General features: G+C 41.6%; 3 protein-coding genes and 1 non-coding gene across 9 annotated transcripts; 1 reads left to right on the top strand and 3 right to left on the bottom strand.

Annotated features, from left to right (window-relative positions):
- Nucleotides 1-16,996: 16,996 nt before the first annotated feature.
- Nucleotides 16,997-29,481, bottom strand: Tspan6 (tetraspanin 6). Of its 2 annotated transcripts, XM_042269706.2 has the most exons (9): nucleotides 29,366-29,481; nucleotides 23,179-23,449; nucleotides 21,912-22,100; nucleotides 21,530-21,604; nucleotides 20,595-20,693; nucleotides 20,042-20,176; nucleotides 19,610-19,693; nucleotides 17,898-18,004; nucleotides 16,997-17,186 (listed from the first exon to the last, which is right to left on the bottom strand). In XM_042269706.2, the coding sequence occupies exons 3-8, from the start codon at nucleotides 21,921-21,923 to the stop codon at nucleotides 17,936-17,938; spliced, it is 474 nt and encodes a 157-aa protein (XP_042125640.1). In that variant the 5' UTR covers nucleotides 21,924-22,100; nucleotides 23,179-23,449; nucleotides 29,366-29,481; the 3' UTR covers nucleotides 16,997-17,186; nucleotides 17,898-17,935. The 2 variants fall into 2 exon arrangements, with proteins under 2 accessions (XP_042125640.1, XP_006986476.1); XM_006986414.4 differs by lacking the exons at nucleotides 23,179-23,449; nucleotides 29,366-29,481 and adding an exon at nucleotides 22,995-23,144.
- A 5,429-nt stretch (nucleotides 29,482-34,910) lies between these two features.
- Srpx2 (sushi repeat containing protein X-linked 2) lies at nucleotides 34,911-60,044 on the top strand. Of its 2 annotated transcripts, XM_042269703.2 has the most exons (13): nucleotides 34,911-35,048; nucleotides 35,209-35,260; nucleotides 36,656-36,867; nucleotides 41,426-41,506; nucleotides 50,888-51,079; nucleotides 53,027-53,203; nucleotides 53,478-53,604; nucleotides 53,769-53,890; nucleotides 55,393-55,572; nucleotides 55,826-55,959; nucleotides 56,867-56,988; nucleotides 57,977-58,202; nucleotides 58,670-60,044. In XM_042269703.2, the coding sequence occupies exons 3-12, from the start codon at nucleotides 36,786-36,788 to the stop codon at nucleotides 58,155-58,157; spliced, it is 1,398 nt and encodes a 465-aa protein (XP_042125637.2). In that variant the 5' UTR covers nucleotides 34,911-35,048; nucleotides 35,209-35,260; nucleotides 36,656-36,785; the 3' UTR covers nucleotides 58,158-58,202; nucleotides 58,670-60,044. The 2 variants fall into 2 exon arrangements, with proteins under 2 accessions (XP_042125637.2, XP_006986477.2); XM_006986415.4 differs by lacking the exon at nucleotides 58,670-60,044 and having other exon boundaries at nucleotides 57,977-58,482.
- Trnaf-aaa (transfer RNA phenylalanine (anticodon AAA)) lies at nucleotides 50,001-50,073 on the bottom strand. Its single transcript has one exon. It is a non-coding gene; the product is annotated as a tRNA-Phe (tRNA).
- A 1,708-nt stretch (nucleotides 60,045-61,752) lies between the features above and the next one.
- Nucleotides 61,753-113,679, bottom strand: Sytl4 (synaptotagmin like 4). 4 transcript variants are annotated; one of them, XM_076562523.1, is made up of 18 exons: nucleotides 113,531-113,634; nucleotides 109,915-109,992; nucleotides 88,562-88,744; nucleotides 88,116-88,331; nucleotides 87,860-87,969; nucleotides 87,516-87,618; nucleotides 78,395-78,496; nucleotides 77,860-77,935; nucleotides 77,400-77,490; nucleotides 77,184-77,287; nucleotides 76,361-76,459; nucleotides 75,149-75,327; nucleotides 74,811-74,913; nucleotides 73,239-73,400; nucleotides 68,850-68,958; nucleotides 66,562-66,661; nucleotides 65,645-65,853; nucleotides 62,094-63,380 (listed from the first exon to the last, which is right to left on the bottom strand). In XM_076562523.1, exons 3-18 carry the CDS (start codon nucleotides 88,669-88,671, stop codon nucleotides 63,232-63,234), a joined length of 2,022 nt encoding a protein of 673 aa, XP_076418638.1. In that variant the 5' UTR covers nucleotides 88,672-88,744; nucleotides 109,915-109,992; nucleotides 113,531-113,634; the 3' UTR covers nucleotides 62,094-63,231. The 4 variants fall into 4 exon arrangements, with proteins under 4 accessions (XP_006986478.1, XP_015860477.1, XP_076418638.1 ...); XM_006986416.4 differs by lacking the exon at nucleotides 109,915-109,992 and having other exon boundaries at nucleotides 61,753-63,380; nucleotides 113,531-113,679; XM_076562524.1 differs by lacking the exon at nucleotides 109,915-109,992 and having other exon boundaries at nucleotides 63,082-63,380; nucleotides 76,361-76,452; nucleotides 77,180-77,287; nucleotides 113,531-113,667.
- Nucleotides 113,680-119,604: the final 5,925 nt, after the last annotated feature.

Genomic DNA, 119,604 nt, shown 5'->3' with positions numbered 1-119,604 from the left:
ATCCTGGGTTTTCCTCCTGTGAATGGGAACTCAACTTTGGACAAATTCAACATTTCAGAACCTTCACATCTAACTTTCCTTTAGATCTGGCTACATAGTGTTCCAAGACATTTTTCTGAAATATGAAGACCAATAAATAAAATTCACAGAAACAGCCATAAGAAATTACTGAGGTGAAGAATCAAATGTGCTTTTTCCTCCCAAACGACAGGGAAGTAGCAATTTGCTACTTAAAGGAGAGGTAAGACCTAGTTCCCAATTACCCCATATTTTCCTTAGGAATAGAAAAGAGTATCAAGGGGAAAGAAAACAATGGTTGGAGGCCAATGTTAACTTAGATGTCCATGCAAGGTCAAGTTTCAAAGTTCATGCTCTGCCAATCAGTCACCCTTTGCAGTTCTCTTTGAAGATACATCATTACCAAAGTATCTGTAGGCCAGGGAGTCACAGTCTCCCCTTTCCCCATTGAGAAAATACATAGAAAGAGCTATGGCCCAGATTGATTTACAATTAGCAAAGTACTAATTACTAGCATACATACTATACTTAGATTACTAATAGTTACAAAATGAAAGTACAATCAAATATATCTAACAATACATAGCATTGAAATGTTTCCTCTTTTATTAATAAATTAAAAGGCACCAGACCTCTTTGAATTACTTCAACTATAGCAGGAATTAATTTATGTTTGAAATAGAATAATGTGAATGATGAAACCAATTTGAGGCTGTATGAACTTACTGATGTTAGCTATCATTTTGAAATAAATTGCTGTCTTTAACACTGTTTCCAAAGATTAGCCAGGATTTTAAGTTCCTGAGACACTCCAAACTGGGTAGTCTCTAGGATACTATATGTACTGTGCTCTGTGGAGGATACACATTAAGTTAAAGGTATTTCCTAACAACAAGAATACATGATCATAATAAATACAGGAATGCACACAAAACTAACTACAGTTGTATTTCCTAGGTACATTGCTACATACACCTATACATACCCCCCACACACACACAGAAATATAGACTGTTCTACACAACAGTTTTGAATTGGGAATTCCTATTCCCATTTCCTCTCCTTTCTTTTCTTCCCTTCCCCTCCTCCTCTCTATCCCCGTTCTGGAATAGGAACACAGGGTCTTGAGCATGTGAGGCTCAGAAAGCATTTCTTGTTCGAATAACATCCTTCAACCCACTAGTCATTTCACGGTGGGGAAGTATGAGTCCTCCAATGAGGCGGACTATCAGATCATCAGGGAAAGAAATGAGCATGTTTATAGAAGCATTTAAACCATATCTTCTTGTTTTACAGGGAAGCCAAACACCACCACAAATAAGCAAACAAACCCAAATACATTAGCCTATTGTAGTTTAGGCACAAGCCGGAATGGAAAAAGAGACCGTGTGATTCCACCCCTGCCACAGCATTTTATCCTCCGTTGAGTCCTGGGTAGAGACTTTATGCCTTAGGCTATGCTCAGATCAACTCAATTAGAGCTGGAACAGCCTCACTTACTCCTGCCTCTCTTCTCCATGCTGACTTCCCCCACACCGGTAGCACCAAAGAAACACTGACCTCCCTTGTTTCACCCGTGTCTACGTATGTGCGCTGAGTGCATGCCTAGTTCCCTCAGAGGCCAGAAGAGGGCACAAGATCCTCTGAAAATGAAGCTACAGCCAGCAAACCCAACCCCAGTCCTCTGCAGCAGCAGCGAATGCTTTTACCTGCTCAGCCATCTCTTCAGCGCCCTGTATGCAGTATTTAAGTAATCTCTCCAGTGGCAGAAAGTTAAATGTATCTTTGTCCTCTACTCCAGGCTCTTACCAAATGCTTCCAACTCTCCCTCCTAAACCACCCCTCAATTGTGTTTATAGTCTAGTTCGTACTCTTAGCCTTAGCTCTGACAACCTGTCCTTGATGAAATTCCCAGGTTATAGATTAAAGTTAACACAAATGCTTTTACACAAAGTTTACTTTTCACATTTAGATTTTATTAATATCATTTTCTTACCTAAAAGCTACTTAATACATTAAAGATCAGGTGTAACTCACCTATAAGACATCCTTAACCAAACCACTTTCAACGGCCACCTCCAATCCCTTTCTTCCTCTCACTAGCATATCTTTCCCCGCTTGGCAAGTCTCAAAAACCTTAGTTTCATGTTCTGTTTGTCCAGTCATCCCACCGTCTCCTTTCCCTCTTGCCTACTCATGAAATCTAAATCTTCTGCATTTCAGTATGGTATCAAAAGTATACAGGGAACACCTGAATATATTTTTGTAGGCAACAAAACAGAAGAGGAGGACGAAGACAGAAGAGAGGAGGTTAGAAAAGACTACAGCTATAAAGCCCTTAAGAACATCACAAAAAGTGAGCTTTGAGCTTTTTCAGACTGAGGCTGGATGTTCTTAGCTTTACTTAGATCCATTTCCGTATTCCTCATCTTCTGACAATGACAACAGTGAGGAATGCTCTAACCCCAGAATGATCGACTGTCCCCAGGACTGCCCAGCCCAGTGGCCTGTTTCCATTATAAAACTGCAGGCTTCTGCATTTTAATCTCAAGTTTCAATGTTTCTAAGTGTACGGGGAGGGGGAAGGCAAAAGGCATAACTTCTGTGAGATCACAAGAAATATATTACTGTTCAGATTCTTTGGGGATCTAAATTCCAATTAAGCAAAGTCAGGTGAGGCGAAGCGATCCATCGCTCCCACTCAGCAGAAGGACACCATGCATTAGTGTTCTCAGCGCCTTCCTGCACACCTAAAATGGCTCTTTGGCAGGACTAGGGGCAAAGAAAATCTATTTTGAGTTTTTATATATAAGGCTCACTGTCTGGCTGAGTCCAAAACTGTCACTTTGGCTCCTAAAGTCTAACGCTGAAAGCTTACTGAGATAAATATGGACCTTCTCATTCAGGCTGTCAGGAAATGCGTGGATCTATTTTATTTATACCCTTAAAAATGATTTCATTTTGGCTTTCCTTTTTTAAAGAAGTTTCATCCAGGGCTTAATTTTGCTGACAGCATGCTGTTCCCTAACAAGAAAGAAAAGTGACTCCATATTCAAAACCAGGTATGAGTGTATATACAAAAATTATTGTCCCTGACATCACAGAAGTCCTGCTCCAATATCTCCCAGAGTATTGCAAATCAATTTCCATGAAAGCCACTTATCCAATAACTGCAACTGTGATTTCTTTAGATGAATATTCTGTTCCAGTGTTTATAGACTAAGAAGTAAATAGTCACTTGTCTACTTGCTGCTCAGGTATTTGGTTCTGTTTACCTATATTTTCCTTTACTTTTTTAACTTCCTATTCATACCTATTGTCCTTGGTAAAAGGGTTCTAAAAGACAGGCATGTTGAACCAAAGGAACCAGACCAAGCCACAAGAAATCCTTGAACCAAGATTGCAGCAGTTCCACAGTGCTGAGCTGATCTCTAGCTGACAGTGAGATTAGCACACTGTTTACATTTATCCTTCCCCAGTTGATGCTATCATCTGCCAGTCTGAATTTTCCACTGACAGCGGTATTTCTGTTGCTCTTCCAGAGATGTTGGCTACTAAAACACGACTCAGGCTTACACCCTTATCAGTCTTCATTGAGCCAAGAGCAAGACACTTGCCGAGGGCAAGGGACTTAAGGGTACAGGACCTAGGCACAGGTGAGCAAAGAAAAAGCAGCAGTGTAAGTGCCAAGAGATAGAAGACAGGATTTCAGCTTGTTTATTTTACAAAGGAGCCCACGTTTATTTTGCAAAGGCCTGCCACCTCACAAACTCACTGTGTCACCTGAAATCCACTCCTTGTTGTGATGGTTGCCTGTTATACAGCAACCTTGTTTTAGTCACATACATTTAGTAAGCCACTGTGCTGTAACCTACCCCCGCCAATTCTCCCAATAATAGCCTTTGATGTTTTGGTCATGCTAAATCATATTACTCTGAATCAGAATGGTTTGTGGTTGACCTTTTCTACTTCCTGTTCCTCTAAATTACTTCTCCTTTTAAGAGTGTGCTCCTCTAAGGTCATATCAACTGAGGAGAACTGACACACTAATACCACCACCACCATAGGAATAACCAGCACAGAGCTTAACAATGAAAAGAAGGTGTCCTTCTTCTTTTATAGCATTTATAAAATATTTTGCGTGATACACTCTATGCACTTTAAACAACTAAGAAAGTATAAGACAGTTTTTTTCTAACGGATCAAAAAAAACCAAAAATTCTCCAAACCCTCTTCAGCCCCCGTGAAGAAATGACCCTTGTGTTCACAGACAGTGTGGAGTCAAAGCACTGCACAGGGCATGGCTGAGTGCAGAAAGCCAGCCAACACCAACTTTACTGACTCTGGCTGGGCTGCAGCCTCACCCCGCATATCTGGGTTAATGCAATGATATAAAATTGCTGCAATGTAAAACTTACACCCACACGCAGAACACAAGATGAACAATTCCTCAACTTTCATCATATAAGGGGCTTTTATTTGTAGCAAAGGAGAGAGTATGAAAAGACTTCAAATCGTATGGGGAAGCCCTTTCAACAGTTCTACCCAGTGCCCTGGAGTCAGAATACGGCATTGCTTTGGAGAAAACCTGGGGGACAGGTTTGCCTTCTCACAACTCATTAGATTTTGGAGTAAGACCTTCGTAAGATGATAGTATTGATTAGAGAAGTTTTATTTTGACAAAGTTAAATTGACTAGAGGAAATGTTGTGTTTTCCGTGGTGGAGAATCAAAATGTGTCTAAAAGAGCAGAGTAAATCTCATGACATATTATACACAAAGCAGATGGGAAAGGTTGCGGCCAGGAAAAAAAAAGTTCTATTTTACTGTCATTCAGGGAAATCTCTCTTTTCTATCAAAAGCCAATAATCCACACATATTTTTCAAAATCTTCATCTTTTGTACCATCAGTGGATTCATCAGTCATCCCAATGAATATAAAAGGCTGTAACTAGTTTATATACCAATCCCAAGAGTAGAGACCTTTATATTCACAGAAATTACAGTGATTATTAAGGCCTTAATAAAAATAAATAAAAATTATTTGTTTGGAACTCACTCAGTTTGGGGGCCAACTGACAGAAATTGCTTCTTTGCCAGCACATTCGCTGCAGATACTCAACAAATATGGACCACCACCCTGCAGTATTGTGAACCAGTATTATACTTAGGTATCTTAAGAATGAAGCCTGTTCAAGCACTGAGAGGTATTTCTCAGAAATTCTATTTGTCTTACGTTCAGTATTTTTTATTCTAAAACGTGTTTTTCTGCTTGCCTGCTTCCTATTCTTGAGCCATTCCTTCTCTTTGGGTTTATGAAAACTTGTACGGAAAACTGAGACCGTTTTTTCATTTGAGTGGTGTACTGTTTTGGTCTCAGATAGTTTGATTTGTTGGAGTTGGGAAAAGGGGAGAGAAAGCTGATACTTGTTTTAGCTTATTCCCAAAGCCTCCAAACCCATTCTTATCCAGTATTCTGTGTAGATAAAAATTAAGCGGTTTTCAGTAGCTGAGAAAGTGACGAAAACAAAACAAAACTCCAGTCACAGAAAACTCTAAGGATCCACATATTTTCCTCTAGATGTCTAATTACACATAGTAAAGTGTATTGTTTTTGAAAATTTAGTAATTCAGCATCTCCTAAGTTTTCTTACACGTTTCTCAACTTTTCACGCCCCATTTTAAAGTACTCATTCAGAGCCTACCATTAGACACGAAAGGAGACCCCAATTTCATTTCATGCAGTGACATGCATAGGTGATATTTTTCTATGCTTTTACATAGGTATCAGACAGATTTCACTCTGTGTCATCTTTGACAATTGAATACCGCAACCTAGAAGGTCACATTCCTGCCCTCATATAGAAGTGGACCTTGTCTCTTTCTATCCAACCAGGAAGAAAAGACACCCAAGTTTAAAAGGAAGCAAATAAGCTTCTTTTCTCGGTCTTCTTTGTTTTACAAAGCTTAAGATCAACAGACTTACTGTGCTCTCTGCTGGTAAGATGGAGAGCTACAGGCAGCAACAAACACTTGGGGAAAGCTTTAGAGCTAGGCATGAATGATTGCTTCACAGAGCCCAGAGAGAGGCTGTCTTGCTGCTGAGTTCAAAAACTACAAGACAGCGTCAGCCGAAGAGGAAAAGCTGGTGAAGTCCGAGCCACTCCAGGGTCAAGGCGAATATGGGTTCAGATACTAACACCATTTGAGATCATGGGCCGTGTCACCAGCTGTTTCTGTATGCTAAACAAATCACATTTAAATACACCCTGGCTCGATAGTTCTCATACTGTAGTCAATATCAGAAGTTCCTGGGGTATCTGTTCAAAGTATGCAGCCACAGCTCCATGATCCAGGGACTCTGCAGCTTTAAGACAAGGCTCTGGGATTTGTATTCTCTCAATTCTTCCTTCCACTAATGATTCTGACACATATAGCCCAGGAATATTTTTTAATTATTAATTTTTATTTTATACATATGGATGTTTTGCTTGCATGGATGTATGTGCACTGCGTGCATGCCTAGTGTCCATGGAGGCCAGAAGAGGGCATCAGATCTCCTGAAACTGATGTTACAAATGGTTGTGAGCCTCCACGTGGGTGTTGGGAACGGAATCTTCATTTTCTCCAAGAGCGTCAGTGCTTTTCACTGCTGAGGCATCTCTCCTGCCCCAACCATGAATACTTTTGAATAATGCTGACACATTTTACAAAACATCCAGATAGTATCATTAGCTACATATGGCTAGCTATATAATCCAAAAGTTTGACAGTTTTTAGAAACCACAGTTGTGCCCCAAACACAGACATAATTGAAGACATCACTTCAGAGAAGTGAGGTGTTTTCTTTACAATCAGCATCCTAACTCTCTCTGAATCTCACCTGTCATCTTCAACTACAGACCTTCCATTTCTCCCCTTTGTAACCTCCCTTTAAACCACTATTTTCTTCTTTGTGTTCTCTGCCAAAACTACTGTTAAAGTAACAAAAACAATGGTTTTCTTCTTCTCTGAGCCTCTACACAAAAAATGTGAGCTCAAAACATATGCAATTCTTTCTAGGTGTGACCATGAAGGCAAAAGGTCCCTAGGAAATCACCAAAGTGTTCACAAGAACTTATATGTTCCATTCGGTGTTCATCAGAGTCTGAGAGCAATTTATATAGGGAGCTGCGTTTATTCATTTATTTTTTTACATTTATTTGTGGTGGTGAGTGTGTCCATGGGAAAGTCAGAGGACAACTTAAGGGCATCGATTCTCTCCTTCAACCACGCAGGTTCCAAGGATTAGACTCAGGCTGTCAGGTTTGGGAGCGACCATCTTTACCCACTGAGTCATCCCACGGGCCTGGGAGCTGCACGCTAGCCACAGCTAAAGAAATGATATTTTATCTCCACTCTGGAACAGTAAATAAGTCAGACAGGATTTGTTTCCTCATTTTTGTTTTTCTTTTGTCTGGTGACGTTTCTGAACTAATTCTCTAAGGTTTGTGTCACCTATACCATAAGGCAGTATGTTTCTGCTCAGTTAGTTTAGTAAGCCGCCAATGACGTATCGGATAGTTCCTGCAATGGTTTAAAACAGTTTCTCCACTCTTGGCCAGCATGACGCCCTCTGGCATCTGGGGGCACACTTTCACTGCTCTCAGTTTTTAACTCTGCCCTAACCTTCACTCTGGCTTGCCAGAGACTTCGTCTTTGCCAGAGGTGGACTGAGATGGCTGTTCTCTCAGGTTCTTCCTGGGGTTTAGACAGCTCTGAACAGGTAGGTAGGTTTCCAGATCCCCTGAAGCATATCAGCACTTTCTCAAGTCCATCTTTAACACTGAGATCTGTCTTTTGGGTGTTTGGCCATCTCACATAGAAGTTATATTAAAGAGCCGTAGCTGATTTTTTTTTTTTTTTTTTGACAACTGCACTACAGATAGGGCCTCTCTCAAGGAGAAGGCTGTGAGTTGGGTGAAGTAATGAAAATATTTTTGTAAAGAGGGTTTCCCCAGGGAGCCACGCGATAAGTGCAATGGTCACATGCTTCTTAAGAAGCTTCACACATCTCAGCGTCAGTGTACCCTGAACTCTGTGACGTTGGCTGCTTGTCACAGCTACTGCAATCGCAACTCTGCGGGTCTTCCAGGTGACTGTGGAGTTGGGGAGAGGGACATGGATATGGGCCAGGTTCAAACACTAGGAAGTATTCTCTTAGAAATGCAGCTCTTTTTTTTTTCTTCTTCAGAGTAAATCTTCCTCGGATTACTTTAGGCCTTTGATTAATTTCCCAATATTTGGAAAAGTTGATGTTTATCATTTTTACTTACGTTGTTGCCGTTCTTGTTGTGGAGGATTAGATTTACATAGGACTTTGCCATGAAGCTGTCCCACCTCATTAGCTATTATTTTATTTTAGAAGCTATTTCTGGGATTGCTTCTCTCTCCATCCCTATTTAACCATTTCTCTTGAAGGGTTTTATACTAGTTCACGCCTAGCTTACATAGTGTTCCAGAGTGAGCGTAGAACATAATTTAATTAGTTAAGGCTAAAATGCAGCTGCTGGGTCTGTGGAGGGGGAAGATAAGATACTGAGGTGGCAATTTATAATATTATCTAAAATATCCATTTTCAACAACTCTTTAAGAAAGTTCAGATGTGAAGACTAAAAACAGTTTCTATAAATGCATTCAAAGAATTAAGGAAATCATGGCTTTAAAATTTCTAAAAAAGAAACATATGACAATGATACACAGAATGCCAACAAAAAAAAAAGATTTTTAAAGATCCAGATAGAAGTTCTAAGGGAACTTTAGCCAGGCATAGTAACTGTGGCACTTGGGAAGCAGAACGAGGAAGCAAGGGGATTACAAGTTCCAAACCAGTCTGAGTTACACAGCCCAGCCGACAAGATAGAAAAGACGGTGAAGGAAGGGAGGGGAAATGGGGCGGGAGAGGAGATGCAGGCAAAGGAATTCTGAAGATTAAACATACAGGGATGAAGGCTTTCACTAGAAGGTTTCAACAACAGACTTGAGCTTCAGAACACACCAGAGCATTCAAAGATAGATCAAGATAGATAGCACAGTCTGTGTAACAGAAAGTAAAAATGAGAAAACAAATAAACAGACCTTCAGAGTCCTGTAGTGCACCACCAAACATACCAAAGGATTAAGGAGTAGAACGAACATTTGAAGAAATAATGGCCACTATGAAGAGCTTTGATTCACATATCTAGACTCAAAATGGGATAGACACGGTATTTATATCCAGATAGACCATAATCAAAATGCTGAAAGACGAACATTGACTCTTGAAGGCACCAAGAGAGGAGACAACTCATTACATACAAGAGATCCTCAGTAATATTAACAGTGATAGTCTCATCAGAAACCACAGCAGCCACAGTGCATAGAGAAGATATACTCAGAGCGAAAGGGAAAAAATGTATATTGAATTCTACATTTGAGCATAAAGATATGTCTCAAGGATTAAGAGGACTTGATGTTCTTACAAAGGACCCGGGTTCAGTTCCTAGGACCACATGCAAGCTCACAATGCTCTGTAACTCAAGTTGCAAGGGATCTGATGCACTCTTCTAATCACCATGTATACCAGGCATGCATGTGATACATATACATACATCCAAGCAAAACACTCATACACTTAATAAAAAAATAAATAAATCTAAAATTATTTTAAAGAATTTTAGATTTGACAAAACTATCTTTCAAAATGGAAAAATATCTGATGCATTCCTAGATCAACAACAATAACAAAAATCCACAAAGTATTTTTACTAATAAGATTGATATATAATAACTATGAAAAGGGGTTCTTCAGTTTGAAATGTGAATATTAAACAATAACTCAATCTACACAATGATATAAACACCAATAAAGGTTCTTCACAGATAAACATAGTACAGTGTAAATGTATTTTATAACTTTTATCTTCTCTGACCCTCCTAAAGCATATCAATGAATCAAATATTTAAGAATACATGTAATATGCTCACACAAAGACTTTTCTGGAAATGCCCACAACAGCATTCTTCACAATTGCCCCAAACTCAAGACAAAGTAAATGTCTATCCACTGGGAAGTATAACCATTCAACAGAACCATTCAACAGTAAAGAGGAACAGACTACCACACATGCTCCTCCATGGATGAATGTTAATGACATTCTACAGAGTAAACTATGTTCAACCCAAGAACCCTTTGCATGATTCTGCATATATGAAATATCTAGAATGAGAAAGTGGAGTAATGATAGCATACGGTTGAAGGTAGAAGCAATGAAAACAAAAACAAGGGATCTTATGGAGATCAGAAATGTAAATTTATGGAGACGACTTCACCATACACTAATGTTAGTAAAATCCTGAATTATACAGTTGAAATGACTGAGTTCTGTGGTAAGAAAAACCTATTTCTATAAATTCCTTGTAAACATTAGAAATGAGAGGCACTTAGTATGTATGTATCAGACACTGTTTTATGTACTTGGAATATAGCAAGTCCCTTAATCCTCACAACAGGCCTAAGAAGTAAAAAATACCGTTTGTTTCCCTTTCTAAATGATGAAACGGAGGTACAAAGATTAAATAACTTGCCACAAAAACACAGAGATTGAACATGAGCCCCATTGGCTTGGCTCTATAATGTGTGATGTTTTCTAAACCATGACTCTATGTGTACAGGGACAACAGGGATGTGTAGATATACTGCTATATGACAGTGTATGAAAGAAATTACGAGACTTGCTTGTTAACAACTCCGTAGGAAACAGGAAGGGACCCTTCCTTCTATATATTACTCTTTGAACTCGGAGATCTTATACAATTTATAATAATTCATGTATTCTTTTTGTAGATGACACATCTATTTTTACATCAAAGTTCTGGTTATCTTTATTTGTTAGGATACACATTTTAAGTTTTCCCTGAACATTTTTATATCTTTTCCCAGTTCTTTGAAGAATGTTTTTCAGGAGGTCAAATTCTCCATTAATTACCATGACACACTTTCTGCTACATTTCGCCCTTCTGATGGCAGAGCCCAAGGTGCTCTGGGGCCAAGGAGGAGGACTGGATAGGGTTGAGACGCACTTCAGGACAGAAGAGCCAGTGCTATTTGCACTGCTCCACAAAACCCTGATCGAAGTGGATTCAGGGCTACAGTGAGCTCTGGTGTCAAGTTCCCAATCCCCAGAATATCCTCGGTTCCAACAGAGGTGCTAGCTGCCCAGAACATTACGGCAGACCCACAGGGGAAGAGATTCTCGCATGCATTTGCTCATGAGAAAAGAAGTCCATTTAATGAAAACTGTCTGGATTTGTGCCTACAGGGGGAGAGTGATTCTGCCTCTGGCATGTGTATGTCTGTGCAGTAGAGGTTGATTTATTTATCTGTTTTTCTTTCCTGTTCAAGATACTCGCTTGGGAATAGACTATAAAAACAACCAAGAGATGGGAAGTATCTTTACTATCACAGGAAATAACAGCTTGTGAACTTTTAACTGTGCGACCAGATGCATAAAATTAGTGCTTAATGTTTAAACTATAATAAACTTTTTGTGATCATTACCTTGAGTCCTGGGGTCCACCAGGAATAACAGGGTGGGTTGGTTTGTAATAATGTATTTACTGTATACTAACACCTTTCATGGGCATGCCGTGAGAAAACAGGATTTACTTTTCATGAAGGCCTTTCTTTTTAAAGATTTCACATGTAGTAAAGACTGGTGAGAGATATCTGGAAAACAAGGGGGTTGCTTTTGTTTGTTGTTTTTCTGTTTGCTAGATATAGGCTGTGTCACATAGTATCTCCTTGGATATTAAGATGCAACAAAATCAAAAGAAAATATTATGTAGGGTTAGAAGTATGTGGCTCAGTGGCAAAACACTTCCCTAGCCTGCCCAAGACCTTGAGTTCAGTTCCCAATGGCACACATGCATGTACTTGTAAACCACACAACACATCACAAACAAGATAAAGTAAAAATCCAGTGAAAGAAGCATAGTGCTGTGGATATTATGTAAATAAAACACTGATGGCCAGTGACCAGGCAGGAAGTATAGGCGGGACAAAGAGAGAGGAGAATTGGGGAAACAAGAAGAAGGGGGAGAGACACTGCAGCCACCGCCAGGACAAGCAGCATGTAAAGACTCTGGTAAGCCACCAGCCACGTGGCAAGGTATAGATTTATAAAAATGGGTTAATTTAAGATAAAAGAACAGTTAGCAAGAAGCCTGCCACGGCCATACAGTTTATAAGTGATATAAGCGTCTGAGTGATTATTTTATACGTGGATTGTGGGACTGCGGGGCTTGGGGAACCTGGAGAGAAGCCCTCCAGCAACAGCATAGGTTCAAAATGTGATTGATGTTCAAATCCCAGATCTGTCACCACCAGCTATATGACATTGGACAAATGGGATAACCAAATCTTCTTCTTTAAGGTGAGGAATGGGATCGCACTGCCACCCTACCTGTGGGGTCAATTCACTGGAGCAACTAGTGAGATCTCAGAGAAAGAGCATTCCTCTGGCTCCCCTCTGGAGAAGGAATTAGGTTAGGAAAGAAAATTCTTGGGGTCAATGGCCTACTTTCTCTTAACCTAAAATTTCTCTTCTAAGAAAGCTAGAGCCTTTCCAGACAGTGAAAATGCAATGCAGCCACGCTGTATCCCTCAAAAATCTCCTATGCTGTACCTAGGTATAACCCCCCCCTCCCACCCCCGCTCAGTTCTACACAATGGAGCTACTCCACATGCTCCAGCTGATTGAGCTGAGTAGCTGTTTCATCCACTCTACACGGAGTGGGCATACTTGTGAATTGACGTGCCTAGCACACCAAGTCCATTTGACTTGCTTTGGGATATTGCTACCAGACATATTTTCCCAGAAGAGGTGGTGAAAAGCTTCTGTGTTCCACCACAGAAAAGCCCTTCCAAGTCACCATTTCAACTTTCTTAAACAAAACTTTGAAGATATGCTGATGATACCACCACCAGATCAGGGATGGCAATCCTACCTAAAGAATTTGTGATCACAGGATAAATGTATGTGGCAGAGCCAATGTGGATCCATTTTTACAACATCTGCCCCATTTCCCCCCAAATCTCATAAAGCGCACCACCCTGGTGAAAGAGGCAACTCAGTGAACAGCAAATGTGTAGTTGTTATTGGCCATGCATCAGATGCCATAAAAGGCTGTTGGGGGAAGTTTGTGTGTTCAGAGTGCTAAGCGTCTAGGTGTCAGAGGACAAGGGGGATGCAAATGAGTGTCTAGGACTGACACAAAACCGAAGCATGTAAGAAGTAGCCCTGTTCATCATCTACACTGAGTTCCTCAAGGTAAAATCAGCATAACAGAAGAACAGAAAAGCAAATGCAAGCCCTCTCAAGGACATCAGAAAAGAGGAAATTCCAGTCAACTAGAAAGATCAGTGAACGGAAAGATCAGCATCTTACGCAGTCAAAATAAAACAAGGGGGGGCGGGTGGAGTTTTCAGTGGCATCAGATACAGCAAAGGATTGGAGGAAGAGAAGCAGCAAGAAGTGATCAGACTAGGGAGGTTCACAGTGGTTTCTGAGGTTAAGTGGTTTCTGGGTAGGTCGGTGGTTTGTTATATAAACACTGGCGTCTATAGAACGAGGTATTTAGATGAGCATCTTGGTTATTCTAGAACATTAAAGAGTCATTATAATTAGACTCACTCCTTCACTCATTTATTCCATTAGCATTTACGGTGCTCTCCTAAGTGCCTAACTCTACTAAGCTCCATGGGGTAGGGCACCTAATAGAAAAGCCATAATTAAATCACAATACTCCTTTCTTAGAAGCAATCTGGGCAAAGTTTTAGAGACTTCTTTAAAAATGAAAGTCTCACTTCCCTGTAGCTATTTTCAATTTATATATTCTTTTCTAATATAGTAGCTTTTCCTTTTCCTTTTCCTTTTTTTTTAATTAGGAAGGTTAGGTTTGCTGACCTAGAGCTAGGGGCACCAATTTGGAAAAAAAAAAATAGTAAAATCAGAATACTGTGAGGAAATGCAGGAATGATATTTTTATCTTGTGTGAGATTTTACTCTACAAACTCAGAAACCCACACAACATAGTCCAAAGAAACCAACCCAGTTTCACACACACAAATGCTTATATTGTCTTGCATCTCATAACGTAGCAGATTTGTTTGGCCATGCCACTGGCAAATTACTAACTTGGATGTCGATTGGGAGGTTAAAAAGAGCAAATTTCAAAGAACCTCATGTGAGCTCAGAGGGAAAACAGAAATGGTATTTATACCTTGTAGTATGTCTGTCCGTACTTGGATGCCGACAACATAAACTGCCCGCCCACATGGAACAGGCCATGGAAAACTACCAAGCATTCCACAGCTCCAGAAAATATGCCTCCAGAGCTCTGCAGCTCCAAGTGGAGGTCAGAGGCCCCTTGCAGTGCAAACATCTGATGGCTGACAGCAAGGCAGCCCACTGGATGCATTTGACACGCCAAAGATGAAGAATCGTTTTCAATTTAAACAGGGGTATGCTATAGAGAAAAAGAGCAAGTTTGCCAGATTCTTATCAAAACAAAGTTTCCAAGGAATTTTTTTATGAAGACTCAACTGCCCACCTATGTCACAGAAAGAATTCATTCAGCGAACTATTATGGGTTATGTCAGCATGGGAAGGGGCCCCGGTGGAAAGAGCATCCGCTTGACTTAATCACTAGATCCCCCCCCCCCCAGTGTCAGCAGCTGTTCGCATCAGCAAAGGAGGGTGAAACTTTTCACTGCTCAGATAGAACCTGAGCAAGCCAGGGCACTCACTCATCGCCACCAGAATTAAGGATTACAATCCAGTATGCACAAACATATGGCAGCTTTATGAGCAGCCTTTTGTAGTGTGCCATCCAAAAGGAGCCTGACTTAAAACTAACCAAGCCACTCGGAAGCATACTGAGAGGTGTACTATTTTTTTTCTTTTTCTACTTCCCGTATTTTAATTTCCTACAGTTGTTTTCAGTGAGAAAAAAAAAAAACTTTTTACAAACACTAAAGAAAACTTTTAAAGGCTTTTTAAGATTAACAATGTCTTTGAAAAACTGTTGTGATGACCCTTGAAATGCTTATTTCCATAGTCATTAACCCCTATGCCTAGAAATCTGACTTCTTGAATTTGGAGTGTAACCACCATTGTATTCTTAGCATTCTTATGTCGGAAGTCACACCTATCAAGAATTCAAGACTATCCTTTTTGCACAACTTCAAGCATTTCAACACAAGTATCTGAATGTCATTAACTAGGTTTTTTGTTTTTTGGCATGTCCTAATTGCCCAAAGTGGATTTCACTATGACATTTTGTGTTTGTGTACATGTGGTCACAGGGGAAGTACATATATTAACACCTAAGTGTCAGGGGCCATCCATCTTCTTTCCTGTTTCTTGAGACACGAGTCTCTCATTGGCCTGGAAGTCACCAAGTAGACTAGGCTGGCTGGCCAGCAGGCCCCAAGGATCTTTCTGTCTCCACCTCCCCAGCACTGGGATTACAAGCATGCAACTCCTCACCTGGCTGGTTTAAGGTGGTCCCAGGGATAGAACTCGGGTCTTTGTGCTTTCAAGCCATGGCAAGCTGTTTAACTGCGCAAGCTCTCCAGTACCCTAGGTTGTTTGGGTCTCATTTTCCTTTTTCTCTTTTTTTTTTGCAGGACTAAGAATTGGGGTCCCATACCTGTTAGGGAAATGCTCTACCCCTGAACCCCAGCCCAGCCTTTTATTACATTTTTATGCATGTATATAATAAACTCAGATCATATTCCACACTAACCTTCCTTGTGCCCTCTTCCCCTCCAACTGGTCACCCTCCATATCACAAACTGGGTAGTTTTGGACCATTTTATTGAGAATAGTAATTGACTCATTACCATGAATTCGGGGACTATGTGATGAAACAGTGTTCACTATTGGATGCACAGACTCAAAGTCAATGAAATAACAACTTCATTGTTCTAATGAATATGATTATAAGGTTATATGATTTCTTACGCAACTTTTCAATGCAAACAATATGACCAAAAAATCTGACCTCTTAAGAAAATGCTAAGCACATTATTTAATGACTTGAAATGTGATCTTATCATAGAAAATACTATTTTTAGATAGAGATTTTTGTTTTAATAACAGAGTCAAGGTCTTGACCTTATGTTTCATCCCTAAAACTGGGACTCCGTGTGGAAATGTAGGGCTTCACTTTCTCAGTGGAAAACAACCATTCTAGTAGATTTTGTAAAAATTAAAATGATTCTTTTAGAGGGAATGCAATGTTTATTGTGTAAAGGATGTATATTTATTAATCAAGGATACAAGCCAAAACAAACACTATTAAAATTAACCAAAATGTTGACAGTTGATGTGAACTATTATTTCAGCTTGGTAAAGAAGATCTAGCTAAAGTTAATCAAGATAAGTTCCATTAAATGCATAAAGAAAATACAATAGTTCTGATACCATAAAAGTAATAATAATCTTTCAAATAACAAAGTATAATCGGTATAAATGCCTTAGTTTGGAGACAAAAATACATACACTGTGTGCTGAAAGCAGATGTGTCACAGACCATAGGTAGTGCTTCCTAGTTTTAATGCTTTGCACCCGAAGCCTGAGACAGTTCCCACCACCCAGGAATGCTAATGATGGGCACCATCTGACGACTAGCTGGAAAGAAACTATACAACATGACTCTGCCTATGAGCAGAGACTAATGATTTAAACACTTTCCTTCTCGGTGCAGATTAGACAATCAAGCCACATAGTCTTGACTAGTTAGAGGCCCACTCAGGGAGGCCAATTTTCTATCATACTACATCAACAGCAGATTCATACGGGTGAAATTTCCATCAACACTGAATCAAAATAGCAAATTCACAGCACTTTTCACAGTTCCCACACTGAGAAATAAAATTCAAGGAAAACATGGTATTATTTCATCTACAATTTACTAGCTCTTCCAGTGTTTCAGAGACTCAGGAATATATGAATAGGGCAAAAAATGGACATAGACCACGATACACAAATATCTTGATGAATCAGCCTACTGGTGCTGTTTATCAGGCTAATTAGATGCCAGTCTCCATCCAGGTGATGATAGCTCGTAAGGGTAACCTTCAACCTTAATATCCAAAAATGAAAGAAAAAGAAAGGTTAATTTAGTTGTTACCTAAATTTCATCATCTGCATTTGCCCACATTCTGATCTATTCCCACTAATGAAGACTTCCCCATAAGCTCCCAGGCTATGCCCCAATTAAAATATGACAGGTACACGAGAGATTAATTCAGCCAGTAACAATTGCCCCCAACATCAGGTTTCTGGTTTAAGCCAGATGAATTTCATCCACCTAAATCTAGTCTACCAAAAATATTTTTCAACCAAGCAACACTCTTAAGCACTGATTAGGTATAGTGAATGAAAATTAAGATCTAGGGGAACTGCCAACATTCATCAAGAGCAGAACATATTTCCCCTAACACTTCACAAATTAAAAGTCAAGGTTAGATTATTTCTCCCTACTCTAGGTCAACATACGTGAGAAAGGAGACTTCTTGTGATCTTTGGGTTGACATGTGTAGATGAGCACTTAAATTCAGACATGCTCTTTTATTGAACAAATGCTTGAAAAAGCACACATGGATAAGCTACATTAATACTTTCAGACCAGCCTTGCAACTAGAACCCTGACCCACCTGAACAGTGCTTGCATACCAACAAGAAGATTTAAATAAGCTACTGGAGAAGACCTTGGAAAACTTAGTTCATAATTCATATGCACAAGCTACCATAATCTCAATATGAACAGGGTTAAGAACCAAACTGAACGCACCTCAAAGTTAGAGAGGAATAAGCCCGTGTGTCTACTGGTTACACTATTTCATACTGATTATTTGTTATGGCACGTGAGAGGCAGTAGGCGAGAAAGATTCCAATTAGCTGTTGAGAAAATATGAACAAAATTAAACATACACGCACAAAGAATTAAAGAGCTCAGGATATGAATGTGTTCTCATTTTATTTGTAATTCACCAACAATTTTCTTCCTTAAATTTTTTTCCACCTGACTAATTAAGTTAGCTACTTCTTCAGTGCCTAGGTCACATTCAAAGACCCTAAAAAGCCTTTCTACTAACCATGACCCAGAACTTCACAACCGACACTAAGGGAAAATTCAGGAGTCATGGGTCAGCTACTGAAAAGAAAATGAACATATTGTTTATAATACACATCTTATCAAGCAAAATCCCAACCAATGTGGCCAAGTAATTTCTTGGATGTACTTGTGCTGTCCAGTACAATAGGCGTTAGCCTTATGTGGCTGCAGAGGACTTAAATGGAGTTAGAACAGCTGGAGTTTTAATGTTATCTGCTCCTTAGAACGAAGGTGGCTAGTAGCTGTTACATTGGTGCAGATTTAAATAGTAAGGAATGCTACTCTGTACATATATTGAGACTAGCCTTGCATTAGTCTTACTTTTATAACGCTAAATGTAAAAAAAAAAAAATCACTCCAAATCATACACAAACTTTTCATGCTACAGTGAGCAGCACAACTTGGGGGAAAAAATTCAATCTATAGTAGAGATTTGTGTGATCTATTTACAACCCATCAGCCAGTTGCAGCTGGGGGGGGGGGAGACTTTAATAAAGTTTTAGAACCCTGACTGATACTGATCACAGACTAAAAGCAAAATTCCTATCAATTTATCTTTCGACCAACTATGAGGGTAGTGTGTCCTCTCACAGTTAACTGCTTTCTGACAATATGTACTGGGCCTGAGATGTGGCTCAGTGGTACAGTGCGTGCACACTATTGCTAAGACTCTTGGTTCAAGTCCCATTCTCTCTCTCTCCCTCTCTCCCTCTCTCTCTCCTCTCTCTCTCTCTCTCTCTCTCTCTCTCTCTCTCACACACACACACACACACACACACACACACACACGTGTATGTATATATGTATGTTGTATACTTACTGGTAGGATTAAATTCTAAGCCTTACTTTTATAGGTTCAAGGCATGATTGGCTATGAGGCTATGACAATGGGAATTAAAATTTAGAGTTATTTGTAGTTGTGTAAAACACAGGAGTCAGGAAATCCTCCACTTAAAAAAATTAACTAAATAATGACTCAATTACAAATCAAAATCAATAATATACATCCCAATTAAGTCCCATTACTTCCCCCTAAGAAAAGCCAGAGGGCTGCTATCCTGTGATCAACAACTGACTGCTTTGTGAGAACTGAGACTTCTCTTACACCGTCTTCACGATCCAGTCTCCGAAGCAAAACTTCCATGTCTTAAAAGTGAAACCCAGCTGGGTGTGCTGGCGCATGCCTTTATTACATCACTTGAGAGGGAGAGGCAGGTGGATCTTCTTGAGTTCAAGGACAGCCTGGTCTAATTTTGAGTTCCAGGACAGCTAGGACTATATTGTAATTCTCTGTCTCAAAGAAACAAAGTCAAAAACAAAAACAAAAACAAAACCCTTCTCTTATACCTACAAGAATGAGACATTTCAAAAGAACAAAGAAAGCTTACCTGAAAGCAAGCAACTCCAAAAGAAATTCCAGCCACGACTCCCATTTCCGACTCTATAATTGTCATTACCTTTATAAAACAACCCTAAGGGCAGAGGAAAAGACGTTCAGTACAAACCAAGAAAGGTCTGCTCTTCTTCCTGGCAATTACTACTTCGATCAGCCAGCCGTCCACAGAACATGGTGGTGAACTACTATTAGCCCTGCATTATCATTTTCCTGACACCTAGCCTGTTTCATCTCCCCTCAGTCTCAACTACTTCCACCATTCGGATTGTGCATTGGAAAGCCGCTTGCTAGTTGTATGAAATGAAGTCCCAGCTACCCCGAAAACTTCAGATATGTATATCCATGCGAGTAACACTTGTGTCCATTTTGTGTTCCACTAAATCCTCAAACACCATCAAATACAAAGTGCTAAAAGGAGCCTTACCTCTTCATTAACTTTATCTGCATCCCTGTGTGGAAAACAACCTTCCTGTTTACAGCAACTCTTAGGAAATCCTATTTCCGAGTAATAATTAGTACCTTTCCAATCCCTGTAATTGGTGACACCACAACAATGCAACTGAAAAGAAAAAATTTAAAAAGGATTTGTAGTCGTTCATATTACTGGTTTGCAGGCAAACATTTACCCTTACGTCATCTTCGATTATAATATGTCACCCAAACAATAGGTAATATACTCGACAATCTCTCTTCTTGATGAATTCAAGAGACTGGCACTTGAACAATAAGCATCAAAGCTTTCGACTGGCTGTACTGCCCTGTCGTCGTTGGCACTAACAATGTTTGTCTATGATGTAGGTGGAGAGGAAGAGAACAAGGACACGCAGGGAGAAGAACACATAGCTGTGTAGGATCACCCCACACTAGTTTTCCACACAAGTGGGAAACAGCTGGCGGCCCAGAGCCAGCCAGCCTTTCCTCTGAAGCAATAAGGAATGTACTTCCCTCTTGAAAAGGCACCAGCTCTACCCACTTACCGTATGCTGGATCTTGTCTACAGCGTCACTTCTATAATCCCTTGTGGAATTGTATTCCTTCAAAGCGTTTTCATAGTTATTTTTAAAGCTGTTTTTAATCTGTATCAGAAAAGTAAAATGCCAGTCAACAAGCATTCAAAAAAATACTTTGATTCTTCTATAGCAAATAAGAAATTCTCCCATCTGCCCAATGGTTAATCTTTGATGTGTGGTAATTAACTTCCATGGTCCAATTCTGTCTACTAAGGGATATCGTTTGACTGAAAGGACTATCAAGTAAGATGTTATAATATCATACCTACAAGCTAAAGGGGCTATGAGAGCATGTACTTATCCAAATGGTAGCTGTATGCTGCTTTTTCTGCCTTCAGCCTAAATATTTCTCCATGCACAAGTCTGATGCCTATCCAATGGGGCTGTAACTTTTTCCTTCAGAAGACTGCACTGACAGTTCAAAGGGCACTTGAACACGCCCTCCCTACTTGATGAATGGCTTCACAACAGTGCCATGTTCAGTTGATTTTAATATACAACTATTAAGATTTTAATGATTTGCATTAATTATATCTTTTCAAAATGTGACTTCTGGGATAGTATTAATTTTATCATAAACTTTGCTCCTATTAGTAATGTTATAAAGGTCCACTTTAAGAGGTGTTTGTGCACCAAATTACAACTAGAAGCTAGTGTGACTGTGGTACCATTTTCTTCTAGTGATTATCATTCTACAAATTTTTGAATGCTCATTTACACTACAAGCATGTCAGAATTTTTACTGGAAATCCACTATTGTCAGATGCAGATTGAAAGCTCAGCGTGAAATACAGCTTGAAGTGGTTTTTAAAATTAATGAAAGCTGACGAACTGTGCTCCTTAATTTACCCAAGATAAGAGGGCAAATTTTAACGCAGTAGAATTGTCTAATTCAGGCTTACCTCATGTCTGAAAACAAATCCTACAATGGCGGCAACTAGTTCAACTAAGAAAATGAGTGTCAGAAACATCGCGTACTGTAAGATAAAAATTTTAAAAAAGTTCAAGTTAGTACAACAAGACTCAGCAGCTGCAAGGAGGGGGGTGGAATTCTGTGTCACCAATTCAACATATTTTCATTGGAAAGGGCAGGGAAAGCAGGATTAAAATGTCTACTTAAATATGGAAGCCAGTAATGGGACGGTTCGCTTTTTTTTTTTTTCATAAGGAAAGGGAAAAAGTGTAAACAGCTGTGGTCAGTTCTGAGAAACAAAGATGCTAGGCTAGCACATGTAAGACTATTCTAGGAAAACCAAGAATAGTCTAAAGAAATCAAGGACTCACCAGTTTTAACATCCATGCCGAGGCTCTACAGGTAGCAAAACAACCAAAGGTGCCCAACAGAATGATGACAGTGCCTGTGCCGATGAGCACAAAAGGGACATTGGTGGCCTTCTCATTTAAGAGGGAAAAATAATTTTCCAGGCTCACCTTGCCCCAAATGCCAACGGCAAGAAGGATAACACCAGTGATCTACGTGAGAAATCAGAGAAAGAAACAATTAGGCACCATACAAGCTTGTATCTTCTATCACAAACTCGGCAAGTGTCTAAGACACAATGTGTGCGAGAATTCATTTTAGCAGCCTGGTTGCCACAGTGCGATAGGTAAGGGGTGGGGGTGGGGGAGGGCAGGTGCCCATGATGTAGGAAAGGGTTCTGCAAATAAAAGAAGCTTATGGACAAGGCATCTTCTCAAAATTGCACACATCTGTTTTACTATGTAAAACACATACCCCATGGCATACGCGTCTAGGGATCAAAATTTCCTTAAGCAATTTACTCCCATCTGAGAAAGAAAGCCATCTTGTAAGGGGGAAGGTCAAAAGCATTTCTGGATTCCAGAAACTTCTTGCATCCCCATCCCCAATTTAGGGATGGACATAGGATACAAAGGGGTGGTACACAAAAGAAAAATCCAAGGATAGACTGGCAGGAATGGAATCACACCATACTTACCTGTGAAAAACTCCCCTCTTATGAAGCAGTGAAAAGAGAGATATTATTATGCAAAAGACCCCTCACAGGGAAGGAGACAAGTCTCTCATCTCCAAAGGTTCAGAGACACCGTGTGTGCTCTAGGAGACTTAACTCCGTTCTTCATCTCTCTCTCCGACCTGGATCTCCTGAGACATCTGGGTCCCACTTCAACCAGGCACCTCACATCAAGATCCCAGCGCCAATGCTACAACGCCCCGGCTCCAATCTCAGGGACCCCCCGCACTGTGGCCTAGACCACTCGTCACCAGGGCCGGGGTCTCCGGAACCATAGCCGCCCAAACCTCATCCCATTCCAGACCTGAGGTTCTCCGCTCCGGGTCACACCCACCACCTAAGCCAGGGTTCCCCAGCTGTTCCCGTGTCTCACCCAAAAGATGAAAGTGTAGATCAAGAGAACACTTTTGAAACAAGTAATGACTGGTTTAGTCTGCAGCCTCCGAGATGGGGACGCCATGACTAGCCCGAGACCCTGCGCCTCCGCACGGGGCGAACACTCGAGCCAGCCAGGCGCGGGAGTTCCCGAGTTTCCCCGGAAACTGCCGAAAACTTACGAGTATCTGCAACTGAGAAGAGCCGGAAACACGCTACGATTTTCTAGAGGGTCAAGTCTAGGAGGCTGTCCGGAAAGTTGCGACAATTTCGGAGCGCCCCCTGCTGGAGATTACTTATATAAAGGTTCTAGTGGAGCTTGCTTGTTCTTTTGTTCCTCCCATGGAATCTTTCCCGCCTATTGGACTTCATCAGTCTTTTTATACTTCATCGTTAAGTGGTCTATCACTGCCCGCAGTGCTGGAAGGGCCAGCCTTCCAGGTCCCTAGTGCCCTAAAAGAAAAGAATAAAAACAAAAATTAGACTGCCCTCCACTTGGATACGATTTTTGCTTCTCATGGGAACAGGGTAGGGATATTTTCTTCTAATCAAGTTTATATTACTTACATAAAATGTACATAAATACATATTAATTAATAAAGTGATAGAGACACCTTGATCTCCCTTTTTCCTGACGCATTAGTTCATTCCCTAGTGTTTTCTTTCTAGAAATGGAGAAGAATAATAATGGGGTGGCGGGGGGGAGACTATTCTAGTCTACACTTAGACTAGTACAAAGACTCAGCGTCAATATATTGATTGATATATATTCCTGTTTCTTTCATAAAAATATATCCTTTCATGAAAAATTATAATCTCTGGAAAACTGAGTTGAAACTAACACCAATCGTACAAATTTATATGTCCTTTGTCCATACAGTGAGACACAGCAGTGAAGTTTTATAATTGGATATTCAGACTTTTAAAATGTGAGAGTGAAAAATGCTATTTTCTCCTGCTAAATTATGTGTGTAAGTGCTTGCTTTGGTGTTATGTATTATGAACATATTGATCTATATTTTTTATATCAAAAAATACATATTGAGGATTTGTTTCTTTTCATTAAATGTGTGCTATCACTACAGGGCAATATCAGTCTCTATGCAATATACTTCGTATTCAATACAGACTTAACAGCCATGTTACATATTCATGGAAAACAAGATGCCCAAATTTTTCTACTTGAAATTTTGCTTGAAACACATGCTACCACAGAAACAGAGGACAGGAAAGTTCCATTGACTTGATCCTGCAAAGCTTTCCTGTGCTTTAAATATTGACCTAGGACCAGTTCCTATAACACCCAACCAGATGTCTGCAGTCCAAGGAAATAACACTTGGAAAATGAGGTACTTCATTGCCAGGGTTTATACTAAGTTTTATCCCCAAATTACAAAGATGTGATACACAAATGCATGGAAAATGGAGTGTGTGTGTGTGTGTGTGTGTGTGTGTGTGTGTGTGTCTGTGCCGGGTCCGTGTGTCTGTGTGTGAATGTCCTGTGTCTGTGTGTGTGTCTGTGGGTCTGTGTGTGTGTCTGTGTCTGTGTGTCTGTGTGTCTGTGTGTGTGTGTCTCTGTGTGTGTCTGTGTCTGTGTATCTGTGTGTCTGTGTGTGTGTGTGTCTGTGCCGGGTCCGTGTGTCTGTGTGTGAATGTCCTGTGTCTGTGTGTGTGTCTGTGGGTCTGTGTGTGTGTCTGTGTCTGTGTGTCTGTGTGTCTGTGTGTGTGTCTGTGTGTCTGTGTGTGTGTGTCTCTGTGTGTGTCTGTGTCTGTGTATCTGTGTGTCTGTGTGTGTGTGTGTCTGTGCCGGGTCCGTGTGTCTGTGCGTGAATGTCCTGTGTCTGTGTGTGTGTCTGTGGGTCTGTGTGTGTGTCTGTGTCTGTGTGTCTGTGTGTCTGTGTGTGTGTGTCTCTGTGTGTGTCTGTGTCTGTGTATCTGTGTGTCTGTGTGTGTGTGTCTGTGTGACTGTGTGTCTACATGTGTGTCTGTGTGTGTGTCTGTGTGTGTGTCTGTGTGTGTCTGTGTGCCTGTGTGTGTCTGTGTGTCTGTGTGTGTCTGTGTGTCTGTGTGTGTTTGTGTGTCTGTGTGTCTCTGTGTGTCTGTGTGTGTGTGTCTGTGTGCCTGTGTGTGTCTGTGTGTCTGTGTGTGTGTCTGTGTCTATGTGTGTGTCTGTGTGTCTACATGTGTGTCTGTGTGTGTGTCTGTGTGTCTGTGTGTGTGTCTCTGTGTGTGTGTCTGCGTCTGTGTGAGTGTCCGTGTGTGTCTGTGTCTGTGTGTTTGTCTGTATGTGTGTCTGTGTGTTTTTGTGTGTATCTGTTTCTGTGTGTGTGTCTGTGTGTGTGTCTGTCTGTGTGTCTGTGTCTGTGTGTCTGTGTGTGTCTCTGCGTGTGTCTCTGCGTGTGTGTTTGTGTGTCTGTGTCTGTGTGTCTGTCTGTGTGCGTGTGTCTCTGCGTGTGTGTCTGTGTGTCTGTGTGTGTCTCTGCGTGTGTCTGTGTGTGTTGTGTGTCTGTGTGTCTGTGTGTGTCTGTGTGTCTGTGTGTGTGTCTGTGTCTATGTGTGTGTCTGTGTGTCTACATGTGTGTCTGTGTGTGTGTCTGTGTGTCTGTGTGTGTGTCTCTGTGTGTGTGTCTGCGTCTGTGTGAGTGTCCGTGTGTGTCTGTGTCTGTGTGTTTGTCTGTATGTGTGTCTGTGTGTTTTTGTGTGTATCTGTTTCTGTGTGTCTGTGTGTGTGTCTGTCTGTGTGTCTGTGTCTGTGTGTCTGTGTGTGTCTCTGCGTGTGTCTCTGCGTGTGTGTTTGTGTGTCTGTGTCTGTGTGTCTGTCTGTGTGCGTGTGTCTCTGCGTGTGTGTCTGTGTGTCTGTGTGTGTCTCTGCGTGTGTCTGTGTGTGTTGTGTGTCTGTGTGTCTGTGTGTGTCTGTGTGTGTCTGTGTTTGTGTCTGTGTGTCTCTGTTTGTGTCTGTGTGTGTCAGTGTCTGTGTGTCTGTGTCTGTGTGTCTGTGTGTGTGTCTGTGTGTCTGTGTGTTTCTGTGTTTGTGTGTCTGTGTCTCTGTGTGTCTGTGTGTGTGTCTGTGTGTGTGTCTCTGTGTGTCTGTGTGTGTGTCTGTGTGTGTCTCTGTTTGTCTGTGTGTGTGTGTCTGTGTATGTGTGTGTCTCTGTGTGTCTGTGTATGTGTCTGTGTGTGTTTCTGTGTCTCTGTGTCTGTGTGTCTGTGTGTGTCTGTGTGTATGTGTCTGTGTGTGTTTCTGTGTCTCTGTGTCTGTGTGTCTGTGTGTGTGTCTGTGTGTGTGTCTCTGTGTGTCTGTGTGTGTGTGTCTGTGTGTGTGTCTCTGTGTGTCTGTGTGTGTCTCTGTGTATGTGTGTGTCTCTGTGTGTCTGTGTCTGTGTCTCTGTGTATGTGTGTGTCTCTGTGTGTCTGTGTATGTGTCTGTGTATGTGTGTCTGTGTGTGTCTGTGTCTCTGTGTGTGTGTCTCTGTGTCTCTGTGTGTGGGTCTCTGTGTGTGTCTCTGCGTGTGTGTCTCTGTGTGTGTGTTTGTGTGTCTGTGTGTGTGTGTCTGTGTCTGTGTGTGTCTGTGTGTGTGTCTGTGTGTGTGTCTGTCTGTGTGTGTGTCTGTGTGTCTGTGTCTGTGTGTCAGTGTGTGTCTGTGTCTGTGTGTCTGTGTGTGTCTGTGTGTGTGTCTGTGTGTTTTTGTGTGTGTGTCTGTGTGTCTGTGTGTGTTTGTGTGTGTGTGTCTGTGTGTCTGTGTGTGTGTCTGTGTCTGTGTGTCTGTGTATATCTGTGTGTGTGTCTGTGTGTGTCTCTGTGTCTGTGTGTGTGTGTCTGTGTCTTTGTGTGTGTCTGTGTGTTTCTGTGTGTGTCTGTGTGTGTGTGTGTCTGTGTCTGTGTATCTGTGTGTCTGTGTCTGTGTCTCTGCGTGTGTCTCTGTGTCTGTGTGTCTGTGTGTGTGTCTCTGTGTGTGTGTGTCTGTGTGTCTCTGTGTGTGTCTCTGTGTGTGTGTGTCTGTGTGTGTCTGTGTGTGTGTCTGTGTGTCTGTGTGTCTGTGTCTGTGTGTCTGTGTCTGTGTGTCTGTGTGTGTGTCTGTGTGTGTCTCTGTGTGTCTGTGTGTGTCTGTGTGTGTGTCTGTGTGTGTGTCTCTGTGTGTGTGTGTCTGTGTGTGTCTGTGTCTTTGTGTGTGTGTCTCTGGGTGTGTGTCTCTGTGTGTGTCTCTGTGTGTGTGTCTGTGTCTGTGTGTCTCTGTGTATGTCTCTGTGTGTGTGTCTGTGTGTGTCTCTGTGTGTTGTGTGTCTGTGTCTGTGTGTGTGTCTGTGTGTCTCTGTGTGTCTGTGTGTGTCTGTGTCTCTGTGTCTCTGTGTCTGTGTGTCTGTGTGTGTCTGTGTTTGTGTGTCTGTGTGTGTCTGTGTTTGTGTCTGTGTGTGTGTCTGTGTCTGTGTGTCTGTGTCTCTGTGTCTTTGTCTGTGTGTCTGTGTGTTTGCATGTGTCTGTGTGTCTGTGTCTGTGTGTGTGTCTGTGTGTGTCTGTGTGTCTGTGTGTGTCTGTGTGTGTGTGTCTGTGTCTTTGTTTGTGTCTGTGTGTGTGTATCAAACCAACCAGATACACGTCTTTTTTCACCAATCACGCGTGGTGTGTGTGTGTGTGTCTGTGTGTGTGTGTGTGTGTGTGTGTGTGTGTGTGTGTGTGTGTGTGTGTTTGTGAAGGGAAGAGAACATACTCCTATAAACACTTGGAGGTAAAGTCACCAGGAAATATTGCAGACATCCAGCTCTTAAAATATGTTTACCATAGCTGCAGAAGGGCCTCTGAGGGAACCCGGCTGTTAAGTACATGTAAAGCTTCATTCTTATCCGAGGAGTCCCGTATTAAAAACAACAAACATCAAAGGAAGTCTCGCTAACTCCTTGTCATCCTGAAAAGAAGGTTTCCTCTGAAGTTTAGATTTGTTCCATGGCCCGGGAGGGATTTTCATTGTAAGCCTGAGAGCGAAGTAATATGTCTGTGGCTGAAGCAAAAACAAAACAGCTCCAGCTCAAAGGCACGTCCTAGTTCCAAGAATGTGTTGACTTTCCTTCTCCCTTCCTCCGCCACTCACAACGCTGCTTTGTGGGAAGGACAGCCAGTGCCAAACTAAACCGAAAACTGACATGGAACTTAGTATTCCTATGGCCACACCACCTCGTACCAGGGCCTCCTTCCTTACTACACCCAGATTCTCCCTGCCATGCCACCAAATCCAGAAGCTCAGTTTAGTTCAAATCTAGCCTGGGGTCTGGATCCCAAACCAAAATGACAGTTGAGTTCCATCTAAAGCAGCTTAACATATGCTTCTCTAAGCCATAAGCTAAATGTATTCCTTCCAGTACTGTTGGCTGCAGTACTGAGTGCCATGGACCAACCAGTGCTGCTAAGCCCTTGCTCCCCGCTCCCTCCTGCCTACATCACAAAGCTCCTGTTATGAGCTCAAACCTAACTACTCTCCTCAGCTTGCAGGTGAAAACCCAGGTTCAGAGTGGCTGAGTAACTTGCCTAAGCCTAAGCCCCGCATACCTCTGCTTCCTTCATCAGACACAGGGCACGCTCTGAAACGAGACATGACTAACATAAAAACCAGCAGCTATCTTGAGTCAGGCGGAGCCAAGATTGTTCCTGCTCAGACTCTGAATCACAAATAGGTGCTCTGCAGAGTCCCTGAAGGGCCCGCTGCCCCCAGTGCCACCATGCCCTTGGGGAGGGAGAACTTCGCCTTTCCCTAACATTCAATCACTTATGTAGTAACACCATCTCTCAGTGGTAAGGCGGAGACTCCAATCTTTCTCTTTTCCTAGCGCAATCTGTTATTTTCTCTACATTTTGGGTAAGACGAATATACTCGATCCCAAAAATGTAAGAAAATATTTTCCTTAAATATTTTGCTACTTACGCTGTGTAACATTTAGTAGAGATTTGTGTCTCCTATCAAATTCCTGTAACCTTCAAGATTAGGGTTAAGTGGTTTTCTTTGGCAGACATCAGGCCCGGGAAACACCATAAACAAGAACTCACTTTTAAGTCAGATGTCCTCTGTGGCACCCCAATCCCTTAACCCTATTAAACCCTCAAACAAAATCTTAACTCATTCCCCACTGGCCCGCAAACATGGAATATCTGCTACACACCAAGCCCAATAGGATTATCTTCTGAACAAGGCTTGCTTCCTATTCCCTGCCCACCTTTGAACATTAAAGCCATTTCCTCTACTCAAAGACCCCCTTCACCCCAACTCGGTGACAACGTTCTCCCTCCCCCATCCCAGCCCTCTAACATTATTAGTTCTTGTAGTCTCACTACCTTCTGATATTAACTTAGACCATCAGTCAGTTACTGGAGTACCCACTTACCTACTCTACATCCTGATGTCTAGATGTTCAGAAACTACTGAAGAGCCTGTGGGACGGGGCCGCTGCACCTCCTTTTAAGCCCTCTGAGCACCTAGGTCACAATGCTTCATTGATGACCTCATCCAGTTTTCAGCCAATCCCTGTTGAGCACATGGCTCAGTAAGATCATGGCTGGTCTAGGAGTAACAGCTTATTTAGTTACTCAAGGACTAACTACTTAAATCAAATGAAAACTGTCTAAATCATTCTAGTATTACACTGTCACAAAGCAGATAAATTAATCTGAGCTACATAATGTCTTCAGGCATTCCTATTCTGTCTTTGAAACCAGTAAAAAAGTCAGTGTATTTTATCTCTTGTTCACATAAGAGCCTTAGTATTTTTACTTCCTTATCCTTTTCCTAACATGCCTGTACTTTCTCTTGGCTAAACACATGGGATAAAATTTAAAAACACCTCCCAGTTATTTTCTTAAAATTTAATATTGGGTGTTTTACCATCTTATACATTGTAATTTCATCAACTGCTCAACATATGCAATGTTAAAGCTTACTTTCCTGAATGGTCATATCTTTTTATGCCCTATTATGTCTGCATGTTCCCACTATTTCTTCTTTAATTGTCTTTTCTATGTCTGTCTTTTCTTGTAACTTATTGAGACAGGGTCTCAGTATGTTGTCCTAGCTGGCCTGAACTTGCTATGTAGACCAGGCTGGCTTCAAACTTAGGAAGATCTCCCTGCCTCTGTCTTTTGAGTGCTGGGATTAAAGGCATGTACCACCACACCTGGCCTTGTAGTGATATATTGTGTACCCTAATAAACTTGCCTGGATATCAGAGGACAGAGCCAGCCACTAGATTAGACATAGAGGCCAGACAGTGGTGGCACACACACCCTTAATCCTAGCACTTGGGAGGCAGAGATCCATCTGGATCTCTGTGAGTTCAAGGCCACTCTAGAAACAGAGCCAAGCACACACCTTTAATCCCAGTGCTGGGAAGCACACACGTCTTTAATCCCAGGAAGTGATGGCAGGGTGAAGAAAGGTATACAAGGCATGAGGAGACAGGAACTAAGGCTGAGGATTTTAGTCAGAGGATTTGTGGAGTTGGTGAGGTAATAATAGGTGGTGGCTGTGGCTTGCTCTGCTTCTCTGATCTTTCAGCTTTCATCCTGATATCTGGGTCTGTATTTTTTATTAAAAGACCATCTTAGATTCGAAGAACACAACCTTATTTATTTTTATGTGTGAATGTTTAGCCTGCATATATGCATCTTTGAGCTTCATTGAGATCACAAAAAGAAGACAAACAACTATCTAGTATTCTTAAGAGAACAAACCTTATCGAATGTTTAAAGGCTTCATGTTGACATTCTTTTTTTTTCTAGTTTTTTGAGATAGAGTTTCACTGTGTAACCACCCTGGCTGTCCTAGAACTTGCTCTGTAGACCAAGCTGGCCTTAAACTCACAGAGATCCACCTGCTTCTGCCTCCCAAGTTCTGGGATTACCCCCCAAGGGCTGCAATTAAAGGCCACCAACCCACACCCACACCCCGCCACCCCACCACCACCACCCCAGGCATATTATCATTCTTAAGTTGAAAATGATACTGAATTTTAATAAATTTAACATGTGTTTTGTCTGTATTATCTTTTCTTTCCAACCAAACACAGAGAGAGGTGGTTTTGTTTAACTGTATACTCCTCCGAGGTATAGTATTTTCTACACAAAGCAGGTGCTGCAGAAGTGTGTGTGTGTGTGTGTGTGTGTGTGTGTGTGTGTGTGTGTGTGTGTGTGTGTGTTTGACTCCAGCTGTTCTGGGCGAGACACATACATCCTTGTGCTTCCCAGGAGTGCTGTCCGCTCACATATGCCCTTACTTGAGGCCTTCTGGAACATCCTCATCCTAGCCTGAGCCAGGCTCTCTGTTGGGAGCTGGAAATATAAAGAAGAGTGGAGATAAGAACCTGGCACAATACAGGCCTTTACAGTCTATTAGGGGTCAGACATAAGTCAAGGACAATGGCAATAACCGTGATGTGTATGCAGTAATTAAGACGTATGTGAATTGTGCTGTGGGAGGCAAAAGAAGGGAAGTAAACTCCCTCTGACTCACTGAGCTGGGGCTTCTCGGGAGATAGGGTTTTCAACTGGCCGAGAAAAGAGGGAGGGATTTGTGAAAGTGTCAAAGGAATGGATGAAACTCAGTGTGTTGGGAATGAAGAGTAATGAGATGAATGCCCCAAACTAGGCTGAAGGCGGATGTGGGCTTGCTTGTGAAGGAACAGTATGACGTGTGGGGTCGTACCAAAGAACGGCTGTTCGCTAGGCCAAGTCCGAGCCAGAGCCAGTGCCACTGAAGGAGTTATTTTGGGAAGCCAACAACCTGGTAAAATATATATTATTATTTCGCCTTTACCTACCCCCCTACACACAAAGAGAGAGAAAGAAGCAGAGAGACAGAGACAGAGACACAGAGTTCATGTATTCACTTTGGATCTTCTGACCCTAGCTTATTTATTCAACTTTGTTTACTATGACTCTCTTGAACACCCACCAGCCCCCACAACCTAACAGTGAACCCCAGTTTATGTCATTTCTTTTGCCTGAAAATAGATCAAGGCTAATTCTTTCCACCTGACCCCCTTCCTCTGGCCTCCTAGAGTCCACAGAGACTAGGCTGTAGTTTGTGGTGTTTTGTTGCTATTTGGTGTATTGTTCTCCAGATGTCCGAGGCATCCCTCTCTCCTGTATGCACATAAATTGTCTGGGAAGTGGATGCAAGCTCTATAAGATCAAGTGAACCACATTCCTTGCTCAACACTGTATCACTGATGCTACCCTTATTCGTTCTGAACAACAAAGGTTCTCCAAACACATTCAAAGGTCATTAAGCACATTTTTTGTTTGATGTGATTTTTTTAAATTTTTTTTTACTGAAGCTTTTCAGTTGTCTAGAGCAATATAAAGCACATAGTAGATGCTCAATATGTATTTGTCAAATTAATTATAAAAATGACTATCAAGATATTAGGGATTTTATCTGTTTTATCCACCATTCTGCCCAGCACTCTTTCACATTAGGTACTTGAAAACTGTATTAAATAATGAGGCACAATTGTGTCCTTTACTTTCTTATATAGTGCTACACTTTTGAACCATGGTAGATATTCAGTACATATATGTAATTGGTGGTTTAAAAATGAAATAGATTTAAGGTTTACTATTGAACTTTGTAAAATTATGGACCCAATTCTTCCCTTGATAATCAAGATATTATAAATGCACTTATACACACAGAGCAATTTTTTTCATCTACAACTACTGACTTTTTTCTTTGTGAAAGAATACTGATTCTTAGTCAGTGTGGTGGCACATGCCTTTAATCCCAGCACTCAGGAGGCAGAGGCAGGCAGATCTTGGAGTTCGAGGCCAGCCTGGTCTATGGAGTGAGTTCCAGGATAGCCAGGGCTACACAGAGAAACCCTGTCTTGAAAACAACAACAACAAAATACCGATTCTTTCACAATTTTATATACATATAAAAATGTACTTTGTTACACACACACACAAGTTATTTACATATAGTCCACGGAACCCATTTAGTGTGCTCTTTTTTTTTTTTTTTTGGTTTTTCGAGACAGGGTTTCTCTGTGTAGCTTTGCGCCTTTCCTGGGACTCACTCTGTAGCCCAGGCTGGCCTCGAACTCACAGAGATCCGCTTGCCTCTGCCTCCTGAGTGCTGGGATTAAAGGCGTACACCATCACCGCCCGGCTTTAGTGTGCTCTTATAGGCACATATTTGGGGCTGAACACTTGGGATAAAATACGAGGTTGTGAGTTTGAGAGGGAGTTGTGAGGGCATGGAAGGAGTTCAGAAGCTGGAAGGGAGGAGTGGGAATTCAGGTAAATGCAGAGCTCATGCTGGCAATTCTCAAAACAGAAAAAAACTGAGGTTTTCTTTCTTTTTAAGGAGAGGGATGTACTTGGGTCATAGGACCTCTCCTGTCACCTCCCCAGACACCAAATGACTCCAAATTCCTCATTCTTCCCAGCAAGGCCCCACTCTACTTTTTGTGTGCATTGAATTAGGGTCGCCTACATGAGCATGAGTGGGAAGGTATTGATGAATGAGGGCAGCTAACCAGTGGCTGCACCACTGGAGAACGTGACTTCCTCTCCCCAGTAACCATTAAGCCGACAAGTCCCTCCCCTCTCATGATGGGGTGTCAATGAGCCCACTGGCATGCAGGACTTGTGCATGCAGCCACTATCGCTGTGAATTTATGAGGTCAAAAGCAATGTCACATCCAAAAGAAACCGAGAGCAATGTTACAGAAATCGCTGATTTGTTTTCTTCTGAGACATAATCTAATCTATCTATCCCTAGTTATCCTGGAACTTACTCTGCAGTTTAGGCTAATCTGGAACTTACAATTCCCCTGCTTCAGCCTCCCAAGTGCTGGAAATTTAGGTCTATACCACCAGATCCATCTAAACTGAATTTTCAAGAGATAGAAATGTTAACTGTGAGTAGATGATGGGTATAGGGTGGTCTATACTATATAAGAATAATGTAAGAATTATTCCATACTATGCAAGAATAATACCAGACAATTAGATGAAGAAGGCTTGCTTAGTGAATAAAAGAATAGCCCTTCATCTGAGACCACTGGAAAATAGTTTAGCAACGGGTATCATCTTGCCATGCATAGATTATTTAGATTTACTTAAAGAGCCTTCCAGAAAAGCCCCACTAGGCATACTTTCCTTCCATTCACAGTATGGGAAATTAATTTTGGTTCTTCAGGTAAGTGTTGATAAGGGAGGGGTACACTTCAGTGATAGGGTGCTCACATGGCTCACACACACACACACACACACACACACACACACACACACACACACGCAATGCATGATACTTTTTGTAAACACAACCTTATCATAAATTTATGACCAAAAAAGTTGTTTGTTTGTTTTTTTTAAAGAGAAAGAAAAAGAATATAAAGTTGGGTGGGGAAGATCTGGGAGCAATTGGAGGAGGGAAAAACATGACTATGATGTACGAAAAGAATTTCTAAAAGTACAACAACAACAAAGAAGTTAAGTCGTTGAAAGGAAGGTTTCAAAGTGTATCCGACCCTGTATCATGAAACTGGGAATTTGAGAGAACTAAAGAATTATAGGGAAAAATTCCTAGGGAACAGCTAACGTCAGTTACATGCGTCTCCTCTCCGGAGTTGGTGAAATTCCTTTTCATTCAATCCTGATGTCATGCTGAGTCATAAAGCGTAGTGTTCCTCCGAACACATCTCTGGAAGTCCTGTTAGTCATCACTACACTCAGAGCTTGAGGCCAGTGCCATTCCCACTCCCCCTATTCTGCAGCAGACAACCCCAGCTCTTCTAATCCTCCTGCCCTGCCCCCTTCTAACACTCTTTTCTCGAGGAGTAATAACTATAGCTTTGGGGATAATATAGCTTTAAGACAACTTTTGGCAGATGTGACTGTCCCAACATCTGGGCAGTGTTACCAGAATCCCGGAGGCCCTGACAGACCAGGAGCCACTGGTTCTAGGAATGTTAAAGTAGAAGGGTTTTTTTCCCCCCGACTGATGAGAGGAGCAGAGAGCGAGGAGAAAGGAGAGAAGGAGACCGCAAAAAATAAAATAAAAATCAGGTAAGGACTGCACTTAATTCCCCACACTGTACTGCCCCATTTCACAGCTGTGCAGAGGTCAAAAGACCCGAGACTTTAGCTGCTATGGCTGGAGGTGGAGGGGAGGGAAAGTTTTTAATGAAATTGGATCATATGCTGTTTTCATTTGTGCTGGCTGCAGATGCATGTTCCTGCTCTCGTCTCAGCTTCCAGCAGAAGGATGGCTCCCTCCGGTGAGTCAAATTTTTCAGTCTGAGACTGGGGAGAAGGTGGGCAGGAGAGAGGTCAGAGGCTCTAAGAGTCTGGGGGCTGACACAGGAAAACCTTTATTCCACTGCGAAGGGAATAACACGGGAGAAGGGTTAGTGATTAGCTCATTTCCCTGGCTCTTTTTAAACTCGTTTTCTGTTCCCACTTGGTGCTTTAATCATCTATTTCCTTTCAATTTTCTTTTCCTGATAGCATCCTCACCACAGCTTTCCATTTTCTTCACCTCCATTCCTGACTCTCACTTTTCCCTCTCTCCTACTTCATAGACACCCCAGATCTAAAACTCAAGGAGTAATGACTTGGAAAATGAGTTTTTGGCTTTATTGGGTGGCCCTTTAAGGACCCTGCCCAGACCCTGCCATTGTTTTTTGTTCCTCCGTCTCTGAGACCGACTCCTCCTCTGAGCCTGGCGTTGCATGGGAAGCATGTGGGGCAAGGGATGCTTGTGGAAAGGTCCAGTGACTAGTTTCTACTGATGAGCAGCAAGTTTTAGTGCTGCTGCTTGGGGAGTATTTGTCCAGTGGCACCACAGAATTCTCTCATCGCATCTCATTAGTGTGAAAGATTTCCCCAGAAAGGAAAATGAGTTAGCAATAGGAGCTTGCTCCTATTTTCCTTGTGGGCCTCATTAGGTCCTCTTCAACCGCTCTGCTTTCCTGCTAGTTCAGCAGGGCAAGACTGGAGGGGTAGGCTGGACTTGAAAGCCAGAAGTGACTGTCAAACCACTAAGCCTCAAACCCCAAAGCTAAGAGGAGAGCAGAACTATAGTGAGTGCCTGGAAACGCTCTGTCTTGTCCGATATGAGGCTAGTAATAATAATGTGAAAACACACTGATGGTTTCCCTCTGTAGCAGGCAACAATAGATCCCATGAGGTGGGTACTATTGTTCTTGTTCTATATGTGAAGAGACAGAAGAGGCTTAGAGAAGTTACCTCATTTGCATATTGGTAACAGAACTGGATCCATATCTAGATCTGCCTCTCTCTGGAGCTCAAGTCTTAGACCATATATGTCAATGCTTTCCCAGATTTGTGCTTAAGAAACACTGAGTGGACAAAATCCCTCACTAGCAGCCTTTGGATTTCCGGAATTCCCTCCTAGTTCTGTGTGACTTTATGTTAGCATTTCCCTGGTCTTGGAACTTCAATGTCCCTCCCTGTGACTTGGACCATGAAATATTCACACTGGATGGGACCAGAGTAAGTTGAGGATTAGTTGCTTGATGCCCTCCTTTTCCTGCTTGGAGGAAGGGGGACCATAACTCCAAATAAGTCTTTTTATCCTATGAAGTAGGAAAGGTTTATGAGGCAGATTATGCAAGTGGAATTGATTAATGTTAACATTTTCTTCCTCACAGATTCCATATATCTGCTGCTTCTCACTTTGGGGAGTTCATAGCTGGCACAATTCTGAAAGTCATTTTCCCTTACTCTGATACTTCTGGCCACATTGCCCTATTCTTGTCTCCCGAAGCTTCCCTGTTAAGGATGGCTGGTCAACTGACTCAAAGAGTTGCTCTCTCCCTGCTGCTCTTCCTAACACCAGCAGTGCTATCAACATGGTATGCAGGTAAGTTCTGGGGGCTTTGTCCATCCCTTCCACGGAGGTCACCAACTCCACCAAGACATAGAGGAGGGAAGAACGAGACGACAATGAGAGATCCCTAACTTAGACCCAGAATAAAACCATTAGGTGGCAATGAAGATGACTAAATATTAAAAAGGGCTACCAACCAAGGCCCATGAGGCACCCTAGCAAGAGCTATTTGATAATGCGCTGCGCTAACACAGAAATGAAAGAGTGAGAGGGCGTGGCCTTTGAGGCCAGGCTTCCTATTCCCTCTTCTCCACTTGCCCTTTTCACTTAACTTCCTGACGACAACGGGGTTTCTCCGTCTGCCTGTGTGTTTGCTTGTTTTGTTATATGTTTTGCTTTCTACGCAGAGAGTTGAATGTTGAGTCTCCCAAACTCTAGGCAAGTTCTCTACCACCAACCTCTATCCACAGCCCACTGACAACTTCTTAGATGTTTTTAATAAGCCAAAGATTCATTAATATTAATTCTTTCCTGAGTCAAATATCCTTGTCAAGACTACAAAATAGAACTCAGATCATGTATTTCTTTCAGAAAAATATAAGGGAGACAGACAATCTACAAAGGGGGAACAAGACTCCACCAGACTCCCCTCCTTTTCTTTCTTTCTTTCTTTCTTTCTTTCTTTCTTTCTTTCTTTCTTTCTTTCTTTCTTTCTTTCTTTCTTCCTCCCAGAGTGTCTATAGGATTTGTATAGCCTTTTTGCTAACACAGTCAATGACAGTACAGATCACATTCTCTTAATTAGGAATGCCATTCTCTTTGAGTTTGTTCCTTATTTCAGAAAGGATGCAGCTTTCTGGAATCCTGAATATTTCACTCTGCACCCCTGGGAGACATATCGAGCCAACAAGAATGGTCTAAGGAGGAGAGGGGGGTAGAGGGGTAGAACACAAGGCGGGACAAGGAAAGGATACTGAACCACCATACAGAGGTTTTTGATCGGGTTCCAGTGGCATTTCAAGTACTAAGAATACTCTGTGGCCTGCAGTGTCTGCCCTCATAGGGGCTGGAGAGAGTGGGGGAATGAGACAGTCCCAACCAATGGGGTTAGGAAAATATCCAGAGATGAGTAAATAACACACTGCAACCATCACAGCCACCGCCATTGCAGCTAAAATTTTCCACATCCCCCTAGCTCCTGGTAAAGGCCTTTGGCAGCAGCTCTGTTTGTCTGGAACAGCTGCATCCAGCTTTCAAACAAGTATGCAAGCTTCTTCCCCTCTTTGGCTTAACCTGGCCTAGTAGGGGGTAAAGCACAAGGGCTGACATTCAGCTGAAGACATTCCAATCAAGCTCTTGGCAGAGGCACACTGTTTGGGGTTGAGAGAGCCCCAAGTCTTCAGGAGATAAATATGCAGCTGTTCTCTCCGAACCCCTGCTGGCTTCAATCCAAGTACAGAAGAGCAAAATCTACCCCAAAGCCCACAGAACTAAGAGAGAGAGAGAGAGAGGAGATCCAATGGTTCAAAGCCCGATTCTGAACATCTGTATTTAACTCATTAAAGCCTGAAATATTAGAGTTTTTCAGACAAGGCATTACAAACACTCACCTTCATGTGAGGTTCTCAGAGGGCTGTTTGCAAATCAGACACTCCTCACTTTTCCACGAATCACCACCGTCAATACTTGTTGACTTGTGAGGAACCCAAGCTGCTAAGTCTTTGGCAGCCCTACAAGCCTTCTTAGAAGGCTGCATGATGGTAGATACTTGTAGATTTAATGATTCTTCCTTCACTGCTGGCGCAAACACTGGGGTGGTGTCCATTTGCCCATTCATTCACTCAACAAATATGTGTCCAACATTGTCTATACCCCCAAGGAGTGTTTCATTCTCTTATTTGGCTTTGTTCTCAAATGGGAAAGGCACAAGGTAAACAGCCAAGTGTGGACTCGGGGCAAGTGAGAAAATGCATCCAGGAATAGTTAACAGAGAGTAGAAAACATTAGAGACTATACATGAAGCTGAGTGGGTTAAAAAGAGGGTACTGTAGTATTTGTCTTCAGAGGGCAGACATTAATGTGGCTCTTAACATCATTTTCCACTATGAAGTATCTTTTCAACCATACATTCGTGAAAGGCTAGACTTAGAGGGTCCTACTTGGCTGTGGAATCTGAAGGAACCCAGCAACAGACCACACAGTAAGCAGCCAATGACTGATGCAAAGGAACTGAAAAATATGTTCAAGCAATTGGAATGATACAAAGGCTGTGTCCTTCTGCATAGTTTCATTCTTATAGCCCACTTCAGTATCCCAAAATGTGCATAAAATATTCAGAAGTAGGCAAATAGGAGGCTTGGGAAAGTTGAAGCAGTTAACTAGCCCAAGCCCATTCCTGGTACATAGAAAACCTAGCTCTGATTTAGCCACCTCCGCATGCTGGTGGAGACTGTAATTATGTGACTGAGTCTTCCCTCAGTTCTCCCACATCCCCTGCAATTCAGAATAGTATCAAATGCACGGTGGTCTATGGTCTCTCCCACCCCACCCCATTGCCACAGTAAAAATGCTAGACTGCAAGGCAGATTTGGGTTCTTTATCCCTTCTGGACATAGTCAAGAATGTCTCCCCTACCACCACTTGAATCTTAGTATCTGAGTCTAAGTCCATAGGGCTCAAACAGTCCGGCCTGGGAGGTCTACTCTGCAATGTACTATCTAGGAGGCCTTGGGCAACTCCCTTTATTCCTCTGAGTCAGCCTCTGTGTCTATATGTAGGAGAGCATTATTGGTGTGTACCCAATTGAGATGTTATGGCAACGGAATGAGCTAGCATATGCTCTCCATAGTAAGAGCTAAATTGTCACTGTCATTACCTTATCGAGACATAGGCCTAGGACACCCTGCTTTCTCTTCTGGTGAACAGCTGGTCCCTGATGAGCGTTTCTTCCCAAGCTAGCTCTGCAATAAGAATGGGGAGACCTAATACTTTAGGGAAGCAAGCACATCTGGCCTCCTGTTTACAGGAGCTGTGAGGGGTTGAGGCTAACCCTAAACTGAAACGGCTGACAGGGAGTCCATGCTGCACAAACAAACCTCCCCTGTGCGAAAGAGAAGAGGAGACCTAAGGAGAAGTAGAGGCAAGTCAGACAAGCCGAAATGGGAAAAGAGCCAAACTGGAGAGAAAAAGTGAACCCTTTCCTCTGGAATGAGGGTAAACCAATGTGGACATGATTTCATAAGACAAACTTGCAATCTGATTCATCTCCATGTTTACCAAGTTGGACTGACATCCACGCCCACTCCCCCGACACACACACACACACACACACACACACACACACACACACACACACACACACACACACTCTCCTAGCCTGGGCCATGGGGAGGCAGGGAGCTGCATCATCTTGCCCTCTGCTCCACCCTGTGGTGCAGGAGTCCCTGTGCCTCTGGCCAAGAAAAGCCTACAGGCTTACATTCTGTGTGTTTACCTAGGCCAAAGGGCTCCAGCTCAAAAGCCCAGCCCCGTCCTGGAAGAACAAAGGCTCTCCTGGAAAAGGAGAATTGTCTGCAGACTCCAACAGGCTGGCTGCCCTGTCCCTGAACATGCATTAGAGCACATGGGCATTAGAGGAGGCCTTCCGGAAACTTTGCTACGGAAAGAACTAAATTGTTTTCCAATTAGTTCACATTCATGTCCGATTTCCTGCGTCTGGTGGAACATACTGTTTAGTCTTCCCGACAGCCGCAGACCTGCCACCACCAGGAACTGGGCCACTTGACTGAATGGAAGCAGATAGACTGGGAATGTTTTCTAGTTGAGCAGCCGCTCACTGCTAATGCTGCTCCTGACCGGAAGAAGAGGAAATTATCCCGAGGACTCTGCCTTGGGAGACAGAGCTTGCTGTGAGCTGTGAGAGCGGTAGAGCTGCTGAACTACATGTAGGGGGCCCTAAGTTCAATCACTAGCACTGAGAGGAAAAAAAAACAAAACCAAAGAACTCTGACTTCTCTTTTGACTCCCAGGCAGAATAAAGTGCTTATGAAAGAATTCTTGTTCCCTTTTGCCCTTTCAGCCATCCATCTCCGCCTTGGCATGCCACAGCAGCAATAACAATCAGGTGTTTACTGTGCCCTGTAGGCTAAGGAGAGAGCTTGAAATACCGTTTCCCTTTGAGAACCATGTGCATGCCTGTCATTGGAGGAGACACTTAGCGCTATTATTTCCTCAGAACGGGGACCGCAGTCCATCCCCAGAGCTTGGCTATCAGTGTCTCACCAAGCTTCATCAAGGGAGTGGGCCGTTGGTAGTCTAGATTGGCAGGATTGATAGGTGGTTAAGAAGTCCAATTCTTTTGTTTTGAAAGTCTCCTAGTACATCCAGAGCCCCCACCACACCTTACCCCTCCGAGGTTGCTGTCTGTGTACCTCACGTGATCAAGCTCACCCACAGTAGTTCTACAGTTTCACGAATCACTTGGAAGCCCTCTCATGAAGTGCCAGGTCCTCAGAAAAGCACAGGGGTTAGGGTACTGGGAAGAACTTGGGTGAGAAATGAATACACTTTTACACTCTGCTCCTCGTTCTAGGCTCAGGCCAGTATCCAGACGAAAGCAACAATGAAGTGTATGCAGAAGAGGTCCCCGCTGCCCGCACCCTGGACTACAGAGGTAATTCTCACGTTTCTCAAGCTCGGGAAGGAAGGTTTCTTGACTAAGACCCGGATCTTCCTAGAAACTGCCTCATCCATGCTTAGCTCATATGTGTCTGACCTGCAGCTCATAGAATCATCAAGAGCTATGATTTTCTTCGTCGTTGTTTTCTTTTGTTTTTGTTTGGCCCTATGTTTGTTTTTAGACATGAACTCTAGCACTGAGCCCAAGCCCTCTTGCTTTCTTCACTATGTATCCCTGGACAGCTTTGAACTCAAGACCCTTCTGTCTCAGCCTCTTCAGTGCTGCGGTTACACGTGGGCACCTCCACACACAGCAAGGGTGGTATGATTTCTAATTACACACTTGGTTACTGACTTGCTCTGTGGTTTCCCTTCCCTGGCCTGAAGGATGCTCATCTGTTATGAGTCATTAAGCACGCACTGAGTAGCTGCTCTATACCTATTCCTGTGCAGGGTGAGTCTGTGGGAAATACAAAGGCTGCTACAAGGTTCTGCCCCCCTGGACGGGCTTGCATTACATTGGGCGTGAAGTGAGAATAAAATTAACACGTGCAAAGCAAATAAGTGTGAAACTGTGTGGTAGCCATAAGTGAAGTGGGCATGTAAGATGAAGAATTCAGGAAAGTGGTCATGCATGAAAGATGACATTCAGGATAGGCCGCGAATGATGAGCAGACTGTTATGAACTGGGAAAGGTGATAGGCAGACATTTGCCAAAGCAGATGGCCAAAGATATTAAGGTAAAACCAAATTCACTGCCCTAAGGAACTAAGAAGAAATTACACTGACTTGAAGGGGTGGAGTATGAGTGGAGCAGTAGAGAATAAGAGAATGGAGTTGAATGTAAAGAGTAAATTAGGAAAGGCCAATGACCTAGGGGGTCTTCTTTTTTGTTTGTTTGTTTGTTTGTTTGCTTTTATTTGTTTGTTTTTTCGAGACAGGGTTTCTCTGTGTTGTTTTGGTGCCTGTCCTGGATCTCGCTCTGTAGACCAGGCTGGCCTTGAACTCACAGAGATCCGCCTGGCTCTGCCTCCTGAGTGCTGGGATTAAAGTCACTGCTGCCCTGCTCCTAGGGGGTCTTTCTAAGGAGAGTCAGAAAGAATGCTGAATAGTAATTCCTTTACTGGATAGCAAATTAGTTCAGGTGATGTCAAATATGACTTCAATTTATGATTATCTCTGTCTGTGCTTTCCTGAGCATACGTAAGAGTTTAGCTGTTATGCTCTAAAGAGTGGTCATATTTTTTCACAGGTGAGTGCCACTGTAAAAGGTAATTCAGAACACTAACTAGGTTATTCTGTTTAGAAAATACGGGTTGGAAGAAGTAAAGCCTGTGTTGGGGAGAGTTTCCAGGAGTCAATTACAGAAATGTTAGGTAGAAACATTTGAATCTGGGGGCAAATAAATGTAGAGTAAGGATGGACCCCAGAGGGACTAGAGGTATAGCTCAATAGCAGAGTGAATGCATGGAATGTAGAAAGCTCTCCTGGCCTTGCGTCCCAGTATCTCAATGAAAGGATGTATTCCAGAGATGTTTCAAAGGAGATGATAAAATTCGGTGCAGATTTGCTGTGCTAAGGGATCAAGAAACTAATGTCGGAAGGACTCCAATCTGAATACCAAGGCGGACTCTAAAAACCCTCCTTTCAGAAGGACAAAGTTTGAAAAGTAAACCAGGGGCCAATGAGATGGCTCCACTGGTAGAAAGAGCTTGCTGATAACCTGAGTTCAGACCCTGGCACCACATGGACAAGGACACACAGACACAACTGCATGTGTGAGCACGCACTCGTGTGCATGTACACACACAGAGAGAGAGAGAGAGAGAGAGAGAGAGAGAGAGAGAGAGAGAGAGAGAGAGAGAGAGAGAGAGAGAGAGAGAGAGATCAGTGTGGAAGAAGATTTCTATCAAGAATATTACAAAAGCTGCAGATGAAAATTTAGAAATATGGAAACGATATGGAATCGGCTATGTCAAGCATTGCAAAGAGGTCAATGACAGCAACTATTTCAGTTCCTGAGGAGGTAAATGGTGACCTCTGAGAAGGCAGTTCCAGTAGACAAATGATCCCAGCTTGGGGGTCTTCTCCGCTCCTTTCTAGCTATGCCCTTATTGTCTTCTTTTCGCTGCTAATGGTGCACAACCACTACCTCTGACTCGAAATTCCCTTTCCACCCACGTCTCCCCAGCTGACACAACACATCTGGAAAAGGATAGTTCTCCCCTTGATCACCAAATCGTATGGCCTTGAGCTTCACTCTCAGTCTCTCAAACAGCAGCAAGCACATCCTTTTCTTATTGGTCCCCCTTCCTTGGATTTCATGGCAATTTCCCTATTCTGATGATAGTTGAAGCCAAGATAGGAAATGGAGTCTCTGGTAGTGACCATAGCGAGAAGAAGGCTGACATCTGAATTTTGGATAACTGACTTAGCTCCAGAGCTCCTGAACGGCATCTCTAACACTGCTAGACACACCCATTTAGAGATGTCTAAAATGCAATTCTTTTGTCTTGTCTGAAAAAAGTTCTACAATAAACCTGACTGTCTTACTTTCTGGTAATACTACCACCATGCCCTTAGTGACTCAGACTTCAAAATGCCCCAGTGTCACTTCTAACAATTCCCCTCACATTTAATAATCCCCTTTCCTCATTATTTTTCACTAGTCATTCACCAAGCCCTATCATTTCTTTAATACAAGGGATTGGAATTATTATTATTATTCCATACATAGACAAAAGCTGTTGTTTCCTAATTAGAGTCCCTGGCTCAAGTTTCTGCATTCCTCCAATGTAGTGACCAAGTAAACCCATTTTAAACAAAATCTAGCCTCATGTTCCAGTCTGATGACTTTTCACACCATTTCTCCACGTGGAATCTGTGCTTTAGCTAGGGTGGTATACTGTTTTTCCCACAAACTGATTTAGTACACACTGGGACTTCACTCACCTTCATTCGTTGTTCTTATTACATTTATTCATTTATTTGGAGGACGTGTGCCACAGCACACGTGTGGAGGTTAGAGGACCATTTGCCAGAGAGCTTGCTCTCTCTTTCTACCATGTGGATCCTGTGGGTCAAACGCAGGTCATCAGGCTTATTTGTGAGTACATTTACCCACCCAGCCATCTTGCTAGCCCTCGTTATTCAATTATCTCCTATGTGCCTCTTCTGAAATGAATGTTTCATTTATTTATTTGTTTGCCAAAACCACTCACGCATCTGGCCTTCATTATGTTCTGTTTATCACTCTGAACAGAGCAGTTATTGAACAAAGGGTACCATGTATATCCCTCTCACAGAAGCCTATGAAAAGTAGGTGCTGACTGTTAGCCTCCTGAGTACCAAAAATGGAAGAATACCATACTAAAAAGCATTAAATTCAAAAGGTACTTCTTCATGTGGTGCTGTGAATTAAACGCAGGGCCTCATGCATGCTAGGCTTGTGTTCTACCACCAAACCATACATCCCACTCCAGAACTACTTTTGAAGGATCTGCCATCCCCATTATTACTACTTACTTGCCTTATTGGTTATTTTTAAATTATCAAAAAGCCCTTTAGAAACTCATATGTCACACAGTAGCATTTGCCTTTGTGTCTAGTGTCCAGTAGCTCTCTTTGGAACTGAGTCTCCAGGCCTAAAACAAACTAACGCTATCAATGATGCATGCAAAGGAGTGGCCAGGACAACCTGAGGTCCCTGCCTCCTTTGTAATCCTTTTTGTGCCTCGCAAAGATTTTCTCTGCAACTGTGCCATTTCAAAACTTCCTGCAATTTAGAGGTGATATCACCAGGTGTAAGTACTGGAAATGGACACCAGTGTGTTGGTGCTTGAAGACACACGAGACAGTGGCTCCAACCCAGATACTGATGTAGACAAAATCATCCCTGGGAGTGGGTATTTCATGTGTGGGGTTTTGGTGGTGGTGGTGGTGGTAGTGAGTTTTGTTGTTGTTTTGTTTTTGTTTTTCGAGACATGGTTTCTCTGTGTGGTCCTAGCTGTCCTGGAACTTGCTCTGTAGACCAGGCTGGCCTCGAACTCACAGAGATCTGCCTGTCTCTGCCTCCTGAGTGCTGGGATTAAAGAAATGCACCATCACCACCCGGCATGTGTGGGGTTTTATTTGATTCTCACCACAGCCACATGGGGCTGCTTTATTATCTCCCATTTTACAGACCAGAAAACTAAGCTCAGGGAAGTCTTAATGATGCAGAAGAGGCATTTAAACCTAGGTCTTTCTGACTACCAGCTGTGCTTATTCCATGTCTTTCATTAAAAATGGAACTGTTCTTTAAAAGATAAAAAGAAGAGATAAGAAGGAAAAGGCATATCCTTATTTTAGGGAACACTGTCCACATAGTTTGATATTGTTTTCACAAACCTTACACTTTCTGCCATTATCTTCTCAGGAAACCTGCCTGGAGCCAGAAACCTTTCTCTGAGGTGCAGCCTCCGTCTGCTGGGTGGTTACGCAGCTGCCTCACAGCTTGTCTCAATCCTGAGAAAATTAGTCACTGTCTGGGTTCCCTCAAGTTTACCACAGAAAACATCTTTTCCTTGCCAGTCTTTCTTGTCTGTGTGTGCCAGAGAGAGAGAGAGAGACAAAGAAGAGAGAGAGAGAGAGAGAGAGAGAGAGAGAGAGAGAGAGAGAGAGAGAGAGAGAGAGAGAGAGCCCTTCCAGTTTCTTAATTCTGGACAAGCTATTATGTGTCACTCATAATATTAAGTGTTCTATAAATGTTATTCCATTTAGATAAAGTTCATGCTTGCTATGCTGTGATATGCAAAGATCTCTAAAATATATTATTCACTTCCAAAGTAGCTATTACAACTGGGCACATGGGTCAGTGATAGCGCACATGACCAGCATGCATAAGGTCCTGGGTTTGATCCCAAGAACCACAAAAATATAAAGCAGTGATGGGACCAATGTACACAATATGCTGCTCTATGTGTGAAAAGAGCAACGAAAATTAAAAAGTCATGCAAGGGCTTGCATTCTCTCTATAAACTGCTATCATAGGTTCTTTGGAAGTGGAATGAATGTGCATAGGCACATGAGGACCGAGAGGAGGTACTTTACTGTGTCGCTGTTCACACTTCGGGAGCCATGAAACAGGTGGATCCATTCCTTCTTCAAAATATCAGTGGGCCCTTCAAAAGAGCAGCTGCAGTGACAGATTTTGTACTTAGAAAGAACTTGGGCTCCATCATGGCCCAAGGAACCTGGGAAAGTCGTCTAAAACATAGGGATAATGACTGCATAATTCATGGGGCTCTTGGGAGAACTATATGAGATGGACACAAGAAGGGAGGTATGAAGCCTAAACACGGGACTCAGTATTATTGCATTGCCCAGCAGACATTTTAGCATGCACTATTTAACCACAGTCTTAGTTCCAGTTCCCACTGGCAGTCTCTCTGTACAGTTGTCCAACCAGTTATGACTCTCTTGAACTGTATTTCTTCATCTCATTCACATCCCTGGCATGAAAGGCATTGTCTGCCATGCCTCACTGACTTCCACATAACGTATCTCTCACCATCCCTGTTCTACCAGTCAGGTGGCCCTACCCAAAAAGGAAATGAAGTCAGTCTGGAATTACTTGTCCCTGAGTGCTTCTGCCAGCTCATAAGCCTCCCCTTGAAATATTCTAGAATACTGTTCTATCAGTCCCATTAGCGTCAGCAGGCTACACTTGCTAGAGACAACCTTCTCCCTTATTTGAAAACTGAATTTGTGGTTTTGCCCCTTTCCTGTCTCCCAACATTATGTCCTTATGTCACAATTCTTCTAGGCTAGCAATTTTTTTAAAATGCATACATGTATATATTGTGTGTATGAATATGAATCCCTCCCTACCTTTCTACCCTCCCATTTCTCATCCCCCACTGCTTCCATTAGCCCCCTCTGTTCCCCTTAGGCAGATCTATTTGTACATTAAACCATGATTTTCTACATCTGTATAAAGTCTAGGAATCACAAATATTTTTAAATGTAATATTTATCTTTCTGAGTCCAGGCCAGCAAGCTTGAACTTATTTCCAGTAGCCGGGCTCCTATCACTCTCTTTGCATTGATTCTGAGCCTTGCATTTCTCTCTCCCATTCGTATTTCCTCTACCAGTTTCAATCTGGTGTGTGTATTTTCCTTGACACAATATGGGAGACAAATAGAACAGAGGTGCTTTTGAGATCCCAGCCTCCCATGTGAGTCTTTGTGATACGTGTTGTGGCCTTGTAATCAGCAGCTCTGCAAATCTAGCACTTAAGAAACATTATGTAATTCGAAATGGTGTCTCCAGATGGCAGCCCTGTCACTGCCACCGACTTAAACTAATTCTGGAAGCCGCAAGCATGGTACTGAATAGTTTTTCTCTCTGTCATCTGTCTTCATTCTCCAGTTGCATGCAAGCAGGGGCCCTAGCCTTTTATTTTTTTCCTTGACCTCCCGATGTAATGTGCTGTCTTTGTCCCTGGGGTTTGAAAATCAAATAAGCTTATATGGTGCTTTTGCCTTCCAAATCCTATGCAAACAAATCCGTGCCATGCTGTGTGAGTAACCCTTGTGCAGGCCACCGTCCAGTTGTTTCCTTGTGTCCCTCTAAAATCGACACCATACAGAACAAGGAGTAGTGGTGCAGACCTGTAATCACATCACTCAGAAGATTAAGGCAGGGAATCATGAATTTGAGGCCAGCATGGACTATATAGCAGACACTGTCTCAAGAAATAAATAAAAACACAGAACCAGTGGAAGAGGCGTGTATTTTGTCACCAGTAAGGTGTCTTTATAATAGAATCATCCTGTAAACTTGCATGCTCAGTACTGAACTGGGATTGGATTTTTCAGTCCTCAGTGGTCTGCTTTGATATCATATTCCTATTCTTTCTCTGGTTTACCTTTTCCATGTTTTTTAAGTTATTTTAAATTTGCATACAGCAAAATGCACTTTCTGGTGTACAGTTCTTTGAGTTTTGACAAATATATAGTGTAAGATAGCTCACACCAGAGTGGGGTAAAGTTTTTGTCGTCTCAGAAACTTGTCCCATGCTGCCATTTTGTAGCTCTCTCTCTTTACCTCTAACACCTGGCAACTACTGATATGTACTCCATGCACATGGTCTTGCCTATAGATGCCCCTGTATATTTTATATAATGGAGTCTTGTTTCTCTAGCTCCCGAAAATACACTTACAATTCATCTGTGTTGTCACATGTATCCGCACACCATTCTTATACAGAGATAACTCATTAGCTCCACTATTCACACATAGAACCGATTTTTGACAATTATGAATAGGGTTACTTTAAACACTAGTGTATAAGATTGTGTGTGAACCCAGGTTTTCATTTCCCTTGAATAAACACCTTGAAGTGAAGTTGCAGAGTCAAATGGTAAGCGATCCTTTCTTCACAAAGAATATATGAGATTACTTTTCTATAAACTAGTATTTTACAGTATGGCAATGTTTTTGCCTTTCTCCAAGCAATGTGCAAGAGTTCTAGGTTCTCTCCATCTTCTTCAGCACTTGGTATAGTCATTTCATAGTTAGACATTCAAAGAGATATATTAATGATATTTCCCTGGGGTTTTAATTTGTATTTATTTAGTGACTGATGGTGAAGATCATCTTTTTATATGTTTATTAATCATTCATAAATCCTCTTTAATAACATATCTCTTTGTCTTTTCTCTATATTCTAACTTGGCTGTTTGGAGAATTTGCATCTTTACTGTTGAGTTTTGAAAATTTTTTTGCTATATTCTATATTCCATTCACTAGTTATTTGTTGTGAATGTGATATGTGGTTTAGAAACGTTTTCTCCCAGTTTTTTGTGTTTTCTTTTAACTCATTCATAGAGCAGATTTTACTTTTGAAAAGGTCTGGTTTGTTGATTTTCTTTAATGATTTAATGGTGTCATGTCTAAGGCTTCTTTGCTCATTTTGGGTCCCAGAGATTTTCTAGTTCTCCATGAGTTTTGTGCTTTCTGTTTTCAATGTAAATCTAATCTCTATTTTTATTAAATTTTTGGTATAAGGTATGAGACTTAGGTTCTATTTCTTTTCTTCTTCTGCCTCAGTTTTGCACATGAAACTCCATTTTCTCCAGCACCATTTGTTTGGAAAAGCAGTTTCTTTTCCATAGGATTGTTTTTATACTTATGTCCAAAATTATGTTGACCTACTTAAGCCTATTTCTGAGACTCTAATCTGTTCCACTGAGGAATGTGTCTTTTCTTTTGACACTACCACACTGTTTTCTTGTCACTTTGTATTTTATTTATTTATTTATTTGTTTGTTTGTTTGTTTGTTTGTTTTTTGAGGCAGGGTTTCTCTGTGTAGCTTTGGAGCCTGTCCTGGAACTCACTCTGTAGACCAGGCTGGCCTTGAACTCACAGAGTTCCACCTGCCTCTGCCTCCCAAGTGCTGGGGTTACAGGTGTGTGCCACTACCACCTGGCCAAAGCAAGTGTTTGCCAAAACCCAGGTTTGAACCAGGGACCTTTAGATCTTTAGTCTAATGCTCTCCCAACTGAGCTATTTCAGCTGTTATTTTTAAGGTTGTATTTTAAATTACATTTATCCCTTCCCTTTCCATATACCCCTTCTCATTCTTCTTTGAATTCATGGCCTCTTCTTCCATCAATTTTTATTGCATGCATGTTTGTATATATAATAGTGTGTGTGTGTGTGTGTGTGTGTGTGTGTGTGTGTGTGTACATACATATACAATATATGTATTGTAAATACTGGTGGCTCCAGTTATTCTGCTGCAAAAGTAACCTGGCATTATGGTTACAGATGTGGAATTCTAATCACAAAAGGCCTTACTGTTCACTATGAGAATACATAATGGGCATAGCATTATTGCGTATAGAGTCAGCTTCCTTTCCCCCCTTTCCTAGATAAAGGTGAACTTTTGTTCTTTTAGAAATATACATATATAATACATATATATGTAATACATATATATGTATACATTATATATAATACATATATATGAGTCCATATAATGTCACTTGTATGTTTTCTGAATAGACTGTTAAGCACTAGACAACCAATCGGTATGCTCTTCCTTGAAGAGGGCCACCTCTTTACTCAGTCACCTGTAGTTCTTTGTGTAAGGTTGATTACTGTACTTCTTTTTTTTTTTTTTTTTTTTTTTTTTTTGGTTTTTCGAGACAGGGTTTCTCTGTGTAGCTTTTGCGCCTTTCCTGGAACTCACTTGGTAGCCCAGGCTGGCCTCGAACTCACAGAGATTCGCCTGCCTCTGCCTCCCGAGTGCTGGGATTAAAGGCGTGCGCCACCACCGCCCGGCTTGATTACTGTACTTCTAGCTTACTTTTCTTCTGCTACTACAGTCCCCCGATGGTGTTATACAATGAATATCCAGGATGGAGAAGCCACATGCTACTCACCAAGGGGAGGAAATTATCACAGCAGCTTAGGCACACGTTGTGAGCTCTCCTGTGACCGGGGCTTTCGACTGATTGGACGGAGGTCTGTGCAATGCTTGCCAAGCCGGCGTTGGTCTGGAACTGCCTACTGCAGGCGTAAGTTGTATGGGAGCATATACTGATGTGTGTGTGAGAAAGAAGGCAACCTGCTGGCCATGGAAGGTATATACCTGGAAGTTTTACTCTGTGAAAGTTGGGAATTTTCCATGAGCCTCCAACAGAGCTTTTCCTCTTCCTGACATTGTAGTTTATTTTTCTCTGTATGTGATTACTGTCCAAGTAATATGGGTATTTAAGTCACAGCCAGCCAATATGACTCATAGCACCCAGAAATGTGTGTAGGAGGACAAGACTTGGCCATGAGGAACTGATGTAGGCCTGGGCCACCTCTTGGAGCTTCCAAGGATGTGTTCCAGACTCTCCCACTTGTGGTCAAGTGTCATCCTTCCTTGCCTACAGCCTTAGAAGGTCTTGCCAGTAAAGCTAATGAGACATCTGCTAGTCATCATTTTCTTGTTAAAGTAGGAAGAATCCCCAATGCAATAATATGGGATAGAAACACATAACCCAAATCCTATCTCCCTTCACCTCCCAAACCCCTACCTCTTATTCAAACTCTTCAGCCCTTTGGCAGCAGAGATTTGGCTTTCATGTGTGATGAACAAATACCATTTGAAGGACATCCCTTTGCACAAGGCTCTACACTGACTTCTTCAGGAGATCACTCAGCTCAACTACCCTTCAGTTGTTAATAGGCTAATGGGATAGAAACCTAAATGTGTGCACATGCACGTTGCACACCTGGATGCAGATGTGCTAAGCATTCAGAGATAAATGAGCTTGGTGAGAAAAGAAGCTATGAAGGAGAGGAGAAGGTGGATTGACAGAAAGAAGTCACTACAACCCTTCAGATGATGATAAGTAAGTTGCTTTAGGACTTAAACTCCATCATTTCCAAAATGAATTTGAATTGAACAGACAAAACAGATAAAAGAGTATAAATTATAAACATAAAGCTAGTCAAAAGCATAGAAATATGCCCATTTCCAGGTGCCTAGAATGAGGTGGCTTTTGCAGTTGAATCCAGTATTTAGCTTTGACCTTCCTCGAGGTTGAATCTACTGTTTTCACTGTCATATAATACTAACTAAGTGAATTCATCTGAAGAGACCAGTCTTTCTGATTTCTGGTTCTGATTTCAAGGAGGTCATTTTCATGTAATTTTTTACATAACAAATAGAGGAAAACAGTAAAGCAATAATCTTCAAGCTTAGTTTATTCAAGAAGCAAAAATGAACAGAGCCCATATAGAAATTTTCTAGAACGTTTTAACGTTCAAACTTTATGCAAGGTTATAACTTAGAGGAAGCTAAAGAAATGTGTATGGCTTACGTCTCTCAAGTATCAGGTGTCCCCAAGAAAACTAATGACAACTATTCTCTGCTAACAGCCTTTAAAGTACACAGATTCCACCTTTATTAAATATCACCATGCCCTCCAGACAGTGGACAGAAAGCCAGCTGACTGTAAGGGAGCCTTGGCTGAACTGTGTGTACAGCCAATAGCTTTGAACATGCTTTAGGGCATATAGCATTTGAAGAAGACACGGCATCTAAGGAATGAGAAACAAAAATTAACCATTGCTGATCCTTTCCTTAAATTATCCTGTGAGGTAAATATATTTTACAGATAAAAACCAGTGAGGCTCAGAGAAATGAGGCCACACCTCTAAGTCACAGAACAAGAGGTGAAGTTAGTATGCAAATAAGGGTCTTATCTTGATAATCATGCACTCAGACAACTAGTTTACTTTCTTCAGACCCCACTATCCATCCAACTAAGATTGCTTCTTTACTTGGTAAGATGAAAATAAAAAGCCAAATTGAAGGAAAGGCAGTTCCATAGAAAAAGTTAAGAGCAGCCTGGGTGAGTTTTCTATAGTCTCTGTTGAATATGACAACGATCCTCCTATGGAAGATGCCCATGCATCACCTCCAGATTGTAGTACCACAGGGTGCTGAACTTACTGATCATTTCTCTTAGAGATGAGATGCCATGCACTGCCGTTCATCACTAGCGGCACCTACACCTGCACAAACGGGGTGCTGCTTGATTCCCGCTGTGACTACAGCTGTTCCAGTGGCTACCACCTAGAAGGTGATCGCAGCCGCATCTGCATGGAAGATGGACGATGGAGTGGAGGAGAGCCTGTATGTGTAGGTAAATGCTGGCAGCTCCAGTTATTCTGCTGCAAAAAAGGGACCTGGCGTTACGCTCACAGATGATGTGGAATTCTGATCACAGAATTCATATACCTTGAGTATGAGAATACACAATGGGCATAGCATTATTGCCTATGGAGCCAGGCTCCTTTCCCCTCTTTCTTAGATAAAGGTGAACTTTTGTTCTTTTACCTACCAGTGGTGTGCAATATTGCTTCCACCAGGGAAGGCAGGGGATCTATAAATCCACACTTGATCTTTGACCTTGGCAGACATAGATCCACCCAAGATCCGTTGTCCTCATTCCCGTGAGAAGATGGCAGAGCCAGAAAAATTAACTGCTCGAGTATACTGGGACCCACCCTTGGTGAAAGATTCTGCTGATGGTACCATCACCAGGTGAGCTTGTATAGTGAATGCCTCACGTGTCCCCAGCAAGTCCCCCTGGGATACTCACAGTCTGACCATACAGGCTGTGCCTGAAGTGATGATGTGCCTCAGATCTCAATTCTACCCATCTTTCCCTGAGGAGCTAAGTAACTCCTTCATCCTGTGTCATGTAGGGTGACACTTCGGGGCCCAGAGCCTGGTTCTCACTTCCCTGAAGGAGAGCATGTGATTCGTTACACTGCCTATGACCGAGCCTACAATCGGGCCAGCTGCAAGTTCATTGTGAAAGTACAAGGTCAGAAAAAGCTCCTGCTCTGCCCTGACCTTTAGAAACCCACAACCTCTTCCTCTTGTTTGTATTGGGAGGTGCACAGGAGAATGGCCAACTTCGTCAAACAGACTTATTACGAAAACCCACACTACGTGGGCATAAAATTGTCGCAGAAGCCTTGACTCTCCAATAAGACTCTATCGCTCTTCTAAATCTAGACAAAATTCATAGATAGTCTATATCCATTTCTTTTCTTGGCCTTAAAAATGATCAAATTTGATGAGTCTTTGTACCCATTCACCTCTGCCAAAATGATAATGTTGGTAGCTTGGTGTTTTCCTCTTTGCTTCATGTCACACTGCTTCACTTTGCCTTTCTTATCATTAAAATAATTCATGCTCATAATTAAATATTTTAAAATAAAGAAACAGCCAGGTATAGTAGCACATTCCTGTAATCCCAGCACATAAGGCAGAAACAAGAGGATAGCAAGTTCAAACTCAGCCTGGGAGTACATAGCAGGACGCTGTCTCAAAAAAAAAATTAAATTAATACCTAAACAGAAAAATTTATCATCTCTATATCCAGGGGATCATTGTTGATAATTTTCTAGTACCTTCCTTCTAATTTTTTCTCTATACATACTTACAGCATATCATTTAAGATCACCCTTTCCACTTTTCATTAAAACACAAGCCCTGTGCGGTGGTGGTGCATCCCTGCACTCGGAGGCAGAACCAGGCAGATCTCTGTGAGTTCGAGGAAAGCCTGATCTACAAAGGGAGATCCAGGACAGGCACTAAAACTACACAGAGAAACCCTGTCTTGAAAAAAACAAAACACACACACACACACACACACACACACACACACACACACACACACGAAATTTCCCCATATTCTTTAATATTGTGTTGATAAATATTTTCAATCACAACATAAGACTGTCTGTATCATGATGGGTTGAAATATCTCTCCATCGTGGACTCATCTGACTCATATGCTATTAGCAGAAAGTCTGACCAAGTGTGGGGGCACATACCTGTAATTATAGCACTTAGGATGCTTGGGTAGAATGGCAGTGAGTTTGGAACTTCCTGGGCTCCACAGAGAAGCCATTCCAGCCTGTGCTATATTGATTGTGAGAGCAGGTTTCAAGAGAAAAAAAAAAACAGGCATTCTACAAGTTGATCATCTTTACACTGGTTATCTATAAAAGTCTACAAATATAGACATTTTCTTTTATACATTTACAGTCACCCCATGACTATACGTGTGTGTGTGTGTGTGTGTGTGTGTGTGTGTGTGTGTGTGTGTGTGTGTTCCTAAAGACTAGAAACCTGTGTTTGCATTTCAAATTTAATTCCTTAGGGAAGGAAACTGTACCTCCAGCTACTGGAAACATAGAAAAGCCATTCATTCAGATTATCTCAAGTCTCTTGCTCTAGAAAACCCAGAGAGGGCCCCTTAGCCTTTCCTGACTATAAGAGATAGCACAACCTCTAACCTGAGCTTCTCCCTGGCAGTGAGACGCTGTCCAGTTCTGAAACCACCCCAGCACGGCTACCTCACCTGCACCTCCGCAGGGGACAACTATGGTGCCACCTGTGAATACCACTGTGACGGTGGTTATGAACGCCAGGGCACCCCATCCCGAGTCTGCCAATCAAGTCGACAGTGGTCAGGATCACCACCTCTCTGTACTCGTGAGTGAAACTATGAAATGAGTCAACAGACCTGTGGCTCAGGGGCACTTAGGAAGAACTTCTTCCATGGTCCAGAGGTGTGATATCAATGTGTGTGATATGAGAATGGAGATTCTGACCTGGGTCTGTTTTAAGGGCCAACATTCTCCCAGAGAATTCACCTCAGGGAAGAGAGGGCAAGGATGTAAAAGACCAGAATGCCTTGCAGGGTGAAGAAGGGCATGTTCTGACTGACCATCTGCTTCTGCCCTAGCTATGAAGATTAATGTCAATGTCAACTCAGCTGCTGGCCTCCTGGATCAGTTCTTTGAGAAACAGCGACTCCTCATAGTCTCAGCTCCTGATCCCTCCAATCGATACTACAAAATGCAGATCTCCATGCTGCAGGTGAGACCTACTCCCCCAGGACGACCTAGTTAAAAAGCTTACTCTGTGCAGCACAAAACCTATGCATTCCTACTTTTGTGGGTAGTATTTGATTCAGTTTATCATTAGGTACATTGGTCACATTTTAAAAAGTGTTATTTTTGTGGGAAAATGAGTAAGACCCCTGGAATGGTGTAGGCTGGGAAAGGAATGTGGAGAGGCTCATAAAACAACTATGATCAAAAGTAAATATTAAGAATAAACTACATGCGTGTTTCCAAGGAATTTCACTTGTATAAGAAGTGCTAGGTAAATACCAGGTAATGACTGACATGCTTTTATACATATACAACTAGCTCTCCCAACAAACCCTTGATGTAGGTACTATTCTATGCCCCACTGAAGAGGTGAGGAAACTGAAAACAGACAGACTCAGTGACTGGTCCAAGCACATTAGCCTGTAAGGGGCAGAGCTGGGACTGAACCCAAGCTATCTAGCTCCAGGTCTGGGCTGTCAATCACTATCAGTACAAAAGTGCCATGATATCATAAAGGAAAGCGAGGAAGCTGTGCAGTGATTTTAACTGATGAGTGGATGAGATAGGTAGGTAGGTAGAAGACTGAAGAAAATATTAGACTGGGTGGCTGTCAAGAATTGTGTTTCTCTTTTCTACGCCATGTTGAAAATGAGTTTCAGACACATAAATAGAATACAAAAACACTTTGTGTAGCAAGTGCTTCAGGAATGAGGGGGAAGAGGTTGTACAGACCTCATAGCATGTGGCAATTTGATTATGAGATTGTGAGATTGTTGCAGAAACCTTTCCTTTCCCATGGTGCCTTCTGTGGTCACAGGTGGGCGTCAGCCAAGCAGCCTAAGTACTTAAGGGCAAAGGCTATTGTATTTAATGTTTTCTCTCCCTCCCAGCAATCCACCTGTGGACTAGACCTGCGGCATGTGACCATCATCGAGCTGGTGGGGCAGCCACCTCAGGAGGTGGGGCGCATCCGGGAGCAACAACTATCAGCCAGCATCATTGAGGAGCTCAGGTGCAGGCTGGGCGGCTGTAGGGCAGGGATGGGCAAGAACCTGATCCAGGGCACTAGCAAGCAGGAGCAAAGGCTCTTGGAGGCAGTCCTTGTGTTTGAACTCTCACAGCTTCACTAAGTCAGGAGAGCGATTCTCAGCTCTAACGGAAGATGACAATTAAATGGAGGCTTAAAATACACATCACCAGGCTCTACCGCAAGCCACATCTCTGGCCTTTCATAAAAGCACCTCAGGTGACTTTGAAGAGCCACAGCCGAGACACAAAGGATTCCACTCCAGACTTGAATCACTAGGAAGCCTCTGATCTCGTTGCCTATGAGCTCCTCTGTTTACCTTCAGTCGCCAAAGGAGAAAAAGGCATCTTTGGTCACTGAAATCTGAATCATATCTATCTGTCCCCCATGAAAGAGAAGGTTAGAGGTAGCAGGTGGTAGAAGTTGACTTTTCTCATTATGTATCCATTATCGGCCTTACAGGTCCCCAATTATACTCAGGTCCAATAAAGCCATCAGTGCTCTCTGTTTGAGAAGCAATACCTACCTCTAGGATTCAGTTTCAGTGCGGACAGAATGATTCTGGTCAGTTAGAGAGACTAGGAACCACTCTGAGGAGGGAGACAGCAGACTCACAGCTTCAGGTGGAAGAGTTAAGCAGGATTTGCTTATCAACCTCGTGGCTGCTAGGAATGATGTGCATACAAGTAAGTCATGGTGTCTGCAATACATACACCTCTTGGAGTTGCTCCATGCAGCCTGCATGCAGTAGGTAACAGCTTTGCTTAAAGTGGAAAACATGTTGCAGAAATAACAGGCTAGGGTGAGGAAGGCTAAGGCTACCAAGAAACTGAGCAGAAAACAAGCAGAAAGGATTTGCGCTAGGTAGGAGAGGGCACAGGAAAGGGTGGAGCTATAAAAGAGCAGAGGGGAGTAGCACAGTCTTGTGGGACTTGGACCAAGGTCTCACACCTCTCTGGGTTGCTCTCTCTAGGCAATTCCAGCGCCTCACTCGTTCCTACTTCAACATGGTGTTAATTGACAAGCAGGGTATTGACCGGGAACGCTATATGGAACCGGTCACCCCTGAGGAAATCTTCACCTTCATCGATGACTACCTGCTGAGCAACCAGGAGCTGGCACAGCGAAGAGAGCAAAGGGATGTGTGCGAGTGACCCTGAGCCAGCCTGTGGCTGAGGTCAAGTGCGCCACTGTCCTAGGTAGTAGCTTAAACTGAGGAGGAAATGTTTTCCCAGTGTTGGGAGCAGGACTCTGGCGGGGGTGCGGTTTGCCAACTCCAGGACAGTTCCAGACATCATTTTAGGGCAGAATATTTGTTTCCCTCAACAAGGCTCCACTTCAGTAGCACTGGAAAAGCATATGAAAGTAGGTAGGGACTGAGGCCAGGCAGTGGTTTGCGGGTGGATGGTCTTCTCTGACTAGAGCCTCTGCCGAGCTCTCCCAAGTCGTTGAGATAAGTAAATCCTAAATTCATTCATTTACTGTGGTGGAAATGGTTCCTTTACTCTACAGCGACAGCAGAGGGCAGCAAAACAACAGACAAGCAGGACACTTTAACCATGTGTAAATAGATTGCGTTACGGTTAATTAATTGTTTTGGGAGCAGGAGAGGGGTGACAGGGGTCTACAAAACATTCTTGAGGCTGACTGTCATTTCCCTTTCCAGGACACTGGACTAAAAAAAATGTTGCTTGAACCATTGCTTCATCAAGAGTTAGAAAAACATTTTCTCCAGAGTTTGGGAAGCACCACCCAACAATAGCAGGATGTTCCCTCCTCGCTACTCCAATTAATTTGTGGGCAAGAACGTCCGCCTCCTGAGGTCCTTAGTGCCCCGGATGGTGGCCCTTCGCCAGAGGATCCCCCAGCCTGTGAACTAGATTACCTCTAGGAACTGGGGGGATGACTCAGCTGGTAAAAGGCTTGCCATGTAAGCATTTGCACCTGAGTTTGACCCCCAGAAGCCATGTTCCATAGCTAGATGTGGTGTGAAATAGCTAGTTGTGGTGGTGTGCACTTGGAATCCCAGGGCAGAGGTAGAGATACACAGATCTGTGGGGATCCTGGTTAGGAAGCCTAGCCTAGTGGTGAGTACCAGGCCAAGCCAGAAACACTATCTCAAAAGACATGGTAAAGGGCCTGAGGAACACAACCCAAGACTGGCATTGATCTCCACTATCTCCATACACAGGCACATACATGTGTGCGCACATGTACACACATACACCACCACCACCACCACCAAACATAGCAGAAAAGAAAAGGGGATAGCGTCAGGCATTAACTTTCTCAGATACCCACTTTTAAAGAGATGAGTACAGAGCAGGTAGCTAAAGGAGCCAAAGGTCAAGGTTAGGAACCAGGCCTGAAAGTCAACTTGAGGTTGGGCTTTTGGGAAATGGAGGAAATGGAGCCACACACAGAACCCTGCTTTTGCTTTTGCTTTCTTCCTTTGTCTTGCATCTTTAGTCTCCTGACTCCCTGGCCCACTTTGCTGGGCATTAAAGCCAGGATCTTCCACATGCCACACACTACTGCTGAGATGCATCTCCAGCTGCAGGGTTCTGCTCTGACTTGTGTCTCACAAGGGGTGTTTCACCAGTGTTTGAAAAAAAAAATCTTCTTCCCTTGCTTCTGAGAACTGTCTCTTGTATAGTGAAGGAAGCCAGAGTCATAGTCAGCAGATGCCCTGTTCCTTCAGCTTTTTCCTGGGCACCATCATTGGGCAACTGGAGATAGCAAGCAGGCTGGGTGGGGAGGCAGAGGTAACAATGCTCAAGAACCTACTATGTGTCAGATGCCATTATAAACACACTATTGATTGACTCAGAAGTCTGCCAAGAGCCATAGAAGGTAGGTGTTGTTATTAGCTCCCATTTACTGATAAAGGAATTGAGTCCCAGAGAGGCTAGGCAAGATGCTAAGATCCCACAGCTAATAAGTGGCCGTTAGGCCCAGACACCAGCAGCCAGGCTCCACTCTGCCATCTGACCTCTACTGCTTTTTTCCTACTTCCCATTAAAAGATAACTGAACACTCTAGTAAGTGTTCTGTCTTCCTTGGATACAGTGAATACACAGTGGGCCAGGAGGAAGGAGCAAAATGAAAGGCTCTCAGCCCAGGAAAATTCCTCTTTAAAGCAGAGTGGTAAGGTGTAAATCACAAGCCTACAACATACAGGCATAGCAGTGAACCAGAGAGAAGCAATTTCAACTAGAGTTTTATCGGAAATCTCAGTTTTAAAAGGGAAAACAAGAAGTCAGGCAATTACTTGGTGGAGAGGAACATGGAAAAATGATCAGACTGAAAGGGGAAAAATGCCCTTCTCCATCTTCCCTTGAGAGAAGACTGGAGCTTTGAAAGGCCAAAGGCAAATCATAGGCAGAAGGTGAAATACAATGAGTTCATGTCGGAAATTTCTGGTCAGAGCAAGGTCTGTGATTCCAAAGGCAAAGACAGCACGTTGGGGAAGATAAATGCACACCTGTCTTTATAGCGGCACTTCAAGTGGCAAGCCAGGACACGCTAGCAGGTCAATAGCCCAGAAGAAAACACAGGACCCCACTACCTCCTGCATCAAGTTCCCAGCTGGGCCTGACCCTTGCATGGAAATGCTCCAAGCAACTGAGGCTTGGAACAACTTTAGAGGCTTCGGTTTTGTTTCCTTTGGAGTAGTCAAGTCAATCTTGCCTTCTTTAGGGAAGTTTTTACTGCAACCTCCTTCAAAGTCTTTATATATTATGACTTAAGAAATCCAAGTAGGGGGAAGACAGGAAGACAATCATGCCAGTCAGAGAGGGACTGGCATGACAAGAGCCATTTCATGCCTTCCTACGCAGCTCCCTTTCCCCTTTCCCTCTCCTCCTATTCTCTTCTCTGTGCCTCTCTCCCTTTTTACCACTCTTCTCCCCTACTTCCTCCTCCCTCCCACTCTCTCTCATATACACACAGTGTTGTCACTAGGCTGGCTTGGCAATATCCAAAGCATTCTTGTTGTCCTCCTTTGCAAATTAATCCTATCGCTCCAAGGTATTTTAGGAGAGATGAACCACCACTTTGTTTCATACTTTGCCCTTAATATACATCATTCTCACAGAAGGCAACATGGTAGTCAGGCCTGGATTCAAATTCCAATTCCGTCACATAACAACGAGCTTGTGTTTGATCTGCAAGAAGGGCAGTTTTCCTACTTCAAAATGTGCTGGAGAGAATCAGACAATATCATGCAAAGCCTTGCATATGAGATGCATTTCATTTTTTGCAAATATGCTTTTGCACAGAGGCCAAGAATCGCTTGAGCTTTAAACTAGAAATCAGAGCCTTATTTCAAAGGTGAGTTGTATAGCATCTGTGATTTAGCCCTTGAATCTCAATAATGGAGTAGATGAGAAAAAATCCCGACCTCCCAGAGAAACTGCATAATCTAGAAAGGAGTGCTAGAAACATGGAAGGCGTTCCCTCATGCCTGGATGACCATCTCTCCTCTTCTTCCAGAGAGGGACAGCCTACAAAGCCAAGGGCCAACTTCTAGTGGTACCAGAGAGGGAGAAAAGTAGCGCTGCTTTTAGATTCCAAACATATAGGACAAGGAATGTGGGCTCAGCAAAGGTATCTGACGACAGTGTAGGAAAAGGCAGGTTTTCTTCCAGTATAGCAAGGTGCATTTATTACTCTGGTTCCGACCTTCAAGCTATGAGTCCAAGTGGTAACAATAAGTCAGGACATCAGAGACGAAAGGATCTGCAGAACTCCAAGTGTAAACACTCAAGTGAGAAAGCTTTATTGAAACACGCATGCATGTTGAAGTGGAATAGCAAAGAACAAGCATGAGCCCAGTCTCTTGAGTTACACTTCCATCCCAGTATCAATCCATATTGAAGGGATCTTTGAAAAATGTTCTATGCAATTCGCACATACAATCTTAACCACCCCAGCTGCCTGCAATCCAGGGATTTTATAGGAACATCAATTCGCAGCTGGCTCCATCGACAGGATTTCTTCTCTGGCACCAACACCTTCCACACACACCTCTGTAGAGATAGGCTGCTTTGAATGAAAAGTCCAGTTTAGAAGAATGAGAAGCAGGAAATGAAAGCTCACTAGATCTCTCTTTTAAGTCTCAACACACCACCCTGTTACATATAGGTCACATTTAGGAAACAACCAAAACTGGGAACTGAAAATATATTAGGTCAAAAGTCAGAATAGATGGGCGATTCCATCCACATTTCCATGGGGAGGCAATAATCCCCATCCTGGGGGAGCACTGTATTGGTTTAGACCGTCTTTGGCTCTTCTGGCTGAAACAGAGGTATATAGACTAAGTTCTATGTAGCAGTACACCCCAGACACAGACTTACAGAAAGCTATAGTACATGAGAGTGAAGATGTCTCATCTTCCATTAGGGAAATAAGGAAATCCCTCTTCAACAACTGCTATAACAGGTTAAAAGAGAGAACTCAGCATGGGCCTTGAAAAACTTTATTCAGAGTCACTTAAACCTTCTGGGATCAGCTAGTAGGTCTCACAGGGCATCTTAATGTCTCAGTGAAAAGGCCATTATCTAATTAAAGTGATTCTTCTAAAGTGACTCCATTACAAGGGCTCCCCGAAGGTCTAGGAAGGAGATGGGGAATTTTTATTGCATCTCAGAGAGACCCACTATACTCATGCAAGGTGGAAACTGCTTAAAAATGAGAAAAGTTAAAAGGCAAATTCTAAAAATATATCAAGGTGGATGCTGAGATAAACTATGGACTGAAGAGGGGTGACTGGTCGTAAGCCCCTCTCCCACAGTGTACTGTCTTTAACAAGCAGACCTTGCTCTCCAGAGCCTTGGCCTTTGATCAGGCAGAACTAGACCCACAAATTAGACCTACTGCCAGGAGTTCCGGGGGAAGTGGGAGCGAGGATAGCAAAACAGAAGGGAGAGAGCTGCTGTAAAAGGCTTTTAAAAGTTAATTAAACCACAGAAAGAGAGAGGCAACTATGTACTCTGAAAATATACTAAACTATACATAAATAAAAACCATTTGAAAAGACCCTTATTCTTGGGCTGCTTTAAAGGAACACATCTATGTCACACTTGCTAGCAACATAAGACCTACAGAAATACGTGTTTATACAAATACATGCACACACATTAAATTAGCAATCTCTCCTTGTGGTTGCTTAGCTTCTTTTGACGTAGACTGACCAGGGCTGCACCTGCAGATAAAGATAGGGACTCATACACCCAGCTTCTGTTTGACCATTGAAGAACGTAGCTGCAGAGTCCCTTCTGCCCAAGACCCTGGGTACTGCTGCATCTTCTGCCACAGGCTTACTTCTTCACCAGTCGAATCCATCCAGTCCACCACTTCGCCATTACTGACTCCTGAGAAGAAACACCAGAGGAGGCTGAACAGAGTCCCACTGCTAGCCCATCGGGAGGATGGGTTCTATAGTGGAGGAAGCCAACCCAGAAACGACAATGTACAGTGAAGATAGAATGCCGGGGACAGCAAGCTGGCAAGCTGAGTCGACAACTACTTGTACCCCAGAGACAATCAGGTGACTGAAGGTTGATGAAATGGGACTTGAAATGGCATAATGTCAATGGGGGCTTGCTTTTTAGTGGCTTTTTCAGAGCTTTGGTGTCTGACACGCCATACCAGAACTGCTAACCTTCTGTCATTAGCAATTTGACTTAATTTTTTAAAGAATAGTTTATTGCGTACACAGTAAAAAGGCAGTGGGCTCGTTAATAACTAGAGTACACATGGGGCCTTGACATTTTTAAAAGTTGAAGACTTTCTCTCTCTTTTTTTTTATTATCAAAGACAGGACTTCACACTGAAACCCTAGCTGGCCTGGAACTTGTGGCAATCTTCCTGCCTCTGCTTGCCAAGTGCTGAGATCAGAGGTATGCATAACCATGCCCAAACTATGAATACCTTTTTCTATAGCTGTAAATTCTATGCCTAAAGTTAGGATTATGTGATCTTACTCCTATTTTTTGTATACTAATTCATTCATTCAGTGAACATTTCCTGAGTGCCTACTCTATGCCAGTTTGGGGATACAGTGATGAACACACCAAAAATGTCTCTGCCCTTAGACAGCTTATATGTGAATAGGAAAGACAATCATTATAAAGTCCCAAAGTAGGAAGTTACGTGGTATATTTGGAGAGCAGAGTAAAAGCTATGGTAATTGGAATACAAAGAGTTAGCAAGAAAATGATACAGGAAGGATAAGAAAGGAAGAGTCCTGATTATATGGGGTCTGTAGACTTGGTAAGAATTTCTAAAGTAGGAGAAAGTCACCAAATGGTTTTACACAGGGGACCTACACAAAGTAGCTTACTTACGTGTGCAAAAATACCATTATAGAGGCTTTCTGTTAGTTATTCATATACAACTAGTAACTGAGGCCATAAGAATCCAGCAGACATGTCCAACCAGAACTGCATGGGATAGCTATAAATGTGGCACAACACAAAATCATAACTAATTAAAACAATGAAGTTTTTTTTTACTTTCTGTGATTTCTTGATAACTGGAATGCACAGTTCTTGAGTATGAACACTATACTTGAAAATGTTACAATGTCACAATGTCAAAAGGTTGGATAGGCCTGATCAAGACTATCAAAAGAGAAAAAAAGAGTACCCAAGCCCAAGCCCAGAGAGCAACATCATTTAAAGTTTAAACACAGAAGTACAGAATGAAGAATCCATGAAAGAAATTGAGAAATCATGTGCAATGGAGTCAAAGAGAGTCAAGAAAGCACTAAGTGGTAAGAATTTCAAGAAAAAGAAAGTAATCTGCTCTATTAAATAGTGCTTGGGAATTCTAGAGAGACAATATCCTCACTTTAGCATGAATAATGACTCCGAAGAGTAGAAGAATAGAAGCCATATCACAATGGGCTGAGAATTGAAGGAAAGGCCAGGAAATAGAGATCATTCCTTTTAGAGTCAGGGGTGGGCATGTGGTCAATAGAAGATTTACTTCTTATTTCATAAAAATAGGCCTGAGCAAGTTGGTGCATCTCTATTATCTGAGCACTTGAGAGGTAGAAATAAAGAGTATCAGGAGTTTAAGGCCAATCCGGGCTACATGAGACCCTGTCTCAATTAACAAAGAAAGAAATAAACCAAGAGATTGGTCTCATCAGAGCACATGTGTATTCCCCTTCAATAGTCAATCAAATGAAATCATTTGATCATACAGGAGAAACAGAGATTATAGACAAAGAGCCACTGAGAAGTGAGGGGTAAGTCTAGAATCCTTGGAGAGCAAGGATTTCCTGGCAAAGGACCCTTCTCACTCTATCATGATAGAAGGTAGGAATCACAAGTCAGGTATTTAGGTAGTTTTTATATCTTCTTTTGTGGGAGGAAGATGAAGTCCCTGGCTTTCAGGGTCACCTTTCTATACATAGAATACTGTAGGAGTTCAGCCTTCCCTCAGGCCTAGCAGGTAGCAGGCACTCAGGAGGTACTTGTTGAATGTTTACATAAAGGAAGAAATTTTCTGTCAGAAAAGATCTTTGTATATCCTGGAGCGCGAGAGGTAGGAAGAGGAAGGAAGGAAGAGTAAGATAGACAAGAGGCCTCTGAGACAAGTGATGATTGGATGGGGGAGAGAGTCTCACCAGTGCCAACACCCAGCCTGACCCCTCCCAGGAAGTCATTGCTGGCCAGGGGCTCCCGGTCCCATAGAGTCAGTTCCAGGCACATGTGTTGTAGATCTTCCAGCCTCACACCATTGTAGACAAATGTATGGTTGTAGTGGGGATTCAAGGTCTTCTTCATCACAGGAGTTTTACGCTTACTGGCCTTGTTCCTCATGGGAAGGAGGTATCTGGCAGAGGGTGGGGAGTTATCAACACCTACTCAAGCTGGCAATATGTCTACATTCCCCTTGCCCCTACTATAGGCCTAGCCCATCATGGCAAGCCAACACCCAGGTCCAAGTGCACACAGCCCTCCTTTGAATATGTTGAGGCACATTTCCCACTCCTTCCACTAGATTATCTACTTCCTTTAACCTGGAGAGAAAATGAATATGCTGGTCATGCTCTGGCCTACGCTCCACCAAGGATGAGTTTAAATATGTGGTTCCACTTTTCTCACACAAGGTAAATGAAGCCATTGCTAATGTGTATAAGCTTAGTCAAACATGACTTCATGGGGAGCTTAAGTCAGCAAATGATCCTCAATATAGACAAAGCTTACACTGCTTAAAAATTATGGACAACAGAGCCTTGAATCCCGAATCTAGGCAGTCAGGGGGCATAGACTGTCCATCTAGGATTCAGGAAGACTAGTCTGAAAAAGTCAGAACCTATCTGTCTAGCACCCTCCCCTTTGAAAGCTAGCACCACAGTTGAGACCAAACTGATCTTAGACCAGGTGGGGGTGGAGGTTTCTCCATTACCAAATTTCAGAAACAAAGCTGCTGAGGGTGGTAGTATGAGGGCAGGATCTACAGAGGAAAAATCACTCGGGTTCCCCGCTAACTTGCCTGTCCTATAACCTATATTAGTTTGATGCTGGTCCAGGGACTCACCCCTTGACAAAGCTGTCTGAAGTCCCTCCTGATTTGGCAGCCGTCAGGTTCTTGGCTTCTTTGATCCACACCTGGAGTTCTCCCCCTTCCCCACCTTTACCTGTAAGGGATGTCAGCCATTTCAAGTGAACCTCCACACCGCCAGCTTCGTCCTGGGCTTTAACTATATAGCACTTTCTCTCCTTGCTTTGGAATACAGCCAACTCCTTAACTGAATCATGGCTGTGTCCTCTGTTCCTAGCACAGTGCCCAGAATAAGCAGTAGGAATTCAAGTAACAACCCCAACAGCAACAAATGCTCATTGCAAAGTTGCTGTGAACCAAATACCACCTTAAGCATTTAATTCCCCCAAACAATTCTATTAGATACTACACACTACAATTGCCCTCATTGTATACATAAGTCAACTGAAGCTACAAGAAGCAAAGTTGCCTGGCATTTGCTAAGCAATTAAAGCAGGGAGGAACTCCTCTGCCGAGTTCTTGACCTCAACCCTACTACACAGGCTTCACCAGAGCACCATGAAATTCCACCCCCCACCTACCATTTCGAAGATCCCTTTCTCTGGATGGATGCCTTGCCTTCAGTCTGAATACAGGCTAATCTTTCCATTTCTTTCTTTTCTTTTCTTTTGTTAAATAACCACTTTCAAAGAAAACCTCCCTTCCTTCAATCGGCTCCTTTTGAAGCTGTTCTCTGGGCTTCTTTCCTTTCACCATGACAAATTACCCTGGTCAAGAATGACCACGCTCATCACCTCTGCTTCTCCACCTCATTAACTCAGCCTAGTTTCTTGTAAAATCAGATTTCATTAATGTCTTCCAGCCTAATTCAAACAAGCAGTGTCTTCTCAGGCCTCATATGGCCTGACTGCCTGTAGTGCTGAGAGAGGCTGACAGTTCCTGTCCACCTCTTCTTTAAACTCTCTCCTGGCCTTTCGAGGTCCTGATAACCCTCGCCCTCGCTGACATTTTCCATCTCTTCATCCATTAAAATGTTGCTGTTCCCAAAGGTTTGGCCTTTGCATCTTTTCTCGTCATTCTGCACACCCTCCTCGGGACCTATTGATTCCTCATATCTTCTACATTACACTTTGCTGAAGACATATTTAAAAAAAAAAAGAACTTTGGTTTGCCATTGCCAACAGATCAAGTTAAGATCTTCACTGAAAGGTCTTTTTCTTTCTCAGTTGCCTTCAGACTCATCTCCAATTCCAGCTGTACTCATACACATACACATTCACACCATAACTCAGCTCCACTGTAACTGGGAACACACTCCTGATCACTGACCTAAAACTCTACATCTACCAGGCATATATAGAATGGGCTTTTTTTTTGAGACAGGGTCTCATGTAGCCCAGTCTGGTCTCAAACTCACTATGTAGTTGGCTAGATGATTGATGACCTTCAATTCCTGATCCTCCTGTCTCTACCTCCCCAGTATCTGTTTATGCAATGCTCCCTGTATACACAGAGGCCCTTATGCAAGCACTCTGTGAACTTAACTGCATCCCCTGCCTATATTCTTATATGTTATTTTGTTTTTCTTTTTGTTTTAGACTGTCAATTTCTTTGAAACGGAGTCTTACTCTATAGCCAAGTCTGGCCTGTTATGTGTATGGCCTATCCAGCCTGAAATTTCATGGCAATCCTCCTGCCTCCCAAGTCCTGGGCCTACAAGTATGCACCATCTCAGCTGGTCTTGTTCCTTCTTCCAGCACCCCTCCTCTCTTTCATCTTCCCCCCCTTTTGTGCCTGGGACAATCTCAAGGTCCAGTCTCAATACTGCTTCCTCAACAAAGCTCGCTCTATCACCCTCACAGGTGGGTGCTCTGGACACATGATTACCTTTCTGAATTCAAGAAAAACTTGTCCTCAGAGGATACATACCATTGCTCTCTCGTCTATGTATCCACAGTCACCAGCACCATGCTGGACATGTTAGTGACTCAGCCTTGCACTTCCCATGCTTTACCACTCCTTCTAAGTACCTTTTGTGGCCACAAAGCTCCTGTTCTCTTTCTTTTGCCTTCTCAGTAGCTTGACACAAGTGGAACAAGACCACATCACACTAACAGCCTAAAGGTCATCTAAAAGGAATGTTAGCACTATGGCATTTCCTTCCAGTTGAGAAAGGGAAAGGCTTCCTTAGGAAGGGACTCCGGCCTAGAAGATCCAGGAAATATCCCAGTCTGCCCTAGCCACAAAACTAGTACCAGTCTCTCACAGACCCTGTATAGAAGCTAAGAGCTGAATCCAGGGACCCCCACCCCTCCAAAACTCACTCTTTTTCCGGTCACCTCCAACAGGGAGTTTGGAGGCTGGGATGTATTTCAATGAAACCACCAACTCGCCTTTGTGTGCTGGCAAGCCAGGTGAGGACTCAGCACTGATCTGAAACATAGGGAAACCCAACAAGTGAAATCAAGCCTCTCAGGAAACACTGGGACCTTTCCCTAAGAGGATTATAAGGTTGTTCCCATAGGTGTGTGTGGGGATACACCTCTGTAATCCCAGCCCCTGGGACGCTGAAGTAAAAGGATCGCAAGTTTGATGCCAGCCTAGAATACATAGGTAGCCAGAACCCATCTCAAAAATAAATAAGAAAATATAAATAAAATTACCCCAAGAACAGGTCCCTCTTTAATGGCTACAATCCCACAGCAGCTACAGTTTTCTTTGGCAGCCTCTTCCAGAGGAAATCCAGAAGAACCAAGACTCACTATTGTGCACTCTAGGGATATGATCACTAGATTCCAAATGCTCCCAAAGGTATGCCAACAAGGTGGCCACACAAACTCACAAAGGAATGAATGATATATAATTAAGAATCTTGCTACCGGCACTGTTAGTAAGGGCCCCAAAGTGGAAGCAATCCAAGTATCAGCAAACATAAGCAGGGTTAAGAGTGATTTTAATGCCTTCATGTGACATGTGATATGAGATTATTAGAAAGAACACAGGCCAGCTCTGATAGCCCAAGTGCAAGTAAAGAAAGGTCACTGCAGAAAAAGAAAGCAGTTGACTTTCCTCTCCTCAGTCATAGCTTGAACATGGCCTTCCTCTTACACCCCAGCCAGTTAAAATGGAACCCAGATGATTCCAGCCATGCTACCTATCCTGGCTATGTGTCAATTGCTCCTAGAAGTGTTGCTGTTTTTTTTTTTTTTAGTTCAAATCCTAGTTGAATATAACACATATTTAGTTATATGTCTAGAAAAAAAATCCACCTTTTAACTGTTGGGTAAAATTAACCTAAATCTATGGTTTCATTTATATCCTAAAATAAGACCATACTGAATTTATACTTTCTGCAAAGGGAAAATACAAAACGTATACTTACTGTTAAGATGTAGAAAAAAACCTCACTTATATTAAATATAAACATAAAGTGTATTAAAACCATACATGTGAACTATACTGTGTAATGTTTTTATTACTGTCTCTAATACCGCTCTATGTGCCAGATAGTGTCATTAGCAACATAAATATATCATTTGTTTAATACTTAGAGTAATATCTATGAAATAGGTACTACCCTTATTTTATGGGCTATTGAATAAAGAGACAGAGAGGTTAAGTCGTTTTCCCACAGACACATATCTAATAATTAGCAGATGTGGATTCAGATTCAGATGCACCAGTTCCAGAGCCCAGGCTTCTTACCGCTGGACTGGATAAAACAATCCAAAACTGAAGAACCACCTAACAGCAGAGAGAACAGACGTTCCCTCCTTCCTCTATCATCACCAATAGTGTCCTGCTTGTGAAAAAGAGACACGTCTGATTTTTAAAAATAAAAAGTATTTTAAAAGGTGGCAGGGGCTGTAGAAATTTTAGGGTTTGATTTTAATATTTCACAGTTTGCTTGGTTGCTTCAGTGCTGGGTATCAAGCCCAGGGCCTCACACCTGCTAAGCATATACTCTACACTGAGATAAATCCTCAGCCCCTGACTTCCATATTTTTAGTTAACGACCATTACTAGAATCCATGTGCCAGAGGACAGGAGTCAACCTTATTTTTTATTTGTCCTAGAAAGGCCAGCACTTAGCATAGTACCTAGTTTACATAGGCATCCATGTTGACTGAATGAGTACAACAATGAATGAACAAATGTCAAGGACACAGAGCAAGTAGCTCTGGGAGGCAGGATTGCTTCACTCTCTTGGCTCACATGGTATCACATTCTTCATGCTCCAGTTTTTCCAGCACAAACTTGCACAGTCTAGAGACACCCTTTCATCTGCCCATGTTTCTTGAGGCTGGGCTAAGCTAGGTTCTCACCACTGAGCATGCTCATACTGGTAGGTATAATCTCCTATGTTTCAAGAGACTTACTGCAGATCCAGAATACACTAGCTTGGTCTGTGGGGAAGATAGACAAGAAGTGGGAGGGGACTGTTAGCAAGAGAAACAAAATGATAGCACATGGATGGGTGGGGAGTCAAAAAACAGAAACATTAAATATAATTTGTCTTAAATTAAAAACAAATGTTTTTTAAAATTTTAATTAAAAAATTGGTTTTAAAAGCCTTGCTTTATGTATACCAATACAGCTTACATATTAAATAACACTATAGTATGATGATTTTATAGAGTTTTAAATATAAGATATAAGGAGAAATTTTCATGTTATCAAAAATTTGTAAAGAAGGAGACAAGATGGTATTTTATTTCATGACTTATCTACACAGTTTATTAATTCCTAGGTTGTTGGCTTTAGTGAACTCGTAAAATCCAGGGTTTAGCATTGAGTAGAAGCTGGCAGGTTTGCTTCCACAACTCATTTTCATTTTGCTAAAAATACTTCCAAAGAACAAATACCTCCATTTTGATGTATGACATTTTTTTTCATGGCAATTCATGGAGGTTTATAGTGACATTTTCAATATAATTATACAAACTCCAGGCTACTGGGAGAATGATTTGCATATCAAATGCTCCGGAAATTCCAAGGTTCTAATACCATGTTTTACTTTGATAGTAATTCCTGTTTTTATGACTATTGAAAGGGGAAAATGTAATATCACTCAATTTTCTGGAAGGAACCAGCCTCATATTACTAGATATCTACTCCTCTGACTCTGCTATTTCCTCATCCGGGCTTTCTCTGACAGTTACATTCCCCAGAGAAGGCAAAGACAGGGGATGGGGTGTGGCTCAGCAGCATAGGCCTTGTTTAGCATTTGTGAAACTCTTGGTTGGACCACCAACACTGAAAAAAAAAGATGTATGACAGCATAGTTTTAAAAAATAAACAATTTAAGTACTCACTGGTAGGGGATTGGCAAATCTATTTATAATACAGAAATGTGGGAGAATATTACGTAGCAAGTAAAATAAGATAGATCTGTAAGTAATGGCATAGAGGGATGCCTATGATAAATTCTTAAAATCAAGCATATATACCTATATCTATATATACTTACATATATATGAATAAAAAGACAATTCACTTGGGTCAAAAAAGAATATGGTGTGTTTGCATATGTATAAATGAATAGATAGATGATAGATAGAAAGATAGATAGATAGATAGATAGATAGATAGATAGATAGATAGATAGATAGATAGATAGACATGATATCTATGCTGCTTGATACAAAAATTCTAGAAGGATACTTAAATACTTGTTAAGAGTGACTATTTTCAAGTAATAAAATCTACTTTTTTACATATGTTTGGTTGTTAATTTGGAACTCTGCATATATAGATTATTTTACATTTAATATTCTTAGAGTAAAAATGCAAAACAAATAAAACTAAAAGGCAATAATAAAATGGAAGAGATAAAAGTAAATCCCTCTTCCACATCAGGCTCACTTCCTAGAGGCAGCCCCGTTCTAAGTTTCTAGACCATCTTTCCACAGATATTCTATGTGCTCTGCATTGTTTAAAACATTCAAAATCCCACTATAACTTTTAAAGATGTTTGTCTTTGATTCATTGTGATAAATAGGAAGTTGCTGCCTAAAGTTCTCTGATGTAGCGATTTCATCATAACCAGAACGGCAGCAGGCTATGGAATGGCCATTATATGCCACATACTAAAGGATGCCCTGCATTCAGTAATCTAGCAGGGAGTAGCACTGCTATGCCATTTTGTAGAAAACTAAACTGAGGCTCACAGAAGGTAGGTGGATTCTCTGAGTTCCCAGTAAGTCACAGAAGCAAGATTCTAACTCTGATCTGCACTAAACTACCAACCACTATGATGCCACCTTACTACACTAACATCTGAGGTGCCCCCTCTAAAGTAAAATTCCCCTGGCTTGCACACATAACCAAGAGGACAGCCATTGCAGATCTACAAACTCTCTTGCCTCTCACTTCTAAAGCAGGATGTTTAGCTTGGAAAGGGATGTGGATTAGGATACACTCCAAAGGTTAGATATAAGAGGATGTGCAAATTAGGATGTCAGCATACATTCAGGCTCTGGAAGGTTAGCAGGAAAAGCTTGGCACGCAGTAACTTCCTGCTTTGCCTAAAAGTGCTCCTACTTGACTTGCAAGAGCCTCCGAAATTGCTGCCAAACTCAGAAAGGCCAGCAGGGTGTGATAGAACTCTACAGAAAATTACATGCAATGCTACTTCCCACACAGCCCAGCAGAGGCCACTGCAGACAAAGCACCTGGGAACCATGCTGGGAAAGACCTTCCAGGCAGACTACCTTTCCATGTAAAGGGAGGCAATGATCCAGCTTCTTATCCAGCTTCCAAGAGTCCATGTGGACCTCCGCCTCTCCAAGGAAAGTGTTTCTGCCAAAACGACCATGATGCCAAACGGAGAACTGCAAAGTCCTCTGTGCCAGAAGAGATTCTGAAATCTCATACTGTGAAGGGAAAGAAGCAGCCCAAGGTGGCCAGTTAGAAGCAGCTCCTCCAAAATGAATTCTTCCAAACCCCAAGCAACCTGTCCCCATGATCTGCCAAATGGTTTCAGTTCCTCAGCACTTTGAACTGCTCCACTCAAATTCTCCTCCTTCACTAACCCTAACACAGTCCATAGGAAGCCAAGGAAAATTAAGTTTGTCCTTGAGTGGCTGAGAGGCTATGAGACTAGCCACAAACAATTGCCAAGGGGACCATTTCTCTCCAATTACTTCTGTATTCTTATTACATTTATTCGTGTGTGTGTGTGTGTGTGTGCGCGCATGGGTGTGTGGGTCTGTGAATGTCATGTGTGTATGTGTGGGCACCAGCATGCTATGGCACGAGTATGGAGATCAGAGGACAGCTTGCAGGAGTCAGCTGTCTCTTTCTACCATGTGGATCTGAAGAACTAAACTGGGGCTGTCAGACTCTACCTGATAAGTCATCTTGATGGCCCTCAAATGACTTCTTTTTATTTTATTTTATTATTATTTTTTTTTCATTTATTTTACATCCCAACTGCAGTTTCCCCCTCCTTCCTCTCCTCCCATTCCCTCTCTTCAGCTTCCACCCTACCTCACCCCCATCCACTCCTCATGAAGGGTAAGGTCTCCCATGGGAGTCAACAAAGCATGGCATACCAAGTCAAGGCAGGACCAAGTTCATCCCCCCACACCACCCCCGCACCAAGGCTGAGTGATGTATCCCTACATAGGGAATAGGTTCCAAAAAGCTAGCTCATGCTCCAGGGACAGATCCTGGTCCCAATGCCAGGGGCCCCTCAAACACACCAAGATACACACACATCACCCACATGCAGAGAGCTTAGGTCAGTCCCATGCAGGTTCCCTAGCTGTTGGTCTAGAGTTTGTTCGTGAGCTCCCACCAGCTCGGGTCAGTTAATGACTTCTTTTTTAAAAGATTATATTTATTTTTTATGTGACTATGTGCCTGAGTATATTTATGTACAATGCATGCATGTAGATGTCCACCAAGGCCAGAATATGATATTAGATCACCTGGAAACTGGAGTTATAGGCAGTTGTGAGCCACCATGTGGGTGCTGGGAATTGAACTCAGATTCTCTACAAGAGCAGCAAGAGCTATTAACTGCTGAATCATCTCTCCAGGTCCTCAAATGACTCTTTGAAATGAGCTATATGGGTCATGTGAATTTCCAACTTTACAACAACCCAAGGAAGCCAAATTTACCTGTGTTCTCTTCCCTGAGAGGTCAGGATATGAACAGATGCCCATGGTGACTCCCCAGACACAGACATGGCCATCCACCCATGTTGTAGAGGCACAGCTACACCACAAAGGCACAAAAACAAAACAAAACCTTCTCCCCTCTAGGTTCAGAAACATACCCTAAAGGTCTCATCATAGAGGGGATTGATGGTGTCCCGCTTAATGCTGGTTTTTCTTTTTCCTTGGCGGGACTTATCCGGCAGAAGATAAGTCTTCACATATCTAGAAACCAAAGACAACACTAAATTATTTGCTAGCCTTTCGCAAGTCCCTTCTTTACTTCTCTGCTTGGCCAAAAACTTCATTCTTGCTTCTTCTAAGTCCTAAGCCCTTTATTATATCACATCTCACTATTCTACCCCCAGAGATATGATAATTTTGGTTCAAGAGTACCCAGACAGATTCCAAGGTCTGCTTTTTCCTGTCAAACTATTATTCTGGACCCAGAAGCACTCACGGGTTAGAACGCTTCTTTGCTTCATCAGCATAGGCCAGCTGGTGGCACTCCTTTACATGGATGACCAGAGTCTGTGTTTTCTGCTCAAACTTTAGAGAAAAGACAATCTTGCCAGTCACAGAGACGTTCCCAAAATCACCAGCTTCACTGTAGATACTCATCATGCTGCCGATGGTACTCTGAGGTTAAAGCAATAAAAATATGTAAAGAAGACACACTCCACATCCCTAATTGTTCCCACCTTCCGTCATGATAAAGTCAAAAGTCTCAGAAGGGCCTGCAAGGAGCCAGTACTGCCAACAGTCCTTTACCCAGAGGGTAAGTCAGTGCCAATAGCACATCTAAAACTGTCTGGGTTAGTAACTCACCTCCTGGCTCACCCAGACTCTTTCCCCCTCCTTTTACACAGTCTAGTGATGATTTTCGTAGGGAGGTAAGGTATAGATAGCTAGGCTATCTATAGCCTGTCTGTGGTGTGTGTTATGTGTGCTGCAACACTGGCTAGAAGGTGTTAGTTACCAGTTTCAAACGGGGCCTTAATTATCTACCTTCTCTCTAGCAAGATCTACAGAAGAAAGAGATTGGGCCCGAACTGAGAGCAGCAGGAAAGCCACCACTGGAAATATAAAGGCACCCTCCTCTCTGGTAGCAGTCAGGTCTATGAAGTGAGCTCTACATTATCTTCCAGAGTGAATGTGAAAATCTGTTCGCCCAAATAGCAATCTTTGTACTTATGATAGATATAGGCTCTGATTAGCAAATATCCCAACAATGTCCATGAGGCTGTTCCATATTGAGCCCTACCCACACCTTGATGCCAATCTAGCAAAGGTCTTTCTCGTGACACCTGCTTGCCTTTAGTGTGAGAATAGGGAGCAGCTTAAGATGAAGAAGTCTGGTCTTGTTTATTTCATGGCCTGGTTCTCCTTTCAGAGGAGTTAGTTACTTTTCATGAAGCTGTGATGAAATAAGGGCCAGAGCCTTCGTTCCCTCTTGGAGAACCTCCAAATCGGAGGTTCAGGCAGCCACCTAGAAGTTACACTGAGCACCTAAGCTCTAAAGTGAGGACAGGAACAAACAAATGCGTGCCCCTTACCTAGGAAGAGTGACTAGGGTTGTTTGCCCAGGTCCTGAGTCTGCTCTAGGGAAGCTGGCTCCTCTTTGTTTCCTGGGGTCCCAGTGTGTCTATAAGCACAAACACCCAGAACATACCATGGAGGAGCCACTTTGCATGCTGCCTCTGGCTAGTTTCTGGCGATGCAACTTCACCAGATGGTCAATGTCCTCTTCTTCCTCCTCCTCCTCTTCTTCCTGGAACAACAGAGACTTGAGACTTAATGAAAGTGGGGCTCAAAAACCAGCATCTTCCCTTCAATAAGCACCAAAAATGGTCACAAAAGCTCTTAGTTATCATGTGAATATCTATGCAAATATCCTTGTTTTTAATATCTCTTCATATCTCAAAAGAATGTAAGTAGTTAATATTTTAATAGGAGTTTATAAGTCTCCTGTTTGAATACCCCCATCTAGCTATCTCCTTGTATACTTTTAATTTTATTATTATTAGTAGTAGTAGTAGTAGTAGTGTGTATATTTAATTATTATTCTCTGTGTGTATTCAGCCATGCATGTGCCATGCCTTGCATGTGGAGGTCTAAAGACAACTTTAGAAAGTCGGTTTTCTTCTTCCGCCTTAATTTGGGCTCCAGAGATCAAACTTGAGATGTCAGGCTTTCACAGCGAGTGCTGTTGTCCTGTGAGTCATCTCACTGGTCTTCTCTTTATGTTTTAGTCAAAGTAAGTATTTGTTTGAGTAGCCAACCACATACCCAACCATGTGACTAACAGTCAGAGACAACAAAGACAGCTCTTTAAGCAAATCAAGAAGTGGTACTACTTCAGAAATTGGAGGAAATAAGGGTCATTTCACCTTTCCTAAAGAATTAAACAATTTGGATGAGAGACCTGGGTACTAAAGCCAACTCTAAATTGAAAATTTTCATATAGTGACCAAGGGAAATGTAAGAGTACTTACCATATCCGCACTGAGGCCTGGTACAGATTTGCTCCTGTCTCCCAAGATGCCACTTTCTTGTGCCACATCTTCTGGGCGAAGGTCTATTACAGACTTAGTGTATTCTGCATGAAAGACCAAAAATGTAAGTCAAAAGAAACCTGCTCTGCTCCATCCCAAGAGCCCAGCAAAAGCACTCAGAACATGAGCCCCATGTAGCCATGAAGGAAAGGCTACCTGAAGGCCGCAGGATTTTTCTGGTGTTCTTCTTGAATATCATGTCACCCTCGTCAACACAGACTGCGTTTTGGCTCCCTGGCTGAACTTCCTAAACGGGAACAAGGGCAAGGACATGGGAAAAGACCAGCAGGTAGACCAAAGAAGTGAGTAAAGGATGCTCACAAACAGCTTCTGGGTCAGGTTCTAACCCAACTATGACAAACTTCAAGGAAAGAGTAATATAAAACCTATGTTCACACACATTTTAGCCAAGATCTTTGAAATGTTTCCAAATGAATCTGAGGTAAAAATCTCAATTGAATTCCTGGTGTAAATTCTGACTTGAGATAAGAAGACTGGAGTGGAGGGAAGGAGGGAGAGAGGGAGGGAGGGAGGGAGGGAGGGAGGGAGGGAGGGAGGGAGGGAGGGAGGGAGGGAGGGAGGGGAAGAGAATTAACACCAATAGCCTGTAGTTTACCTTTTCAACTTGAGATTTGGGAGCAGACATCTTCTTCCATTCTGGGAAGAGTCCAGATTTATCCAGAGAATCTCGCCTAGAAGTATCAGAAGTTAGAACTAAGTCATGGCTTCCCCCTCCTCTTCTAGCCAGGCCCCAAAGCACTAGCAAAAAAGGAGAGTCACTGCCATGACTATAGCAACCAAATCGAGAAGTCACAGTTCACATCCGAGTCAACTTGAAGGAGTGCCGAAGATCAGGCAAGCAACTCGGCGCACACACACAAATGTGCACACCCCCTTTCCTAAGGGACAGTAACAGAATCCTCCACAGTGCAGCATCTAGGGGAAGTTAGCTCATTCCAGGAAGCTGTGCTCAGAGCCAAAGCAGGAAAAGTACTAAAGAGAGAGTCCTGGTGAGGTCGGAGGAAAGAGTCATTCAACGGCCCAAGGACAGAAACCAGGACCACTCAAGGCAGAAGAAGCCTGCATCCTGATGCTAGAGAACAAAATCAGTGCTCAGCCTGAACAGAGGTGAGAGAGACGGGAAACTCCACCTGGAGGTGCTATCCGAGTCAGCTGTGTAGCTGTCCAGACTCTCGCTCTCAGCCTCCAGCGTGCTCTTTCCACTTTTCAGCTTTGGCACCTCGAACGGCACACTAGAATAAAAACCGAGATCTGGTGTTTTACAGGAAGTGAACTCTCCTGCCTCTGGATAGGTCTCTTTCCCTCTGATCTGTAGTCGTCACCTGAATGATCTTTTTGAATATAAACGTGAATCAACTTTACAATGCTGGGACTCACACCTAAGGCCTCACATGTGCTAAGCTGCATGCCCAACCATGTGAGGACATTAAATCATTTCCCATTTCTGTGGAAACTGAGTTCAAACTCCTCACCATCACATGAAACTTCTAATGACCTGCCCCTTCTAAGGTCTCCAGGTTCATCTTTCACCCTTCACTCTCTTCATACTCTACATTCCAGAAGACTAAGATCTCCTACTTTCTAAATATCCTAAGTCTGTCCTTCTTTCTATGCAGGCCAGGCTGGCCTCAAACTCACAGAGACCCACCTGCCTTTGCTCCAAAATGCTAAGATTACAGACCTGAAACAGCATACCTGGAGGTAACATTATACCCCTTTTCCCTGATTTCTTTTGGATTTATTCATTCATTCATTTGCTTATTTATTTGTATTGATGTTTTGCCTGCATGTATGTCTGTGTACCATGTGCATGCCTGGTACCCACAGAGGTCAGTAATAGGGCACAGGATCACTTGGAACCGGAGTTACAAATGGTTGTGAATCACCAAGTGGGTGCTGGGACCCAAGCCCAGGGCCTCTGCAAGGAGAACAAGTGATCTTAACAGCTGAGCCTCCTCCCCAGCCTCATACAGCATTATTCTTAATACCCAAAAGGTAGAAATAGTCCAAATGCTCATCTACAGATGACAGGATAACCAAAACATTGTATAGCAATACAAAGGAATATTGTTCATCTGTAAGAGAGCATAAAACTCTAGTATCTACAGCAACATGAATGAATATTGAAAATTTTACACTAACTGAAAGAAACCAGTCAGAATGTGCACAGTTGGTATGACTCAATTCAGATGATAAATCCAGAGTATGTAAATACAGAGAGGAAGAACATAGATTAAGGGCTGGAAGAACTAGCAGGGGCTAGTTAATGTACAAGGTTTCTTTTTGGAGCAATAGGAATGTTCCACCAATCAATAGCTGTGACGGTTACACAACCTCCTAAAATTTCTAACACTCATAGACTAACTTGACACAATTGAAAATGATGGTTTAATGTTATGTGAATTCTACCTCAATTTGCAAACAACAACAACGAAGCAATAAAATCATAACATTGGTTCTGATAGCCTCCTCTCTCTCAAAATATAGTCTTTACAGAGGTCAACAAAGTCTTACACGACTGGCTTCCCATCCATGTCTGTGCTAATGTCCATGTACCAACACCCTCCAACTCAACTCCAGACTACACATGTGTCAAACTCCTTCTGAGTTCTTTAGATCTACTGAGTTTTCTGTCTACAATGCTCCTACTCTCCAAATACTCTCTCTGTTTGCCCCTACATTTTTTTTCAAATGTCACCTTACTATTCGGACTTGCCCTAAATATCCTAAGGAAAATAGCACATGTACACACATGTGTTCCTGGCACTCCATAGCCTTTCAGTCCAGTTAATTTTCTCTATCACACTTGTCAACATCTGACAGACTATATATTTCATTATTCGCTTTATGTGCTCCCTACGTCCAAATCTACAATCTACAAACAAGCGACCTTTTGTGTACACCACAGTACCCCAGTACATAAAACAGTATCCAGCACATAGTAAGCTTTCACATACATTTAGCAAATAAATGAACAAAAACAAGGTAACCAAATCTATACTATCTCAACATCTCAGCCAGTGGAGAAAAAAAATTCCAACTTGTCAGGTGATGTTTGAGATAGGTCTGTGCAAAGAAATAGAAGGAGCTGAGTTGAAATCTTCGCATACACAGGAGGTGAAACGGAGGTCATTCTCAACGACTGTACCGGCTTTATCACACGAGACACAGCAAGGTGCTTGCTTTGCTTTGCTTTGCTTTACTCTAAAATCACTCTTTTGTCCCCTTCCCTGCAAAGTGAAAAAGGACTCCAATCATTCCTCTAGAGACACTATTCAACAATGGCTCATGGAGTGTCTGGTGCTTGTACTTCTTTCCTTTTTTTTCCCCCTAAAGATGAATACGTTCTGATCCTGAGCTGATGTAAACAACCGTAGGGCAAAAAAGCAATTATTTGACATCTGTGCAGTAAAAATAAACTCAGAGATAGGAGTCCTGGTCTTTATCTGTCTGATCTCAGGTAAATCATTTATCCTGCTTTCTTTTCTATAAAAATAAAAGGGTTGGATTCAATTATCTCGGAGGCTCCATAATTTTATGTAAAAATCACTTATGGTCACTCAATTTGTTTTCATGTTTATAATAAATAAGAGGCTTCTCAATCCAATGAGACAAGAGGTCCCAGACAGCCAGAAGCAGGAGATTTCAGAAATTACATTCTGACCAGTGATGTCAGATGCGTTAATCAAGTTCAGCAAATAAAAGCCATTTTTAACCTTAACTACAAAGGAATAAGGGGGCCTCATCACCTGGAACAGATGACTCATGCACCCAAGGCTATCTGATAAAATCACAGTACATATAGACAGTCAAGCAGCACACAAGCAGAAAAACGAATGGAGAGCTCTGGTGCTGGGAAAGTGCCTGGGTTGCAGTTTTCTGCTGTTTTGAACTAATTGGCACAAATAAGCTGTACGTGCTTAATTACGCACACTGATGATTTCTGGCAATAGATATACATTTCAAAAGCTACTGCCACAATTTAGTTAAGGAACATATTAATCACTCTCGCAAAGTGTCTTCATGCCTCAGAGCAATCCATCCTTGCCCTTCTAGACCCTGGTTCCAGGCAAATGTTGATCTAGTTCTGTCACTAAAAATTAGTTTGTATTTTTTGAAAATGTATATAACAGAATCATATAGACTCATAAAGCAAGTTCTCTTTTTTGTTTTGTTTTGTTTTGTTTGTTTGTTTGTTTGTTTGTTTGGGAGTGTGGTCTCACTATGTAGCTCTGGCTGGCCTGGAATTTGCTATGTAGACCAGGCCAGCCTTCAACTCAGCGATCCACCTGCTTTTGCCCTGTCTCCTAACTGCTCGGACCAAGGTTTGCACCACCACACTCAGAACATAGGTACTTTTTTGTTTACTGCTTTTCACTCACCATATGTGCACATATAGTTCATTGCTTTCATTACCAGGTTAGTACTCTGTGGCATAAGCAAACCAGTTTCTCCATTCACCTGTTGGTGGGCACTTGAATTGTTTCCAGGGATTAGCTATCACGAGTGAAGTGATTGTACACATAACAGACCCTAAAGACACCACCAGAAAACTCTTAAAACTGATCATCGCCTTCAGCAAAGTGGCAAGATCTAAACTTAATCCACAAAAGTCACTAGTCTTTCTATACACAAATGACAAGCAAACTGCAAAAGAAGCCAGTTCCAGGAACACTAGCCTAGGAATACACTGAACTAAACCTAACCAAGGATGTGAAAGACTTCCAAAATAAAAACCTCAAAACACTGAAGGAATTAACTGAGAAATATACTAGAAGATGGAAGGACCTCCCAGGTTTATCAATTGAAAAAAATCAATATGTGAAAAATCAAATTGGCCATTTTACTAAAATCAATTTACCGATTCAAACAATCACTATCAAATTTCCAGTGACATTCTTCACAGAAGTAGAAAAAAAGATCTTAAAACTCATACAAAAGCACAAGAGACCCCAGTAGCCAATCGTGAACAAAGAGAATACTGCTGAAGGTATCATCATACCGGATTTCAAGTTATACGATAGAGCCACAGTAATAAAAACAACATGGTACTGTCACAAAAGCAGACTCATAGATCAATGGAATAGAATGTATGACAAGGCCATGCAACTACTTCATTCCTGCTAATAAGCTTTCATGGTACTGGAAGGTGCTGCATAGGCCACTGGGAGAAAAAAAAGAAATCACATCATTGGTATCCGTGAAGCCAACCCTAGATGCTGACCTGCCAGGCAGAAGGTACCCACTGGGGCAATAGTGGCATGAAGTTTATGAGGATGACTAACTGCTCCACAGAAAGAATTGAGGCCGGGTATTGTTAACCTGATCAAAAGCCCACGGCTCGACAATTCAGAGGCCCTAGGGGAAAAAAACCTACAACTGTTGTTTTGGTAAATGACATGTTGTCAAACTGCTTTCTAAATATTTATATTTACACCCATAAATTGGTGCTGCCCTCAACTTTAGCCAAATAAATTTCTCTCTGCAGTGGTCAGCAGTTAATACAGAGAGTTATAACTCATCAAAGTGCTGAGCATGTAAGTGTCTACTGAGTGCTTAGCCCTAAATACAATCTCTACATCAACCATCCTCCCATCCCCTGCCAAGGCTCAGGAAACATCACAGAAGGGTGCAAGAATGTAAGAGCCAGAGGCTGAGGAACAGTATTGTTAAGGTCTGTGTTGGGGGCATGGCATGGCCAGTGTACCAACCATAAAACTCACTGTAGCTGTAATTATCTACACATGATAAAGTCTATTTAAAAAAAAGAAAAATAGGAAATAAAAAGTACGCAGAGGAGTAGTTTTACTAGAGTAGTATCATGTAGCATATCAAATTTGCATGATTACTATTAATATGCCATCTTTTGGTTTTATATAATATATGTATAGTTACTAAATTTGCTTTGTTGTTTTCCAGAGTTTTATAAATATAAAATAATTTAAGTAGTTCTCTGATGAAACATACGTAAAAATATATGTGAGTGGTATGCATGGGTGCATAAACGTTTACATATATGTAGGTGTGTGTGTGTGTGTGTGTGTGTGTGTGTGTGTGTGTATGTGTGTGTCCAATATTGACATCAGTGCCCTCCTTGGTCCCTCTCCTCATATATTGAGGCAGGGTTTCTGGCTGACATCGAAAACCATCATCTTGCTATGGGATTCTTTGTCAAAGCCTCCCCAACTGCACCAAAGCAACTATTAAATGGGTTGGAAGGATCTCAACTCTAGTTCTCACATTACAGTGGCAACCACCACCAGCTGAACCATCTTTCCAGGCCCATACACTGAAATGGTTTTTTTCAATTTCATGGCTGGGAATATAATTTACTAGGAGACACTTGCCTAGCTTGTATGAGGCCATAAGTTCAGTTCCCAGCACTGCCAAATTAAAAAATAAAATTCCTTACTGTCCTAAAAAATAAATGAAACTTCTACAAATAAACGTACATAAGTCTTTGGATGGGCATATAACTTGACTTCTCTTGAGTTACACATCTGAGAATGAAACATCTGAATCACACAATAGTTGTACAGTGAACTTTTAAAAGACTAAACTTTTCCAGAGCAGCTGACCATGGTAAACACTTCTCCACAGAAGTGAATGAGATTTTCCGTTCTTTTACATCCAGTGCTTGGTATAGTCAAGCTTTTGAAATGCCAACCATTCTGGTGGGCATGTGGCATCTCACTGCTATCTTATTTGCATTCTTCTAGTGACTGATGATGTTGAATATCATTACTTGACATCTGAATATTATTTTTAATAAAATATCTGTTCAGAGCTTTTGCTCCTTTTCTATGGGATTATCTGTATTACTGTTTATAAAGTTCTTTTTCTTTCATTTTATACTGAACATGTCCATAATATAATCTTTTAAAAACAATTAAAATGCAGGAGTTTAACTCATACGGGTATGTTTGGAGATCTTGGTAGTTCACATGCCAAAATTATCAATGACTATTAACAATGATTAGGCAAAGAAAATGAGGTTACTAGAGAACTTCACTACCAAGTTTCTGTATACTTTTCAATCTCTGGTTTTACTAGAGTTCAAAGTGCCCTCAAGCTTCTGGGTCTCCTCCTGAGGCCTCACAAGGACCTGGAAATACAGACATGTGCCACCAGCTCTATACTGTTCTTTAGCAATCATTAAAAAAAAGTGCAAAAAAAATCTTTTCTCTTTGGTTGAGGTAAAATTTAAGAAAAACACTTTACAACACACATGCCTAAAATACCCCAGCAACAAACAAATGGGGTAAAGTGTAAGTCCACAAATCAAAAAGTTACAAAACACACACACACACACACACACACACACACACACACACACACACACACACACTACAGTTAAGAAAACAGATTGGGGGGAGGGGCTGAGGAGATGGGTCAGTGAGTAAGAATGCTTGCTTTGCAAGCATGGGGACATGAGTTTGGATCCCTAGATCCCATGTAAATCCAGGTATTATTACCATGTGCCTGAACACATTGCTTTGTGTGGAAGGAGGGGAAGGACCACTGAGATGGCAGCCAGCCTAGCTCCAGACTCAGTGCAAGTCTCTGTTTCAAGGGAATAAGGTAGAGGACGTTAGGGCAGGACACCTGATGTCTTCCTCTGGCCTCCTCATGTGCACACACAGACAGACAGACAGACAGACAGACAGACACACACACACACACACACACACTACAGACAAAAAATAAATTAGAAAACCTAAGATTTTAAAAGTTCGGGAGACACACATTGAGACTTCAACCTACCTTCCACCTCTCTTTTAGAGTTACAGAAAAATAAGTACAACAGGGCTGGAAAGATAGCTTAGTGATTAAGAGAAGTGGTTTCTCACCATGAGGGCCCTGGCTCAGTTCCCCAGCATCCACATGGTAGCCTACAACCATCTTTAACCCCAATCCCAGGGAATCTAATACCCTCGTCTGACCACTGCAGGCACAAGGAACCAATGAGGTACACAGCCATACAAGCAGGCACATTTTCCATACACGTAGGAGTAAAATAGTGCTTGTCAGAGGAAGGGAGAATGAGAGAGTGCTGTTATAGTTAGATCAGTGTAAGAAGTTTCAGTGTGCAAGACTCCATCGCCATGACTACACATGACTATATCTTTAAAAAACAAGAAAAAGTTTTGAATATTTTCACCATAAAGAGGTGAGAATTATGAAAAGTAGCTTTACCTAACTTGATTTAAGCATTACATGATGTATGCTTTTATTAAAATACCACATGCTATCCCATAAGTATATACAATTTTTTTGTATCAGTTAAAAATTTTAAATCTTGGGCTGGCAATTTAGCTATGTGGTAGAACATTTGCCTAGCAAGCACAAGGCTCTGAGTTTGATCCTTAGCTCCAAAACAAAGTTTAAAAATCTCTTTTTAAGTGAGCAAATAGATGCTCTAGTTTTTTAGCTCCAAAATGAGGTTTAATAATCTTTTTAAAAATAAAATTAATTTAAAAAACTATCCATGTGATATTTAATGATATTTCACTCAAAGAAGGAGTGCGCATATGATGGTGAGCCCACAAATTTATATCATATAATAACATCACAGTTGTCTTAGTTTGCATAAATCTACTTGGTTTTTTTGCACAAGCATAATGTAGACTTGATAAAGTGCATGAGCTCAAATACAAGATGATAAAACAACAAAAATGATAAAACAATTGAAGAAAAACAAAATTAAAATCTAAAGATCATTTCCTCAGACCATTAAATTAAAGTCTGAAAGTGGAGAGGAAGAGACATGGGGTGGGGAGGGAGAAAGAAAAATAATATCACAAATTCAAATAGCATGAAGGAAAAGAATAAGTTGGGGTCTCCATCTTTCTCTTTTGCTTTTGTATCATGCAGTTTAAAAAAAGTTATATAAACAGAGGATACATGAGATCCAATATCCTTGAGGTGGTACCCTTAACTAACAAAACAGGAAAAATGTTTAAGGACATGGTACAGAAAAATTCCAATTATGAAGAAAAATGTCATCAAGAGTATATCATATTTCAAGAAAAAATAGTTTGGAATAATCATTGTTGACTTACATTCTTAAGTTACTAATACTCAAGAAAAAAAAGCATTTTTCCCAGTAAATCTGATTATATCCACACAAATTCTCATATCCATACACACCCACATGTATTTGTGCATGTACACACACAAAGTTGCCTACAAGGGTAAAAATGTCAAGGTGGCCTTTTTCATAGTTAGATTCAATGGCAGAAGACAACAGAGCAACATCCACAATAGTCTGAGAGAAAGAAAACACGACTCAAGCCTGTAATGTTCAGCCAAGATGCTATTCGAGTGCAAAGGTAGTTGGCAGGTATTCTGAAATGAAAGAATGCAATAAAGATCACAAACCCTTCATGAAGGAAGTTCCCAATGATGAAATCTAGACAACTAAGAAATAAAGCCAAAGTAAAGAGTTCAGGAGTAGAGAAGTCACGGTGTGAGGCCAGATTGCAAGCAAACAATCCTCATAAATATGAAACTAAAACTAAACTGGTTTTTAAAGTCTGTCGATTTACGGTTGTATAACAGAAAGAAAATATCACAAAGCCTGAGAAAAATGAAGTAAAAGAAAAGGTTAGGAAGCCGGGTGGTGGTAGCGCACGCCTTTAATCCCAGCACTCGGGAGGCAGAGCCAGGCGGATCTCTGTGAGTTCGAGGCCAGCCTGGGCTACCAAGTGAGCTCCAGGAAAGGCACAAAGCTATGCAGAGAAACCCTGTCTCAAAAAAACAAAAAAAAAAGAAAAAGAAAAAAAGAAAAGGTTAGGGAGGTATGGGAGGAAGCTGATGTGGGACTGGAGAGATGAAGCGAGTGACTCCGCAGTTAAGGATGCTTATTGCTCTGGCAGAGGCCCCAAGTTCGGCTCCCAGCACCCTTGTCAGGCGGCTCAAAACTGCTGAGGAGTCCAACTCCAGGGATCTACCAGGGAAGGCCCTGCACACATGGGCACATACCTGCAGACAGACACACAACTTTCTCAGTAAGTAAATCTTTGTGAAGAGTCCACAGCTTTCTTTTTCACAGCACAGTGCAGCGTAAGAACAAAGTAAATTTGTCAAACTGTTGATATTTACATGGGGCTAAAGGGATCAGGATTGATTTTTTTTCTCCTTCTTTGATTTTATCTGTACTTTCCAATTTCCCTCTAATAATGCCTATTATTTTAGGAAATGAATTAAGGTAATAGAAGAATTGAACAATACTAAGTCCTTGGCTCTTACCTGGGTTCCCTCTGTTGCTCCTGAAGGATCTTTCTTCCTGGCCAGATGTCCCCCATCTGTGTCTGCTGGAGGAGGGACTGCCCCACTGACTCTCTTTTGCTGGCTTCAAAACAAAAGCATGGCAGACTAGTAGTGACCAGGGCAAGGAAAGAAACGACTTTCAAAGCATCTCCCCTAGAGCACACACTTGCTGCTGGAGTGGATACATTCTTTTCCATTCCCACCAACTGGCTGGACCCCTCGAGTTAAATCGCCAGTGGCCGGAATGCAGCTGGATTCTACACAAGCCTGCCTAACCCTGACGATAGGTCCTTCCGGGAACAGCCTCTAGCCCGGTTCAATACCTGCAGGCTTCCTGCGCAGGGACATCCTGATTATCTCACTGCCGGTTCGGAATGCAAAGCGGTTTACTTTCTGGTCATAAAACCAGTCTCCAGTTGCTTTCTTCAGCTCTCTGGGAGAAAAGAAATAAATAAAAAATAATTAAAAGTCAGATGTATAAATAATGACTCTTGCCATTCAATTAATAAAGTTGACGACAAAAATTCACACTACAGCCCGACTCATCTCCCCTCTGCTATGCTGTTAAGGGACACTCACATTTCCTTGGCGCACACCTTGCACCTCCAGGAACCATTATTTTCCAGAACGCGGCATTCTCGACACACTAAATGATTGCAACCCACACAGGTGTTGCTCTTGGAAATCAAACGGCCCAGGCCCTCCTGGCACCGGGCACAGGTTCGATCACTGTAGTGCTGGCTGCCCCTTTTGGCTCCTTTCCGTTTTATCTCCAGGAGCTCATTCTTCAGTCGCCTGCCAAGACCCAAAAACAGAGGCACAAGTGGGTTCAGGATCTTAACAAGTTGAGGTAATGGCAGTAAAGCTACTGGATTGTGTAAAAGGAACAATCTCGGAGCCCAACTTGACCCGCTGAGCTGTAAAATCATAGCCCTAGTTCCGACAGTGAGTGAAGAAGCTAATGGAAAAGCTTGGGTATTCTTGGTTGGAAGCCTGGAAGTGCACACTGTTTCTGGGACTCTTACCTAATCCTTTTCTCATCTGCTTTTCTGAGTTCCTCATCTCTCTGCAGAACACCGAGGATCAAATCCCTTTCCATATCAGACAGAAAAGAGAGGTCTAGTATCTCCGACATGATGGATTTCTACTCTTTATCTTCTACTCTTCTTTCTTCAAAGCAAGCGGGTGAGTTGAGTGACCAGAGTTGTCTGAAATAAAAGAACAATTAATTACACAAAAATGAAGTCCAGATTAAGTCCAGAGTAACTGCACAGCCCTAGAACCTTTCTCCGGGACACCTCCTCGAGTCAAGCTAAAAAGACGAAGTAAAAGAATCTGATCTATTCACTGTTTGTACTTTCACACTTGAACCATGCCCTATGACGATTTTTTTTTTTTTTGAGAAACTACTCAAGACTCTGGGAAACTGCTGGGTCATTCAGAATAAGCATCTTAGGAAAGATCATAGAAGCAGCTGAGTCAAACTCGCCCTCCACCAAGTAGGTCCTTGACATCCAACTTTATTATTCTGTGTTCTCAAGTCCCAATTCTATTAACCCAAATAATCAGGCAGGGGTCTCTGCATTGAAGGGGACTACCAGTTTAGGCTCAGTTCTTCATTCCTGACCAGTTCCTGTGTTCCTGGAATTTAGTCAGCTTCCTGATAACGCTTCAAAAGATTCTACCACCCCCGCTACTGCCCAAATAACTTCCACTGGCCCTGCACTTGAGAGCAGCTTCTCCCATTTCATGAATAGCTGTTGAGCACCACTCTATGAAGTATTTTGCAAAGCACTGGAGATACAGAAATGAGTAAACCATGGTCCCTGTATCTCAGAAATATGCACACATGAACACAGTACTTTGTGCTACATGCTATCAAGGAATTGCAAATTAAATCTATGAAAATTTACAGATGTATCCAATTCTGTCTTTGGAAGCTGCAGAGTTGGTGAGGTGAGGTTAGCTGGTGGCTTTCTGTATTTCCCTGATCTCTAAGGCTTTCACCCAAATTTCTGGCTCCGTGTTTTTTATTTAATAAGACCATTTAGAAATTCGTCTACACATAGACAGGAGAGGGAGAGATAGAAATAGACAAAGAAAGAAAACACTATTTACATGTGAGGGTTTTTACAGAGGAAGCCGATCTTGCCTTATTAAAATGAGTGTTTTAAGGGGTGGGTGTGTGTGTATGTGTGTGTATACCATGTGTATGCAGGTGTTGTGGTATACCAGAAGAGAGCATCAGATCTCATGGAGGTGGAGTTACAGGCAGTTGTAAGCCACTCACAGGGTGCTGAGAACATAACTAGAATCCTCTGGAAGAGTATTATGCATTCGTATCCACTGAACCATCTTTCTAGCCCTATGAGTACTTTTGCTGATGAAGGAGAATGGAGGGAAAGATGGGTTGGAGCCGACTTATATGCCTCTTAAGTATTTTTGGCAACGAAGAAGTTTATAAATCATTACACACAGTAGAAATCCATCAAGCATCTTTGTTAATGCTTTTTTATGTTAGAACATCATATGATTACAGCTGGAGATGTAGCTCAATTGACAGAGTGTTTTCCTAGCATGCATGAAGCCCTGGGTTCAAGTTTGGTGGCTCACATCTGTAATCCCAGCACTCAGGAGGCACAGACAGGAAGATCACAAAGTTCAGGGCATCCTTTGCTACATAGCAAGTTTGAGGCCAGCCTAGTTTACATGAGAGCCTGTTTCAAAAAATTAAAACCAAAATAATTATTAAATATATAAACAAGTTGAACAATATAAGAAACTTGATTTATATGGCATATAAAGAACTATATATCCAATTGTAGGTATACCTCTCAAGCACACTTGGAATATTTACCCCAAGAACTAATCATGTACTAGGCTATAATATAAGTCTCAGTAAATTTAAAAAAAATGTATTTTCATACAAACCATAATCTTTGACTTCAAGAAAGTTAAATAAGAAGTTAATTTTTAAAAGATAACTCTAATCTCAATACTGTCTGAAAATTTACCAGACACTTCTAATTAACTCATAGGTAAAAGAAGAACTCATAGTGGACTAAATTCATCTTTAATATCTTAGCAAATAAACCTGCCTTTTGCCTCACCACCATGACTGTTTGCATACTATGGGATAGAATATTCTCTAGGAATTCAAAAGGGAATGTATGGAATAAAAGGTAATGCTTTCCTGTGCAATTAATTAAATGAGATCATTTTAGGGCAAAAGATAACATCACATTTTGAAAACCAGAATTAAGAAAATCAATAGAGGCACAGGCACAGTTGAAGTCAGAAAGCCAGACAAACACGGAGTTATAGAAAAAGCTATGGCCATTCAGACACTCTCAATTTATGGACACTAGAACTTAATAATAGTGAAGTTGGAGTCTTAGAAAATTTGCTATGCCACTTCACTTCCATTCAGTCATCAATGTATAATCAAAAGGGCCAAGTCTTGGCTAAGATCACTTGTCAAAACTTGAGCTCTGGTGGACAATTTGTTCGTCCTGTGTGGTCATGTAGTGTTAAATTTCATTGAAATAGCATCTTGGTAGGGCCTGGACCCAGAACAAGGTATTCTAGAATAGGTAGATTCTTTAGTTAGCAATTGCATGCATTTATTGCTAAAGGTGAGGATAATATTCCATGCAAATACCAAAGCAAGGGGAGAAACTGTCAATTTATCCACCAGACCAGAAAGTTGACTTATGTCTCAATTATTAATAGTTCTAGCAGAAAAAATAGAAAATATATAGGCAAATTAAACAATAAGTTGGATTTAGTGAACATATTTAGAATTCTACATAATCTGAACCCTGGTCCTACAGATTAAGAAACAATAGTGTATAACCATTAATGCTAACTCCAACAAAGCTAGGTTTTAAGAAGAGAAGGAAGTAGCTAACTTTTCTTTTTTCTTTATTCCTCTCTCATATATTACATCCTGACCATTGTTTCCCCTTCCTCCACTCCTCCCAGCGTCCCCTACCTCCCCTCTCCCCCAGATCCCCTCCCCCTCCGTTTCCCTTCAGAAAAGAGCAGGCCTCCCAGGGATATCAACCAAACACAGCATAACAAGTTATAATAAGACGAGGCACAAACTCTCATATGAAGGAGCTATCTTTAAGTATCTTAAATTCTAAAGATAGCCTTTAAAAGGAAAACAGAAAGCATGAATAACGAAGATAGTGGCATCAGACAGTGTTGGATGCAAACTCTGGCTCGACTTATTAGCTAGATGGCCTTTGGAAATACCCAAGAAAGTCATGCAGATGTATGCACTCCTTAATAGCACTTAGATTAAAAAGCACTATTGGTGTTCAAACAATGAAAAGTGATGCAAATTAGGAACACTCTTTGCAGGAGAAAGAAAATACAATAGATTTTATTCTGTGTTACATTTGTTGAACACACTAATACCCTCCCTCTCTCTCTCTCAAACATGGAGACTAATTATAAATGTGAATATGGTAATATTTGCGTTGAAACTAGAAACTTCTGCCACATATGACTCCCTTAAAAGAAATTCTTGAATATGGATTCACACAGCCAGAAGCTTAGAACAGTACCTGACATACAGTATGATTTCAATGAATCAATGATTTCAGTGAGTATCTTCACTCAGAGATCTATTTCTTTTTGTGTGTTTAGATTTACATCCACAAAAATTGAAAAGTGGTAATGGAGGTGAGAGAGGGAAAAAAAAAACAGTTGTTTTCCTGATGTAGTGTGGGTGCTGGTCTTAAACACTTGGACTGTGGAGCCAGACTGAATTTAAATCTCAACTCTATAGTTCACTATGTGACTTTGCGTAAATTGCTAAACCTCACCAGTGTCTTCTTTATTTGTAAAAAAAAAATGTGTTTATACATTTGTAACTGAATTTACACACCTGATCTTGTTTTGTAAATGTTAAGTGAGCTTTAAAACACGTAACGTGTGTAAAGTTCTGTGAACACACAGATGCTGTGCAATAGCTTTTTTAAAAAAGCCTAACTCCTTATAGGGAACTGAGCTACCCTACCACATGTCACCACTTTATATATGTTCATTCACAATTTCAGATTCTACTGCATCTTGAAAAAAATGGTCATTTTATTTTAAATAATATGGGTTGATCATGAATTAAACTCTAGCTAGACAGTATGTGATGTTTTCAGCCTTTTTTAAATCACTAATTAACACTGATAGCCTTACATACAACAAAAGGATTTCTGAAAACCTGACTCATGCTCAAGGGCTAAAAGGTTGAAGTGATATTAAATATTTTTCTAAACTTACAAATGCTAATTACATTATGTTTTCACATGTCAACTCTAATGGATTATCAGTCATTTCCCACCAAAGGATAATGAACAATTTTGGTAAAAATTATCTTACTCCGCATAAAGAATGGAACCAGATTTGTTCAAAGGATGTTAGTTTATCCATGAAGCCCTACATTAAACTACTCTTGCTAAGTCAATGTTTGTATGCTATACACAGACACTGGTTTTGTAACTTTCTTTTTATTTATTCTTTGTGTCTTTCACATCATATATCTCCATCCCATTAATCTACCCATCCCTTCTTATCTGCCCTCTGCCCTTGCAACTCTCCCCCCCAAATCAAATCAAATAAAATTTAAGAGAAAATAAAAAAGAAGAAAAAGAAAATTCTCATCATGAAATCTGTAGTATGACACAGTGAGTGAGTCACACAGTATATATACCCTGTAGTCCATATGTCTTTACTTTCCAGTGTTCATTGCAGAGTCATTGGTCTGGTTCAAGGCCTCTGGCTTCTGTTACACTATTGATGCTGGGCCCTCACTGGGACTCCTCTTGGGTATCCTCTTGTTGCCCTGTATCGTGGAAATCCTGTAGCTTTGGATCTGCAGGACCTGCCCCTTCATAGACTCCAGCAGATCACAGATGGGGTGGATGTTGGGGTGGGCCAACTCATAATTGCAGGTTGGTCAGCCCACCACGTCTCCCTGATCCTCACCACCAGGGCGAGTTCTCCAGTATTTACCCGGCTAATTCACCTTATGCAGCAAGGAGCAAAGGGGGACCAGCTCTCCTGTTTTCATGCCCTCAGGGCCAGCTCACTCACACCTACACCACCAGGTCCAGCTCTACTGCAGACACTGGTTTGTTATGAGAGATTTATATTACTGGATGCCAGATTCTATATGCATTTGAACATAGTTATTTAGAGGTGATTTGGTTATGTCAAACAAGTAATGTGATGGTGCCTACATGTTTGAAAGATGACAACTGAACTGAGCTACAAGTTGGGCATAGTCATTGAGAGTTACCAAAGGTCATATCTACTGACCTTCAAGATGAAGTAACAAAGAATGTGTATCTTCTCTGCCTGAAAGAACAAAAAATTGGCAAAATACATGCAACAATGGTGTTTCCTGTACTGTGAACATGAGGCAATGTGAGGCTGTGATCTCTGAAATGACGAATATGTGGGGTGAGACTTTTCGTTTTTCTAGCTTACTGTCTTGAGAGAGTTTTCCAGCCAAAGTATAGAGGGGGAAATGAGGGAAAGCCTACTAAACTTCCCGGATTAAGAAAACCTTAGGTGACCAGAGTTCTCGAGACAGAGTATGTGGTAGAACAGCATAAAGAGAACCCTTCAAGTGCCTACACAAGGCCTCCTTCAAGCATCTAGCAAAGGACCAAGCAATCCAAGGCATCCCTGTGATGAAATTACTCTAGGTCAGGGAGTGGTCTACCTGAAATGATTCAAAAGCACTGTGTCTATCATTCAGGTAAGACCAGAAACAGTGTCTATTTCCACAGCCAGACTGTAAAACCTCATGATTCATAGACCACTGGCTCCAGAACTAAGTCTTATTACCTCAGTAGTGGGCAACAATTAGGCCTATGTTATAAATTGCTCTGATCATGCCTACTAAATCTAACCAGAAAAACCTGAAAGAATCAATCTATTTTCAAGTGATATAAGTGCTTCCAAACAGCTTCAGTGAATCTCAAAACAGAGCTCAAAAATGTTTATGATACAAAAATATACAATACCTAACAAAATAAAATTCACCCATATCCAGTACCCATTAAAAGTTAACAGACATTGACAAAAATCAGGAAAATTCAGTGCATAATATGGAACAAGATCAACTGAAAATGTTCAACAAATTCCAATATTGGACCTAACAAAGACATCAAGAATGGTTACTATGGCTGCATTTCATGTGTTTGAAAACTCAAGTAGGGATATGGAAGCTGTAAATTAAAAGACTGCAGTCAAACCTAGAAATATAAAACTACATACACAACACAACATTAACAACAGATTAAACATTGTAGTTGAAAGATAATAAGCACGAAGACATGATAATATAGAAAATGATGCACAGTAAGAAAAATTATGAAAGAAAAGAAATGCAATGAGTTGCAGGACAACTCCAAACTGGTATATTCCAAATAGAGTAATGAATGGAAGTGGGAACACCAAAGAATCAGAAAATAAGGAACTAAATTTGAAAAATACTGTGAGGTTCACAGATACAAGAAGCTCAATGAACTTCAAGAATAATATACAAACAAAGTCATGGCATGTAGCATACCACAGTCAAAGCACTTAAGACAAGAAATAAGAAAAGTTAGAGTAGGGGACAAAGATACATTGCACACTGATACACAGAGATAATGATGAAAGCACATTAATTATTGAAAATAACCATGAAAACAGTGGAACGACATCTCTAAGATACTAAAAGGAAAAATACAATCCATTTAAAAATCCACATCACAAGAAATATTATTCAAGCACAGGTGAGTGGCTAGAAGAATGGCTCAGTGGTTAGGACAGCTTACTGTTCTTACAGAGGACTCAATTGTAATTCCCACCGCCCATGTTGGTGGATCACACCTGTGTGGAATGCCAGCTCCAGGGGATCCCACGCCTTCAGCATCTTCAAGCACCCTCACTCATGAGCACACACCCTACTTAAACCCACACATAATTAAAAATAAAATCAATCGTTTAAAATGGGGGTGAAATGCAAACCTTTTTCAAGCATGAAAAAGTTGAAAACCGAGGGGTTGGAGAGACTGTTCAGTGGTTAAGAGCACCAGCTGCTGACCTTCTAGAATGCTAGGTTAGATTCTCAGCACCCGCATGTCGGCTCATACTATCCGCAATTACAGACTCTCTTCTGGCCTCCTTGGCACTGAAAACACGTGGTACACAGATATATGTGCAGGCAAAACACCCATACACATGAAAAATAAAATTTATTTTTTAAAAAAGGTCAGTAAGAGCCGGGCGGTGGTGGCGCACGCCTTTAATCCCAGCACTCGGGAGGCAGAGCCAGGCGGATCTCTGTGAGTTCGAGGCCAGCCTGGGCTACCAAGTGAGCTCCAGGAAAGGCGCAAAGCTACACAGAGAAACCCTGTCTCAAAAAAAAAAAAAAAGTCAGTAAGTAAAATTTACAACAGAGTAGAAAGAAAATTTTGTATGTCACTCAATTTTGTGCTGCTAGGACAGAATACCACAGACTGGATAATTTTATAAAGAAAGATATATTTGGCTCATGGCTTTGGAGCTGGGAACTTTAACATCAAGGTATAATATCTAGTCTTTTTTAAAAATTTAGTGGCTTAAAGTATTATTTCATTTTATAAATTATTTTATTGATTGATTTTATTTTTGTGGTGATAAGGGGCCACACATACTGAGCCATACCCTAACCCTTGTGAATACAATTTAATGAGGGAATTTTAAGTTTCTAATTATTCAAGATGATGAGCTTCATCATATTTTCATACATACATGTATTGGCTAGTTTTCTGCCAATTTGACAGAAGTAACTTCAATTGAGAAAATGTCCCCAATAGAATGGCCTGTGGATAAGCCTGTGCATTTTCTTGACTGATGATTGATGTGAGAAGACCTAACTCACTGTGGATAGTGTCACCCCGGGGCTGGTGGTCCTAGGTTCTATATAAAGCAGACTGAGTAAGCCATGAGGAACAAGCCAATAAGGAGCACTCCTCTATGGCCTCTGCATCAGTTCATGCCTCCAGGTTCCTTCCTTGAGTTCCTGCCCTGACTTTGCTTCATGGTGGACAATACACTATAAGATAAAATAAACCTTTTCCTCCTCAACTTGCTTTGGGTCATGGTATTTACCACAGCAATAGAAAAAAAAACTAGAACAGTGTAGATGAAGGATTTTGTTATATTCACTGCACACTGCCCTCTTTTACCCCCTCCCCACATACACACTGATAGCCTTATGTACTCCCCTATACACTTATATGTTTTTAAATACAGATTCTGAATATTGAAAATGCAGCTTTGTCTTTTTGAAGCTGACTCATGTCACTTCACACATCTTAGAAGGTCCTTTTTGTTCCATCATCCATGGCAGAAGGTTTAGAATGGCAACAAAGTACATGTACACATAGAAAGGAGGGTGGGTATGGAAAGAGAGATCTCAACCACTGTTATACCAAACCCACTTCCACAATAACGTTCTAAGTCCATTCCTAAGGGTGGAGAGCTCATAATCAAAACATTGCCCACTCGTCCCCACATCCCAACACTGTTACATGGAGGACATTAAGTTTCCAACATGCAACTGTTGGAAAACACATTCAGACTCTAACAGAAAGCAGAAGCAATGGATGTGTACATTATCTTACATCATTCTGTACAATATTCTGATTATTTAGATTCAGGTAGATTATTATGTCAATTATATCTTCTAATATTATTCCTAATTTTTAAGATTAAATGTACAAACTTCCTTTTTGTAATCATAGATTTTACCATCACAAAATATGTATAGGGTTCTAGGAAGCTTTAAATTAATTAAATATTTTACTTGAAGTGTTTTTCAAATAGAGAACAATATGAACTAGATTTTAAATATTCATTTATATAATTTTATAGCCTTACCACATCTGTGCAATTTGTATGAACTATAATTCCATCATTTCCCCTCCATCTTCTCCCTCCAACCCCTCCCATGTTCCTCTAAATAAAGACTTTCAAGAAGTTTTTCACAATTTGTTAAAAAATACAAACTGCAGCATGATCAGAGCGTGGAAGGCAAAATCACAGCAAAACATTTGAACAATGAATACATGGAACTATGAGCATTGTTATTTAGTTAGGACATCCCACAAGGCATTTCTTTCACTTTTGGATGCATGTATTTTGTGAAACATCAAATCGAAAATGAACACTGGTTAGAATCAGATTTTCAAAAAGCCATAGCATAAACCAAATTTTTGTTTAAAATCACTGCTCTTGGAGCTGGTGAGATGGCTCACTGGGTAAAGGCTCTCACCACACCAACCTGATGACCTGAGTTCAATCCCCAGAGCCCGTGTAAAAAGCCAGATACTGTGCTACATAGCTGTAATTCCAATGGCAAGCAAAGACCAGGGAACTGCCTAGCTCACAGACCCAGCTAGCCTAGAGTAAGCAGTGTGTAGCACAGAAGAAACACCGAAAAAAAGGGACAAGGTAGATGGAGAGAACCAACGCCCTAAGGTTGCCCTCTGACCCCTCCACACGTGCTGTCATGCTTGCAACGCCACACTCACATAGACACCTCTCCCTCTCTCTCTTCCCACCATCATCATGATATAGTAAAAGCATTTGATATCACTGCTCTCACCAAAATGAGTACATTTTACTTTTAATAAATGTTAAACAGTATTTATCATTAATTTTTCCTTATTTCTAGTATTCTAGCTTCATAATATGCCATTTGTACAGTACTAAATAAATGTACCTATTTTACAGGTTAAAAATTGAAATAATAAGGGTAAGTAATCAAAAATTTTGAAAAGCTGCCTACAGGAGAATAGAGGGAAAGCACTCTTACAAACTACCTACCCTATGTTTTCTGAATCGGCTTGGAGATAGACATGCAAGGTAACGTTAACTAGGAAACAGGAAATCTTTCTGATGACTGCAATGCAGTTGTCCTGGTTCACAATCTGTCTTAAGAAAGCAGTCTTAAAGCACATGTCAAAGTGGACTCTATTGTCTGTCACCAAGAAAATGGCAGGATTTGAAACAGACTGTGGTAAAGCACTGTCACAATTAATGCTGTTTAATGCAGAAGATTCCAAAACATGGGGGAAGGATAGTTCTTCAGGGTTTGAAACCCCAGCACCCACGTGGGTTTACTTATTTGATAGTCTAAAGGTAAGAGAGTTGATTTTAGAGTGTGGGAAAGTGAGAGGTAAAAATCCAGAGGAAGTAGTCAGTCTCTATAACCTAAAACAAACAAACGAACAAAACCATGCCACATAGAAAAGAAAGTTTTCACTGAACACTTGTGAGGCTGAAAGAATAATCACAACTTAGGATAACCGAGGCTACATAGCAAGACTGTGTCTCAAAAAAAAAATAAGGCAAGAAAAGAGGGGGAAAGAGAGAAGGAAAGGAGAGAAAGAAGAGAAAAAGAGGAGAGGAATGGAAAGGGGAAAGAGAAATGGAGTAATACAGAAAGAAGGCAGGGAGAAAACAAACAAGCTAGTTTCTAGGGATTCATTCAGGGTCATTTCAGAAATCCTGTCTGGATCCTGCTACATGCAAAGGAACTAGCTGCAATATAGTGTCCACATTGGAATACTGTGTTGGTTGTTGTATCAACTGTTCCTTTCCATTTAGGGTGATGTCTCTCCTAGAAGTGTTCAATAAATATGCTCACGGAAATAAATATGTCTTAACTATCTAGTCTAGACTACTAAATGTAGCAAAGATTCAAATGGGAAAGCTGGTAGATTTGGCATCTTAAAGGTTTAAAGTTCTTTTTGGTAAACTCCATTAACCGTCACTAGGGCAATAGCAATATCTGAAGGAGATCAACCAAAAGCACTATCACAATTAATATCTATGACTATCCAACCCCCTTCTGCCTCCTGGATTTGTAAGTATAAATTTATCTAGCCCCACAGATTTTTCCATGAGACTTCCCTCTACTGTCCTAGTAGTCACCTCTGAATATTTTTATGGTTTCTGCTTCTTTCCCAGGCTTGGAGTTCTGAATTCTGCACTGTGTACAAAATGTTCACTGATTGGGTGGACCAACTATGTTCTAAGCACTATACAAGCTAACTAAGGATAAAGGAATAAGCATAGTTCATGCCCACAAAGATCACACAGTCAGAGAAACAGACACTTGAACAGACAATCATTTAAAAAAAATAAGCAAAGAAATGAATATATGCATAGTGGGTACATAATGCTGTTCTTAGAGACCATGTATTTTTTAAATGAAATCCCAGGGCCAAATGCAGGAGAACGTCCCATGAATTGCTGTGCAAGGAGCCCCCACAGGTGCTCCCAAATGTTGTCATTGCTCTTGGTTGCTGAGCAGAATCAGATAAGCCACTGATACTGAGGAAACTACGCACTTGAATAAGTAAGCTGGAACTAAATCGGAAGCTTCCTCTCCAGTAGCTGGCATTAATGGTGCTGGGAGGTGCTAACTAGGCTTCTGGGTGAGAAAACTCACCAACGGTCTTACCCAGTTGTGAACTCTGTGTGAGTCAATAATGACTTGCCAGGTAAGTGCAACAGTGGCAGGGCTATTTAGAGCACAACCAACCACTTTCTAGGTAGAGTTGAGGCTCTACCTAGAGTTACCTGCTCCATGGTAAGAAATACATGCCTGTTACTGTAAACCTGATCAAAAGCCTGAAACTAGAGAGGCCCCAGGCTTTAGTGAGAAATGTAATACTGACATTTTGTTAAATGTACGTGTAACTAAACCGTCTCCTAAATGTGTATGTTTATAGCCATAGATTAGTGCTACCCTCACCCCAGATCAGAGAAGTTTCTTTTTGCAGTTGGTGATGGTTGATGCAGAGACCCAAGTGTTTCCAAAGTGCTGAGAAGTGAGTGTTGAGTGCTCAGCCCTAAATGGGACAACTCTGCCACTGCCTCTGAGGCCTGGAAGAAGGGGTAGAGAGGCTGAAAGAGCCAGAGGATTGGGAAGAGTTTTATGAAAACTTACCTTCTGGATATGATACCATCATTGTCATCATTTACACACAGCAGCTGCGGCTACTGCCACAAGATGTGTACCAAATAATAATAATAATAATAATAATAATAATAATAATAATAATAATAAATGAAAGTAAAAGGGGAACTAGTGTGGAAAAAGAAGGAGGTCAGCAGGAGTGGGAGAGGGACAACAATAATGGGGTAAATATCACCATACACTGAACACATATATAAAATTATCAACAATTTAAAAATTAGTAAAGCCTCTAAAGCCTAAAAATTGATTACATACAGTCACGCACACACACATATGGTAGCATGAGAATATTAAGTTGGAGCCTCTAACTCAGCTGGGGAGAAAGGGGACGAGGCAGAGAATTAGCAGCGGGAGCACATGAACTAAATGTAAGTTTAATGGGTAGCAGCTGGTTTACCAGTAGAACGGGGGCTTTCCATCAAGAGGGAAAAGCATGGAGGCATAAAACCACAAGCTAGAACAAGCACTAGAGTGATAATGACTGACAAATTATAAAGGGAGGGTGGTAAAGGGGCAGAAGGTCTGGGGAGCTTGGCACGTTATGCACAGAGGCTTGGCTAGTTAGCTTTTGACAATACGACACGCTGAAGTGTTTCAGGTAAGGCAAGGACATTTTAGAGCACTCAAACAGTTGTGAAGACTATTGATTTGAGAAGAGTGTGACATAAATCCTGGGAGAACATAACAAGAAACAAGTTCACAGCACAGAAGTAGTAGAGAGGGAAAGGAGAAAACGACAAAGGTAACATGGAGGTAAAATCTGCAGGACCTGCAAATGTTCTCTAACACAGAAATAGCCTCTCCTATGAGGACTTGGAGTTCTGATGGACTAGATTTCTAATTAAGGACAATAGAGCATAGAACTGTGCTTAAAAGCACTGGATCTGAAGCCAGGCTGCCTATGTTCAATCTGCATCTTCATGACATTTTATCTCGATGAACTTTGTAAAAGTTATTTGACCTCTGAGTCTCAGTTTTCCCACTTGAAAGAATGGCAATAAGAAGATGTCCTTCCAGTGGGTTTTGAGGATTCAAATATGCATCATGAGTAAAAGGCATAGCATAGTGTCTGGCCTGGAATAAGAACCCAATATTGTTAGCTGCTTAGTTTCAATTATTATTAACCATATGCTTTGGAAAATATATGAGCATATGGCTGTTTTGACATCTTTCTATGAAATTTGAGAAATCTAATCAGTAATCTTGCCCAGATGGAAAGTTGCCCGTACCTCTCTGCATGGATGTAGACTGGTAAGCATAAATATTAAGCAAATGTTAGTAATTAGATATGATCAGTTTTAAAGATATTTATTCATACACTGTTCCAGACAGGATTTAAAGTGACTTATAAAGATGCATAAAACATAGAAAAATATCATGAATTTTTAAAAGTAGGATCAAAAAAAGAAAAACAGGAATGGAGACAAAGTAAAAGATTCAAAGCCATGGTCCTAAAGCAAAGAGCAAGTGAGGCTTCACAGTAAGTACCTGGACTCGGCGGCAGTCGGGCCTCCCACCAGCTCATCCATGGAGCACAACCTCCCCTCACACAAGCAGCAGGCCTTGACCTCTCTGGCCTGCTGTCAACAGTTTTATAGTGGCAAAGTTGTCTTCTGTTTTTCCCTAATGGTGAGAAATTCACAACTAGCTCACAGTTCTCCATGAAGGTTTAGGATCTCAAATATCTTTTCTCTAAATGGGTTCTATAAAAGGGGTTTGCACGTGCTGTGATGGGGTGCAGTTTTAGCCCATTTTAAGATATGTACCAACTAGGGTGGTGACCATGTCGAAGGTGACAGCAGCTAACACTTCTTTATTTTATTTTATTTTATTTTATTTTATTTTATTTTATTTTATTTTATTTTATTTTATATTAAGAAAAATTTATTAATTTTACATAACAAAGATCTCCCTCTTCCCTCCTCCCACCCCCACAGTCTCCCCCTCCCAACCCACCCTCATTCCCTCCTACAAAAAGATAAGGCCTCCCATGGGGAGGTACATTTCTATATTTGCTCTGTACTGGGTATTTTTCTGAACATTTTCTACACATGGAGTTATTTAGTTCTTAGAATCATGCCATGAGGCAGGTTCTAAAATATTGTGTACATTTTACAAAGGAGGAAAGTGAGACACAGACTGAGCAAATAACTTGCCCAAGGTTATATACCTGGAAGAGACAGTCTGGTTCCAGAGTCCAAGGTCTCAGCCATTACATGTACCATCTCTTTATAGTCTGGAAATGGTGTTCTGCACAGTGATATTTGGAAAGGGGGACATTTTATGCCTGGGAACTTGAGGTAGGTTTTTAAAGTCATTACCTACTAATGGATCAATGTTCAAGAGGCCCTCAGCCTGGCTTATTTTCTCATCCCACTGACTTCTCTACAGACAGGAAAATACCCGCTCTCCCCACATCTCTTCTTTTTTTTTTTTTTTTTTTTTTTTTTTTTTTTTTTTTTTTTGGTTTTTCGAGACAGGGTTTCTCTGTGTAGCTTTGCGCCTTTCCCGGAGCTCACTTGGTAGCCCAGACTGGCCTCGAACTCACAGAGATCCGCCTGGCTCTGCCTCCCAAGTGCTGGGATTAAAGGCGTGCGCCACCAACGCCCGGCCCCCACATCTCTTCTAATGGACAGTGGTAGCACAATGTGGGGAGCAAACGGAACCAAGATGAAATTTCCTCCAGTACCTCTTAGGATCCTATGTGGGGACAATTTTCACCAGCTGCTATCTCCACAGTTAACTTTCAAAGTCGTCAAATACTGTTCACAAGTGCTTTGAGGAAATTTCCACGGCAGATACTATCTACAAGTCTAAAGAAAGTCCTAAAAGGAAGCTATGTATCCCACTCTACACACTGCTCTTTCAGAGCTGCATACATGAACATGTGGATGTGGCCTTATTTTCATGATCTCACAATCAAAAAAAAAATCATGCTTTTCAGGGCTTAAATCTACCACAAATCCTAGATGCAATTCTCCATACAGGTGGTTCACAGAAATATTAAATTTCATAAAAATGAGGTTGTGGGTCAAAAATGCCCCACCTGGCAACAGAAGCAATAGCTATTAAGAAAAGCCTATTTAATTCTCTAACTTTCAAAATCTGCACTAGAACATTTTCCTCTCCTGTGAGCCAGGCAGACTCCATAAGGGCCTATAAGGCTGAATGGTGAAAGACTGTGGTGAAAGACTGACCAGTCCACCACCTTTATACTAAAATCCATTTTCTTAACGGCCAAAGAGTCTTCAAAACTCAAAATGTCCAGCATGGGGGTGTACCTGGAATCCCAGTAAGCAGGAGACCAAGGCAACAAGACTGAGTTTAAAGCCAGTCTGGGCTATATAAGAAAATCCTGTCTCAAAAATCCAAGAACCAGGGGGTGTATTTCAGTGGAACAGCATTGACTAGTCATTCACAAAGCCCTGCATTTGTTTTTTTTCCAACTCACCCCATCCCTATACCCCCAAATAAAGGAATATTAGAAAATTAATTCATTTACACTCATTGTTAAGTGTGTTCAGGCTGTAATTTTTCAATAAAGCTTATCACCTTGTAACTTCATTATCATTCCCTACTCAATAAGCTTTGATAAGGCTGAACCCCCACAGGGAAGACCCTGTTCTTTTGCCAGGGTCACAGATGGTGGAGATTTCTAAACTGAACTCTAACTGGCATCTGTTTCTTGCAGGCCACGTCACCTAAAAAGCACCCACGCCATCCTCTTAAATGAGAAATCATGATGGCTCATGACTAATCCAGCCCATGTTCACACCTAGCTGTGATTTCATGCATTTGGCTTCTTTTTAATTTTAGGGATGCTGTGATCTAGCTATGGCCATAGAAACCTTAAACACAACCAAATAACCTGTATTTGAACTTTTACTGAGCTGCATATGTGGCAGATCATTTTAAAGTGTAAATTTCTTTCAAGTAAAATGTTAATAAATACATATGTGAGTATTTGTACACAGAAGGTAGGGAAATTACAAAATATAAAATAAATGTAATATATTAACTTACTGCAAGTCTTTCTTGCCTCCTAAACTGTTTAACCATAATTACTTGACACGTTACTTCAAATCCCTAGTGCAAGATTAGTACATGCATTATCAGCATCTGCTGTACTGCAGAAGCAATGCTTTAACAGTTAAAAAACAAAGACTAAAGAGTTACAACTACTAAAATGTCCAACGTAGAGCTGTACATTTCTTTATTTTCAAAACTGACAAGATACATGAAAGTACCTTTAAAAGTTCTAAAGGGGAAGAGATATGAATTCTCATAATGAAGTAAGTAGAATTTAAGAAAAGTAAAGCACTCAAAATATCTAGATGTACTTTCTTTGCACACATATGTAAATATTTGCTCTTGTATTATTATTAGTCCTAAGTAGAATTACACATAGAGGAATCTGCTTAGCAATGAAGTTATCCTCTTATTTTGTAAATGTCCAATTTTTAACTATATATAAACTCCTTTACTGGATTGTAAGCTGTATGAGAGAAGAGACTTTGTAGATTATGGGGAGGGAAGAAAATGGAACTTTATTTTGTTCATCTCTGTACCTTCAGTGTCTAGAGTGCTGCTTGACCCACAATATGCACTCAATCAATATTTGTTGAATGAATGAGCTGGCAACAAAAATACCACTTATCATTCAACCACACCCAAGAGTTTATGGCCCAGAACTTCTCCACCTTTGATATCATTGACTCAATACTCCTCTCTGAATTTAACACCTTATCCTTCTTCTATCTTGTTTACTCGGCCATCTCTTCCAAGCCCTGCCTAATCCCAGCCTCACTGCACAGTCTTCCACAAACCCTCTTTCATCCAGTCAGCTCCTTCCTGTCTTCACCTCCTTTTCCTAGACAGTTTGGATTCTATTATTCCCAATGGCCTCTTGTGAGTGCCTTCATTGACCACTAATTTCATTACAGATATCTGATTTTTAAAAAGCCTAACCCATCTGAGCTCACTTGTGCACTTTTATGCCTTCATGAGAGCTCCTGGAATCCAATGAAGAAAAGAATCACCCTGGTAGATTATTATCCACATGAATTCTTCATCACCAAGCTCACCTTAACACTGCTTGGCACCACAAATATGCTTCTCTGGACCTGGCTTGCCCTCCTATTCTCCACAATACCTGTTGCTCGAGTGACTCTAATATTCAACCCAAACCTTGCTCCAAGAGGCTGATCTTACATCTTCTCTCATCATAAGGAAATATAAATGCCAACAGACAACTTCTTACTGCTAAATCTAGAAAATTATGCTCATCTATGCCCACTTATGGTGAACCTCCACCTAATTCCAGATCCCCTCCCATGAAGCATAAGGACTTTGCTGTATCAATTATACCTCCTTCTTCTCATCAGCCTTTAGTGATACTAATTGAAAAGTGAATTCCCTATATTTCAGCCCCTCTCCTAATGTTACCTTTTCTCTGCTTGTCAGAGCCAAATTTCTCTAAAGAATTATACATATTCAGTACCTTCAATTCCTGATCTCCCCAATTATTACTCAACTCATCAGTCTAGCTTTCTACCTCATAGCACCCTAAAATTTCTTCTATGATGGAAAGATCCAGGAACTCCCCAAATTCAATGGACAATTCTTAGTCCTTCTCTTTCTAGAATTCTTTTGGTCCTTAGCAACACTGACTATTTTTAATATAACATCACTGACCATTTTAATAGCACTATTACATTTGGAAAAAACTATTAAGCTATCATTCAAAATGTGATAGACAGACAGGAAGACAGACAGATGGACAGATGAGGAATGAGGGAGAGAGAAAGAATGAGAGAGAGAGACAGAGAGAGAAATTCAAGGATGAACAATATCTAAAGCAGCAGAAAAAGGTCCATCAATAGAAAACTGATTAGTTGTGATACATATAATAGTAAACTATGCAGCTGTTTAAAAACTCAGTTCTATATACTGATGCTGAAAGCTTTCTGCAGGATATTAAATAAAATGCATACATTATGAGTTCATTTGTATTTTTAACATATAAATATAAAGAGATGGAAAGGAATAGATGGAAATATCTTACACAGGCACACAAACAATGTCTGGAGAAAAAGACAAACAAAAAAATTCCCTCTAGGAATTAAGATAAGCAGAGGCAATACAATTATATTTTAACTCTTACTGGGTCAAGTAATAAAAATATTCTCATATCTCTGAGCACACTAAGCTATATAAGAAAGAAACTGAAATGAGACAGAAGAATAGCTATAAATATTGGGAGAAGATGCTGTGGGCTCTTCATTCTTAAGGAGGGAAAGAAGAATGGTTAGTGGTATCAAATAAGAGAGGAAAACAGCCAATAGACAGAGAACACAAACAGATAATCCTTAAGGGGGGGAAATCAAATGGTCAAGATATATCCAAAAGAAAAAGGTTCACACTGGCAATAAATGTTTTAAAAGTGTTTGGTTTTCAATTTAAAAAATGCAGAAAGACAATGCTGATCTTCTTTTTTAAAGATTTTTTTTTATTTATGTGTATTTGTAGGTGTGTGGCTGTTGTATACTCTGCCTGATGTGGGTGCTGGGAACCAGATTCAGCGCCTCTGGAAGAGCAGCAAGCTCTCCTAACCACTGAGTCCTCTCTCCAGCCCCAATGTTCAACTTTTTACAAGAAAGATATAAAAGGTATTCTCATACTTTCTTGATGAATGTAAACTGGTAAAAAATCTATTTAAACAAGCTGGTTTTTCAAAAGTTAAACTTTACAGAACTTTTCCCAGTTGCAGTGAATTTTATGATACACTGTTTAACACATGCCTTCCTTGCTGAAATGTCCCCCCCCAAAAAAAAAAAAAAAAAACAGTGTCTCTCTCCACTCCATCTCAAGTGTATGGATGGCCAGCCCCAATACAGGGCTCCAAGTGCATTGCAAGTCCTCATAGCTACCACACTCTGGGTCCTCAGCAGATAAAACCATGCTTTCTGATATGACACTGGAAATCATTAAACGACACAGACAACAAGGCACTTCTGGTACCTAAACTGAAAAAAATCTACAAACACAAAATAATGCAGATACCACAGGAGTTTTCCATCTCTTCAAAATACCCTGAATTCAAGGTACTTTGAGATAGACAAGGACATGAGATTATCTATGATCTATCATTTCAATTCCTCATTTGCTGGCATTGTCTAATCTCTGACCTTGTCATTTTCTGACACAACCATCTAGACAAATCTCTCAAAGTAGATTGTCCACAGTTATTCCAGACCTGTGGCTGGTGAATGATGCTGGAAAGAAATATAACCAGCCTCTGTGACTTGAAGTAGAAACAACCTACAATAATTTTTTTGCAGCTTTATGGAAGTATAATTTACCAAAGTTGTACATATTTGCAGTAAATATGATGCTGTGAAACACATGTGCATAATCTTGATGGTGTGCCCTTCTCTTCATCCTTCTCAGATGCCACTGGAGCCCGTCCCCACTCTTGTTAGGAGGACCACCCTCAGGATCCCAGCCCTCCACAGCATCACTAGCTTTGCCCTTCCTCTCTCATCTCAATGAAAGAGCTATTTCCCTTTCTCTAAGTCTGGTACTTTCTCCACTTTCATTGTGCTCAATCATCACCCCCAGCTTCCTCAGGGATGCTGTATCATCTAACTATATGTGATCTGCTCATAAACAGGCTTCTCTCTATCCTGGATTTAAAACAGCACAAAATTAATATCCTGATATTACTCCCTGAGCCTTGTCTCCTTCCCATCACAGCCAAGCTTCTTCAGTGAAAATTCCTCATTGTCCCAGACTCCAGGTAGGGCTGACTGGTAGAGTACCTGCCTACTATGCATAGGACTATGGGGTTTGATCTCTACCATAGAAAAAAAATGAAAGAGATATTTTTAAAAGATCATCCATCCTTAAAAAGGGCATGAGTAAAAAAAAATACTCTTGATAGTAAATGGTTAAAACTAGGTCTTGCTTACTCAATTTTTAAAATGTGTGTGTGTGTGTGTGTCTGTCTGGCTGTCTGGCTGTAAAATTTGTCTTCCATTGATAATAATTGTATGTATTTAAGGGATAGAATCAATTTTTTGATCTATGTATACGTTATAGAAAGATTCAGTCTATTCTTTTTTAATAATATACCGTTCATCAGCAGCGGTCAGCATGCAGTGCAATAAATGACTAAAACTTATCTCTCCAGTTGAAGTGGAACTATTTATCCATCCATCAATACCTCCCTTGCCCAGAAGGCCACTTACTAGAATGCCTTTCCAGGGACTGGGAAGATGATTCGGTGGATAAGAGTTCTAATGACGACCTGAGTGTGCTCCCCAGAACCCCTGTAAAATGCCAGGTATAGACAAGGAAGGTGGAGCCAGGAAGACAGGGCTTCACTGGATGCCAGCCTAGCCAAGACATGGCAAGCCCCAAATTCAGTGAGAAACTCTGGCTCAAGGGAATAAGGCAGGAATTCTAGAGCTGGGCACCTAAAGCCCTCCTCTGGCCTCTGGATACACAACCATAAGTACATGTGTGCACACACAGATCTATCTCACACCTATACGAAGCTAGTCCACAGAAACATTTGTATATACTTGACCATCGTATAAGAATGTTCAGTGTAGCTGGGCAGTGGTGGCACACACCCTTAATCCCAGCACCTGGAAGCAGAGGCAGAAGGATCTCTGTGAGTTCAAGCCCAGCCTGCTCTACAGAGCTAGTTTCAGGACAGCCAGAGCTACACAAAGAAACCCTGTCTCAGGGAAGAAAAAAGAATGTTCAGTGAAACTTCACTGTGACTTAGACAAGGGTAGCAGGGGCAGAGGAGATGGAGGCATATGGAAGAATGCATGATATAGTTTGAATCTGAGATCAGCAAGAGTTCAAACACTGAATATGGTGGGCTAAGAAGAAGACAGAAATCAACGGTGAGCTGACAAAAATCTTGGTTCAACTGACTAAATGGATAATGGTACCCTTCTTCTTAGTCATAGGGAGCTGAATGAAGGGTTAAAGATGTTTGGGCAATCAATAATCCTCATTTGACTATGTTACCCTTGAGGCATCTATTGGATGACATGTAGAAATGTCAAATAGGTCACTAAGAACATGAGGCATCAGCACAGAAGAAAGACCCAGAACAGAAACATTAATGATGAGTGCCCAGAGAGATGTTACAGCTATGGTGCTGGATGAACTTCTGAGAAGGTTTTGGGTGGAGAAGCGAGCAGGCTGAAACACTCCAGCGTTCAATGTTTGGGGAGATAAGTTTTAAAGAGCCTAAGCAGTTATTTGTGCAAACTTAAATTTCAAAGAAGCCAACACAATAAAAGGGGAGATGTACACACTCACTACCTTCTCCAGGGCCTAGCTCCTTCCAAGTCCGATGTTAGCACATGCGTTCTGGAGGTTTCTCTGGCTGGATACTTCAAACTGCATTTAAACAAAATAGCACTTTTGTTTTGCTACACAGTTGTTGCCTCATCCTATAGAGAACCAGTATACAGCTAGGTGAGTTCTGTAAAAGCAGTACTCTGCTGGAACTTCTCCAAACAGTCCATAACCCAATAACCACCGGCACTTTACAAAGGTCAAGGGCGATAAGACGAGACACCTAATTTGTGCATCTTTTCTCCTTTTCAGCTCTTCACTTCCCTGTTGCAGTCACCTTCTGTACCCTCTGACTGGCTTTGCCACATGCCTAAAAGGCCTCAGGACATCTGCTAATTCACACCTCCTTTCCCAGTTCAACCACTGTTAGGAGAATGAAGCAAGGAGAGGGTTGCTTTACATTTCCACCCACAGAGCTGGACTTAAACATAAAGAGGGGGCTCTAGTCAGGCATGTTGGTTCACATCTTCAATCCTGGCACTCAGGAGGCAGAGGCAGGAGAATCGATTTGAGGTCAGCTAGGATACACAGTGAGTTCTAGGCCAGCCTAAGATACATTCTGAGACTCTGTCTCCAACAAATTAGAAATTAAAGAGAGGAAATCTTTATAACTAGGTCAAAGTTGTTATCAGGAATAGAATCTCAATGGGACAAAGACAGCAGAAGGAAAGCTGTGTGAAAACTGGACCTTGGGCATCCTTTCATGTATATGGTAGCAAACTGAGAAGGTTTGGTTATAGGCTCAGGAAAATACAAATGAGTTCCAGTTCCTAGAATGGCAATGCCATTCACTCATTCATTCAACAAACATCAGTATGACCCCTATGATGTGCTCAGAACTCGGCTTCCATTGGCCATCACTGAATACAAAAGACAGTAATTCTTTTCCACGTGGCCTTTGTCTTATGGGGTGGAGGTGAAACAATCAATAAGCAAGACAAATGTAGGACAGAGGTAGAAAGAATGTTTAGGGAAGGAGCTGCAATTTTAAGTGGGTTGGTCAGCAACTGCCTCCCAACAGAGGTACACCACTTATGAACAAACCCCTACAGTGGGTTCCAAGTAGCTCAGGATGGTTTCTTCTTATTCCAATCTCACCACTTCTTGAAGACATTGCATCCCCAATCCTTAGCACAAATATTTGTGCTTCAGGATTCGGTTACTGCCCTTACAAAGATTACAAGCTTCTAGATGGAAAAACAGAGCAGTATTCGGACCTCTGTTGAAGTGTAAACAAAGTCCTTAAACATAGTATAACTAGTCATTCTGCTTGAAGGGAGGAAGTGTGTATTCAATGAGGTTGTCTCAAAGGCAATGAGTCTTGGCTAGATCCTGAGAGGTGAATAGGAATTCGTGAAAGGGAGGGATATGAATGGCTAGTTTCCCAGAGGAAAAACAATAGTTTAAGTTCCAGAGGTGGGGTTGAAGAAGACATATTCTCCCAACTATCTCTACCTAAACCACAAATAGAAAGGGCACAGTATCACTCCACCTGATGTGGCTTGGTTGCATACACATATTTCTGGCAAATACTTATCAGCTACTACACCTTTGTCTCTCCCAGGAAAGGAAGAAGTTGAATCAGGTGCCCATCCCTAGAATCTAGGCATACACCTCTAAAATCCAGGACTATGCTCTCCTAACTTCAAGACCATTGCCATGGAGCTGAGAGCTTTAGAGGTTTCCTTCATCCGGGCACATTCAGGGGTAGGTGCTTAACAACAGCAACATGCAACTGGCTCTGTGTTTAAAATTAACTCAGTTATGATATGAATGGGGTGCTTCAACTCCTCCACAATGCATCTAAGGTGAAAGCAAGGACCCAAACTTAAGAGCTTTACACAAGCTCTGTCCCACTGTCAGAATGTGGGACACTGTACTTTAGGACACTGTAATTAACCTCTCAGTCTCCTTTTCACCCTGTCATGGTTATAACTGTAGCACCTGTTGTATGGAATTAGTATGCAACTTGTCTGAAATAACATGAGAACTTACCATCATGCCTGACTTCATCCATTCACTGTACCATCATTACCGTAGTTCCAACCTTGAAGGTAAAGTGCTCAGAGAACACCAACCAGAATGCTTCATACACTCACAGCCCAATAATCCCAGAACAGACCTCCAAGCTCAAGTTCACCACTCTGACCTAGGGTGTAGCAGCATCTGAAATCATGTTACCAGTGTTCATAAGCCACCCAAATGGAGCCTCACAAACCAGTTTTTTTTTTTGGGGGGGGGTTCTACTAGAATTTCCAGCAGGTGTTTACACACACACCAAGAAAAAAAATTGCCACAGTTCTCTCCATTAAACATTGTTTTCACTACTTCAGGGTAAATTTACACTTTAGTTCATTAACTCCTTAATATCTAGTTCATTAACTCCTTAATATCAACATATTTATGAATAGTGGGGATATGAAGCTGAAAGAGCAGAAGGGTATCCAGTGAAAAGAAGAAGAAGCAGAGAACAGATGTGATACCTGTAATGGCAGCACTTTGGGAGGTAGAGGCAAGAGAATTGCCAGCCAGTGTGAGTCCAGCCTGGTCCACAAAATGAATTCCAGACCAGTCTGAGCTAAAATGATAATCTGTCTCAAAGCAACAAAAACAGAAAGGGGGGAAGTGGGGTGGGGCGCCCAGGGATGTAGTGGGACTAATTTTTCCCACAGACATACAAGACTCAGTGTCGATCCCGCTAGAAGCAGTATTCTAGAATGCTAGGTCCTCTGGTCCTGAAGCTGCCGCACAGGAGGGAGAAAAGGGTTGGTTAAAGCAAAACCCATCACTTTTTTTAAGCTACCAGAATTTTAAGCGAATTATTTGGGCATCAAGTTCTCCTCCAACCCCATCTTCTCCAATGCTACCGGCTAGGGGAACACTGGTGTCCTTCTGCCAGAAGCAATGCCCCAGCCTGCTTGAAGGGAGCATGATAAGGGAGTTCAGCTCCAAAGTACCCAGCTGCGTCTCCAGCCCCAAGCCCAAAGGGAGCCCACTGAGGCAGAACTCACAGTCAACTAGCCTTTCGCCTGTACCTGTGGTGGAGGGACAAGGCGAAGCTAGGAACATAGAAGCCTGGAGGTCTCAGAAACCGCGTGGGGCCACCGAAGGAGCTGGACTGCCCAACCCTGCGAGGAGCCCTCACAAAAAGGTGACTAGCCACCAAGTCCGAGGAGGACCCAGCTCCGCTAGAAGCCCGTCCCAGCCCGCAGCCGGCCAGCTCTCCAGAGGGGCCAAGGCTGGCGGGAAAAAGCCTGGGCGCGCAGGGTCAGAGGTACCTGTGGGGAGGCAGCACCCAGAGACACCGTCCAAGGGAACCGGGCAGAAGCAGCCCGGGAGAAGGAAAAGTGGCAGGGAGGGACCGCCCGGAGCAGACGGGAGGCACCGCGTGGGGGTGCGGTCCCGAGACGCGGACACGACAGAGGTGCCCGTGTGGCAGCTGGGGACGGAGGACAGGGACACACAAGGTACAGCAGGACACATGACCCCCCGGGGGGGGCGGCGAGACACGGGGCTGGGGGTCCTGGAAGTCTGGGACAGAGGGCGAGGGGCGCTCAGACACTAGCTGCCTGCCACCTACCTGTCACCTGCAACAGGTGCTACTAGGTGACCAAAGCTCTGGGTGCCGAAGGGTAGGGAGGGTCTCTAGTTCCGAGGAGACCAAGACCGCAACCCTGGCGGCCGGCCCTACTCACCCTCCCAGGAGGCGGAAAAGCTGCAACTTTCCCTGGAGCGGGGAGGAGCTGGGCTCTTAAAGGGGCCGCACGGAGCGCAGGGATATTTTAGCTGAGGGCCAACTAGCAAAGAGAGTTCTGGGAACCCAAGCCTTAAGGCACTGGAGGAATTTCCTCCTGAGTTAGCAGATTTTGAAGACCCACTGGATGCACCTCCTCCGCCATTTACGTCTATCCTTGTCCACACTCTTAGATGATGGGGGAAGGGGGGAGTTCACTCACCTTTTTGTTCAGCTTGCCAGAAGTTGTCCAACTGTGAAGTGCTTCTAAGAAAACAAGGGTCTCTCTGGGGGAGGGAAAGATATCTTCTTCAGTGGTGTAGGCATTGGTAAGGAGCCCCTGCTCCTGTAAATAATGACCCAGGACGTTGTAAGCAATCCTGATGAAACAGATTTTGGGTCTTCAAAAATAAATAACTTAAATAAATTTGAAAAAGAATAAAAAGGGGACTAGCTAGGTAAAGAAAGGAGATCAGAAGGAGTAGGGGGAACAGGAGAGGGTCAGGAGATAAAAAGTGAAAAGGGAGCCTGAATATTATTTGGGGAAAATATTAATATATGTGCCATTCAGATTGACTTCTTCTTTTTTTTTTTTGAGGCAAATAAAAGTATCCTTTAGGCAAAGGTTATAGATTAAACTCACACATTCACACTCAAAGGCACAATTGGTTAAAATATTCAACTCATTAGAAACTAGAGAACAAATTAGAACAATAATGAGATTCTTTCGAAAACAGTTTTGTGGGGGGAGGTTGTAAGTAGCATTTGATGAGGACTGATTAATCACCAAATAAGCACTTTTGTAACTACTAGCAGGAATATATGCTGCTTTGAAAGCATTGTGCACTGTTTATCAATACACACTAAAATGTTCATATTTTCCCACATCGCCACCTTCCTCTCTGTCCCTCTTTGCTTCACATCAGCCCTGAAAGGTGGACAGATCTCTCTCATCTATCACCACCAATTAAACATGTTCAAATTTCTACCATCTTAAAAGAAAATCTCTGTCTTACCTATATGCAAGATCTCTCTATACCTCCTTTAAGGGTCAATTTATTGAAAATGTACTTTACAGGTGAGACGTGTCTACAATTTCTCACTCTCTCCTTTCTCATTCATTGCTCAACTCTTAGCAATCTAGCTTCCTTCTGCCACTGGAACTGAGCTAAACAAGATATCCAAGCAATGATCTCTGTGTCAATAAATTCCTTGATAAATAAACAAATAAAGCATTACTGGTTCTTATCTTGCCTAACCTCTTCCCTACATTTAGCCCCATCGGCCATTTCCTTCTCCCGGAGATGATTTCTGTGGTATCTGTGACATGACACTGTTTTGCTTTTACACCTAGCAGTTTGCTTTTTCCTCCATCTCCTCAGAGGGTTCATGTTCTGCTGTCTGACCTCTGAAAGTCAGGCAGTCTCAGAGTGAAGATTAATATGCTCTCTCTCCATCTCTAAATGGTATCTTTCATCTATATGGCCACGAATGTAATCTATAATTCTTCCCAGATGGCTACATTGAGCTCTGCTTCCTTAGCATCTCCAATCAGATATCCTGCAAGCACCTCAAATTCAGCACAACCAAAGCTGAACCTATAAGCTTTTCTCTTAAATTTGTTCTTTCTTTTGGAGGTTTCTTAGTAAAAGACAACATGCCACTGAGGTAAGCCCTGAGTAATACTTGTATGATGGGTGAATTAATTAATGAATCCTAAGGAAATAGAAATGGATACAAAGTTTTTGTTTAACTATGTTAATTCCAGTATAACCTAGAATAGGGGGAAAAAGATATAGACAGTTTAGTGGGTAAGTGAAATATTATATAGTCCTACAAATGGAATATTGTTATAGTCAATTAAACTGATATGTGCATGGTTTATAATGACAAAGAAATGCTTGTACTATGTATAATATGGTATATATGTTATTATTTGAATAATATATTATCTTTATAATATATAACATTATTTGAAAGTAGGATACAACATTTAATGGAAAATATGATTTAACAATGAAAATAGAATACACTTGGAAATATACAAAATAGTAACAATGAATATTTGTAAGTAACAAAACTGATAGACTTTTGTTTTCTTCTCATTTTTCTTTATTTTTCAACTTTCTTATGAGTATACATGGCTTTGATAATACCAAAAATCTTACATCTTATTATTTTTAATGTCTTAAAATTCATGTGTGTAGGTGTTTCACCTGCATGTATACGTGTGCACCACAAGCATGCATGTCTGTGGAGGCCAGAAGAAAGCATAATACCCACTGGAACTGGAGTTACAGATGAGTGTGAGCTATCATGTAGGTTCTGGGAATTGAACCCAGGTCCTCCAAAGGAGCAACCAGTGTTCTTCACTGCTGAGCCATCTCTCTAGCCCCAGAACCAAAACTCTTTTGAAAAGAATTTTAAATAGGGAAAAATAAATCCAATTTTGGTACAAAAAACAATAAAAAAAACCCAGTGCTCTGAAACATGGAAAACCATTTTTTTTAGATACTTTAGCTTTTTAATGCCTCCCTCTACCCTAAAGTGTGAAGAAACCCCTTCAAAAATGAAATCTTCTTGTTCTGTGAAGCTTTGGCAATTTAGATCCAGGTTGGAGTGGGAGATTTTGTGGTTTTTGGATTACACACAATCAAACACACACACACACACACACACACACACACACACACACACACACACACACACAGATTTGGCCTGTGGAAACACCTTTTTGCGGGCAGTCCTTAGTAATTAAAATATCTTCAACCAGAATTGATCTAAGAATCCAACTCCTTTATTTCTCAACAACACTAAGTTTTTACTCCTTCCTTTTATTTTCTTGTATGGTTTTTCAAGACAGGGTTTCTCTGTATAGTCCTGACCATCCTGGAACTCGATCTGTAGATCAGGCTGGCCTTGTACTCAGATCCACCTGCCTCTGCCTCCCAAGTGCTGTGATTAAAGGCCTGTGCCACCATACCCGGCAAGCTTTTACATCTTGATGTGCAATGTCTCACTCACTACCTCATTAAAAGGATACAAAGATCTGATTCTTCCTCTCTAAGACAGTCTTACCAACCCAGTAGCAAATGCACAGAGTCAAACATAAACAGTAAACCAAAACAAAGCTAGACAGTGACCTCCTTACACATAGTTTGTGTTTTGAAAATTGCTGTCAGTTTTGATTGGACCCTACTTTACTACTATAATATTTCTGTGTTCAAACTCTACTAAATATTTTGAAGCAAGCAAATTCAAACAATGTCCTATGAAAACATGTAGTCAGGCATGGAGAGCTCTGAAAAGGTGGGGTTAGTAGGACACAGGCACTATGAAGTGTGAAGTGGGGAAAACAGAGTGAGGGCTTTAACTTGTGAGGGTGAAGGGAGGGCAGTAGGGATGGGGAAGGGTGGAAAGAAATACAGAACACTAAAGATGATTGGAAAACCCAAAGGAAAATCTACTGTTTTATGTTTACTTAATATAAATGCACACATACTAATATAAATAGTTTAAATGAAATTATGACACTTGGGGTGAAAACAGCCCCCACAAGAGCCATACACTAGCTAATAAAAACCCTGGTACCAGGCTTGGGAAACCTCCCTTCAAGTTGTTGGTCAGAGTCCAAGAGATTCCCCAAACAACATAAGCTATTGCTGTTGCCCTTGATGGTCTCACAGAACTTGAAGGTAAGACCTGATTGCTGAAGATACCTCACACTTCAGACACAGGACTAGGAGGAACTGAGCTGGAACTGACCTGGAGACTTCTCTCCCTAAGGACTAGCTCTCATAGTATTTGAATTTGTTATACAAGCTGCCAGGGGAGAGCAGCAATCTGTAGTCTTTCCCAACAATAAAGCTTAGGAACCACAACAATGACCGCCCTGTCAAAATATCCCCAATGGTGCAGTAGTGGCACTTATATCTTAGGGGTAACCAACAACCATCTATCTAATTGAACTTAAGGCCTGCTCAAGAAGAGGTTCTCATGCCTAGTGTTGTAAATCTAGCCAACTACCCATAGCTGATGACATCATAGACCCTAGAAGAGAACTTACTAATGTCACTCTCTTAAACCAGGATAATCCTAACTGCATTCTAAATGCCTATTCATATAGCTGCAGAGAAATAAGCTCCCATCACTTACCAAAGAAACTTCTTTCTTGTAGCAGGAGGAAACCATCACAGAAACCCACAACTAATCAGAATGCAGAGAACAACTGTCTCTGGGGTGCCTATATCCAATTGAAGTACAACCTCTACTACACCTAAGGCTCATGGAACATCATCGTAGAGCATATTGAAAGACTGTAAAAGCCAGAATACCAGGGCATCTTCTGCGAAACAGTGTCTTCTATATGTGACAGGGGGCAACACTACAATGTGATCACTTAAACAAGATCTGCACAATGGCAGTACCAGTTGACATTCCATCATGGATTGGATAAATCTCACAAGGTTCTACCCCTAAATGAAGAGCTATAGGAAATTAATGGCTATTGAGAGGGATACTCAGTCTTCTCCAGGAACAATTCCACTGATAGGTTATCCTAAGTGGCCACCCTTAAACACAGAAGCAATACTAAATGGACTCAGCAATTTATGCACACACGTGTGTGTGCTTAGATATTTTTGGTTATATGAAATATTCAATGAAATAAAATAAAATAAAAATATTTAACCAGGAATTTATATTTATCCTGTTTCTGATTTAATCTCCTATCCAATAGAGAATGTTTGGATTGTTTGCATTCAATGAGTTGATCAATTTTTCATGTTTAGGGGTTTCTGGCTACTGAAAATTTGAAAAGATGGAGATTTTCCTCAGCTATAAGCAACAAGACACTTCAGTACTTAGCAATTACTCTTTAAAGTTTGAAATGTTTCAAAACTACATAAACAGTCGAGGCTAGTGGCACAAGCAGTCCACTGCCCTTGAGAGGCTGGGGTGGAAAGATCAGGCATCTAAAGCAAACCTGAGCTAGCTCCCTAGGGAAATGGCTCATCTCAAAGACAAGTTCTAAAAACTATAGCATTACCAATACAATTCAAACACTGTATGTTCTCCTCCATCTAGATTTTCACTGTCTCAGAATTGGGTCTTACCATTTCTATGTATGTCTACATTTACTATATACATGTCTATCTCTAAACAATATCTAATATTTTTTTTTGGTTTTTGAGACAGGGTTTCTCTGCGTAGCTTTGCGCCTTTCCTGGAACTCACTTGGTAGCCCAGGCTGGCCTCAGACTCACAGAGATCCTCCTGGCTCTGCCTCCCGAGTGCTGGGATTAAAGGCGTGCGCCACCACCGCCCGGCTTTTTTTTTTTTTTTTGGTAATATCTAATATTTTACATAATCAGTATTACTCTTTATATAGCAGCATACACCATCTGCAGGTTTTTTCCTCAATCAACATGCTTATGTGATTTTATCCCTTTTGGCAGATGTAGTTTATTCATTTTTGTTGCTATATGACATTCCCAAACATGAAGCTATTACAATTTATTTATCTATTCCTCCTACCAATCAAAAGCTGTTTAATTGTCAAAGTTGTAATCCTGGTTGCCAGCACTCTTCCTTTGTAAAAGCTAAACAAAAACCAGGTTTCTTGACAAAGTAAATTTAGTGCACTAGTGGTCTACAGTGACTTCATGAGTATAAGGTGGAAAATGTAGATTAACTCTTTCACTCAGTCAAGATCAGGGTTTCTCAATGTTCGCAATACAGCTATTGGGACAGAAGAATGCCCTGTTGGGAGGTAGAGTAGGCCCTTCTGTAGCATGTTGAACAACACCTTTGACATTTATCTACTAAATAATAGCAGCATTTCCCAAAAATGGCTCCAGACATTACCAAATGACCCCAGTCAAGAATGTCGTGATATACTAAGTACCATCTATGTGTAAAGC

The sequence above is a fragment of the Peromyscus maniculatus genome, chromosome X (genome assembly GCF_049852395.1).
Source record: "Peromyscus maniculatus bairdii isolate BWxNUB_F1_BW_parent chromosome X, HU_Pman_BW_mat_3.1, whole genome shotgun sequence".
NCBI classification, from domain to species: Eukaryota; Metazoa; Chordata; class Mammalia; order Rodentia; family Cricetidae; genus Peromyscus; species Peromyscus maniculatus.
Note: the sequence above shows the minus strand (reverse complement) of the source record. Positions and strands in the feature narration are given on the sequence as shown.

Coding starts and splice junctions, on each gene's coding strand:
- Tspan6 (XM_006986414.4), bottom strand. CDS start 23,081: ATGGCGTCCCCATCTCGGAGGCTGCAGACTAAACCAGTCATTACTTGT. Junction 22,101..22,994: donor TCTACACTTTCATCTTTTGG/GTGAGACACGGG, acceptor TTTCTCACGTAG/ATCACTGGTGTTATCCTTCT. Junction 18,005..19,609: donor TTGGAGTTGCTTGCTTTCAG/GTAAGCTTTCTT, acceptor TTTTCTCAACAG/CTAATTGGAATCTTTCTCGC.
- Srpx2 (XM_042269703.2), top strand. CDS start 36,786: ATGGCTGGTCAACTGACTCAAAGAGTTGCTCTCTCCCTGCTGCTCTTC. Junction 51,080..53,026: donor TGGAACTGCCTACTGCAGGC/GTAAGTTGTATG, acceptor CATTTCTCTTAG/AGATGAGATGCCATGCACTG. Junction 56,989..57,976: donor AGCATCATTGAGGAGCTCAG/GTGCAGGCTGGG, acceptor TGCTCTCTCTAG/GCAATTCCAGCGCCTCACTC.
- Sytl4 (XM_006986416.4), bottom strand. CDS start 88,671: ATGTCGGAGATACTAGACCTCTCTTTTCTGTCTGATATGGAAAGGGAT. Junction 87,970..88,115: donor AAGGTGTGCGCCAAGGAAAT/GTGAGTGTCCCT, acceptor CTTTTCTCCCAG/AGAGCTGAAGAAAGCAACTG. Junction 78,497..87,515: donor GAGCAACAGAGGGAACCCAG/GTAAGAGCCAAG, acceptor TTTTTATTCTAG/TGTGCCGTTCGAGGTGCCAA.